A 140,363-nucleotide genomic window follows, 5' to 3' on the forward strand; every position below is an offset into this window, starting at 1 on the left:
TGTGGATAGATCTCTCCAAATGGGCAAAGGATGTGAAGATATTTGTGTCCCATGTAAATGCTCACCAAAAGGTGACTTCAGCCGAGGAGGAGTTCAATAATCAAGTGGATAAGATGACCCGTTCTGTGGACAGTCAGCCTCTCTCCCCAGCCATCCCTGTCATTGCTCAATGGGCACATGAACAAAGTGGCCATGGTGGTCGAGATGGAGGTTATGCTTGGGCTCAGCAACACGGGCTTCCACTCACCAAAGCTGACCTGGCTACAGCTGCTGCTGATTGCCAGATCTGCCAACAGCAGAAACCAACACTGAGCCCCAGATATGGCACCATTCCTCGAGGTGACCAGCCAGCAACCTGGTGGCAGGTTGACTACATTGGACCACTTCCTTCATGGAAAGGACAGCGTTTTGTTCTTACTGGAGTAGATACTTATTCTGGTTATGGATTTGCTTTTCCTGCACGTAATGCCTCTGCTAAAACCACCATTCATGGATTGACAGAATGCCTTATCTATCGTCATGGTATTCCACACAGTATTGCTTCTGACCAAGGAACTCATTTCACAGCCAGAGAAGTACGACAGTGGGCCCACGATCATGGAATTCACTGGTCTTACCACATTCCCCATCATCCTGAAGCAGCTGGTCTGATAGAAAGATGGAATGGCCTTTTGAAGACGCAGTTACAGCACCAATTAGGTGGTAACAGCTTGGAAGGCTGGGGCAGAGTTCTTCAGAAGGCAGTATATGCTTTGAATCAGCGCTCGATATATGGTACAGTTTCACCCATAGCCAGGATTCATGGGTCCAGGAATCAAGGGGTGGAAAACGGAATAGTTCCACTTACTATCACTCCTAGTGACCCTCTAGGAAAATTTTTGCTTCCTGTCCCCATAACTCTAGGTTCTGCTGGCCTAGAAGTTTTGGCTCCAGAGAAGGGAGTGCTCCTACCAGGAGCTACAACAAACATTCCATTGAACTGGAAGCTCAGACTTCCCCCTGGTCATTTTGGGCTTCTAATGCCCTTAAACCAACAGACTAAAAAAGGAATAACAGTGTTAGGAGGGGTGATAGATCCAGATTACCATGGGGAAATTGGATTACCTCTTCACAATGGTGGTAAGCAAGATTATGTCTGGAGTGTAGGAGATCCCTTAGGTGTCTCTTAGTACTACCATGTCCTGTGATTAAAGTCAATGGGAAACTACAACAGCCTAATCCAAGCAGGATGACAAAGGACGCAGACCCATCAGGAATGAAGGTATGGGTCAATCCTCCAGGAAAAGAGCCAAGACCTGCTGAGGTGCTGGCTGAAGGAGAAGGAAATACAGAATGGGTAGTAGAGGAAGGTAGTTATAAATACCAATTAAGGCCACGTAACCAGTTGCAGAAACGAGGATTATAAAGTAATATGAATGCCCATTGTAAATTTACTAATGCGTTTGCGATTGTACGAGGGATAGTTATATCATGTTAGGCGTATTTACAACCTTGTTATTGTTTCATGTGAACATGAGATATTATTTGTGTCAAGTTGACAAGGGGTGGATTGTAGTGGCTATTCCTGGTTGTCAACTTGACAATATTTGGAATGAACTACAATCCGGAATTGGAAGGCTCACCAGTGACCCTTATCTGGAGGCTTGGAGATCCTTATCTGGATCTTGGTTTGAAGATCTTGATCCATAGTGGCTATGGATTCCAGAAGATTGAATCTCCGAGTTTAAGGAACACACCTTTAATCTGGGCTCCACCTTCTGCTGGAGACAATATAAGGACATTGGAAGAAGGGAGTCTAGCTCGAGCTCTTGCTCCTTCGCCTGCTTGCTGCGTGAGACTGAGTAACTGCTAGATCCTTGGACTTCCATTCACAGCTGCGACTGAACAATTGTTGGGAATTGGGCTGCCGACTGTAAGTCATCAATAAATTCCTTTACTATTTAGAGACTATTCATAAGTTCTGTGACTCTAGAGAACCCTGACTAATACACTCCCCAATCTAGGATCACACCGTGTAAATAAAATACCAGGTTTTTGTATCTTTTATACAGGCCAGCTAGAATAAATAATTCTTTTTACAGAACTCATCTCGCTTTCTACCTGCCAAACCCTGCTTCCCTCATCTTCAGAGGCTCCACGTGAACCACAGTTAGGTGCCTTCCAGTTCTTGGTGATGATCCTCAGGATTTCCTTGAAGGAGCGAGCAGCTTGCAGCCTGCCTCTCCATGTGGGAGGGATAGAATCCACCTGGAGTCTTCTGCGGCACTTAATCTGTGACAGGTGGCAATGATAGTGCCTCTGTATGATGCAGATGGCATAATGTGAGCCAGCTGCCTGGCACTTGGTGGGGCTCCTTAAATGAAATATAAAGAATGGCTGCATCCGGGCGTGGTGGTGCACGCCTTTAAGCCCAGCACTCGGGAGGCAGAGGCAGGCAGATTTCTGAGTTCAAGGCCAGTCTGGTCTACAAAGTGAGTTGCAGGATAGCCAGGGCTATACAGAGAAACCCTGTCTCGGGGGAGGGGGAGGCCTGGGGGGGTGAAAGAATGGATGCAGTTAAGAGCTTTTAGCTATGGTCATCTTGACCTTTATCCTCTTGTCACAGAATCTTGCTGACACAGGAGCCAAGATTCCCACTGCTGGCAATTGTAGAATGGATTTCACCTTGGGAACTGTAAAAGATCTAGGTGGCACCGGTTAGCAAGGCCGGGAAGGAAAAGCAGAGAAAAGAAGTGTGACCTGAACTCTTGGTCTTGAAAGACCCACAACGTGAGGATTCCCCCATGGTCTGACTCAGGAGAGGCAACACCCTAAATCACTCACAAGAAAGGGTTTTGATGCAAACTGCAAGAGGACTTTTTATTCCAGATGCGCTCTGGGGCCCACAGTCATACACCACAGCAGGGGTGGAGGACCCCGGACCACAAGTGCGGAATTGGGACAGCTTTTATGGAGTTACAACAAAGCCTGTGCTTCTCAAATCAATCATGTCATATCAACAACCTGCGCAGTGCGGGCCAATCGATTTGTACCATTCCATAGTTTCTAGGCCAATCATTTTAAATCATCAAGCCCGCGCTGGGGTGGGGGTGGGGGGGAGACAATTGGTTTCCTATAGCCTCAGAGGTCCAAATTTGTGTGGGATCCTGGGTGGGGGGTGGCAAATCGCAGTTTCAGTGTCTCCTCTCTCTTTCTTTCCTTCTATGGTGCAAGTGGTTTACAGAAGCTAGATAAGGGGTTAGTCAACTCATTTCCTGTTATCTTACTAGGCCAGGATCATGTATTCACAGGAAGTGGGCCCTGGAGCAGCAAGAAGTGTGACCTTTTACCTATATACTGGCAGGGAGCTGGGTCTGGAATTTGTGTTATTTAGGGCTTCTTAGGAGGCTGGAGTTGGGGCTGTATTTTCTATCCTTTCAACCTTTGCTACATTAGTCCATTCTAAAAAAAAAAAAATCACACACACACACAAAAACCTCAAACCAGTGCATTGATGTGTGCAGTACTCAGTGTTCCACTAGAACAATGTCATGGTGCCTACAGTCAAAATGCTTGGGTCAGTAACTGTGCTGGCTAGATGTATGTCAGCTTGACACAAGCCTTAGTCATCTGAGAGGAGGAAACCTCCATTTAGAAAATGCCTCCCGAAGATTGGGCTATAGGCAAGCCTGTAGGGCACTTTTTAAATTTGTGTTTAATGAAGGAAAGCCCAGCCTATTGTGGATGGAGTGACCCCAGGGCTGGTGGTCCTGGGTGATTTGTTTTGCAATGTGGAGCCCTGATGCAGTAGGGAGTGGTGCCTTAGCAGACCCATGCTGAGGCACCTCCCTCCCCCAGGTACAGCCAGCCATTCAACAGGTCTAGTAGAAAATGAAGTTTATTTGGGGCATGAGATGGAGTGTGGAAAGAAAAGGGACAGAAAGAGAGAGGAGACAGAAGAGACTGGCTGGAACACGTGGAGAGAGTGAGAGAGGAAAAAGGAGAGAGGACAAGGGTCAGGAGACAGGCCATACAGAGGAGAGAGAGAGAGAGAGAGAGGAGAGAAGAGAGAAAAGAGAGAAGAGAGAGAGAGCGATAAACAGTCCAAACAGTCCATTTATAGCAGCCAGGCTCCTACCTAGTTGCTAGGTAACTGTTGGGTGGAACTTAGAAGAAATGCTAACACTGGGTTCTGTAAGAAAGCAGGATGTATAAGACATGGAGAGCAAGCCAGTAAGCAGCACCCCTCCATGGCATCTGCATCAGCTCCTGCCTCCAGGTTCCTGCTCTATTTGAGTTCCTATTATGACTTCCTTCAATGACAGACTTATAAGCCCTCCCCCCTTTTGGTCATGGCCTTTTATCACAGCAGAAGTAACCCTGACTATGTACTGATTTTCACTGTTTGGGAGAGACTAAATAAAGATGGCTTACTAAGATGTATAAGACTCCACAACAGAAAATTAAGCTTAGTTTAATATGAGTTAGGAAGAATAAAAACAAAGAAACAGTAGAGACTGTGAGCTGTAGTGGTTAGGACAAAAGTGTTTTGTGATGTCCTGCATGCCTCCAAGAGCTAGGCGACTGTCTTAATCAGGGTTTCTATTCCTGCACAAACATCATGACCAAGAAGCAAGTTGGTGAGGAAAGGGTTTATTCAGCTTACACTTCCATGTTGCTGTTCATCACCAAGGAAGTCAGGACTGGAACTCAAGCAGGGCAGGAAGCAGGAGCTGATGCAGAGGCCATGGAGGGATGTTCTTTACTGGCTTGCTTCCCCTGGCTTGCTCAGCCTGCTCTCTTATAGATCCCAAGACTACCAGCCCAGAGATGGTCCCACCCACAAGGGGCCTTTCCCCCTTGATCACTAATTGAGAAAATGCCTTACAGCTGGATCTCATGGAGGCATTTCCTCAACTGAAGCTCCTTTCTCTGTGATAACTCCAGCTGTGTCAAGTTGACACAAAACTAGCCAGTACAGCGACCAAATGGTAATTGACTTGGTACATACAGCAAAATACAGGTCCTGTGTAAGCAGACGCCGTGCTACACGCGTCACTGTCAGCTGCCTAATCCATAGGATCTGTTAAATAGGTGACAGCCTCTTACAAGATACCTAACTGCTGCAAAGATCAGAGACACTTCAAGAGCAGCACTCGCCAACAACGTGCTGGTTGCAACAGATCAAAAATTAGTTTTCACTACTGTCCTCGAGCCAAGCATCAATTTGGTATTTAACTTGACACAACCTTTCTCTAACAATTAGGAAGAACGTTCCTAACACTTGGTGACAATTATCTTAGCAAGGAAGCTTTTATAAAAGGCTGAGGTGGCCTTGCGAGCGTGCTTTTTCATTTGAAAGATTTTTTATACATCTTTTTAGATGTCTGTGTGTTCACAAAGATACAGACGCACAGCACATGGAGGTCAGAGGACAACTTTCTTCCCTTTCACCATGTGGGTACCAGGGATACAACGCAGGTCTTGGGCTTGTCAGTCAGTACCCTTATCTGATGAGCCATCTAGGCAGTCCCCTTGTGTGGTTTGATTTAAAGTGATGTTACACTTAAACGTTCAAGAGAGAAAACCCCACACTGAACTTGTGGGAGGAGATTTAAGAAACTCAAAGGGGGGCTTGCAGGTGGGTTTCAAAGACCATTGGGTAAAACTTCATTTTTGCACCAAAAATTTAAAAAGTTGTGGAATCTCCCTGATGCCTGGATTCTGTCAGGGCTCTCTTGTTAATCCAGATACATCATAGTACCTAGTAAAATAATAGAATTTCATTGAAAAAAAAAAACAAGGATTAAACAGCAAAGTACTTATTTTTCCAAAGTATCTCTTTTGTCCTCAACTCTGGATTAACAAGATTAAACCCAAAATGCATGTGCGTCTGTTTTTTTTCTGGGTCACACGGCCTGGCAAGAGTAGTTTGTTGGCCCAGAGAGACTCTTTCCCGCTATAGTTTCCTGGATACCAGACAGTGCATCAGCTCTTTTCCCCCTTACAACTCTGCAAGAAGTCGCTGGTGATCCGTCTACACAAGAAGGGAAGAAGCTGGGTTGGCAGCAGAGGACAGATTCCAGCACAGTTCTGGCAACTACGGCATTTCAGGGACTTTTAGGGGTCCTGCTTGGGTATAAGCCTGTTGTCAATTTGCGGGGGGGGGGGGCAGGCCCTCAGATAGACATCCAGACTTGACCAGTCCCCCTGCCACCTCCTCTGCTCTGTGTCTCAGCCTCCCTCCTCTGCCCTCCCCAGCTCCAGCTTCAAGTTGTTTCTATTGTTACAGAATTGCAAGTCAAACTCTGCATACCAAGACTTCTTGTCTTATTTAGCGGTTGTCTAGAAAAACCCATCACCTAAGCAAATCTCAGCCGTAAGATATTTCCTAGTTTGCTAGGCCTATCCTGGAACTGAGTTATGCAAAGACTCTGAGAGTCTAAAAAAAAAAAAAAAAACAAAAAAACAAAAACAAAAACAAAAAAACCACCACTCAAGATGGGCGTGGTGGCGCACGCCTTTAATCCCAGCACTCCGGAGGCAGAGGCAGGCAGATTTCTGAGTTCGAGGCCAGCCTGGTCTACAGAGTGAGTTCCAGAACAGCCAGGAGTACACAGAGAAACCCTGTCTCGAAAAACCAAAAACCAAAAACCAAAACCAAAAACAAAACACTCATAAAATCTCAGATAATAATCACTGACAAAAGATTTCTTCAAAGCTTAGGTACCATAACTTCCGATTCATGTCAGATACAATAGTTCTGCTAAAATTCTGCTATAATTACCAAAATACAAACTAGTTTTGAGAAAGAAAATGCCCCTCTCTGGGGTCTGTGTTAGCTTTTCCCCCTTATTCCCCAACAAGCCTTGTTTCCTCTGGGCAGGAAGGAGAGGAAACAGAGGCCACGACTTCAGAGCATGGCCAAGGCAGGAATGAAAGCTTAGGGGACAAAAATATCAGGTTTTTTTTCCCCAATTACAGGAAAGGCCCCAACTTACCTGGGCACAGGCTTGGCTGTGCAAGGCATACTGTTACCATCACTACTGTGTCCCACTCAGGCCAAATCAACGCTCATCTTTTTAGTAAACTCAAGCTGTGTGACCACTGGTGCCAAGGACTGCAATATGGTGATGAGCCATCACCAAGTTCCCATACCCAGAGACTACCTCAGAAGGCAGTTGGGTTAAGATGGTGCTCCTGAACTAGTCTGGACAACACTGGCTGCTTTAGTTAGGGTTTTACTGCTGTGAACAGATACCATGACCAAGGCAACTCTTATAAAGGACATTTAATTGGGGCTGGCTTACAGGTTCAGAGGTTCAGTTCATTATCATCAAGGTGGGAGCATGGCAGCCTCCAGGCTGAGGTGATAGTTCTACATCTTCATCTGAAGGCTTCTAGCAGAAGACTGGCTTCCAGGCAGCTAGGATGAAGGTCTTAAAGCCCACGCCCACAGTGACACACCTACTCCAACAGTGCCACTCCCTGGGCCTAGCATATACAAATATCATACTGGCCAAAGCAGATAATCTGTATTAACACTGGCAACCATCAAAGGCAGACAATTTAGTCTCTCTCTGGCCTTCAGTTCCCTTATGTAAAACAGGGACTATTGCAATAATAGCTGCCTTAAGGTTGCTTGAGGGTTCCATTAGATCACTTACGTGAAATCTTCTGCACAATGCCTGGCCCAAACGTAAATATTAGTTGCTATTATAACTGTTAAATATACACGGTATGTCACATGAATACAAGGACCATATCCTATTCTCCGGAGTTGCCAGCACTCAGAATAGTCGCTAATGCATAACGGATTCTGACTTGGTGATTAGATACAGAAGTGGAATTACTTACATCTGGAAATAGGAGCAGCTGGATTTTTCCACATCAAAACAGAATCTCTAGTGTATGTTAGGAGCCACATTGGGAAACTGACAGACGATCTTGTCTTTAGTGCGTGACACGGATGTTCCTGAGATGGCAAGGCTCAGATTTAGCTTGGTGGTAGAGGACTTGCTTAGTATAGACAAGGTTGTGGTTTTGATCCCTGGCATTGCAAAAAAGAAAAAGAAAGAGAAAGCAAGAAAGGAGAGGGGTTGTTTGATATAACCTGTTGAGCATAAATGTAGAAATAAATGACCATGAAGAGTGTCTGACGACAGTTCCGAGGGTGGACGCTAGAGGGCGCAGAACCTGTTCGTCCTCAGCCCCCGCTGAGGGTTACGCACTAGTTCAGTGACCGACGCGGCGCGGTGACGCCACGTCCTGTTATGCGTCTGTGGGGCGGTGCGAATGTAAATATCACCAGTTTTCCAGGTCCGAACTTGGGCTGCTGCGTGGGAACTCCGACCCATGCCGAATTCTAGCGGCGTGCAAGAGTCAGGAACGCGGTTATTCCAGTGATCCTCTCCGTCCTGGGCCGAGGCGGTTTAGCCTCGCGGGGCAGGTGCGCATGCGCGACGCGGGAGCACGAGGTGGAAGTGTGGCGGACCTCAGGTTCTTCGCTGCTGTAGTGTCAGTCTGAGAGCCACCGCCGGGCTCTGTACAGCGCGGCTTAGGTCCCGGATACAGGCGGTGACCGGGAGGGCTGATCCGGCCGTTTGCTGGGCTCACTGCCCTTGATGTGGGCGCAAAGTCAGTAGCGATTGTTAATGGAGCAAGGTTGGGAACAATCTTACTCTTCGGCAGTAGGGGATCGGCTTTTTAAACAATTGCTTTAGTTATGTCTTGTGTCCCCCAAATGTTCAAGACACCGGTTCGTGAGTTCGTGAGAAGCACTAGGGTATGAAGCAGATCTCTGTTTCGGAGTGCAGACACTGAAGCAGAAGGGGAGAACTTGCAAGAACTAGGCAAGGAGGGTATGGTACCATAATAGATAGGATGGGCAGTGGGACACATTGAGTAAGATCAGAGAGGCTGGAGAGTGTGAGACACGTGGCTACCCAGAGGCGATGCCGAGGCCAAGAGGAGGAGGAAGCCCAGAGTGTTAGGTCTTAAGAAATTGTTTCAACACGCCTTTAATTCCAGCGCCTAGGAGGCAGTGGCAGGTGATCTGTGAGTTTCAGGACTCCGTTACACAGAGGAATAAACGCTAAACAAACAAACAAATTAATTAATCCTTTCCTTAAAAATCCGGCATTTAGACAAAGGTCGGGATTCCTTCAGGGATTTAAGAAGGTGGTTCCTACTTCCTAAAAGGAGTCTTATTTCTGGCAAAAGCCGTATTGCTTCTCCATTAACCTGGATGGTTACCTATTAGTATATCGAAGTCTATGCTAGCCTCTAGGTTCTCTCAGCCCATACTCACAAGTTCCTGTTAGAGTGGTCTTGGCTGACACACCCCTTCCCCTGCCCTAAACCTCTCGTCTCCAGCTCCCGAGATTCGCTTCACTTCCCTCAGCTTCTCTTTCCTATGTAAGTCAGCCATTTCGATTATGCGTTATGTATGCAGTCTCCTGGTGGGTCTCTCTCTCTCTCTCTCTCTTTTTTTTTTTTTTTGGCTTTTCGAGACAGGGTTTCTCTGTGTAGCCCCGGCTGTCCTGGAACTCACTTTGTAGACCAGGCTGGCCTCGAACTCAGAAATCCACCTGCCTCTGCCTCCCAAGTGCTGGGACTAAAGGCGTGCGCCATCACACCCGGCTTCTGGTGCATCTCTTAATCCTGCACACTCTTGGTCCCTCTTCTTTCTCTTGCTCTTTTCATGGCCAGTCTATTCTATTGGCCAAATTCAGGCTGGACCCTTCCAGATACCTCTGGCTGTGCTCTCCTTCATAGCTACAGTAAACTTTCTCCTTAACCAGACCCAGGAGCAGCCATGTCCTTATTTTTGATTCACAGAGGACAGAAACTGAGGCCATGGAGGAATCGCTGAACAAGAGATCGGAGCCATGCCCTGAAGGCTTAGACCTTACTCTTACATTACAATGTTTAAACTTCAGAGCATTACAGTGCTTGTGATGTAGCTTAACCCCACAGTGGCAGCAGTGTAGCTTAGAGAGAGGGCAGGAGATTGAAAGCTCAGGTAAGAGGCAGTTGCTAGTAAGATGTTTGTGAACATTCCTGCTGTCAGTAGACGGCACCAACAGCGTTGAGTGTGATGCCTGATCTGAGGGCACCTCCATCTCTGTACAGCCTGCATGGGGCAGAACTGTCTTACTCTGAGAACTCAAGCCTATGCAGAAGTCATTAAGTCATTTTCTTGAGGTTACTTTATTTTTATTTAATGTATATGAGTGTTTTGCCTGTTTTGTGCCACTGTACCATGTTGCTACAGTGCCCAGGAAGGACAAAAGAGTGTAGGATCCTCTGGAACTAGGGTACAAACTGATGTCAGCCACCCTGTGGCTTCTGGAAAATCAACCCAGCTTCTCTACAAGTGCTCTTAACAGCTGAGCCATCTATCCAGCCCTAAGTAATCTTTAATTTATATAAATGCTTGTAATTATATGTGTGTTATATATTAATATGCATATATATGTGTATGTATGTGTGTGTGTATGTGTGTGTATATATATATATATATATATATATATATACATATATATATATATATATATATATATGCCAGACAGTGGTGGTGCACACCTTGAATCCCAGCACTCAGAAATCAGAGGCTGTGGATCTCTTGAGTTTGGGGTCGGCCTGATCTACAAAGTGAGTTTCAGTACAACCAAAATTACACCAAGAAACAAAACCAAAACAAAGAAAAATGTACAATGTGTCATTTATTTATTTATTTGTCATGCACGTTGTTGTGTGACCATTACCAACCTCCATCTACCTTTAAACTGCTCCTTAGTTTTGGTATCCTAAGCCTCAGCTAGGAAGTTGGCATGTGTCAGTCGGGTGGTAAATGACTGAAGTAAACGCGGTTCTGGTAGAGACTGGTTGCTGACCGAGGAGCATCAAGTAGCTGTGCTGCTGTCCTGAAACCACCTGGGCCCTCTGGGCATTCAGGCCTACCTCACTGTCCCTCAGTCACATATGTGGCAGGTGTTCTCCTTTTTCCAGCTGTCATCTGAGAGTGCTTGGCATTAGGTCTGACTTAGAGAGGTTCTTGAAATGTTCCATAACAGTGTGACTTGGGTAAGAAGTGGAGAGCCAATGGCAAGACATTGCATAACAAACATCTGCAGAACAAGTGTGAGAAAGCCTCCCTGAAGGAGGAGACATTGAAATGGGAATGAGAGCTATGGGGGATGGGGGTGGAGGTGGGGGGTGGGGAGCAAGGTCTGAGTGGCCTCAAGGAAAAGAGATTTTCTAAGGGGGATCAGTACTTGAGAGTCCAGATCTGTTTGAAATGGCATTGAGTGTGGAATGCCCTGTACACACCCATAATCCCAGCAGGAAAATCAAGAAAAAGGCCAGCCTGGGCTATGTAGCTGGGTCCCCCCAACCCCCATTATTACTTGAAAAGAGCAATAGTATTGCTGCCTGTGTTGTGTATCTTCTGTTGCCAGTAAGAACACCACAGACTAAGTCATTATAAACAGCTACGCTTTGGCTTATACTTCAGGTCCAAGGCTAAGGGGCGACATATAGTTATAGGCTTCTTGCTTATAGAGTCCCAACATAGAAAATGCAATACTACTGTGAGTAACACTGTATATCCTGATGGTTACGAGCTCTCTGACTCCTGTAGGTGTCCATGTTGGAAGATGCCAGCGACTGCATATGAAAGAGTAGTTTACAAGAGCCCCTCAGAGTATCACTACATGAAAGTCTGTCTGTAAGTCCCTCTTGTGAGTTCTGTTTTATATAACCTCTTTTTGTTTGATTGTTTCCTGTTTTGTGAATTTGAAAAGCATGGCATTTAATGTGATATTTTCTCTTCTTAATACTTTTTTACAGAGAGTTTCAAGAACATGGGGTTGGACTGAACGTGGCACAGTTCAAACAGCTGCTCGTCTCAGCCCTGAGAGACCTGTTTGGGGAGGTATGGAATAGCTCGGCAGATTAACATTCTTAAGGTTTTGGTACAGAATTTTAGAAAAGGGACTGAGCGTATAACTCACTGGGGGAATCATGGCCTACCTTGGGCCTAGTTGTACCTGTTACAAAAAACAAAAGAACTTGTTTGTTTATTTGTTTGAGGCAGGGCCTCTGTATGACTCAGGTTGTCTGGAATGTGCTCTGTAAACCAGACTAACATCAAATCCCAGAGCCACCTGCCTCTGCCTCCAAAGCCCTGGGATTAGAGGCTCGCAACATCATTCCCAGTTTAGAAAGAGCAGCTTGTAAGAAATATATATATATATGTGTGTGTGTGTGTGTGTGTGTGTGTGTGTGTGTATGTATGTATTTAATGTTGTACTAGAAATTGTCTAGAAGCTGGCTTTCAGAAATAATGAATTCTGTAGGTTATACTAGTGTATCCTGTATTTGACAAGAAATCTATCAGACACCAGCTTGGTCTCAAACAGTGCTATCAGTTATCGTCTGGACGGTAACCAGGAGACATCATTGCCGTCTTTGAAAAGGCAAAGGGCTTACATGAGCACTAGCATGCTTCAGTGCGAGGGACAGCGGGATGTTCTGAGTTCGGTCCCTGGAAGCCACATGGTAGAAGGAGAGAAGCAGCTCTCAGGACTTTCTTCTCCCCTCGACACACTTGCAGTGGCACAGGCACACATACATATGTATGTGGGCAAACAGACCTCCATAGGTGTGACGCGACACACATACATGTGGGGAAGACACGCACATAAATAAACCTTAAAGCAATAGAAAGGTCTAAGAGTGTGAGCAGAAGCAGCTGTGCTCTGTGATGCTGGCTGACATTTCCACGTGCTCTCAGCCTGTCACAGCCCAGCACCTGGAGCAGCTCGCTCTGAGCGTTCGCCTAACAGAAGAGGAACTTTGGAAACGGAGGGGAAGAACACAGATAGGGTTGACTGTCAGGAGCTGACTTACTCTGTTCAAGTTTTCCATGTACCTTATCAGAGAAATTCTGCAAAGACTGTAAGAAGATGGAAAGATGAGATTTAGGCTAGAGAAAATATTTGAAAACTGTATGTCTGACAAAGAAGTATTATCTAGGGTATTAGAAAGAATTCTCAGAACCCAGTAGTGTCGGGTATAATGATTTACACCTGTAATCAATCACAGCACTAGATAGGTTGAAGTTGGATGATCAAGGTTATGTGTAGCAAGACCCCATCACACACTAAGGAGTCCAATCATAAGAAAACAAACAGTCCAAATAAAATAGGCTGAAACTTTCACAGACATTTCACTAGAGAGTGTGTATAATTGGCAAAAAAAAAACCCCACACACATGAAAATATTAGATACTAGGGTAGTGTGTACCAGCTGCCACATTAAAGTAAGTATGTACCTACCATACGATTCAGCAATAGCACTCTTGGGTATTTACACCAGAAAACTGAAATTTACGTTAGCATGAGAGCCTATACCGTGGACAGGTGAGATGGTTTAGCAGGCAAAGGGGTTGCCGTCACGCCTGATGACCTAAATGTGATCCCTGTAACCCAGACGGTGGAAGAAAAGAACTGCCTTCTTCAAGCTGTCCTCTGACTTCCATCCGCACATCAGGGCACATACTCATGCTCACAATAAGTAAATATAATAAAAAAAATAATTTAAAGCAAAAATCTACACTTGGCCCCGAGAGGTCCCAGCAGTTGCAGAGCACCTGGGTTCGGTTCCTAATACCCACATAGGGATACATAACTATCTTGTAGCTCTACTTGTATAGGATCTGTTCTCTTCTTCTGGCTTCCTCAGGCACCAGGCATGCACACGGTACACAGATACACATGTAGGCAAAAGGCTGTGTACATAAAAATAAATCTTGAAAGGAAAAAAAAGGAATCCTGCACACCAGTGTTTGTGATAGTCTTATAATAACCAGAAGCTGAACACATCACATTTGTTCTTTAATGGATGGATTGTTCAGTGATTGTAGCTTCATATCATGGAATATAATCAGAGAAAAGAACAATGCTAGACAGAGCTCTAGAAAATTCGGCTAAATGGAAAAAGCCAACCGTAAATACGTTACTTACTGGGTAATTTCTATGTATATAATGTTCTTCCTACAACGTAACCTGTAGAAAGAAGTGGTTGCCAGGGTTACGGATGGGAAATGGAGTGGGTATAAGTAATAAAGGGCCGATAGAAGAGTCTTGTGATGGCCCAGGTTTTTATCTTAGTGGTGGTGGTAGTTATAAGAAGTTGCCTGTGTGGAAGCATACACATAAATACATCTGCGTACACATAATGTCTGAGCTGAATAAATCCAGTTGTATCAACACCAGTTCTACAGGTTACGTTATAGGCAGAGCATTATATACGTAGAATTACTCAGTAAGTAACGTATCTAGAGTTGGCTTTTTCCATTTAGCTTAATTTTCTAGAGCTTTGTTCTTTTCTAGCATTGTTCTTTTCTCTGATTATATTCCATGATATGAAGCTACAATCACTGAACAATCCATCCATTAAAGAACAAATGTGATGTGTTCAGCTTCTGGTTATTATGAGGCTTTGATCACGCACAGCAGTTACATAAGATGCTGGTTTATGGGGACGCTGAGGGAAGAGTGTGTGTACTTTCCTATAGAGTGCAACAAATTAAAAAATAAAACCTGAAATTAGTATGTCATAGGAAAATGTGGTTTCAGGAGCTAGAGTTTAGTAAGATATGGTTTCTCTCCGTTGGGCTGTCTTGTTAAATGGTGACAAGGAGGGGAGATGTATAGATGAGCAGAGTATAGAATCGGGCATAAGGAAGAACTCAGTAAGTAGATTGATCTTGTGATCTTATAAATCAGGACTCTAAGCTTGTAAATAAGGACTTTGTTTGTTTGTTTTGGTTTGTTTTTTCGAGACAGGGTTTCTCTGTGTAGTTCTTGCTGTCCTAGAACTCACTCTGTAGACCAGGCTGGCCACGAACTCAGAAATCTGCCTGCCTCTGCCTCCCGAGTGCTGGGATTAAAGGCGTGCACCACCAAGCCCGGCTAGGAACTGTTTTTTTAAACCTCTGCTGTCTGTCTCTCTGTCTCTGTGTGTATGCATGTGTGTGTGTGTTGGCACACAGAAATTAAATGGCTTGTGTGTACATGTGTCGAGGTCAGAGGACAACTTGGAGTTAGTTCTCTCCTTGCATCGTATGGGTCCTGGGGATCAAACTAGGGAACAAGCTTAGGTCATCATCAGGCTTTGTACCAGGCACCTTTACCCACTGAGCCTTCTCACCAGCTGGAGAAGGACCACCTTAAACACAGATGCGAAGATGAGGATGACAAAAACGGGTAGGAATATCCCAGACAATGGGAGCTCTAAGCAGTCACAGGAGACCAGCAGCACCGTTAAATGAAAGACTGGATTTCTGGGTTCGTGAGGACAGATGTCTGCTAATGTGTTGCTCCGTACCTAGGTCGGTGCCGCTCTGCCTGTGGATGTTCTCACCTACGATGAGAAGACACTGTCGGCCATCTTGAGAATATGCAGCAGGTATGACCCCAAGACAGTTGGAGAGTAACAGGCAGGGAGAGTGGTGGGGCAGCACAGTGAAGATGCTTCCAGGATGAGAGCGCATGGCTGGAAGAACCCGCAGCACCTTTGGGGAATTTACACTGGAGTTAATATGAACATTCCTCTGAGACACCAAATTTTGGGGGTTCAGACTCCATCTTAGAGATCCTGACCTAAGTTTAACCTCAACAGCCCGCTGCCTAACTTCAGTTTCCAGGTAATCCTTGCACCCCCAACAAGACCTGTGTCTCCAGGTTATTCCCTAACAAGCCCGCCCCTGCCTCACAACCACCAGTGAGGAGGAAAACAGAAGTTACGTTTATGGGCTGGCTCCCAGCACCAGCCAGTTACGCTAAAGGCCACAGTAGCACCCCAATTAGATGCTTTCCAGGCCAGAAACACTTATCCCTCGATTGCCATCTTCTATAAAACCTTGTCCCAATGAGTGTTCAGGGCTTGTTCTCTGAGGGAAGCCCAAGCTTAAGCTTGTAAATAAAGACCCTGAGTGATGGCATCAGATTGGTTCCTGATTGATCTTCGGGATTCATAAACACTTCCTTGGTACTATACCTCCACTGGAGTTATGCTAGTTAGAGAAAACCTTGTGATTAATCACAGCCAGTTTCCCAGTTGATGGTTATAGTTTTAAAGTCATGAATGTGTGTTGCAGCCGCCAGCAGCTCGCAACGTGAACGGTTCGACTGAGAAGGCCGCTCGAGCTGTAAGAGAGGAATCTAGACGGGGCGGAAGAAAGAATGTAGCCAAGACAGTTACTCTGATCAAGGCTCAAATTTTATTGTTGCGACACTAGTTATGAAGGAAGGGGGAGGGGACCCGATTCCCGCCGAATAATCTCTGGTCCAGTAGAAAGGTGCACGTGTGTGGCTCCTCAGGTTCCAGCAGTGGGCGTGGCAGAACGAATGAGCAGGAAGCTCCACCCCGAGCAAGCAGGTTTCAGGCTAGGGGAGGGGAGACTACAAATGTGTACATTTTATAAAGAGTCTTGGGGCTTACTTTGTTCTCTCTGATATGTTTTAAGGTTCTATTTCATAACCTCCCGGTTTATTAAAAAACAGTCTTTGTAGACTATCACAAGCAAAAGTACTGAGCTCTGTTCCAGCAGAAATCTTCATTATGTTTTCCTGATCTTTATACAGTGGTCTGGTCAAATTATGGAGTTCTTTGACCTTGTTTGGAGCCTATAAAAGCAAGAAGTGTGCCTTCAGAGTGATTCAGGTAACAGCTTTTCCTGTACAGTTCCAAGAGCCGCTCAGCACTGCAGTGATACAATCTGGGTGGGTCTCAGTATTTGTCTTGAGGAAAGCAGTTAACATCTAACAAGGGGAATCCCAGAATCTGTGTGCTTCTGGAACTGAGGGTTAGACAGATTTTAAGTCATCCTTGTTGCAGGATATTTGATCACACTGTGAATCGGAGATTGTGTTATTTACTGAAAAAAGCGTTTCTAGTTGTGATGTGGCTCAGCCCTCAGCACACACCTTTAATCTCTGTGGCTGAAATACAGACAAGCCCTTAGCACACATCTTTAATCCCAAGCAATAAAGGTAAAGTTAGTTTGAAGAAGGAAGCATCCATGTTTGAAAGTGATGTCTAATCGAGTGGCAGACAAAGTGGTGAGTCAGAGAGATTTGGCAGACTAGGATATGCCCAACTCTCAGGAGAAGAGAAAAAAGAGATTATGTAAGAGAGCAGCACAGAAGAAAGGGAAGAAGGAAGCAGTTTTCTAGGAAAGTTTTACAGTGACCCATTGAAGAGAGAATGAGTTAGACACAGGAGAAGACAGGAGGAGCTAGAAGGTTAGAACAGATTGGTAGAGTTAGTTAGAGGCCAAGCAAAGCAATTCAGGAGAAGCCAAGAGAAGCCAGATTGAATCGGTCAGTTCGGAGAGGAGTTTGAGTCAGACAGAGTTCAGAAAGAACTAGGAAGGGTGAGCATATTCATGAGTAAGCTTCAGAGGATGAAAACATTCTAGGCCTGGATAAGATTGTATGGAGGCTAGGAGCTTCCAGGACCAGGCCTTGAACTTAGCAGATGGCAGTAAGCCTCAAAGAGAACAATTACATCAGGCGAATAAAAGTTACAACAGTTATTCATACTGGAGATATTAGAGGTCAAAGTTGGGATTCGTGTGCTAAAGTCTTTTCTTACTGAGTGCTACGCCAGTGATCTATGTCTTGGCATGCTGTTTCCGGGCGTGGGATGATTTGTTCAGCTTGGGCTTCCATGATGCCCTTTAAAATGTGACTGCTGCAGTACTGTGCGTCCTGTGAAATGTGCATGTTTTAGTTTCCATGCAGCCTGAGTTAACCTGTTCTTCTCTTGTAGGTGTCTCCCTTTCTCCTTGCATTATCTGGCAATAGCAGGGAACAAGTATTGGACTGAATACTCTTACAGGTCCAGATACTTCCACTCTCCACAGTGTCCTTAGGTGTCTACATTATTTGAAAACAGACGAAGGCTAAAGCCCCTGTTGGTGACATTTGGAGATACTGAAGATGTGGCGTGGGCTTCAGAGGAGACTGTGGCAACATCATGTGGTACCAACAGGGCAGTGTTTTCAGTATGTGCACACGAAAGTTGGAGACCGAGCGGAGCTCAGCAGAGCCTTCACACAGCAGGATGTAGCTACCTTCTCAGAGTTAACGGGAGATGCCAATCCTTTGCATTTAAGTGAAGATTTTGCAAAACACTCCAAGTTTGGAAAGACAATTGTTCACGGAGTTTTGATAAATGGACTTATTTCAGCTCTCCTGGGCACCAAAATGCCAGGGCCAGGCTGTGTGTTTCTTTCCCAGGAAATTAAATTTCCTGCTCCTCTATATGTTGGAGAGGTGGTCTTAGCATCTGCAGAAGTGAAAAGGCTGAAGCAGTCTGTTGCTGTTGTTGCAGTGTCCTGTTGTGTAATAGAAAGTAAGAAGACAGTTATGGAAGGCTGGGTTAAAGTTATGGTCCCGGAAGCTCCTAGATCCTGAAATACAAATTTAAAGTTATACATTTAAAAACCTGTGCTCTTATTATCAAATGACACCCGGGGAGGTGGGCTGCTGCTCTTCCTGGAGGAATGCTGGTATATCCAGAAGCTGTGTGTGGAAGGGGAGACTTCCAGATTGGTGCATGGTTTGTCCAGACTTAAATATGTGCAAGATCTCATTGTCTATCAAGGTTTGGATTTTTTTTTTCCAATTAAAAAAACAATTGAGAGGGGCTGGAGAGATGGCTTATCAGTTAGGATCACTGGCTGCTCTTCCAGAGTATCTGGGTTCAATTCCTAATACCCACATAGCTGCTCACAACTGTATGTAACTTCAGTCTCAGGTGATCCAACACCATCTTCTGGCCTGTGCCGAAACTACCTGCACATGGTACACAGACATACATGCATACGTGCAAGCAAAATACAAATACAATAATAGTAAGATAAAAATCTTTTTAAATTGGGAAGACTATCTTCATGTTTTACTTTCAGAATTTGAAACAGTTATATTTGTATTTGATAACGTCTACGTCAGTGTTGAGGGATTTTCTTGCTGGATTTATACCACCATGTATACCAAGTGCAGCAATGCAAGTATAACTGCAGCAATGCAAGTAGAGCCATCTCTGAACACCTAATTCTGAGACCCTTTCTCAGCGGCTTCTGGGCTAGGCTTATAATTCCTTACACCAAGATGTAATCTTTTGTTGCATGTGGTGCCACTGGCCTTTAGTTCCCACTTAGGAGGCAGAGGCAGGCAGAATTTAAAGCTAACCTGTGTGCGTAGCAAGTTCTAGAACAGCCAGGGCTACATAAAGAGACCCTGTCAAACCAATAAAAACAAAAAATGACATTTAATTCAAATTTCTCTGTAACTTGCCTTTCAGGGTTTTGCTGTTACTGGTGAGGGGTTTCCATGCAGCCACGACTCAGTTATATAAAGTCCTAGCATGGCAGCATTGTTGGAAATAATAGAAACAGAATTCATCAGAGGGCCGGGCCTAGAAATATTAGCCAGTGTTCTCCTTCCATGTGGCTTCCCATGAGTGAATTGGGTGACTTTTCTGAATTGGAAGTTGGCTGTTCTACATTGATCAGGTTAACATGCTGATCTTTCAGAGAGCTGGCCAATCTGTTTGTTAGTATTTTAAAACCGAAGGAAAGCATCTGGAATGTAAAGGTGCTGTTTTAAGGGTTCTAATTCTCTCCCGCTCTTGAAAACGTGGATCTACTTAAAAAAAAAAACAAAAAAAGCAACAACAATAAAACTATTATATGTGTGTGTGTGTATATACCTTTATGTGTGTGTGTGTGTGTACACACATAAAGGAGGCAGGAGGATCTCTTGAGTTTGACACCAGCCTAGACCCTACCTACCCTAGTTTCAGGACTACCTAGACCCCGTCTCAAAAAGAAAAAAAAAAGTGTGAGTGGGTGATGGCAAAGGTGTGAGTGCGTGATGGCAGAGGAAGGCCAAGCTTTTGGGTCTTTTTTTCTTTTTTTTTTTTTAAGAACTTGGAGTTATGGGGAGAATGTGCTAAATGTGTTAGTATTAAACAGTTACCCTAACAGCCAGGACTTCTTAAATATGTGCCGTGGTCTACCTGTGCTCGGTAGGTTAAATGGTAACTGATCATAGCTAGATGCTTTGATTAGAAATACAAGATCAGCGAGGCATGGCATCTCTTACTATTATAAAACTTAGGAGCGTGTGTCACCTGCTCCATATTTCCTGGAAAAGACATTCCTTCTGTGTCATCTTAAGCAGATTTTTGTGGGTGTGTGCTTGTTTGTACATGTGGAGGCCAAATGTCAGGCTCGGGTGTCATTACTCTTGACAAGATTAAGATTCACTTTGTGTTTTTGTCTCTTGCTGGCATTAATGTCAGTAATTAAATGAAGCTGGCTGGCCAGTGAGCTCAAGGAATCCACCTGTCCCCACTTCCCCAAGCACTGGGACTTATCTATAAACACAAGCTACCATGCTGGTTTTTTTGGTTTTTTGTTTGTTTTGTTTTGTGTTTTTTTTTTGTTTTTTTTTTTTTTTTTGTAAACATGGATTCTGGGGGGCCTCTTGGTTGCTCAGCAAGGCACTTTGTCCTGAAGCAGTTGAATAGCTTACTAGAAAGAATTCTTGTCACTAGAGGGCAGTCATGTGTCTAAAATGAGTTATAAACTTATTGTACCTTCTTCCAGTATGTGAAGGGGTGAAGAAACCCCCCAAATCAATGCCAAGAGCAAAGGTACTATAGTAAGTCTCAGAATGGGCAGCATTGCAGGCTGAGGTCAGCTAACAATGACTTGGTTGTAGGCAAGTCACTAGACTCAGGCCTTCAGTGCACACTCCTGCAGAACGCACCTTTCAACTGGGAATTTGCAGCAAGACCCATAAATGGAGCATGATATGATTAATCGTAGTAGCCACCAGGTTTTTACATTTCTGATAGGCTAATTTTAATTCTTGAAACAGCTTTATAAAGTTACTAGCTCCGTGTTATTGACAGAAGCAGATGGAGTTACTAGCTTGTCTGAGGTCATTCAGGATCATCCAGGATACAGGCTTGAGCTCTCTTTTTCTCATCACTGGATCTTACAGTGTTCTCATTCCTGGAGTACTTTCCATTTCAATAGTATTTTGTTAAAATAAAATTCTTAAATCCATTCAGATTGATATTCCCTGCTATAGTTGTAGCATTTCCCTATTTTATACCTATGGTTTCCACCCAAAACCTGCCTCTCACCCTTTACCCCCAATGATGGTCATGCCTCATAGTCTAGGCTGGCTTTGAACTCAAGACCCTCTGGTTCGGGCTTACAAATGTGTACCACTGCTCCAAGCCACCTACCCTTTTCCTAAATGCCATTCAGAGATTGTCTTCAGAATGTGGAAGCTCTAAGGATCAGTTAGATGACTAGAAAACTAGAGCCAGGCACAGTGGCTGATGACTCACTAACCGGGGTAGGAAGATCTGTGTCTTTCCCAACCCATCAAAAGAAAAGTTATGCAGCCCAAATGGGAAGTGGAGAGAGATGTCACTCTGTGACTTTAAAAGTAGCTTCTCGTTTAGAGCATTTCCCCATTATCAATAGTCTGGGGTGGCCATGACCTTTGATCCCTAGAAACAGAGTAGAGTCTCTCCACGTGGTGACTCAGAGCCAAGGCCATGGAGCTGCTTGTGCTGTGTTAGAGCAGCCAGCCGTGAGGAGCCCACAGGAGGTGCCAGGAGTGACCATCTTACAAGGAAAGGGGCTGATCGCTGGGAGAGAGCCTTGGTTGTACGGGTCACATATGGAAGTGAGTGCAGAAGTAATGACTGAAATAGCCCAATTTGTCTACCGCTTTCCATATTAGGGGCATTATAAGCCTGCGCTTTATGTGATACTTGATTGCCACAGAAAGAATAGCCATCTTAAGCAATTTTAGCCTAATGTACTGGAAAATTGCTTAACAGACTGTTAGAAGCATTTCCATATTACTGAAATGCCACTCACCCCACCGCCACCCCCACCTCACCTCCCAGCAGCAAATCCTAGATTAATGGGTAGTGCCCCCCTATGGCCACCATTTATCTTGTGGACCTGACTTGTGTGTTCATCCAAGAAAAAAGAAATCTCTAAGTGCACACCAGCACCTCTGAGATAACCGTGGGTTTTCATTTTGTGCCAAACTATCAGTCATTTTTCTTTCATGTTCCTAGAGTATAATTCACAGGCCAATTTACTCCCTGAGAAAATTGCTGTTAAATCGCTTCTATTGAGGATTTATATTAAAACAGTCTACCAGGGGTTGACTGTCACTGCGCAGCTTGCTGCTGTGACTGCCTTGTGTGCTGGCTTAGCTGATTACCTAGTTCCAGGCACTGTGCCCTCACTCCTGGGTTACACTCCCGGCTGGCTGCGTGTGTGACCATCTCGGGGCTGGCTGCATGAGCATCTGCCACATGGCTCCAGGTACTTCACTCTTTACTCCCTTCGTGCATCTGGTTTGCCAAGAGCAAAAGTCTCAGCATCTTCAGAAAAATTTGGAGTTGGTGCTGGATAACCAGCTGGCAGAAGACCCAAATAATGTGTCCATCAGTTAAACAAGATGAATAGATTCCACAAACAATTTTTTTTTGTTTTGTTTTGTTTTTTAGTTTTTCAAGACAGGGTTTTTCTGTGTAGCTCTGGCTGTCCTGGAACTCACTCTGTAGACCAGGCTGGCCTCGATCTCAGAAATCCGCCTGCCTCTGCCTCCCAAGTGCTGGGATTAAAGGCGTGCGCCATCACACCTGGCTGCCACAGACATTATTTTTAAAGTGGCTCTTAGCTGTAAACCATCGTGACCTTATGCCCCTGGACATATTTTTCCCAGTGTTGACATAGAAAATGTTAGCATATGAATGACTATTATGAGTAAAATCTGTTGCTCAGTGTCCATCCCATGATTATTTGAAGAAATAAAGTCATTTGGAGTTGTAAGACCACCCTGCCTAGGAAATTCTGAGTTTTCACAAGCTTCTGTGATCTGATTCTGTACAGCCGTTGTCAGGGCTAGAAATTTCCTCACTAAAATCCATTATGTTCAATCAATCTGGCCAAGCCTCAGATTGTTAGATAAACAGCCCATGAGCTGTCTAAACATTTGGCAACATAGCAGAATATAAAAATCTTTTTTTTTTTCTTCTGCTGGCCTCCAAGTAGTTGTATGTATGCAAAGAGGCAAAGCCTCCCATTTTCTCATTCCTCATCAGTTTATGTGGCCCAGAACTGGAGACACAAGCCTGTTTGATTTAGAACAGCTCTGGTCTGAGAAGAGTTTCCCGAATTCAGCCTGTGTGACTTCAAATGCTAGACAGCCAGGCACAGAACATCTGTAGTCAGCCACTCCAGAAGCTCAGGCAGGAGGCTCGCTAGGTCTCTTAAGAGTTCAAGGCCAGAACTCCAATTAAAAAAAAAAAAAAAAAGGAAGGAAGAAAAGCCAAATGAATATTGAGGTTGTGTGAGGCTTGAAGCCCATCTGTCAGGAGGTTGGGCAAGGAACTCACTGAGTTAAGTAGGAAGAGATGAGCCCAGCAAAAGTGTTTGTCCTGAAGGGCTTCTGGAAAGAGCCAGAGGAAGGAAACCCTGACCCTGTCCCTGGCTTCCATCAGATGTTGCTCACTTTCAGTTTCCCTTTCCTGGTAAAGAAGACAGGCAAGTCACAAAGTCAAATCTCGTGCCGCGTGCAACTCCAGTCTTCGTTCCCACTCCTTTTCAGTCCCTTCCCTTCTCTTCCAGAGAGGAAAGCATTGCAATTCCCTTCTCTAGGAAAGGCTGTGCCGACGCCCTTGAAATAGCCTGCAGTTTGTTCTTAGCCAATGGCTCAGGCATCAGTGCAATTCAGGGCCCTCGATAGATAATCCTGCCTGAAGCTGTCCCAGTCTCCATGCCTCAGGTGAGGAAGCTGAAGCAAAGCGAAGCCAGGCTTCTGATTCCCCCTGGAGCTGCTGCAGACCTGAGGAGTAGCTCAGAACGAGCACCAGAGCCCTGACCCGCCTCAGCTTTGTGAAGGCAGCATATTGCCTAGTTCTTGGGTCAAACTTGATTTTTTTTCCTTTCTCATAGCAGTCCTCTTCCAAACCACTCCTTTCCACCTTCACCCACTCCATACGCATCTCCTGTTCCCCTTCCACAGTACTTTATCCATGTACTATTCACTAAGTACACTGTTGCTGTCTCCAAACACACCAGAAGAGGGCATCGGATCCCATTACTGATGGTTGTGAACTACCATGTGGTTGCTGAAAATTGAACTCAGGACCTCTGGAAGAGCAGTCAGTGCTCTTAACTGCTGAGCCATTTCTCCAGCCCATGATTGTATAATCTTATACTGGGGATTAAGTGCTTGTCTTTACATGGTATACGTCTGTGTGAAGCTCTCATTGCTTTCTTAAGTATAGCCCTCTTAGAGATAGAATCGCAGTCTCAAGGTGAGATGTGGTCAAGCCTTTCATATGCATTATTAAATCCCAGCACAACCACTCAGCTTATTACATGGTAGGTTCTCAGTAAATCAGTAAATACTCACTGAGTGACTTAATGCCTTCCATAAGGGTTAGGCCACTTTATATTCCCACCAACGAAATATGAACATGGCCTTGCCTTGATGGATCCCCACCATGACCAGAGTAATAATGCAGACTTTGTGTTTCTGTTCCTCTGACAATTAAATACTCCCTGTCCTTAAACAAAGCAATGGAGGAAAGGAGTGGAACCGTCCTAAAGTGACACATGGTTTGGCTTTAGTGGATTACTGCTCTAAAGCACATAGGAATAAAAATGAGATGCAAGAAGAGGTCTCATTGATTTAGGGCTAAATTAAGAAGATCCCCAGGTCTCCTCTGAGCATTGGCCCCTGAAGGCACTCTGGTGTCACTTGGCTCCTTGGGGTTGCCCAGCAATCTCTAAGCCTGAACTCTGAAGAGAATAACCGTCAAGAGCAATCTAGACCTTTGCTATGATGTCATCGCAGTGGTGATGGATGCACAAAGAAGCTTGGTTTCTATGAATAAAATAATAGAAATTCAGTGGAAACAAGCAGAAATAAATCTCTGTTCTGTGAATTGTCAGGATGGAATGCATATTGTTTGAGATTTTAAATATGTGCAAAGTTCCTTCCTGTCCAATTGCATTCCTATTACACATTCTACATGGCATTTACTTAGTTTTGCCAATGGAAGAGTGAGGTCTCAGGGTGTGTGTGGTGTGTGTGTGTGTGTGAGAAAGAGAGAGAGAGACTTATTCAAGATCACACAGACCCTCAACAGGGTCCTAGTCATCTGATCTAAGTTTAATTTCATTATTATCCTGGAAGGCTGTGGTCTTGGGTTAAGGTGAGCAGGGTAGATTTGGTACTGACAAGTTGATCATCAAGTTTGATAGTTCTGAGTTTGAGGTTCTTGGAGCCTGTTCTAGGACCGACCAAATATTCTCACCGTCTAAGAGATCTGAGTGTTCTTTGGTTTCAAAGACTTTAAAGCTCAACTGTGAGCTAGGACCAAGCATACAAGCAGGGAAATCTTTGCATCAGTTATTTTATTTTATTTTTCCACCTCTGTCTTAAAGCTTATTGTTTAAAGATTAGGAACTAAACCCCGTGGGATCCAGTTATGAGAGTGTGGCACCTAGGTTCTCCTGAAGATCCAGGTTTAAAACATGAATCCAGATTTGGTTTACAAAGTTTGGTCTATAAACTCAGACTGAGAAGCCACCCTGAAGTTGTTTTTTGTTATATCCTGAGTCCTAAGGTCCTTGGGCAGGAAAGTGTGATTAGGAGCAGTAGGGTCTCAAATCTACCAGCCTGAGTTTCTGAACGGTTCATCTGAAAAGCTCAGTTCTGTTAGAGTCCAGAGAAGCAGTGCGAGATGTGGTGGTAATGGTTTAGTTTTGTGCTCCTCGCCCGAGGCCAGGAGCTCACAGTACTGAGTATACGCTGCGGGGGCGAGGAGGCGCCAAGAGAGCAAGGGACATAATGCCTCTGACTGCAACCATGGGACGACGATAGCAGTCACCTACCCTGCCGTGAAGAACGGCGCTAGGACCCAGCGAGGTCGGGCAGACTGGTGTTGACAGCCGGCAGGCAGAGACGACCGGCGCTAGGACCCGCGGGCGGCGGCGGCGCGCGGGGCGCGGGGCGGTGCGCGTTGACAGCAGCGGCGGCGGGACGCGGCGGGTGGCGGGGCTCGGCGCCTCCGGTTCCTGCCCCGGCTTCAGAGGCAGCGGCGGCGGCGGCCCGGGATGGCCTTCATGGAGAAGCCGCCGGCTGGCAAGGTGCTGCTGGACGACACGGTGCCGCTGACAGCGGCCGTCGAGGCGAGCCAGAGTCTGCAGTCGCACACGGTGCGCGGCTGGGGCGGGAGGCCGGGGCCGAGGGCGGGGGCCGGGCGAAGGCCGGACGGCGGCGCGGCGCGGCAGGGCGCGGGCACCGGAGCCGGGCAGGTGTGTGAGCCCGCTGCCTCCCTCCTGCCGGGCCGCGGCCGGGGCGGCGTGCCCGCGCATCCCAGACCCCCTGGAGTGGCTTAGGGGAGCCCTCGGTGCTCGTAGTACGCACAGGCGAGTTCATTTCTGCCACATGCAGTCTTTTATGGGGCTTTAAAGCCACGCTTGCTTTCATTTGCCGGTACTTCCCCCCCTTTTTCCTTTTGGAAAGGTGCTCTATGTCTTGTAATTTACAAGCAGTAAACCCTAGGAACCAGTAAAAACCGGGGAGCTTGTAGCCTCTAGGACTTGATCGAGGAAATGATGAATGGGGTGGGGGTGGGATTGGGATTCCTGAGATTGTAATGTTTTGTCAGGCCAGCAAATCAGATTCCAGCCCAGAGTCTTGTTTATCAAGCAGTGTTTGGGGGTTCATCATCTGGAGGCTAAAGCCCCACAAAAGCCTTCTGTGTCTCTGTCTCTTTGTCTCGCCGTCTCTTTTTCCATCTCGCTGTCTCTGTCTCTTGTTTCTGACGTTCCCTGTGTGTTTATCTCTGTTTCTGTGTGTGTATGTTCAAATTCTTCGCTAGTCAAAGAGATCTTTCATTCTGATGTATTAAAGCAGGACTTTTTAGAGCCCTGTTACCTCTCCGACAGCCTTGCTTTGTAGGTCAGGATTGTTGAAAGCATTTATTCTCACTTAGAGAAATGACTGTCTTTTTTTAAAAAATGCACTTTTTCTCCCAATGGTAGGTAACATCCTAAGTCCTATTGTAGAAACTTATGAAAGGCACCAAAAATCTATGAGTTTGTTGCGCTTGTAATTTGTTGCAAAGTGAGTATTTAAGGCCATGTTTATGGAAGGTAATAATAATTCTTTCAAATTATGTTTTTTGACTGGATTACTGGCAAGTAAGTCTTATAACCTCATAGGGTGTTTTAGGTCTATTTAATACTAAAGAGATGGATGCTCAGAGACCACTTCCTCTAGAAAGCCTTCCTTCCTGCGTAGCTATTACCCTAGGCAGTATGGACACCAGGATGGTTCTGTAATTTCCTCTCTTCCAAGCTTTGACAGGAGGGTCTCTGTCTGATAGCATCTCATATGTGTCGATTGAACAGATCAGTGAATGGATTGCAACCTCACTGTGCCCCGTTTCCTGTTTGTGTAGAGATGGTTGTGAAAGTCGGAACAACCTGGCTTCTGCTAACAGGTCAGTGTGGAGGTGAGAGATGTAATGGGTTCCATAGTCACTCCAGAACTCGTCATTAAAACAAGTGTAAGGAATTTTAGGGCAAAAAATTGGCAGTTTTTATAATGATGAGTGAACAGAAAAGACAGTGACTCACAGGAGACCCAGAGAGGCAGACGTGGAATGAATACAGAGTGTCGTCTTGCGTAACATTTGACTGTTCTGTGCTCTTGCCGTTTTAGCTGTGACGTGGACGACTGAGGCATGTTGCCTCAGCCCTAAACTTTATTGAGAAAAAGCAGATACTGACACAAACTTCTTGGCCTGCTGATGAGTTACGAGTAGGTCCCTTGAAAACAGGAACAGTTGGAAATTATTTTGGAAAGAAGTAGTTATTGAAAGTGGTGTGTGGGCGAAGAGAAAGGCATTGCTCTCCTTTGGGTGGATGGAAGGTGGCTCTACAGTGTGTTGGCTGTGGAGATCTCAGAGGTCAAGATGCACCCTTCAAAATACTGCTTTCTAGAAAGTCACTCCTTGGCTATGGACAGAGACACATGGAGGGTATCTTGTGTTTTTTTTTTTTAAAAAGGAAGAAAGAGTCAGGATATGTTTGGTAGAAGTGTGGGCGGTTTGGTGTGGTGGAAGGGGGTGTCTCTGTGGGCCCCTGCTGAGGCACCCCTTTCCCCTGAGGTACCAGGCATATGACAGATATACTGTGGAATAGAGTTTATTTAGGGCATGAGGAGGGGAGTTGAGAAGGGAGTAGAGACAAAGAAAGGCAGAGAGAAAGGGAAGAGGAGGAGAAGGAGAGAGAAAATCGGAAAGGCTGTCCAGGAACACTTGTGTGTTGGGGAGGGGCGGGGGGGGGGGGAGGGAAATATGGGAGAGAGAGAGAAGAGGCAGGGAGAGAATGGGGAGAGAATAAGAGAGTAAGAGAGCCAGAGGGGCCAAACAGCCCTTTTATAGTAAGCAAGGCATTACCTGGCTGTTGCCAGGTAACTGGGGCAGAGCCTGGAAGGAATGCTAACATATATAGCAGTTGCCCTTTGGTTTGAAGAGTCAAGCTGACTATAGGTCTGGAAACATGTGTGTCAGTCACATGACTTTGGCCAAGTCACTGAAACTTTTTTCCTCTCTGTTTTGAGGTGTATGTATGTATCCAGTACTATGTATTTCTGTCTGGCCTGGAAATAATAGAGATTCCATCCAGGGTGTTTACCCAGCTCACTCAAAGTTTTATAAATTATATATGTATATATTATTATATGTATGTATGTATGTATGTATGTCATGTGTATGTAGAGGGTGCTTGCCTGCTACTGTGAATGTGTGGTAGTGAGAAGTCAGCTTTCTCCTTTTGCTAGGCCTGATCAGGTCCAATTCAGTTCATGCTTGTAGGCAAGTGCCTTAACTTCTTGCTGAGCCATCTTGCTGTCTCAAACTTTTTTCATTTTTGATGTAGCTGGGTCTGGCCTCGAACCCTGGTCTTCCTGTTTCACCTTCTGAATGCTGGGGTTACAGACATGTTATCAGCGCTGGATTAGTCAGGGTTCTCTAGAGTCACAAAACTTATGGGTAGTGTCTATATAGTAAGGGAACTTGTTGATGACTTACAGTCTGCAGTCCAACTCCCAACAGTGGTCAGCAGCAGCTGTGAATGGAAGTCCAAGGACCTAGCAGTTGCTCAGTCCCACAAAGCAAGCAGTTGAAGGAGAGAGTAAATCTTCCTTCTTCCAATGTCCTCATGTAGGTCTCCAGTAGAAGGTGTGGCACAGATTAAAGGTGTGTGTCACCATGCCTTTAATCCCAGATGACCTTGAACTCAGAGATCTCCCTGTCTTCTGGAATTCATAGCCAATATGCCTCAAGATCTCCATACCAAGATCCAGGTCAAACAGCCTCCAGATTAGGTGAGCCCTCCAATTCTGGATTGTAGTTCATTCCAGATATAGTCAAGTTGGCAACCAGGAATAGCCACTATAGGCATGAACCACTAGGCCCCTCCTTTTAATTTAGTTTGGTCATGTAAGTAGATCTAATCAGTGCATGCTCTCAGCTGTTTCCTTGGTACAAGGGTGAAAAAAAAATCTTTATGAAGTATTTGTAAGGTTGTTCTTTTCTTCCATCTTTATTTCCTAGCAACCGAGGTGTAGAGGGCTAATCACTTTTAAGTATATTATGGCAAGGAAGCTCATTTCCATCCACAGTTGCTTTAGTTTGTCAAATTGTTTTGTCTTAGAAAACAGAATTTACAGCTCAAAATTATAGGGTAAGTCTGACTTTGGATTTATGAAGGGAAAAATTGTGTGGAGAAGACGCGGACACCAGGAAGATGAGGGAACACAAAGTCATTTCCCAAAAAGACACACTTGGATGAGCAGCGCTGGCCGCCTGTGTGGCGGCTGGTGAGTCATTGCCTGGCTTGGGCTGGAATCGTTTTCTTTTGTACATTTTTCCCTCAATGGAGCACAGTGGTTTTAGCTTCAAGAAATTGATCAGGAGGGGCAGAATAGATGGCTCAGTAGTTCAGAGGAGAAGACCCAAGTTGGATTCCTAGCACTGACATGCGATTCACGACTGTCTATCTCCAGGTCCAGTCTATCAAATGCCCTTTTCTGACTTCCATTGGCTCCAGACAGGCAGGTGGTGCACGCACATACACGCAGGTGAAACATCTATGTACATAAAATAAGTAATGGGGCTTTTTGTTTTTGTTTTGTTTTGTTTTTGTTTTTAATGAAATTGCCTAGGAGGCTAGAGGGATAGCTAAGTGGTTAGGAGTGTTCATTTCAAAGTCTGAGGGCCTGAGTCTGAAATCCTAGCATCGTGATAATAAACCAGGCAGAGCTGTGCATTTTTGTAACCCCAACATTGGGGTGCATGCAACACACACACACACACACACGACCCATTAGTCAGGGGTAGGATGCTTTGAGAAGAAAGGTTTCCTACAGAAGAGATTATGGTAAGTGGCCAACAAGTGAGTTGTAAGCAAGTCTGGGAGAAATAAGAGAAGGAAGGGGAAATGTAAGTTCTCAGTTGCCTAACGGGAAAACTCAGAGTCAACCGACTCAGAAAGTGCTGGCCTCACAGACAAAACCCTAGGAAGCGGCCTCTGGAGCGGGGTGTTGTCAGGTCTGCGCGGTTCCGGGTTCCGTGCTGCTGTGTGGTAGCTTGGCAGTGCTTTCTCTGGTTAATGTTCTGCGGGTTCGTCTGGCTTAGGGCCCATTCTCTGCATCGGGTGTGTTTTGTTCTTGAAGTAAAAGATCATTGTGTGATATTTGTAGCGTAAACAGTCTCTCAAATGGAGTAGTGAGCTGGACAGTTGTGGGTTTCATAGTTTTGTTGTATGGCATCTGAGCTCTGGGTTTCCAGTGTTTGCACAAGTTCCCTGCTTGCCATAGCATAGATGGGAGTGGAGCTTCTTTTCCCCGTGTTGAGTTTGGCTTCTTAATTAGTGACCGTTTAAAGAAACAATTTTAACACTCTATTCATAGTCAGGCCTTTAATCATACTTGTCTCAAAACAAACCAACCAACCAACCAACCCAGAGCCTTTGTTCATGACTTACCAGGATACCTATTCAGGGTTCTTTCCAAATAAGATATCAGTGTCAGAGCCTGGACTGTCGGTAAGCAGGACTCAGGGTCAGGGTTACCCAGACTCCCTTTTCAGATGATAACTGGAGGTTTCTCTACAAGTCCACACGATACTGAATCCTTGTAAAACAATTCTTCTCAAGATGTTTGCATGTCAAGTGCTGACGTAGGACAGGTGATGGCAGCACTCCTACACACTGCTACAAGGCAGTGATCTTGTTCCCGGGCACTCTCCACTCATCTGCTGATTTGTGCATTTTCCCAGTTGTCCTATACAAAACTTGATAAATGCACTCAGAAAACCCTCCACTGGGAGCATTCAGAGACCGGTAATTTAATTCATTTAGAGAGTTTGAGTCATCTCTTTCTATTGAAAAGCATCTGTTTGCACCTGACATAGGGATCAATGACACTTGTCCTCATCTGTCACCCCTTTTGAGTATTGCCCCATTAGAAATGTCTTGTAGTGGGGATAAATAACGTGGTGGTGTTCCTAGGAGAAAATGTGGAGTTCCAGGGCAGCAGTTTGTTGTATGTGAAAAGTGTTTTGTTCTTGTGTAGAATTGCAGAAACAGCATCCCTTCCATTATGATCTTGAGATTGTTCAAAATACAGGTAGTCAATAGAAAGTTTGAGTGTGTTCATTTGTAACACATAGGACAAACGCTTGGCTCTCACTGCGAGGCGAGTGTTATTTCCTTCTAAGCCTCCAGAAGGTTTTAAGGGCTTCACAGGAAAGGGAGCGCCTTCCTTATGTTGCATCTGTTGGCACTCTGAGGAAAGGGAACCTGGACTTCACCTGGGCCTGTGTGTGTGTGTGTATGTGTGTGTGTGTGTATAAACCTGGACGTCACCTGGACCTGTGTGTGTGTCTGTGTGTGTGTCTGTGTGTGTGGATAAACCTGGACTTCACCTGGGCCTGTGTCTGTGTGTGTGTGTCTGTGTGTGTGTGTGTGTGTGTATAAACCTGGACTTCACCTGGACCTCTGTGTGTATGTGTGTGTGTGTGTGTCTGTGTCTGTGTGTGTGTATAAACCTGGACTTCACCTGGGCCTGTGTGTGTGTGTGTGTGTGTGTATAAACCTGGACTTCACCTGGAGCTGTGTGTGTGTGTGTGTGTGTGTGTGTGTGTATGACTGTGTGTGTCTGTATCTGTGTATGTGAATGTCTGTAAATATGTGTGTATGTGGGTCTGTATGTGTATGTGTGTGTAAGTGACTGTATATGTATGTGTGTGTATCTGTGTATGTGTGCCTGTGTTCGTGTGTGTATTGGTATGTGTCTGTGTTTGTGTGTGTGTGTGCTAAAGTTGTGTGTATTCTTAATTGTACTTTGCCTTTTTATTTTATTAAGTAATTATTTTTGAGACATGGTCTTACTGTGGAGCTCTGGCTGGCCTGAAACTCACGGAGATCTATCTGACTTTGCATCCTGGTGCTGGTTTAAAGTTGTTTGCCACCATTCTAAGCTCAACCAGCTTGCTTCCTTCCTCCCTCCCTTCCTTCCTCCCTTCCTTCCTTCCTTCCTTCCTTCCTTCCTTCCTTCCTTCCTTCCTTCCTTCTTTCTTTTTTTAAAGATTTATTTATTTTATATATGTGAGTACTCTGTCACTCTCTTCAGACACATCAGATCCCATTACAGGTAGTTGTGAACCACCATGTGGTTGCTGGGAATTAAACTCAGGGACTTCTGTAAAAACAGCCAGTGCTCTTAAGTACTGAGCCATCTCTTCATCCACTCAATCACTTTTTAAAATTAATTTTTAATTAATTAATTTTAGATTTATTTTATGTACTAATGTATGTATGTGTGTTATATATGTTCCTGGTTCCTATGGAGGCCAAAAGAGAGTGTTGAATCTCCTGGAACTGGAGTTATAAATGGTTGAGAGCTGCGATGTGGCTGCTGGGACTCTAACCCAGGTACTCTGCAAGAACAAGTACTCATAACTGCTGACCCAACTCCTCAGCCCCCAAGGTTTTGTTTGTTTGAAACAGTTTCTTGTTGAACTCTCAGATTCAGCTAGACTGATGGCTACTAAGCCTTAAAGATCCTCCATGTCTGCATCCTGAGTGGTGCCATTAGAAGTAGATGCTGTGCCTGACTTTTTTTGTGTGGCTGCTAGGGATTGAATTCAAATCCTTATGCTTGTGTGACAAATACTTTATGGACTATTTAATCCCTTGAGTCCCCTTGGAACTCTGTATTTTTTAGGTTAATTTTTTATTGCATTTGTTCATTTATTTAGATGTGAGGAGAGTGGAGGCTGGATGGGTCCCACGTGTGTGGAGGTCAGAAGACAGCTTGCAGGAGCTGGGTCTGTCCTTGTACTATGTGGGTTCTGAGGTCACATTTGGGTCATTAGGCATGGTGACAAGCACCCTTCCTTACTGTGCTGGGATTAAAGGCAAGAGTTACCATGCCTGAGACCCACACACACATTCACATGCACACTTGTCTTAAACAGAGTTTGACTATGTAACCCTGGTTAATCTGGAATTTACAATTTAGACCAAGCTGTCTTCTAACTTGTGGTAACTCTCCTCCTCTGTCTCCCAGGTGCTGCAACCACCAGTGTGAGCCACCACACTGGCTCTCCTTGGAACTTTTAAGCACTTAGGGAAGGGAGTGGTAGACTCCTCCCATGGGTTTGCTCTTGAACTGGTTGTCATTCTGGTTAGTTGTGAATACCAGGCACACAGTGGGGAGATGAAAGTGTGCTGTCTCTTCAGAGAGGAGGCCATTGTCCTTTGTTCATAGGCTGAGACTTTGACTAAGGACACAATTGCTTTATCTTTGGTAAACTCTGGGATTTTGGAGACGGAGGTTTCTGCATATTGATTACTTAATCTTTAATTGATAATGCTGTTGACCTAATTTAGGGGAAGCCTGGCCATCTGTAGTGAAGAGACTGGTATATCCTCATAGTGTCTAAAGAGTGCACGGCTGAAAGCATAAGGAACTTTAGTGATGCGATTGCTTTCCAATAATTGAGATGCTCTCTTTTGTTAATGAGATTATACGTCAGCTTGGGAATTGTATTGTGACAGGAGCCTGCCCACAAAGCTTCTTTTACACTTATTTCTTGGCAATATCTTTATATAATCCACAAATCATACTTTATCCAGTAGATGTGAACAGTTTACTATATTCACCACAGTGCTGTGAATATATCAGTACAATTTAAAATGTTTTCATTACCTTCCAAAGCAACCAGCCACCCCCCTCTGTGGTCCTGGAAAGCTTTGTGACATTTCAGGATATTAAACTTGGAACATACAGACTCCCTCACCCTCGAGTTCTTTGCTTATTGCCCTGGCTGTCCTGGAACTCACTTTGTAGACCAGGCTGGCCTCAAACTCAGAAACTCAGAAATCCGCCTGCCTCTGCCTCCCAAGTGCTGGGATTAAAGGTGTGCGCCACCACCGCCCGGCTGGGCAGCTTCTTTCTATAAACCCTGATATACCTGTCTGTAAGCCTCTCAGAGCCTCACTGGCATAAAGCCTTTCAAGCTACGGATCTTAGGATTAAAAAAATGACTGTTAGAAAATAACCTAAAAGCTGTGGCTGAGGAGGTAGATGAGTAGATAAGCTGCTCACAGCAAGCACGATGGATCTGTTTGGATCTTTGCATAAAAGCTGCATGTGACAAGTGTACTTGTAACCCCAGAGCTGAGCAATGGGGAGACAAGATCCCGGGGCTTGCTGGCCGCTCAGCCTAACTAAATAATAAACTCTAGGTTCGTTGAGAGTCTACTTCTGTCTTAGGGTTTTAACTGCTGTGAACAGACACCATGACCAATCCAACTCTTCTTCCGAAGTTCAGTCCATTATTATCACGGTGGGATCATGGCAGCATCCAGGAAGGAAGGTGCAGAAGGAGCTGAGAGTTCTACACCTTCATCTGAAGGCTGCTAGCAGAAGACTGGCTTCCAGGCAGCTAGGAAGAGGGTCTTAAAGCCCACACCCACAGTGACACACCTACTCCAACAAGGTTACACCTCCTAACAGTGACACTCTCTGGGTCAAGCATATACAAACCATCACACCATCTTAAAAAAAAATATGCACAGGAATGATTGAGAAAGACACCTGATGTCAGCCTCTAGTTTCTGTACATGCTTAGATTGGCAAGCATGTGTCCACATGCACCCATACAAACATGTGGGCATGTGTGTACACACACACACACACACACACACACACACACACACACACAGACACACACACTCATACTCAAAAGAAAATTAAAGCTGAAAGCTTAAACTTAGTGAGATGTATATGTTTAAAATAATGTACTATAGTGCCGTATATATGAATATATATATGTATATATATGTATTATATTCTATAATGAACTGTACTCAAGACACTAGATGGATTATTTTTATTTTTATTATTTTATTTTATTTTTTTTCGAGACAGAGACAGGGTTTCTCTGTATAGCCCTGGCTGTCCTGGAACTCACTTTGTAGACCAGGCTGGCCTCGAACTCAGAAATCCACCTGCCTCTGCCTCCCAAGTGCTGGGATTAAAGGTATGCGCCACCACGCCCAGCTTAGATGGATTATATGCTGTAAAAAAGAAACCAACTGCTTTAGATTGCAGCTTGCATAGTGTGCTTTGGTATGTGTACACAGATGACTTATTAGTGGCCCAGGGGAAGGGCAGGGGGTTCTGGAACAGAAAGCAGTATGAGCCTTTCCCATGGCTCCACTTGTTTGTCCCAGCATCTTTGCTTATAACATTTAAATGCATTCCCCCACAGTTTTTGATATGGTTTAGAGCAACAAGTCATTCCTCCTCATTAAGTCATTGAGCAGCTCCTCCCCTCCCCGACCATGGTGAGGGAGGACATGAATGGAGAATGCTGGGTCTAAGTGTCTAAGAGCCACTTTTAGAGGTGGAGAGGGAAGTTAACGCAGGGCCTTCCTGCTAGGCCTGATGTCCTCCCCAGGGACTCATTACACTTTAGCTCACACTTTAGCCCCTTCCTCTTTGCTGAATGGGAAATGAAGCTGGAAGTAGGTCTGTCCAGCAATCGCAGGCATCTGTGCAGTAGAGAGCAGCCCACTGGCCCACTAGAGCACAGAGAATGGACAGTCCCGTGCCATTCTCTCTCTAAGCATGTCTGTGTGTGGGCCTGCAGGTTACAAACTGTCTCACACTCCCATATGGGACAAAGTTAGGAGTGAGTTAATTCTCCAGCCTCTGACACCCACATTGCTGCGTAACTGAGGCTGACAGACTGCCTTCCTTAGTTTTTTTTTTTTTTTTTTTTTTTTTTTTTTTTTTTTTGGTTTTTTGAGACAGGGTTTCTCTGTGTAGCCCTGGCTGTCCTGGAACTCACTCTGTAGACCAGTCTGGCCTCGAACTCAGAAATCCGCCTGCCTCTGACTCCCGAGTGCTGGGATCAAAGGCGTGCGCCACCACGCCCGGCGCCCTTCCTTAGTTTTTGACCAAGCCCAGGGACATTCCACCTGACCACAGAGTACCTCTGAAGCCTTCTACATAAGCCATTCCTCTTCCTTGAGATGTGGTAATCCTCTTAGCATCTTGCTGCTCAAATTGCAAATTTGCAACTATGCAAATGTATATCTATCTGCCTTCTATCTTGGTTGTTTTCCTGGGTGCTAGAACTACAGGCAGGAGCCACCATGCTCAACTTGTCTGCTGCTTTCTGTGTGCATGTTAATGTGTATGGTGCATGCAGGTAAATGTGTATATCCATGTGTTGTATGACACTTTCCCAGGGGAGATATAACACAGATGTCTATTCACCCCAGATAAGGAACTAATTACAAGCCTCAGAACAATACCACCAAAGTCCAACTTGCTGAGCCACTGAGTTTATTGGGATCACTAACAAGAACAGGGATGACTCAGAGGCAAGTGCTTCACTGAAAGGCCCCGCAGCTCAGGAAAGCTGCAACCCTGGAGCTCTCTTCATGACTCCATGACTTGTAGGCAGCTTGACAGGTCAATGAGTATCCCTTCCTGGTAGTTCTGCTGGTTAGAGTCTCTTAGAAACAGCTAGGCTGGTTAGAGACTAAGATGAGTCTCTTCCACAGTCCTTACAGCTTATGCAAACTTGAGGGGTGAGGGGCTTGTGCATCTGATAAATTTCAGGGACTTCTTGAGACTGCTGAGTTGTTTCCTTTCTGAGTCATAAGGAACCTCCCTCTAGAATTTTCTGGGTCTTAATGAATATTGCTATGTAATACCATACCCACAACATTATGTTCTCTTTTCTCACTATCAACCTTATTAAGACAAGAGTCTCTCAATGAACTAAAAGTTCACTGATTTAGCTAGGCTGGCTGACCAAAGTTAGCTTCTGGGGTCTGACTGTCTCAGCCTCCTAGTGCTGGAGCCACAGGCATGCATGCCTAGCCAAGTTGGATTTTTCACATGTGTGCTGTAGATTTGAACCAGAGAGGTGATCAGTTGTCATACATCTAAATACTGTTTTTCCATAACTTGCTGTATACATGCTTCATGTTTTTGGGCACTTGGTGTGTAGGGTGCAGGAGTAAACAAGATAGAATTGGTTCCTGCTTCGTACATTCATTTCCATTCGTTCATTGTGGTGTCTGAGTAAATATGAAAGGGCAGCCTGGAACCATTTGTGGGATCTATTGGATGGGGGCTTGGGATCTGAGCAGTGCTGAGGAGACATGAGCAGGTGTGTGGCACATGAGAGTGATGTCTTAGGATTTTGTGTTTTTGCTACTGTTTGCTGTTGGGGTATAAGGTTCTGTGAGGTGGATAGAGAAGACATGAATCAGTGAAATTAGGTCCTTGACATGATAGGAGAAGGAAGGAAAAGTGGGAGGAACATTGGGATGGTTTGTATATTCTTGGACCAGGGAGTGGCACCATCTGGAGGTGTGGCCTTGTTGGAATAGGTGTGACTTGTTTGGAATAGGTGTATCACTGTGGGTGTGAGCTTAAGACTCTCACCCCAGTTGCCTGGAAGTCAGTCTTCCACTAGCCACCTTTGGATGAAGACATAGAACTCTCAGCTCTGCCTGCGCCATGACAGCCTGGATGCTGCCATGTTCACGCCTTGATGATAACAGACTGAACCTCTGAACCTGTAAGCCAGCCCCAATTAAATGTTGTTTTTTATAAGACTTGCCTTGGTCATGGTGTCTGTTCACAGCAGTAAAACCCTAACTGAGACAAACATATTGAAGGAAAAGTTGATCAGGTGACAGACGGGTAGGAACAGGTGCACCAGAGCGATGACTAGGGAAATTGAGTGACATTGGGGCCAGAGGGGGGTCTTTACTTCTACCCTTTGAGTGACACTGAAATGAGTGTGGTGACTGTAGTACAGTTGATCTTGTCATTAGCAAACCATGAAGTACTTCACGTTAATCATTGATGTCTTTCTTCTCTTTCCTTTCCCCCTCTTCCTTTTCTCCTTAATTCCTGTTAGGTTGAACTTGTTGAAACATAATTTACATGCAATAAAATATATGTCATATATTTTATAATATAATATTATCAGTCTGCTTCCCCCTCCCTCTCAGAGAGATGGTCTCATTACATTGAGCTTGACCTTGAATTTCTGGGCTCAAATGATCATTTGCCTCCTCTCAAGTTTCTGGAAAGACAGGCAGGCACATGCCACCAGGCTCGGCCCCAAGGTTCTTTAAATGGCTGACTGGTATTCCACCAAGTGTATATAAACAGTTCATTATCTTCACATCAGCAGTTGGTAGCTTCCAGTTGGGTATATTAAGAGTAGAGCTGCCGTGAGCACTTGGGTAAAGTCATTGTGAACATTCATTTTCGTTCCTTCTGAATAAATACCTAGGGATGACATTGATTTAGTCTTCTTAGGGATGCTAAGTATATATTTTACTTTATGACACGTCATGTTTTTCTAGTTGTTTTTCTTTTTTTCATTTGATCCTTAAAACTATCAGGGTTGAGTTTCACTGGTGTCCATTTTCACTTGGAGAAAATGGAGTACAGATAGAATAGTCGTTATAAACCTCAGGGCTCAGAGTGGCAGAATGGCTACTCCTTGAACCTTGAGTGATCTGTTATCAGACCTGCAGAATGAGCTGTCTGATGGCTGCTCTGACCCAGATGCCAGCAATTTTAAGGTACCCCTGTGAACCCAGACTGAGTCAGTGATTTGGGTGGCCAGTTTTTTCAGTTTTCTCCGTGGCCACTTGGGCATGGAGCTAATTTATCACGCATGCTAGCGGCTGAGAGCAGCACCAGCCCGTAAAGACATAGCATGAGGGCATATGTAATTTTGCAATTTCCAGTGGCTACATTAACAGCAGTGGCAAGAGGACTGCTGAGATGGCCGGCTGGGTAAAAACACTACTTGTGCAGACCTGATGACCTGAGTCAGCCTGTGTCATTCAGTCACCATGCAGCTACGTGCAGGCCATATCCTCCTGACCTGATAGGCTGGTTCTGCTTACCCAGCTGACCTGAATGTGCCGAAAGGAACCTGCACAATGCGGAAGTGTGTGCCTAACTAAGGTCATGGAATGTAGGAGCGGCCTTGTCCTTGGGTCTGTCTTAGAGGCCAACTTCCCGGTCACTCTCACTAAGAGCTCAGGGACTATGTCTAAGGTACTAACTCTCTGAACTCTGGCCTTTAGTTGGGACTTGGAATAAACTGAATGGTCTTAGAGAGAGCTTGTGCCCTTTGAGAAAGCTATGACAGCATAGTGTGTAACGTCATGGTGACACACACAGCTGTTATGAACTAGAGTCCATGTGTTAGGACACCGTCATGTTCTCACTGGGTTGAAGAGACTTTGGTGTCCTCATCTCTCCGTCTTGGTAAGAACCATTATTAAAACCAGGAAGTGATATTGTAGCCGCTTAACTTCACTCAGAATTTCCAGATCCTCACGCAACCCCTAGCTGGTCTTGAATCTCTGAAGTTGACCTTGATCCTCTGACTCTCCTCCCCGTCTGTCCCGAGTGCTGTCAGGAGGGTGTGTGTCACCGTGCTGCTGTTAACGAGGTGCTGGAGAGTCAAGCTTCTAAGATGCACCTCAGCAGCCTTCCCACACCTATTTCATCAGTTTTCATGCAGATAGAAATTTTAATTTACTTTTTTTTTCAGGTTATGTTTTTTATTCTCCCCAGAACAATTACAATGCCAATGTGTGGCTGGGTGGTGGTACAGGCCTTTGATTCCAGCACTTGGGAAGTAGAGGCAGGCCTGGTCTACAAAGTGAATTCCAAAACAGCCCAGGCTGTTACCCAGAAAAACCCTTTCTTGAAAGACTAACCCAGCCAACCAACCAAAAAAACCCACCAGTGGGTGATGACAGGATGGTCCCTTATCAAATGAAAAGAGGGATCAACTCTATTTGTTATTGATAATCAGATGTGGCATCTCAGTCCTTTCCTCTCAGAAGTCTTGCTTAAAGCTGTGCAGTTTAAATGATAAGTGTAGCCTCCAATGTGTTGTGTTTTCTCTCAGTGCTGGGATTGAACAAAGTGCCTCCAGCTCTCTAGCCTCCAGCTGGGCAAGTATTCTACTGCTGTGCAATGAATGCCCCAGCCTACAAACCAACTTACTTCTTTATTTTTTGTTTTGTTTTGTTTTTCGAGACAGGGTTTCTCTGTGTAGCCCTGGCTGTCCTCGAACTCAGAAATCCGCCAACTTACTTCTTAAAAACTGGTTTTGGGGCCAATGAGATCGCTCAACAGGTAAATGTGCTTACAACCTGACTTACAACCTGAACAAAATCCCTGAGGTCCACATGGTCAGGGAAAGCCAACTCCAACTCTACAGGGTCATATTCTCTCTCTCTCTCTCTCTCTCTCTCTCTCTCTCTCTCTCACACACACACACACACACACACACACAGAGTAAATCACAGAGTAAATAAATGTTTTAAAAGTTGGTTTTCAGCAGGGCAGTGTTGGCACATGCCTTTAATCCCAGCACTTGGGTGGCAGAGGCAGGTGGATTTCTGAGTTTGAGGCCAGCCTGGTCTACAGAGTGAGTTCCAGGACAGCCAGGGCTACACAGAGAAACCCTGTCTCGAAAAAACAAAAACAAAAACCTTGATTTTCCTTATTATAAAATTTACGTATGTTAATTGACCATGACATTGTAGTGTGGTAAAGTGGGGAGGAATAGGAGTCGTAGGGCTAGAGTGACAGAAGTTGGACTTGTTATCCCTGCTGAGGAGAATGGCTGCTGCTGTTCTCTTTTTGACCCAGGCACTGCTATGCCGTAAAGACTGCAGACACTTTGAGAACTCGGAACCTGACCATCCTAGTGGCACCTCTGACAGCGCTCTCATTTAGTATTCGACATAGCTGCACTGGAAAGATAGGATTGTGTAGAGGGGTAAACTGAGGCTCAGAAAAATTATCCTGGTAAACTAGAAGGTACCAGTTGGGCCTTGAGTCAGGGTGTCTGTTGTCGCTACCCTGTGTCCTGACGCCAGTGGCATAAAGGAGAGGGACACTTCAGCCCTCTGCAGTCCCTGGGTCAGACACACAGAGAAACTGGCCCTCCAGCAGGTCAGTTCATCTGCTTAATGCTCTGTCCTAGCTGTGTGACAGGTGGTACCCCATGGCCAGTGCATCTGTTTCTACAGTTTTGAGGCACACAAATAACTGGACAAATAAGTGAAAGTTATATTTCATTTAACAGCTTTTTTTTTTTGAGGAGCCATTATGTGTGATATAAGGATTAGTTACTGAGTTCTCATTTTAGCAAATTATATCATTTTCTTGGTAGAATCTAAGGGCCACTATACTATAAAATGCTCCAAGAGTTGCCTGTTTAACATGCATCCAAAGGCTAGGTGGCACACGTCTATGATCCCAGTACTTGGAGGGCTGAGGCAAGAGAATCATGAACTCGGGCTCGGCCTTGGCTACGCAGTGAGAGACCCTGTCTGAGACACAAACAAGCACATGCATTCTGTAGCCCTGTCTGAGGTCAGCAGAGTTCAGAGTGCTTCCTCTCGGACTGTCTCTAACTGGAGCACCATCTGTCTCTGAAGTTTGTGCAGACCAGCTCTTCTGTTGGGAGAGACCATTCCACGGAAGAGAGCATGGACTTCAAAAGGGCCTGAGATCATGAACGTGTTCACTGCAGAGATCAAAGTGGGCTGTGTGCTTTCCTTGACTATGCTGTGAGCAGAAAGAAACTACACTTTTTGGTTTTGCATAAACCAAATAGGGGGATTTTGTTTGGGGAAGAATAAAGCTGAAGGTTCTATGATGTAATTAGTTAGAAGTTTTAAACAGACTCTAGTGGTTGGAAGGAGATGCGCTTGGCTTCTCTCACCTGCCAGAGTTTATATTAAGAATTTGTGGTTCTTCAGATGCCTTTAAAATCCTTAAGAATTTCATTTGTTTGAGGGTGTTTTTTTTTTCTTTTTTTGCACACTGTTGATTTGCACAGAAATTGACAGAGAATAAAAACTAGGTTCTAGCACTGAAAGTCTACAGAAGAAACAGTGATAAATGATGCCCATTTATCAGAGCAAAGAGTAAATCATTCATTCTAAGTGATATATTAAGGATGGTAGAGCCAGGCAGGTGCCAGTGAGCTGAACAAGCCATTCTATTCTGAGAGTTCCTCAGAAGACATGATGACCCTCAGGATGTCTCTGCCTCAGTCACAGCTGCTGCACTGTTTGGCTTTCTAAGTTTGAACCTTAAACAAAGTATGGTTGTTTGTTTGTTTGCTTGCTTGTTTGACTCAAGGTCTTCACTGTGTTACCAGCAGGCCTGAAGATTGACGGCCTGTGAACTCTATTATCTTGTGTTAGCCTCCTGAGTATGTGTCACCACACCTAGCCTGAATGTTAGTTCCTTAGAGAGGTCTCAATCTGAGACCTAGAGATCCTGTGGCCCTTTTTTAGAGCACGTAGATTTTACCTGTTTATGGTAGGTACAGACTTTCTCATTCCCAAGGGCGAGGTCCGTGGCAAAAGCCTCTCAGGAGCCCTTGCTCTGTCTCGGTGCTGACCTCACAGTGTGCCGGGGGAGATCGGCAACGTAAGAAACGTGCAGAGCTCTTCCAGACTAATCCAGTCAGAGAGAGCTATTTTCCCAAGCATGGACACGGGACGGACGGAAATAGCGTTAACATTTAAAAAGCTGAGCACTCCAGGATTTAAATATTTTGAACAGCAGACTGAACGGCATAAAACAGGAGTTTTTAGGATATCAGCAGTCTGATAGAGAAGTATTAAATAGAAAGAAAAGGTTCGTTTGGTCAGGATGTACGAGAATGTAGAAGGTTGGTTGGGGACTTAACCTGTGGCCAGTGGGAGCCATGGGAAGTTCCAGCGCAGAGAAGTACTGTTTGTCTCTTGTTTGCAGCATTCTCCCTGGTCCTTCCAGTGAGGGACCAGTGCCAGTAGAGAAGTGAGCTTGGGAGTCACCTGAGAGAACTGGCTCATCTCTGGAGACAAGGCAGTGGGGCTGCCTCTCATCTCAGACCAGGTAGACAAGGCAGGGCTGCCTCCCATCCCAGACCAGATAGCTGCTCTCACAAAGCGCAGCTCCCTTGCTCTTTCATGAGGGTGATGCTTCTCCATGTTTACAACCCCAAGAGACTTAAGTTAAGTGTGGACGATATACTCAGAGAAACAAACGAGCTGAGCCCTTAGGGTGAGAGGAAGGGAAGAGGAAGGTCATGTAGGCTGGGCCGGGGCTTGGTTTGGTTCACTGGTGTCCTGCCCATGCAAAGGTTTTATTTCTGCAGGGTGGAGGTTCCTCTTAATTCTCTTCTCTCTTCTTTTATGCCACATATCATGTGACCTAGTACATGTCCAATTTGGAAAATGTCAGCACCAGACTATAATGACTTGCCACAGTGCCCAAGTGCTCCCAACTCCCTTGCATACCAAGAGTAAATGTGTGGTGGCAGGAAGGCGAGGAGGGAGGGAGCTCTCTAGGAAGTAACTACAGGTGCCTAGGCTGGTGTAGCCTGGGCTTCTTAGTGCTCCTGTCTGTCTTTTAGGACCTTGGTGATTGACGCTCTCTTATCCGCACACAGGGTCTGTTCCATGTCAGAGAGGGTGAGAAGGGTGGGCACGAGTCACTGGAGAATCTGGGGTGCCATCTCAGCCTTCAGCTCAGGAGGAAGCTGATTTCAGGTCTCCAGGGCTTTTGGGCAGTGGACAGCTCAAACAATGGAAATTTGAGTGAGGTATTTCATTTTGGCCAGTTTGTATGGCAATTCTGAGGAATCTTGAAAAAAAAATCAACGACTATTTAGTCAGGAAGTAGTTTTGATCCATTGAAGCAGAATAGAAATGTTCTGAGCAAAATTGCCTCTCTAGTTTTTCATCTTTCTTTCATCTGTCTGCAACTACACAGCACATGGGGCTCACAGACTACAACACAGCCGCTGCTCTTGGCGTCGTCATAGATGTAGTCCTTTCCCAAATAGAGCGATTTTATCACTCTTTATGATTTAAGTTTGTTTGTTTGTTTATTTATTTATTTATTTTAGTTTTTTGAGACAGGGTTTCTCTGTAGCCCTAGCTGTCCTGGAACTCACTTTGTAGACCAGGCTGGCCTTAAGTTTATTTTTAAAGTAAGCAATTTGTTTTATGTGTATGTGTGTGTATGTGCGTGCGTGTGTGCACGCATGTGTGTGAGAGAGAGAGAGTGTGTGTGTGTGTGTGTGTGTGTGAAAGCAGGCATACACCATCACAGCTCACGTAGAGTCAGAGGACAGCTCTCAGGAGTCAGTTTTCTCATATTCTTGTGAGATCCAGGGAAAATAATAGAACTTACATAAGTTTTTGTTTGTTTGCTTGCTTGCTTTGCTTTGCTTTGAAGATGGTGTCTCTCACACACTTCTGACTGTCCTGGCGGTCACTACATAGACAACACTAGCTTTGACCTCATGAGGTCTGCCTGCCTTTGCCTCGTGAACGCTGGGACTAACGGATGCACCAAAACCTCAGTCTCATTTAAGTCTCTATCAGAAAACCGAATGCAGGATGGAGGTGGCACATACCTTTAACTGCAGTGCTCAGGAAGCAGAAGCAGGCAGATCTCTGTGAGTTCGAGGCCAGCCTGGGCTACACAATGAAACACTGTCTCAAAAAACCAAAGGGGATGGGAGAGAAATCAAAAAAGAAGGAGGGAAGGAGAGGAGGAGGAGATGACTAAGACTGAACTGTTATTTTTCCCACTGCTATGCTAAAACACCAAACAAAAGCAACTTAAAGAATGGTTTATTTTGGTTGCAGTTCGAACATTCAATATGTTTAAGGGAAGGCCTGGTGGCAGGAGAATAAGCAGCTGTCATATGGCATCCAGTGAAGAAGCAAGGGAGGCAAATGCTGGTGCTCAGCTGTCCTTTTAAAATTCACCCACTTCAGGACAGCCCGTCTGTCCTAGTCAGGGTTTCTATTCCTGCACAAACATCATGACCAAGAAGCAGGTTGGGGAGGAAAGGATTTATTCAGCTTACACTTCCATACTGCTGTTCATCACCAAGGAAGTCAGGACTGGAACTCAAGCAGGTCAGGAAGCAGGAGCTGATGCAGAGGCCATGGAGGGATGTTACTTATTGGCTTGCTTTCCATGGCTTGGTCAGTTTGCTCTCTTGTAGAACCCAAGACTACCAGCCCAGGGATGATACCACCCATAAAGGGCCTCCCCCCCTTGATCACTAATTGAGAAAATGCCTTACAGTTGGATCTCATGGAGGCATTTCCTCAACTGAAGCTCTTTTCTCTGTGATAACTCCAGCCTGTGTCAACTAGCCAGTACACTGTCCATTCAGGATGAGCCTTCCCTCTTCAGTAAAACCTTTCTGGAAATTCCCTCATAGACACCTGCTGCTAGGTCATAATCCTTATCTATGTTGTCTGACAGTAGATCCTAAGTCTCCTTTCAGAAAGGGTCATTGCCTGTACCTAAGAGGAAACCTAAGAGGAAAGATCCATACACAGGCAGCGAGAAGACCCTGGACATGGGTACCCTGGGAACATGAGTGGTCCATGCCCATGCTCCCAACATCCAGGAGGCTGAAGCAGGAGGGTTGATGGCAAAGTCTAAGGCTAGCCAGGTCTACGGAGGTCCACAAGAGACCTGTTTCACAAACAAGTAAGCCATATTCTCTAGTCTAACCTGTTTCTAAATGGCTATTCACCATTCATTGACCCTAAGTGTAAAAATAGACAGTTTCCCTGAGTGTTTGGGTCTTTTTATTTCTTTGTCTCTGACTCCCACCACTTAAGAGACAGGGTTTCTCTGTATAGCTCTGGCTGTCCTGGAACCCACTCTGTAAACCAGGCTGGCCTTAGAGATCCACCTGCCTTGGCCTCCTGAGTGATGGGATTAAAGATGTGCACCACCATTGTCCAGAGGGTCTTAATTTTCTTTTCTCTGAAGTTAGTGTCTCTCTATGCATAGATGATGTAGCCTAGGCTGGTATCCAGCTGGTGATCTTCCTGCCTCTGGTTCCCAAGGCTGGCAGTGCAGGTGCTGATGTGTCAGGCATTTCAGCCCTGCTAAGTCTGGAGCTTTTTGGACAATGGTGTGAGGACCCAGAGTGTTTGAGATTTGGATCTCCTGATTAGAGGCATCCAAGCTGTAACTGTCTTTTTTAAAATCCTTTTGATAAACTTTTCTTTTAAAGCAGCCATAGTGCCCCACACCTTTAATCCTAGCTCTTGGGAGGCACAGGCAGGCAGATCTCCATGAGTTTGAGGCCAGAATGGTTTACATAGAGAGTTCCAGGACAGCCAGAGTTCCATAGTGAGATCCTTGTCTGGGAAAACAAAAACTGCAACAAAAGCATCTCACACACACACACACACACACACACACACACACACACAAACACACACACCACACACACACACACACACACGCACACTCATACTTTTTTCCCTTTAGATTCATTTATGTTCTGTGTGCATATTTTGTCTGCATGTATGTATGTATTCTGTGTGTCTGTCTGGTATGTTGGAGGTCAGAAGAGGGTGACATAGATCCTGGAACTAGGGTTATGGAGGGTTGGGAGCTACCATAGGGTGCTGGGACCAGAACCCACATCTTTCGAAAAAGCAACAAGCACTCTGGTTTTTGTTTTTTCAAGGCAGGGTTTCTCTGTGTAGCCCTGGCTGTCCTGGAACTCACTTTGTAGACCAGGCTGGCCTTGAACTCAGAAATCCACCTGCCTCTGCCTCACAAATGCTGGGATTAAAGGCGTGAGCCACCAAGTCGTCAGCAACAAATACTCTTAACTGAGCCATGACTCTGGCCCTTTTATTTCAAGTCATATGTTTATCTGGTATTCACATCAATTAAAACAGAATCTCACAGTATGACACAAGCCGGCCTCCAACTTGTCATTCTCCTGCTTTAGTCTCTTATCGCTGGGAGTACAGATGTGGGCCACCATGGCCTGAAGCTCCCTGCTGCCCTGCCTAAGACTGAACCCAGAGCTGCCTTCATGCTACTTACTTTCTGGCTACCTAGCCACATCCCTCACCCAGATAGCTTTTTATTTTATAGCTAAAGCTCTTTCTTTCATCCCTTTTAGGAATATATCATCCGGGTGCAAAGAGGAATTTCTGCAGAAAACAGCTGGCAGGTGAGCATTTTCGTTTATTAAAAAAGAAAAAAATTAAACTTGTGGCCAAAGCTGTCTCTGGATGTCAAAAAATCTGGAAAGGTCAGAATATTCATATACTGCAAATCATATTTCTTTTAGGTGTAAGCCTTTAGATTTCTTATTCTAATTTTTTAATCATGTATATGTGTGTGTCCGTGTGGGTGTGTGGTTATGAATACCATGCCCATAAAAGCCAGAAGAGGAAGTTGGATTCCCTAGGGCAGGAGTAACAGGCAGTTGTGAGCCATGTGATATAGGTATTGGGAAGCAAACTGCTGTTAACCCACCAACTGTTTACCCACGAACCATTTCTTTAGCTTTAAAATTGTTAAGTACCCCAGGTTTATAATGTAGGATCTAGAAAACTTGTATCAGGGCTTTCTTGTTCGTGGTAGTTTGGTTAATGTGTACATGGTCACCAGGAAGAATATTCTAAAAAACTGTTCTCCAGCTCAATCCCGAAACCCTGACAGTGGAGTCCACCAGGTAGAAGTGACGTACAGTGAAGTCACAGCATTTTATGGACATGTTTACTCGTGGACAACTGGTGCTAGCTGCTGTCCCTTAGATGCTCTTCCTGAGGTCCCCAGCTCTGCTTTTCTCAGTGCTGGCCTTAGAGAGAAAGACAATGTTGAGAACTAAAGATCTTTCCCATCCTGGTTGGCTTGAGGAGGGTGGCTGGATTCTGTGTTGGGCTCCTTTAGTGTTCATCGTTGCCTTCCTGCCCCCTTCTGATAGTCTGAGACCCAGCTCAAGCCTTAGCTCCACCTTAGGCGGTCTCTGACTGAGTGCACCAAATGTGGTCTTTTCTTTGCCTAAAATGTCACGCTGCTTTTGTCTGACTAGGAGTTGCATCTGTCATCTCTTGACCATTTACGAAGTGTCCAGCACTGATTTAAACGCATTAATTTTTTATTCCATCTTAAACCATTCCTCTGTGCCAGCATTCTTCCCTCTTGCACTTGGGAGGTAAGCAGCTGACCTGAGGCCATGTGCTTTAGACACTGGCAGATCAGCACTGTCCTGCCTTCCGCTTCCTTGCTATCAGGGATGGACACACATGTAACTTTATGTGTATCTGGCAAGAATTGTCTTACCAGAATGGTCAAACCCTGATACAAGTTTTCTAGATCGACTGCATTATAAACCTGAGGTACTTAACAAAAGGGGGCTCTTGGACCCCCACCCTTACTGCATGACACTCTCTGTAGGTAAGGTTCTAGGTGGTATCCAGGTAATTTATCTACATACATTTGAGAACCAGTGATAAAAACTGAATTCAAACTATTCAAAAGTACAATGATCTCATTACCTAAATGTCTTATTTATGGTTTCTAGCTCTGATAAAAACACCTAGAACAAAGGCAACTTGGGGGAAGAAAGGGTTGATTTCCCTTTACATCATTTATTTATTTATTTATTTATTTATTATATGTAAGTACATGTAGCTGTCTTCAGACACTCCAGAAGAAGGAGTCAGATCTCATTACAGATGGTTGTGAGCCACCATGTGGTTGTTGGGATTTGAACTCAGGACCTTTGGAAGAACAGTCGGTGCTCTTAACCACTGAGCCATCTCACCAGCCCCTCCCTTTACATCTTATGTAAGTCCATCACTGAGGGAAGCCAGGGCAGGAATAGGAAGGCAGGAACTGAAGCAGAGGCCATGGAGGAGTACTGCTTACTGCCTTGTTCCTAAGCCTTGCTCAGCCTGCTTTCTTATAGCATCCAGGAGCCAGCCCATAGTGGCAGGCCCACAGAGAACTAGAACTAGGTCCTCCCACATCAATTATCAATCAAGAAATTTACCACAGCCCAACATGTTGGGAGCATTTTCTCAGTCGAGATTTTCTCTTCCCATATGACTTAAGCTGCTGTCACACTGACATAAAAGTAGCCGGCACACCAGGGCTAGTAGGATTTGGCTGTGTTCTAAGTAGTAACATCGGTACAACCGAGAAAGGACACATGACGTGAAAACTGGACTGTCTGCCAAGAGGTGAGGCAGCCTTACTTTCAGGAGCAGACTTAGTCTCTAGGGGCGCTGCCATTTTGACTGGATGATGTTTTATCCCTGACGAGGGCAAGTGGCATCAGAGCTGTCTGCCTCCTCTTGTTGTCATTTATGCCCGGTAAAACTTTCCTTTTGCAAACCATTAATCCATCTTTCCATGGACTCAGTTAATATGAAAGATATTAGAAAGGCAATTTGTCCTGAAAACAAGATAAAAAAATATTTTTGTTGATGTTTAAATCTTTTGTTGATGCCTTGTGAATTTGACTGGCATTAACCAGTTTACTTTGGCTTATCAGTCAAACAGTGAAAACTGGGCAGCACTGCTCTGCTGGCACAAATGTACCAGCTCTGGAGCACCAGGGAATCCCAGGTCAGGAGGTGGAGAGGGATGGATGGCTTTGCTGAATCAAAACACCACTGCTCTGTCTCTTACAGATCGTCAGAAGATACAGTGACTTCGATCTGCTTAACAACAGCTTGCAAGTAAGTGCTTCAAATCACTGTGACTCATGCTGACTGCGAATGACGCCTTTCTGTTAGAATGTGTGGAGAATCTCCCTTTGTGGATCAGGACTGTCTACATATATGACTACATATAATTCATGTAGGTCTGTTGAGATTTGATCTTTTGCTATGTCTTGTAATGATAAGTACTGCCTCCCCACCCCACCCCCAGGCCTGGTTGCTCCCAGGGGCGAGAGAGTCTGCACATACCCAAGTGATGCTATGTGACCTTGCCTTCCAGTTAGTGAATAAAGATGCCTACAGCCAGTAGCTGGGCAAAAGAGAGATAGGCAGAGGTCTTGGGTCCCGGGGCTTGGGGTTCAGAGGAGACCACAGCTGGGAGGAGAATGTGGAGAGAGGAGAAAGACACCGTGGGTTAGGAGTCAAGAAAACATGGTCATGAGAGCTGGCCAATTGGAGTTAAGAGCAGCCCAGATGAATCATAGTAAGTAATAACTTGGGGTTATCAATAGGAAATAGATTTTAATAGCATAGGGTGTAGATATCTGCCCAGCCTTAGTGATAATAAAGGCTTATTATAAATATAAATGTTGTATGTATCTTTTATCTGGGAACTAAATGATCAAAGGTTGGGATAGATGCTCCAGATGGAGAATAAATATTTTTTACAACATAGGTGGATCTGGGGCTCTCTCTTATAGGCTTTTCTGCTGGACTTCTCTGCAGTTAGCGCTGCATATCATCATTAAACCATAACGGTAGACACTCGGTCTTTTTCTGTTTGACGATTTCTCTGAAGTACACATTTCTAAATCTCTTGGATTTTAATATTCTAACCTAATGTCTTTAATCAAAAGAAGGAAGCTCTGCCAAGGCTTTGTCTGGAGAGACAGCCAGTGCCAGGAATTCATGAAAGCTCGCGGATGGGAGTCAGCACCATCAGAATCTTGGCTGTGCCAATGAGTTCTCTCCCTGGCAGACTGGTCTTCACGGGCTGTGGAGTCCTAAGTACTGTTGGGCTTGTACCATTCCTCAGATGTGAGTGATAATAGAAACCTTTCCGCCAGGGCCTGATCAGCTGCGAGGCAGAGGGCTGGCTGCTCTCTGTGACTGAGCTAGTAGTTATCACACATGCTGAGTACCAAGCACTAATGCTGTGCACCAAGCTCAGGAGAACTTGGGTAGAAAGGAGCATAATGCTGCCTTTCCCTTCAGATGGCTGTGATTTAGGTCAGACCTCAGAAAATGGTATCAGCAGAGCTGTGCCAGGACAGGGTTTCTCTGTGTAGCCCTGGCTGTCCTGGAACTCACTCTGTAGACCAGGCTGGCCTCCAACTCAGAAATCCGCCTGCCTCTGCCTCCCAAGTGCTGGGATTAAAGGCGTGCGCCACCACGCCCATCTGAGCTGTTCTTTTACTGTAAAAGAATGTGTCCGTTTCCCTCTGCAGTTGGCCCAAGAATCTGTAGGACACGGTGGTGTTACTGTTGATCCTTGCTTCGTAGTTCTGGAGATTGCGTGCAGGGCCTTTGCATGCCCTCGGCTCTACCCCTGGCTACAGCTTCATCCTGTTACTTGCTTTTAGTTTTATCATAACCAGCGGAAATCTCTAGATAACAAACATGTTGACAGAGTTTGAGTGACTGTTATTATTCCTTGCCATATATAGCCCTGGCGGGCCTGGAATTTAGTTTTGCTTCAGTGTGGTTTTGCTTTTTAAGATTGGTGTTTCCTACCTGCGTCTTATTTCACATGCAGATATCCACACGGCCTATAGGGGGGTGTTTTGTTTTGTTTTGTTTTGTTTTGTTTTGAGATAGGGTTCCATAAAGCCCAGGCTGGTCTCCACCTCTACTGTGTAGCCCAGTATGACCTTGAACTCCTTCTGGTCCTCTGCCTCACATGCTGGGATTACAGGAATGGGCCACCGCATCTGGCAGGGGGAGGTTTTTAGTTGTCCAAGTAAACAAACAGAAGAAAGTACAGCCAGCGTTTGGGCAGGGAAATAATTTAAAAACAACCTCTATAACCACAGGGTCCAGAAACCTCAGAATGAATCTGACCATGGTGTTCAGGGTCTGATTACTCTCTACAGACAAATGAATCCCTGCTGAAGGAGAGAAATAGAATCCCAAGTATGGAGTCTGAATCCAACAGGAACATACTTTGGTGGAAATGACAATTCAGAATGTAAACTTCCATGTCACATGATATAATTACATTAAATGTTTGGGAAGATTGGAAGGAAAAATGCCAAAATGTTAACAGTGATGATGCCCAGACGGCAGGATTGTGGGTTATGGTTTTGTTTCCCCCAGCACTTTATGGTATGTGGTACTTTCCAAATCCTGCTAAAACACATAGAAGCTATATAAGTAGAAAAATAGAAGAAAAGTCTGTGTTTTCCAGAAGTTTTATGGTTATCCTATTTCACAGTAACAACAAGAAGAAAAAAAGCACCATGTTTCAAATATATGCAGTGTCAAGTTAACAGCCATCCAGGGACCGCAGCAGTGGGAAGTTAAGGAGACGGGGTGGGAACTGGGTGGAGAGGGAAGGAGCTGCAACTGTCCTTAGACTCCGGGGAAACCCAGGAGCAGCTGCTGGTACACCTTAGGTCAGCCTCATTTTCTCCTTCTCAAATGAAAAGGACTCTTCTGAAGTCTCTTACATTTCAAATGTTTTATGATTTGAATTTTACTGTCTATTGGTGACCTTGGAGAAACTTATTTCATGCTGGAATTAGGGGTTGTTGAGAGTTTAGGACACTCACTGGCATATGATTGAAGGTAATTACAACTTATTAAGCTTCAGTGCTGGAAGGGAGTAAGGAGAAATGGAGGGGTTTCCTCCAGATAAAAGCTAGGTTCATCCCTTTCCGCTCGGCCGTTCTGTATGGGAGGCAGCCTTGGCACCCAGCCGGAATGGCATGAACCCGAAGCCCCACTTCACAAGGATTGGCAGCAGCGAGTGGACACATGGTTCAACCAGCCGGCACGCAAGATTCTCAGGCGCAAGGCCCCGTAGGCGCATCGCCCCTCATCCCGTGTCGGGTCCCTTCAGGCCCATCGCGAGGTGCCCTACAGTTAGATACCACACCAAGGTCCGGGCTGGCAGGGGCTTCAGCCTGGAGAAACTCAGGGTGGCTGGCATCCACAAGAAAATGACTCGCACCATCGGCATCTCTGTGGGCCCAACAAATCCACTGAGTCACTGCAGGCCAACGTGCAGTGCCTGAAGGAGTACCGCTCGTCCTGTTCCCCAGGAAGCCTTCTGCTCCGAAGAAGGGAGACAGTTCTGCTGACAGGACCTTGATGCCCACCCGGAATGTGTACCAAAAGGAAAAGGCCTGCGTCATCACAGAAGAGAAGGACTTTAAGGCTTTTGCCAGTCTCCGAATGGCCCGTGCCAACGCCCGGCTCTTTGGCATCCGAGCAAAAAGGGCGAAGGAAGCTGCAGAGCAAGACGTTGAGAAGAAAAAGTAATGTGCTGCTGGAGAGGTGCAATAAATTTTCCATAAAGCAAAAAAAAAAGCTAGGTTCCTGGAAGCTGGTCTGGGCTCTGTGTCGTTTAGAAGGTTCTCTAGGCCAGAGGACCAACTTCACGCTCCACTCTGGAAACTTCCAGCTCCGCACTGCCACTCGGAAGTTGTTATGACTCGAACTTGTGGGTTTCTCTGCTGCCCTTGCTTCCCCACAGGGCTGCTCCTTTCAAGGGAAGTTGGGCTTTGTTGAAACAAGGCGAAGCTAGTGAAAGGAGCTGGCTTGACACGGCCTGTGTGAAGGCGTCCAGTCTTAGAGACTGTCCTCGGTGTGCTTGGGATTCTTTTCTCCCTCTAAGGTTTTATCTTCTGTGGCGAGGAGGTTGTCAACATCATAGGAGAAGGCAGAAGGGGATACAAAACATCTCTTAGATGCTAAACTTTTTAAGCAGCAAGGTTTAAAAATTAACTCCCATTGCAGCTTCAGCACCTTGGGGAGTAGCTGTTGCTTTCTGACCCAGAAGGACTGTAGATTCACAGCATGGGGAAGACGGCTCTGAAGATTTGGGAGACGTCAGGCAGAACAGTTCTTTCTTAGTATGAAGCGAAGTCTGAAAAATTAGCCCGAGGGTTGTGATGATAGCTCAGTGAGTGTCTTCCCAGGTAACAAAGCACTTCCTGTGATGAGCTGTGAGGAATGTCTAGAACCCAAGTGTGCTAGCCCAGGTCGGTAATCCCAGCCCTCACCATTCCAGACAGATGTGTTAGGCTGGAGTGTAGCTCAGCTGATAGAGTTCCACCTTAACAAGCATGACGCTCTGGGCTCAGTTCCCTGGCACTACACTGAGTAAGGTATTGTACACACCTATAGTCCCAGCACTTAGGAGATGGAGGCGTGAGAATCAGGCTCAGAGTCATTCTCCGTTACCTAGAGTGTTTGAAACTACTCAAAATAAACAAAGAGAAAAGACAGACATTTTATTAAATGCATGCTTCTGTTCCCCACCATGGATGGAAATAGCCAGCATACCGGAGTTTGAGGCCACTGCCACCCTGTAGGATGTTGTAGGATTCGGTGGATGCTGTTAAATCTGTTCACAGTAAAGAAAGAAAAGTTCTAAAACAACCTTGCTCAAATAATCATTGTGATTAAAAGAGGAATGGTTTTCTTTTTTAGTTGAAAAGGGTAAGTGACTATGATAACTATTCCATCACAGAGAACAAGAGTTAATTACCTGTTCCCAAAGATAACTGTGTTTGCCAGAAGTTGTGACAGTTTTCATGGGAGCTGGAGAGGTGGCTCAAGAGGTTAGGAGCACTGGTTGCTCTTCCAGAGGACCTGGGTTTGATTCCCAGCACCCACGCGGTCGTTCATAACCCTCTATAACTCCAGTTCTAGAGAGTCTGGTGGACTCTTGGCTTCCATGGGCACTATGCACTGGACTTCATAGTCATAAATACAAGGGAGACAGTTGTACACATACATTTTTTTTAAATAAAAGGTTTTGAAGGGGAAAAAAGGTAGTTTATTTCCATATATGAGCACATCCATGACTTAAAATATCCCCAGGTGTATATAAAAATTCAGCAATTTTTATAAAATATTTTTAAAGGATACACCAGTTATGTTTTAGGCTATATTTATATATCGCCTTATTAATGCTTTCTGTCCATGAGCAACATCAAGAAAAAGAGTGGCATGCTGAGTGATGTGCTTTCTTTGTACCTATGCATTTTATTCAGCTAAATAGGAAGCTAAGCCGGGTGTGGTGGCACATGCCTTTAATCCCAGCACTCGGGGAGGCAGAGGCAGGCGGAATTCTGAGTTCGAGGCCAGCCTGGTCTACAAAGTGAGTTCCAGGACAGCCAGGGCTACACAGAGAAACCCTGTCTCGAAGAAAAAAACAAAACAAAACAAAACAGAAGCTGCAATCACTTCTTGGCCTTTTTGCTAAGATCTCTTGGAGAAATCACAGTTAGATAAAGCTTAGCTTGACGAATGAGGAAAAGCACTTGACTTGTAAGTGTCTTATCTAGTGATGAGCTGTGCTGTGGTAGGTTTATCCTAATTGTGGCCGACATGTTTTCATAGTTATAGAGGAGACATGGGCGACTCATAGAAGGGAGTTTATTTCGGGGTCCTTTTCCAGGGGTTTAGAGCCCAATGGCAGCAGGTGGCAGACATGGCAACTTGAGCAGCCAGCTGAGAAAGATCTTGAGGTACAAGTGTGAGGCAGAGAGAGCAAACTGCTCGGAGACACGGCTGCAGGCTGTCAAACCTGCCTCTGGTGACACATCCCCAGCAAGCCACGCCTCCTCAAGCCACAAGCAACCAACTGGGGACCAAGTGTTCACCATATACAAGGGCCTGTTGGGGCCATGCTCACTCCAGCCACCACACATCTCTTGCATCTTTCATTTGACTGTATCAGTGTTGTGTGAAAACCCAGAGGAGAGCCTGAGTCAGGTTTGCCCAGACTAGCTTACCTTGCGTCATCCTTTTCTAACTTCAAGATGCCCTTCTTGTTAGACCGCACGCTCAGCTGCTCAGTATGTATGTCACTTGGATTGCTTTTTTGTTTTTATTTTATTTTATTTTTTATTTATAAGTGTCAAATAGCACTGTGGCTCTGGAAAGTAAATTTGCTTTGTTTTTCAAGTTTAAAAATAGTCATAATAGTTTTAAGTGATCTAGAAAATGACAGTGCATTGAGTACCTGCTTTTACCTTTTCTTTTTTCCCTAGCCATTGTAAGCAGTAATGAATCAATTTTACACACACACACACACACACACACTCACACACATGCACATACACTTACACTCACATACTCACACACACTCACACACACACTCACATACTCACACACATTCACACACACTCACACACACTCACACACTCACATTCACACACACACACACACACACACACACACACACACACACACACACACTCACTCCTTCAAGGACAAATAGAAATACAGAAGTGAAAACCACAATCAAACATTTTAGGTTGAAAACCCAAATGCCAGCTGGGAGGTGGTGGCTCATACATTTAATCCCAGACTTGGGGGGCAGAGGCAGGTCAATCTCTGAGTGTGAGCCAGCCTGGCCCGTGACAGCCAGGGCTATGCAGAGAAACCCTGTCTTTCTGTCTTGAAAAAACAAAAAAACAAACAAACAAGCAAACAACAACAACAAACAAAAGAAGAAAAGAAAGTCCAGCCAAATGAAGGCTGGGCTCTGATGGTACTCGCTTTTAATCCTAGCACTCAAGTGCCAGGCCAGAACTGTTACACAGAGAACTCTCTCAGAAAAACAAAACAAAAAACCAAAGGAAACCCAAATGAGACCTAAGGAATTATTCAGATAGCTTCTAAGAAGGAAGCATTTTGAGACACGAACAGGATAACCTCCTAGGCTCCTGTATATATCATAGGATCATAGGATCCTAGGCTCCTGTATATATCACAGGATCATAGGTTCCTGTATATATCACAGGATAACCTCCTAGGCTCCTGTATATATCATAGGATCATAGGCTCCTGTATATATCATAGGATCATAGGATCATAGGCTCCTGTATATATCACAGGATCATAGGATCATAGGCTTCTGTATATATCATAGGATCATAGGATCATAGGCTCCTGTATATATTATAGGATCATAGGATCCTAGGCTCCTGTATATATCATAGGATCATAGGATCATAGGCTTCTGTATATATCATAGGATCATAGGATCCTAGGCTCCTGTATATATCACAGGATCATAGGATCATAGGCTTCTGTATATATCATAGGATCATAGGATCATAGGCTCCTGTATATATCATAGGATCATAGGATCCTAGGCTCCTGTATATATCATAGGATCATAGGATCATAGGCTCCTGTATATATCATAGGATCATAGGATCCTAGGCTCCTGTATATATCACAGGATCATAGGATCATAGGCTTCTGTATATATCATAGGATCATAGGATCATAGGCTCCTGTATATATCATAGGATCATAGGATCATAGGCTTCTGTATATATCATAGGATCATAGGATCCTAGGCTCCTGTATATATCATAGGATCATAGGATCCTAGGCTCCTGTATATATCATAGGATCATAGGATCCTAGGCTCCTGTATATATCATAGGATCATAGGATCCTAGGCTCCTGTATATATCATAGGATCCTAGGCTCCTATATATATCATAGGCTCCTGTATATATCATAGGCTCCTGTATATATCACAGAACCTAAAAGAGGCTTAGCAGTTGCTGGTTCATGTTACCTAGTGTAAACACAGAGAACGTTTTCTTTCTTCTTGGTTTCTCTGTGTAACCTTGGCTGTCCTGGAAAGCACTCGGTAGACTAGGCTGGCCTTGAACTCAGAACTCAAAGACACCTGTCTCTGCTTTCCCAAGTGCTGGGATTAAATGCATGCACCGCCACTGCCTGGCTGCTCGTGTTAATTTTGTAAAAAACAATTTTTCTTTGTATTATGTCCATATATAACTTCGGCAAAAGTGAAAAAACAAAACCCAGTTACATTCACATATAGTTTTACTCAATTATGAGATGTATAGTTTTATGTATGAAATCATAATAAAATATTAGGGTGCATCTTCAAAGTCTATATTGTTTTATACTTAATGAACCATCATGCTTCAGGACTCAGATATCAAATTTCACTCATAGATAACATGACTATAACTCCTTTTCTTCCCTCCTTTCCTCCCGTTCTTTCAGATTACAGGCCTGAGCCTGCCTCTTCCTCCTAAGAAACTGATTGGAAACATGGACCGTGAGTTCATCGCTGAGAGGCAGCGAGGCCTGCAGAACTACCTTAACGTCATCATGGCAAATCATGTCTTGTCCAACTGTGAGCTGCTTAAGAAGTTCCTAGACCCAAACAACTATTCTGCAAACTATACTGGTAAGAAGTGGAGTGTGCGAGCTGTGGCGTCGCAGGGTGTGAGCTCAGCGAGGGGTGGTGTTTGTGGGGAGACGTGCACATTTGCAACAGGGCAGGGTTTCTTTGCAAAGTCTTGCTTGGTTGTAATTGTCTGAACATCTATAGAAAGGGCATAACTTACTTCCAAAATGTGTATGATGCCTGTACAGAAAAACATCCACGGAAACAGTCCCGCTGTGCACTGTGGTCTGCCCGCTTTCTTCCCTGTGGAGCAGGGTGGGCAGCCCACAACAGTGCATAGAACAACCTCAATTCGGTTTTTAGTGTGTCTTGGTTTTCTAGAACGTCTTTAAATGTAATGTTGATTCAGAAAGGCTGATCCTGTGTCCTCCCACCTGCTCCGGGACTCTTAGTGCCAAGCAGAGATGGCTTTTGCTCCCCTACTGGCTACACACAAGCTCAGTGTTAAATACCCAAGCCTGAAGTCAGTAGAAGGAAGAATTAAGTACCTCCTTCACCCTGGTGTGGCCTTGCAGGGGCACCAAACCTTCCTGCCTAGAAGGGTCACTTGGGGGTGGGTTAAGAAACCCCTGTGCTCCAGCTCTGAGCCTGTCAGCCAGTCTATAGGACCTGAAGCTCCTGCACTGGCTCTTCTATACAGCTGAGGGCGAAAGCCTTAGCCCTTGAACTCACTGCTCACAGGGCAGCTTTCTAAGCAGGTGTAGTTGGCCAAAAGTATGGAACTGAGGTCCTCCCCAGACCTGCTGGATCAGGAACTGATTTAACGGGTGTTGGGTGATTTGCATGCACCTTATGATTCGATTCAGAAGCCTTGTTTAGAGTGTGCTTGCCATCTTTAGTAGACGTCATGCAGAGCTAAGGAAAATGCTTTTCCAGAGTCTAACCAAGACAAGTAATGGGTGTTCCAAATTCGCTTACTCTAGGCTCATAGCATCAAGCGTTGCACGGTTACAGGGGTTCCGTTCTTTCCTGGCTCAGACGACCTTCTGTGCTAGGCTGGGGCTCAGGAGAGCCTTGGTTCTGTCAGAACCGCTTGAACCAAACCTTTCACTCTGCCTGTTCCACAGCTGTCAGCAGGGAGTCAGCCCAGCCTTCTGTGTGTTCTGCTCTCCTGAGGGATGGTGTCAGGCTGGAGTGGGCAGGTAACGGTGACAGCTGTCTAGCCAGCATCAGTGACCTGCCACACAGTGTGCCCAGGGTAGGCATGGAGCTCATGCATTCTTGTATTCTAGGAGTGATATTCACATGGGGCAGAATTCAGAGGGCATCTTAGAGCTCTTGTATCAAAACTAACCAGTGTAGTGCGTGTGTGTGTGTGTGTATGTGTGGGCGGGCGCATGCGTGCCAGAGCGGCACAAATGTGCCAGGCCTAAGTAATCCCCATCTCTCTGCAGACTCCAGTTTCCCCATCTGTCTGACAGCTGGGACAAAGAGCAGAGTCAGTAACATCTTAGCCTCAAAAGCATGAGAGCCTGAGTTTTAAGTCTAAGACTCTATCTGAAAACCCAGAGACACTGGTTCACACCTGAAATCCCAGTGCTGGTAGGAGGCAGAGACCTGCACGCATGTGCTTACACACACACACACACACACACACACACACACACACACACACACACACACACACACACACACAGAGCAGGCAATGAGGAGAAAGACTGCAAAGCAGAGTTGAAGCTCAGTCTCTGCTTGAGGGTGTGGGGTTTTAAAAGTCTTTAAGGGATCCCCTTCCCCTAGTTTAGGATTAGTCAGTTTGAGCAAAGATGGGGAGGCTGATAGGTGCTCAACATTAAGGTAAACATGTCCTGATCTCACCTAGAATTCCTTGATTTATCCACAGTCTAAAGAACCCTTTAAGCGTTTGTCTTCGGTAAGGAGTGTGAGGAAGAAGCTGGAACTTGGCCATTTTTATTAGCTACTTAAGGACCCCTCTTTCTGTGTGTCTGCCTGCCAGGGGTCTGTCTTATTCCTACCCCCCACTTCCATCATTCTCCCCGCAAGTAGTACTGCCTCGGCTCTTTCCCATCCCCTGCAGCAGAGGTGATGGTTAGGGTGCAAAGTAGATGTGAGCAGAGTACAAGGCCGCTAGAAATCCCCAGCTCCAGTCTAGCCACCTTGGAGGACTGAAAGGGAGCAGTAAAGAGGAAGCTACTTATTTCTCCTTTCGAATGAAATACCAGAATTTGCCTTGCTTATAGGTTGGTTTACCAGCCGCCTCGGAAGAGGGAAGCCCAGCTCACTTCCTCTTGGCCAACACACTCCTGCAGCAAGGCTTTGCTTGGCTCCCTGGAATTCATGGTTCACTCCCCACCCACACACATGGTGCCTCTCTAAGCGAGACCAAGTCTCCCTTCCAGCGTGGCTGATGGATGCCCTTGCCTCTTCTCAGCTTCGAACTGACTTGATTACTGCCCTACTTCAGCAAGTTTTGAGCTCTGTATTGCAGTGGGAGCCCATATCAGCATGCCTACTTTCCCTTGTCTTGAGCACATTTACTGGGAGCCTGTTAGTGAGGGACTGTCTGGTCAACCTGAGGCTTGGGGTAAGCAGCAGGGCCTCCTAAGCAGCTGCTTCCTGTCCTTCCAGAGAACCAACCTTCAGTCACTGGGCCTTTTCCTGGTTTTATTCAAAAGACTGTGTCCATAAAGGTAAAGCACTCACTCAGTCTCAAAAGGCGCTGGGGAAGGGAGGGACAGACCAAGCAGTGAGGACGCTCCCTTCTAGACCTAACTCTCAGAGCTCCTGGGACTGGTAGGCTAGGAAGGAGCGTCTCAGTTGAGGATTGTGTTCAGAACAAAGCTGGGTATTCTGGAGGGAATGCAGGCTCTAGCACCTAGCAGCAGATTAGGGCTCTGCACAGCCCACCACAGGATGGAGGAGTCAGCTCAGAGGGTTCAAAGGCTGTGCAGAGGGAGACCTGATACCTCTGAGTCTATGGAAGCTGGAAGCACAAGAAGCAGTAAGATGGGCTGGGGCTTGGTTCCCATTCCCTGTCTTGGGCTTTTGTTTTTTAGCACTTAACTGAGTAGCCATTTTCAACCAAATATCCATCAGCCTAAAGAAACAAAAACTTTGTAAGGTAGCAAAATTTAAAAATAAATATTAGCCAAGTGGTGGTGGTACATGCCTTTAATCTCAGAACTCAGGAGGCACAGTCAGATGGCCTACTTAGAAAGTTCCTAGACAGCCAGAGCTACACAGAGAAAAACCAAACAAACAAAAATAAGATTATAAGAGAAATAAGTAGAAAGTAAATGTATTCCTTTTCGGGGTCTGTATTCTGATGGGAGGTTTTGCAGTTGAATTGGCAACGCATTGAGTCTTTAGTTCTTTCTTCAACAGATATTAATTGAGCACTGTTATATATCCCCAGTGCCAAGTGTACTTGGCAAGGCCAATAGCACTTGTGCAGGGAGACTGTACACAGGGTTAGAAGGCGCATCAGGCCTGGGGGCAGAGGAGGGCTTCCCAGAAGAGGCAGTGCTGATTCGGAGAGCTGAGAGGCCAGTGGAGATTAGCAGACTTGGAGCCAGGGGCCAGTACACCAGGAAGAACAGCTCAGGTAGGGGGGAATTAATACTTTCAAAGGGCTCTGGACTTTACCTAAGTTAAAAGATGTCCTCCCAGCTAGAGTCCTCATTCAGGAAGTTCAAGGTCCACAAGAGGAACAGATGTCCTGGACGTGTGTGAGGAGGAGAGGTTGCAGGGAGAAGAATAGTAGATTTAGGCTCAGCCTAAAGGTTTAGCTGGTCCTTGTGGAAAAGCTGAGTGCAGAGGGAAGGCCAGAGGGGTTGTGGGAGGCAGAGCCCAGAGTGTGGAAGGTGAGCCAAACATTGTGGGCCACCAAGCCATAGCCAGTTAGACGCTTGCAGCTTGGTTTTAGTTTGGTTAAAGAAGTGGCAGGCAGTATGGGCTTGAATGGATTTGATGCTGAATCTGGGGTGAGACTGTGTCAGTATCAGTCATCATTCAGTTTCTTAGGATAAAAAGCAGTTCAGATAAATAAGAGGAAAGTTTTCTGCCTTGAGCTCTCTGACCCTCAGGGTTTAAAACAAAAGTCTAATTCTCAGTACTCTCCTTATCAGGAACACGATCTGTCAGGTTTTATTTGTTCCCTGTTGCTTCTCCACGTCTAAAGCAGTATAAGATACACAGTAACACTCCTCAGTTGTTGAGGAGTCCTTGATTGTCTCCTTTAGTTTTGAACTGCCGTCCTGTGCACTTTCTTGAGATGCATTGTAGTATGGTAGGAAATTATTTTCATGATTGTCTCAGAGTTGATATGGATACTTTCATTTAAAGTAGTTTCCTTTTAACTTGTTTTCAACTTAGTTTAGAAATGGTAAAAATATTATATCAACATTTATAAGAGGGCACAGCGTTCTCAGAGCTGTGCTCAGCCCTTCCCAGCCTCCCTGGCCTCTCAGAGCGCTTGAACAGAATGCAGATAGAGCCAGTCCTGCATTTCATGGTCATGTGCTTCCTCTGGAATATTTAGGGAACACTGCATAGTGAGTCAGTAAACAAACACCCAGCTCTTGTCTCCTGCAAACTTCTTCATTCACAATGTGCTGTAAAATATGCACAGTGATAATGTTTGCCAAGCTCTCAGCAGATTCCAGGAGAGGTTGCTGTGACATATGGAGAGAACTGTTGGTGCGTGCAAGCCTCACCAGTCTTTTTGGAACATAATTAACACCAGGCAGAGGTGAAATCCACCATTTTTTTTTTTTTTTTAAGATTGCTGTTTGCTCTCAGAGATCTGGAGTGGCTGCACTTATTCACTGCATTTGAGGGGGCGGGGTATAAAAGGCGGTTATTCTGATAGTTTTTGTTTTTTGTTTTTTTTCCGAGACAGGGTTTCTCTGGAGCCCTGGCTGTCCTGGAACTCACTCTGTAGACCAGGCTGGCCTCGAACTCAGAAATCCGCCTGCCTCTGCCTCCCGAGTGCTGGCTGATAGTTTCTTAATGCAGTGAACTTGAAGGAAATTCTTGTTCTCATTGTCTGTGTTAAGTGGAAATGTTTGAATGATAAATGAACAACAAAAAGAGGATATGTTTGTAAGTAGACAGGCACTCTCTAACCTACCACAAGTGAGCCATGTTGTCGAGGAAGATATTTTTCTGAAACTCTGGCTTTTATTCTAGCACATACTTAAGGCTAATCACTTCTTTGTTTGTGAAAGCTATAATTCCACAAGGAATGAAGATGGGAGAAATATCACTTGGAACATGTCGTTCCATGTGACCTTATAATACTTTGTGAATCTTGAGCTTCAGTTGTGACCTGTTAAATTCCTGGTTTAGGTCAGCTAGTTTATTTACTTTAGATTTCTTGGCTTAAAAAATGTGTTTCCACATAAAGAGTAATTTTATTTTTTGGTCCTTGGTAGTCCTCTACTTTTGGAGTAACTTTAGGTTTACAGAGAAGTTGCAATAATAGTTCCATAGACAGCCCTCCCCTGCCTTCTTCAGTGTAGCTTTTGCTATAACCATGGCACATAACAGACTAAGGACGCACTGTCGGCACTTTACCATTAAACGCAGGTGTTGTGTTTTATAGAGTGTGGTGGTGAGGTGGGTGGGGTGTCTCTGCGGGCCCATGCTGAGGCATCCTTTCTCCCTGAGGGACCAGCCATAGAATGGATATATATAAATAGTTTATTTAGGGGTATCGGAAGGGGAGTTGGGAAGGGAGTAGAGACAGAGAGTGACAGGGAAGAGGAGAGGAAGGCCAGGAACAGAGGAGAGAAACCAGGGTAGGGAGAAGAGAAAAGAAGGAGAAAAGGGTCACGGAGTGAAGAGAGTCAGAGAGCGAGAAGGGACTGAGAGAAGGGGCCTTTTTATCGAAAGCCAGGCCTACCTGCCTATTGCCAGGTAATTGTTGGGCAGAGCCTAGAGGAATGCTAACACCTAGGGTCCAGTTTAAAAGTCTACATTATTTTTAATTTTCCCCTTTTTGATCATGTCTTTTAAAGAAGTCTGTAGACTACAGGGATTTTATTTGCGTGAACAATATATGAGCCTTTGGCTTTTCCTAACATATCTGAATAATGGATGTCTACAATGTCATTGCAGAGATCGCCTTACAGCAGGTTTCCATGTTCTTCCGATCAGAACCAAAGTGGGAGGTGGTAGAACCACTGAAGGACATAGGTGAGAGGCTGGCTTGGCCATCCAGCTGGACGTTATCCCGGCAAAGCTCTTTACTTCTGCGGATCATGGTCCTTGTACCTCCCCACTGCTTCAAGCATTGTCCTTGACGCTGATACCTGTTAACCTTGCTTAAAGCTCTGTCAGAGGACTGGGGTGTGGGTAACATGCAGGACCTCCATTCAGTCCCCAGTAGGCTTTTTCAGTAAGTCTAGATTGACGTTCTGTCCTACTGGCTTTTCTGTAAATGTAGTAAATGTAGTCTCTGTTGTTTTTATAGAGTAGCTTTCTGTATACACATGGTTAAGTGATTGGACCCTATGTAGATAAGGCTAAGATTGACATTTATATCAATTGTTGCAAAAATACTGACACTATAAGCACCTTTCTGCTTTGTGGCAGGTTGGAGGATAAGGAAGAAATATTTCTTGATGAAAATAAAAAACCAACCAAAGGAGCGGCTGGTGCTAAGCTGGGTAAACAGTCTTTTGCTTTCATATATTCCAGGAGGTTTGGGTAGTATATGGAAGAGTTTTGATAGGAGACTCTTAGCACTTTTACTGTGCTTTTTTCAATCCTACGTCAAAAAAGAGTCGTTTCAAATCCTCTGGCTATACAATTGGTCAAGTAATAAATGTTCAGGAGGATATAGGGACAGCCTGGATTTAGGACTGACAGTTTTGAGGTGTGTCCCCCCCACCCCCCAAAGCTATTGGATATTATCTCATCTATTTCCCACTGGGAGTTGTCATGACATACTTGGTAATGGAATTAAATGAAACCCCAGTCATAGCCTGATGTTCATATGTGCACACACCAGTCATAGCCTGATGTTCATATGTGCACACATCAGTCATAGCCTGATGTTCATATGTGCACACACCACCTCTCCAGAAAAGGCCTAGAAGCAGCAAGCTTAATATGATTTCTGTCTTTGGTTTATAATTAAGAACTGGAACAAATAAAGTTAGGGGAAAAGACATGAGGAATTTTTCTTGCAGTGAGTAAAGTGCTAAAGTGCTCTGGTATTTCTTCTGCATTTCCAGGCTGATCTTGGCCCAGACAAGTACTTGTCAGATAAAGATTTTCAGTGTCTAATCAAACTTCTGCCTTCCTGTGTGGTAAGTACAAGTCCTCCCGCTGCCTCACTGCTGCTCAGGGTCAGTGTTCTCTTGAGGGTGAACCTAGATAGGAGACCTGGAAAATACTCTGTGGTCTCAAGAAAATGAAAAGGAACAGTGGCTTTTCACTCAGACCAGAAGTGTGCAGGCTAGTCCCACAGATGTGACGTCCTTTACGCCAGTGTTGGTGACATCTTGGCCCATTAATGATAGCTGTTTAAATGCAGTCTGTATTTTAATCACATATCAGAGTAAGATAGAGACACTTTTCTGAACCTCTTGCTCTTATTGAGCATTTTATCAGTGGGACTCCAAGATCTCTTTCTAGAAGGACACTAACTTCTCAGGGGCTAGGTAAGCTGGGCGAGAGGATGACAAAAGGAGCCACTTTGCTGTCTGAGCTACTTTCCACAGGCTAATGAGCTGGCTTAGAGAGACATGCATTGCTTGGACTAATGGACAGTCCTAATTTAAGGCCTTGGTTGGAAGAACCCACACTGATAGACTTACTTCGTACAGAGTGTCTCAGTAAAGACTGGAGTTTGGCCTATGGCTGGGTTAGTGTTAATTACCTGTTTTCCATACACCAGAATTAATTGCTTTATGGAGTGGCTTGTCCATCGCATTCACCTTTGAATTCATCTTGTTAAAGCAATAAGGCCATGATTTAATGAGGTGTGATCTACATCCAAGAAAAATGCTATGGTCTCGAGTTTGAGTGGTTGTATGATAGGCATTCAAGAACCCAGATTTTTGTTGCTGTTATTTGCAGTAATTGAGTTTGAATCAAGAGCTTTGTATATGCTAGGCAGATGCTCCACCACTGAACTATGCCCCCACCTGTCATTTATCTTTTATTTTAAGATAGGGTTGCACCAAGTTCCCCAGGTTGTCATTGAGCTAACTCTGTGACCCAGGCTGGCCTTGGACTTTTGATCTTCCTGCCCCTGTCTCATAACTCTGGTATTATAGGTTTGAACCACCAGGCACAGTTAGCACCCAGATTTAAAATTACTCATAATGAATGTTTAAAAAAAAAAGACAAGAACAAGAAAGAAGGAGCTGGAGAGACGGCTCAGAGGCTAGGACGCTTGTTCTTGCAGGATACCTGGGTTTGATTTTGAGCATCTACATGGTAGTTCACAGCAATCCGTAATTCCAGTTGTCACGCTTTGCCACTGTCCCCCGTGGGCAGCGGATACATATATAATGTGCATATATACCTGTAGGAAAAATACTCATACTTTATAAAATAAATAAATCCAAAAAAATTAAAACAAAAACAAAACCAACAGCAGTGCTACTGTACCAGTATTGGAGGCAGAGGTAGGGGGGTTACAAAATCAAGACCAACCTGGACAACATAGTGAGACTTTGCCTCAAATAACAAAAACAGCCCCACCCCCATATCCCAACATAGTGCATATAAGAAATACACATTAAGCCAGATGGTAGTGGTGCACTCTTTTAATTCCAGCACCAGGGAAGCCAAGGTAGGGTCTCAGAGTTTCAGGCCAGCCTCATCTACAGAGCAAGTACCAGGACAGCGAAGGCCTACACAGAGAAACCCTGTCTTGGAAAAAAAATATCAGTAAAACAACAACAAAGATATGCACCTTAGCTGGGCTTGGTGGCTCAGTCCTCAAGCAACTCCTTCTAGGTAATGGATTCACATTGGCCCGTTTGCACGTCAGATCTCAGACATATTTTGAATATGTCCTGGTGATAATCCAAGTAAGCTCTTGGATTAGGACTGTGCATTAGAATAAGTAATGAACGTTTCCCCAGGCCAGCGAGTTAGCCTGACAAAGGCAGCTCAGACAGCAAAGGGCTCTTTGTCATTCGCCCGCTCAGGTTACCTAGAGCCTGAGCAGTCAGTCAGGCTTCTTGTCCATGTAACCAAAGTTCCAGGTTTTAGGAGCACATTAAGTCTTTAAAGAATTTGTCTACCTACCTTGCTGGCTGGCATTTGGGTCCCAGCTGCGGAAGACACTGAATCCGCCGCATACTGCAGACTTGTGTAGGAAGTCAGGGAAGTCCACGCTTTGCCTTCCATACCAAAGCACGCTGCTCATGCAGCTCCCAAGTGGATATGCTCCCTGCCTTGGCATCCAAGCAGCAGTGTGGAGTAAGCGGCAAAGCTGTGAGCAGAGACACACTTGGCCTGCTCTCCCACGTAGCTGCTCTGACTGCTGAGCGACTGTTGATTGAGTTCTTTATTGGCTCTTAATTAAAACTCAGCCCTTTTCTTCTCTGCCACCGCGGTTTTGCCTGAAATCTGGATGCACAGAGCAGAGTGAGGGGGCTTTCAGAGACCTCTCATGAGGGGCTTAGCCAAGCAAGGCCTCAGGTGTGGAGCTTGCCCCTCCTTCTTGTCACTTCTCCCCTCCTCCCATCCGAGGGAGAGGAGCTAGTGGATCCTCTAGTCACTTAAAAGTAGCCTGAGTTCAGGAAGTGGCACATCTGCATAAAACTAAACCAGCCACGGGTGCTTGCCTCTCCGGAAAGAGAACATGAATCTAAAAGGCCCTAGATTCTGGTGTAAAGTAACCTGAATTTCTTCTTTTGTTTTGGCAGCACCCTTACATCTATCGGGTCACCTTTGCCACGGCTAGCGAGTCCTCCGCATTGCTGATTAGAGCCTTTAATGAGAAGGGAACTTTGAAGGATCTGATCTACAAGGTACCACTTATAAATCAAGCTGGTCAAGCTTATAGATTTCTTCAGTCCCTTTAGAATCCGTTTTGATGCTTGATATATAAATTTCCAAAAGTTAGGCCCCATGAAATTTTAAAAAATAATTTTCCTCAAGATTATAATTAAGTCGTTTCCCCCCTTAAGCCCCATGAACTTTAATTTTTACATTTTAAGCATAGCATGGTGAGATCCCATGTTCTTGGGAGACTGGCCAGGAGGCTTATGAATTTCAGTCTAACCTGGGTCACATAGTCCCTATCGCAAAAACAAACGGACACAATTAGATCTGATTCGGAAAGACTAGTTTGCTTGAATAGCATGTCTTTCCCATGAGCAGAAGTGGGTGTCTGTCTATTACATGGTAGGCTGCTCTGATGGTGAGTTTGCAAGTTTATACTTTGCATGGAGCAGAGCAGTCCTGGGAAATTCCTACAGTAGGCAAGACTCGGGGATGGCCTAGGGTGAGATGCAGTGTGTCGTCCCTTGGGTACAGGAGAACTAGAGCTCAGACCAGGCTCTTTACCTCAGCTGCAGACTATTGGGTTAACAGCACCAGACCCCATATCCTGTGTGCTGGGGCCCCTGGCTGACTCCTCCTAGAGTCTTTCCTAGCTTTTCAGGAAGCCTGTGGTAAACATTGCCTCCTCTAGCTCTTTATGCATGGTTGATTCTTTTCTAAAGGCAAAACCAAAGGACCCCTTCCTAAAGAAATACTGCAACCCTAAGAAAACCCAGGGCCTTGAACTCCAGCAAATAAAAACATATGGGCGGCAGATATTAGAGGTAAGAGATTTTTGATTTTACTTAAGTTGTTGTTTTAGTTCAGGTGTTATTTCTGTGAAGAGACACTATGACCATAGCAATTCATATAAAGGAAAACATTTAATTTGGGGCTGGCTTACAGTTTGAACAGCTTAGTTCTTTATCAGCACGGCAGGAAACATGATGGCATACAGGTAGACATGGTGCTAGAGAGGGACTGTCCTTACTTGGTGTAGCTTGAGCATATGAGACCTCAGAGCCCATCCCCACATTTCTGCAACAAGGCCACACCTCCTATTCAGACAACCACAGCTGCACTCATATTTCACCAAGAATTACAATTTTAAAAAAGATTTATTTTATTGTGTGTATGTGTCTGCTATATGTGTTGGGGCTGCTGCAGAAGCCAGAAGAAGGTGACAGATTCCCTCACGCTAGAGTGACAGGTGGTTGTGAGCTATCCAGTACGGTTATCAGGAGCCAGACTTAGGCCTTTTAGAAGAACAAGTGACCTTTTTCTGTAGCCTCCTAGAATGACAAATTTCTTAATGGGAAAGTTCTTTTGTACTTTCCAAAATCAGAGACATTGTCGTATTATCTATAGCTTGATATATACTGATATAACTTGATATATTATACTGGATATCATTGCTATATTTTCCCCCAACAAACAAATATTTGATATAAAGGTGACAGTAATTTAGATCTATAAAATTCCAAAAGTTTGGCTGTTAGGTCATCTTTTGGGTTATTTGGCTGATCTTTATCTCTGTGCCAAGATTTGTTTGTAAGCTTCAGTTTCATTGTCTGAATGTGGAGATATAAGCCATGCGGTGTGAGGTCCCTTTACTTAGGGTCCAGGGACTGAACTCGGGCCATCAGGCTTCGATGACAAACATTGCCAGCTACTGATCTGCTGGGACATCTATATATATATATATGTTTGGATTTTTTTGTTTTTTGTTTTGCTTGTTTGTTTTTGAGACAAGGTCTTACTGTGTAGCTCTGACTGGCCTGGAAGGCACTGCATAGACCCAGGTTGATCTCAGATTCAGAGACCTGCCCTGCCTCTGCATGCTAGGGATCAAAGGCATGTGCTGAGATCCCTGACTCCATATGTCTTCTTTACGGAACTATGAAGGCCTGCTCCCATTTGGGTTGGAGATAGAGCTCAAAGGAGAGTGTGTTCTTATTATTCCAAGGCACAAAGTGATCTTCAACACTAAGAGAGAAACAGAGGTGAAAGAGAGGCAGGAAAGAGTGCCAGCTTTGTCCATGTCGTCCTCTCTACATAATTTCTCTAGGCTTCTTGGATTTCACAACCCCATCAGTAGAGAGTTAAGCATACCCTAATCCCATGTTCTTTATATCCATCCATCCATCCATCCATCCATCCATCTAGATATCTATATATAAAGATATAGCTTCATACATACATACATACATACATATATACATACATAACGTGTTTTTGTGTAGGGATACACTTGTGTTCTTATTATTCCAAGGATACACTTGTGTATACACACACACACACACACACACACACACACATGTGGAGGCCAGAAGTCAACAGCAGGTGTCTTTCTGTTGTCCTGGAACTCATTTTGTAGACCAGGTTGGCCTTGAACTCAGAAATCATCCTGTCTCTGCCTCCTGAGTGCTGGGATCAAAGATGTGCACCACAATGCCCGGTAAGATTTCTTAAAGGATGGCATTTTAAAGCTCTAGTCCCCAGGTCCTTGTGGGGACGTATCAGGTATCTTTTGCTGAGTCGCTGTTTATCTTAATGGAAGTTGAGAAGTTTGCTTTTGTAGAGGGCAGAATTCTACTTTGTATAGTGTTGAACAGGAGAAGTTCTCTCCTTAGCCCCTTTCCCTCCGTGGTTGACACAGACACTGGTGCCATAGCTTTATGAAATCCACGCAGGTGGAACAGGACAGCCTCAGAAAAGAGCTGGCTGCTGGGACCAGAAAGTTCCCAAATCAGAGCCTTTGGGCATCAGAGCTCTTCCCTCCAACCTAATTCCCTTCACTTGGGAAAAGAGGAAACTCGATGGTGTGCCCGACAGTCTCACAGCTGTGAGACAGTCTGTATCATCATTCTTTTTTCCAACGAACTCATCAGAGTTGGCATTTTTGGGGGGTGGGGATCTCTTCAGTGGCCTGCTGGATTTCATTTTACAGTAATTAGGTTTTGCTTGGGAGTTAACTCTTAGCCTCCTGCATGTTGAGACAACTGCGGCCGAGCTCCACGCCCAGCTTCAGATGCCTTTCTTCTTACATTTATTTGTTTGTTTACCTGTGGGTGTGTGCTTGTATGTGAGTGGGTGTATGCGTGCCATAGCACATGTGTGCAGGTCAGAGGACAACATGTGGGAATTGGTTCTCTCTTTTCTCCATGTCTGCCCCAAGGATTGCTGTCAGGTTCAGTTGTCAGCACATTTTAACCTGAGCCATCTTGTTTTTTCCAAAAATATTTGAACCATGAGTTTACCTTGTGTTATATGTGAGTGAATTGGGAACAGTTAACCCGCACGTCTTCTTTAATAGGCACTAAAGTTTCTTCATGACAAGGGATTCCCTTACGGCCACCTCCATGCAGCCAATGTGATGCTGGATGGCAACACTTGCCGGCTGCTAGACCTCGAAAACTCACTGCTGGGTCTGCCTTCCTTCTACCGATCCTACTTCACACAATTCAGGAAAATCAATGTGAGTTCTGGCAGTCATGACAGGTCTGTGTTTAGGTCAAATTACCCTGTGCATTAAGCATTGGAAAATTCAATTGGAAAAGTTGGAGTGTACCTTGCTCCTATTTCTCCCATGGAGCATTGCTGGATCTCTAAGAGGCAAAGATGACATGGTGGGACAAGGAAGTAAATAAAATCATTGGTTGAAAATGACATATAGCCTAAGTCAGAAGGATGCCTTGTGAGCCTTATAAAAAGGCTTTGGAGTTACATTGGGAATGAGGCTACCCTGAGCCTTGTTTCTCCGTGGAAGCCTGGGCAGGGGCAGTGAGGGACAATGACTGAAGGTTGAACGTGGCACTGCTCTTTCTTTCCCAGACATTGGAGAGTGTAGATGTGCACTGTTTTGGCCACTTACTCTATGAAATGACTTATGGACGACCTCCCGACTCCGTGCCTGTGGACTCCTTTCCTCCTGCATCATCCTTGGCTGTGGGTCAGTACAGGGCTTGGCAGTGGGGTGTGCTGGGATCTGGTAGTCTACAAAGCTGCTTAAGCGCTTACCAAACTCCAAGAAGGATGGAGGGCCAGTTGTCATGCTCGCCAGCCAGAGCACTGAACATGTGGATGGTTTGTCTGTCTGTTCATCTGTCTGAAGCTTCTGGAGAAACTTCTGTAAACTGCACTGTAATTCTGAAAGCAGGACAATGGAAAGAGAACTGTGGCCAGCTTGGGTTTTAATCAGAAGCTAAAGTGAGGGTCAGGCAACTTTAAGCCAAACTTGAGGAGCCAGGCAAGTGTCAGAGTCCCATCCAAGGAGGAGTGGGAATTAAAAGGAACTCGAGAGCCATGGCTGGAGGCCTGGAAGATAAGGGCCTCGCCTGCCCAGCCAGGCCTCCAGATTCCAGGCAGGTGTTCAGGAGCTGTTACAGTCTTACCCAAGGAGACTAAGGAGGACGGAAGAACAGGTGAGGCACAAGGACCCGTGTAAACTCATCTTAGACCATCCCATTCTTGAGTGGCCAGCTCAGAGCTCAAGGCTGGAAGAAAAAGAGCCCAAGGTAGCTTTGGGGACACTGTTTGGAATCTGCAATCACTCTGTCAGTTTTCACTATGCCAAATGAGGCAATTCAAGAGAACAGACATGGGCCTGGTGTGGTGCTGCACGCCTTTATTCCCAGCACTCGGGAGGCAGAGGCAGGCAGATCTCTGCGAGTTTGAGGCCAGCCTTGTCTACAGAGTGAGTTCCAGGACAGCCAGGGCTGTTACACAAAGAAATTCAGTCTCAAAAAACCAAAGTGAAGCTGGACGTGGTGGCTCATGCCTTTAATCCCAGCACTCGGGAGGCAGAGGCAGGCGGATTTCTGAGTTTGAGGCCAGTCTGGTTTACAAAGTGAGTTCCAGGACAGCCAGGGCTATACAGAGAGACCCTGTCTCGAACCCCCCCCCCCCCAAAAAAAAAAGAAAGAAAGAAAGTGAAAAAACACCCTGGTAGTGTTTCCTGCCAAGTTTGAACAGCTGAAACTAACCAGTGACCTGTGGGTATGAGAGTCTGGCCACTCTTTTATAACATCAAGGTGTTTGATGACAAGCTGTCAGCAAGTGGCATTTTGTGTCTTGGTTTCCATTAAAAGCAAGCAAGCGTGAAAACCAGGTTCTGAATTTTGCTTTTGTGTACTGTTTACTTCTCTCTAAAGAGAACAGTTGTATGAACACTATCTTGATGCCTTCCTCCATTTCTCCCTGGAGTAGACTTAGCTGTCTGTCAGCATGAGGTTTCTGAGGCATTTCTTTTGAGTCATTGATAATGGCAGTGTTTCCCATCCCCCCACGTATGCCATCTGTCTGTATGTGAAGAGTTTTGACACTGTCCTGATCAGCCTGCAGACAGTTGTTGCAAAGAGATGTCAAACTTTTCCTCACCCAGTGGATCTGCGAGAGTTCTGTGGGACTAAAATGTGTATCTGTTCATTTCAAGTGGCCGTATTGGAGTCTACGCTGTCTTGTGAAGCCTGTAAAAATGGCATGCCTACCGTCTCCCGGCTCTTACAGATGCCGTAAGTCAATCATATGCATTGGTTGTAATCTTGGTAACTGTGCTGAACCTTGGACCACTCTGCCCAGAGCCCGGTGCCACGGTAATGACTCAGTTTGGTCCCTGCAGAGTTGAAGTGACTAGCTTGCTGTCAGGCACTTACAGCATGATACCATGACCCTTTCCTTGTGACCACTCTGCTTAGTCCAGTTGCTGTCCTGGAAATCCTGTGTCCTTCCCACGTGTCCCATCACCATTAACACGTGTGTGTGTTTGTTGAACTCCTGATTTAGGAAATACAATAGGAGGGTCCTCCCTAGCACCTCTCTCTGCTGGTCCTGCCCCAGCCACCAGCTGGGTACCCACCAGGCCTTGGCGGGCCTGCCCTCCACAAGAAAGCGGTGTGTTCTTGGGTTCCTGTGCTGTTGTTTGTTTATTTCATCTCTGAGCACTAGCTGTTAAATAGCTAGTGTGTACCAAACTTTGTACCAAGGCTTTGGTACTCAAAAGACCTCTTCCTGTCAGCACAGTTGTGAGGAGCTGAGCGTGTAAGGCCTCCTTAGGGCCTCTCCTTAGGTGTGGTACCTTCATGCAGAGGTTAAGGTGATATAGCCGAAGTCAGACAAACCTGTGACTGTATGTCAGCTTCATTCTTCCTCCCAGAAGGACATAGGCAAGCTTTCTGAGCGTGTTGCGAGGTTTCCCTAGCCCTGCTTCGTCTGCACCAGCTTGTTGTATAGCAAAGGTATTCAGGAAGTAACAGCAGCAAACATGGCAGGGGACAAAGTTCAGCCAGAGGCTACACTACCGGGCCCTCATTCCTTCCTTCTACCTGGATAGAGACGGCCTACTATAGGCCAGGCAATTCCCCCCCCCCCCCCCCCGCCCCAGGGAAGCTGATGATCAGAAGAAACAAGCCCTTGTCCACGGGATGTGACACTGCAGCATCTGTTTCCAAACCAACAGCCACTAATAACAACATACATATGAGAAAATACATCTACTTTGAAACCTACAACATTTGCCACAGACTCCTGGGTCAGAGAGCACTCAGTCAGGGAGCAGTGGGTGAGGTTGCCTGCTCCGATGTGCACCTGCATCGTCTCCCCAGGGCTCTGTGCTTGTTCCAGCCTCAGCATCAGGACAGGTATTCTGTCTTCCCCAGAACGTTCCACCCCATGGGCTTCCGCTTTAAAGAGGTGTGTCTTGTGTTTAGTGAAAATCTGGAAGTCAGAGGATGAATGGCAGGAGAGGACCAGGATTCCAGAAGGATGCTGAAAAAGGCGTTCATCATTTCTGTGTGGGGTGAACTTCTGTCTGTCTCAACAGAATCTCACATTAAGAGCACTAAGTCACTTGGACACTGTCCATACAGTCCTTCCAACCACAGAAGTCCACAGTGCTTCCTGCTGTTGTTCTAGTAACATACCTTGGAAGAAAGAATTGATGCACGCCAGAAACTACTGTTTTAGAATGAAGTGTGTCTTAGATTCCAATCAAGACAGAATAAACCGCCTTTTCAGATGCAAGAAAACAAATAGTTCTGTTTAGAAACATCTGTTCAATATATCTGCAACATTTTGCAAACTGGTATTTATCAACTCTTTTAAAAAATATTATATGGCCCACAGTGTCACATATAACTGACCTGGTCCCTCCCTAAAAACAGCTCTGAGGGCACCGAGTGACTTGGAAGCACCTTTGCCTTTGCTGACAGACTTGGAGTGGTGGCTCTGGTGGGCTCAGAGGTGGTAAGCTGCCCTGCCCTGCTCTGAGAGTACCCCCAGTACTGAGATTAAACCCTTATGCATTTGTTTCTTTTCTTATAGATTATTCAGTGATGTTTTACTAACAACTTCTGAAAAGCCACAGTTTAAGGTAAAGCAAATTATATAATTTTTGGGTTTATGACATAAGTAACTTGACTTTGAAAATTAATTTTTTAAAAAACTAAAAGGTTCATAAATGAAAAATTAGGAAGGACCCAAACACCCTACTATAGCTAGTTACTCTTTTGACTGTTTATAATGCATGAGGTTGTTTTATTAGGTGTTTGTGTGTGTGTGTGTGTTTGTTTTCCTTTCAAGACAGGATTTCTCCGTGTAGCCTAGCCTGACCTAAAAGTTGTTCTGTAGACCATGCTGACCTTGTACTCAGAGATCCACTTGCCCCTGCCTCCAAGCCTCCAAGTGAAGTGCTGGGATTAAGGTGTGTACCACCACTTCCTGGCTTTTTTAAAAACCAGATTTGGGCTGGGCGTGGTGGCGCACGCCTTTAATCCCAGCACTCGGGAGGCAGAGACTGAGTTCCAGGACAGCCAGGGCTATACAGAGAAACCCTGTCTCAAAAAAAAAAAAGAAAAGAAAAGAAAAGAAAAGAAAAAGAAAGAAACAGACTTGGATAGCCTGCCTTCCCAATGCTGGGTTATAAGCATGCACCACTATGCCTAGCTATATATAGTACATGTATTTAAAACATTTTATCCACTAAAAGTGAAATGTATAAATGCATTATAATCCTGTGGAAAGTAATTATTATTTAGGCCAATATCAACAAAATAGTGGGATCTGGAAGACAGAATATAAACCCAAATATCTGTATGTAAAGAAAACTGGGAAGGACCTATTAGGAGAAGCAGCAGTATGGAGCGGTGGTCCTGGGCTTTACGCTGCTCTGTGGCTGCTAGCAGCCATTTGCTATTTGGGGCCACATTGCCCTCTGCAGTGGTTGGCCTACGCGCCAAGCCCGGGAAGCCCAGCCCTGCTTCTCCTTGGATGCAGTAAACCTCCCACCTCCTCAGCTGCTTTTCAGTGCTGGTTGTTTTGTTTAAGTCATCTCTCTATGGTTTCCACGGCGACTGAATCATCTTTCATTCCTACTCAGTACACAAGGGTTCCAATTGCTCTACATTCCTGCCAAGACTTGTGTTTTACCTGCATCTATGTCTGTGTACTACACAAAAGCCCCGTGCCTGCAGAGGCTAGAAGGAGGCATTAGATCCCCTGGGACTGTAGGTACAGATCATGAGCTGCCACGAGGCTGCCGGGGACCAAACTCAGATTCTGTAAGAACTCACCATTGAGCCGTCTCTAGAGCCCAAATGTTTGTAATTCTTTATTGTTATTCTTGTCTGTCTGTCTGTCTGTCTATCTGTCTGTTTGCACTGGGGTCTCACTATAACTCAAGTTGGCCCAAAACTTGCCTTATAGCCCAGGCTATCGTGGAACTCAAATTCTCCTACCTTGAATTCCTGAGTGCTGGGATTAACAGCTTGTACTACCATGTCAAACTTATTTTATGTTTTTTTTTTTTGATGGTGACCATCATAATGGCTATGAAGAGATATGATATCTAATGTGTGGTTTTGATTTGTATTTGTTCAGTGTTGAACTTTTTAACTGATGAAAGTACCATTTGATAAGGCAGGGGTTTTTGTTACTATTGTTATTTTTAATCATTTGTTTCTTTTCTTTTTTTTTTTGGTTTTGGTTTTGGTTTTTTGAGACAGGGTTTCTCTGTATAGCCTTGGCTGTTCTGGAACTCACTTTGTAGACCAGGCTGGCCTCGAACTCAGAAATGAACCTGCCTCTGCCTCCCAAGTGCTGGGATTAAAGGCGTGCGCCACCACGCCCGGCTCGTTTGTTTTTTTCTTTGAAGAAATTTCTGTTAAAGCCCTTTTCCCATTTTTAAGTTGGGTTATATATTTTTGTTGTTCATTTGTATAAGTTTCTCCATATCTATTATATCAAGTCCTTATAAGTATTGGCCTGTTTTAAATTTCATTGTGAGCAGTGTCTTTTGTTGAACAAAGTTTTAGTTTTAACTAGTCCGAGTTATTTGTTGTTTCCTTTCATTACCTATGTTTTTGGTGTTGTATCCAAGAAGTCATTTCCAGCCAGGTAGAATGGTATATGCCTGTAATCCCCGTGGCAAGAGGAGCATTAGTTCAAGGCCAATTCCCTGCCTTAGCAGAGAGCCAGAACTGGTGGTGGGTGGTGGCAAACACACACAGCAGCCGAGGAAGCTGCAGGGGGAGTGTCACAGGTGTACACAAGGCCTGTGTGGACAGTTCGCAGATGCTGTCCTCCAAGCAAGATAAATAAATAGACAGACAATAAGAAGGAAGGGCCTCCCTGAGCTTTAGGGGGTTGACAGTTTTAGGTCTTGCACCCATGCTGAATTAATTTTCAAATATGACTTAAGGCAATGATTTAATCTTACTACTTTTTATGTAGTATTTGACTTTTACCAATGCCCTTTTGAAGCTATTGTTTTTTCCTGGTTGTGTGTGTGTGAGACCATTTGTCTGTGTACAAGAGGGCATGTTTCTGGGATCTCTCATTCTGGTCTATTAACTGTGTAATAATTGGTTTTGAAATGATATTTTGTGAGATCATGTGATAATAGGTTTTGATGCTGTGTTTGTTCTTTGAGACTGCTTTGGCAATTCTGGAACCCTTGAATTACTTGAAACATAGTGTGTTTATGCTTTAAGTTTATGATCTGTTGTCTGAAAGTGCTGGCAAGGAGAGTGTAGCTGGTGTACATGGAGCATGGTTTTAACTGGCTTTGCTCTAGAGGACCTCCATGTGATGACGGCTGCTGCGGCATGTGTTGAGAACTCAGGAGACTCCAACCACTTCACTCAGTAGCTCATGTACTGATTCTCCCTTCAGATTCCCACAAAACTAAAAGAGGCATTGCGAATTGCCAAGGAATGCATAGAGAAGAGACTCACCGAGGAACAGAAGCAGGTAAGCTGGCGGTTGCTCCGCATCCCCTGTGATCATTCAGTGACCCATTCACAGTGATTGACTTTGGACGTTCACCCACATCCCCATTCCGTGCCTACTTGCTCTTAACCAGATTTTGGGCTAAGTTCTGTGACACAGAACAGCATCTCACAGGTCCGCCTTCAGCCTGCTCAGTGTGTGTAGAGCAAGCACACGCACTGGCGTGACCATCCTTCCTGATGAGGACTCACTGGTGGGGTGGGCGGTTAGCAGCACTCATGGGTCACAATCTGCCGTAAAGATCAATGGCAGGAAGGAATTGGGAAAGTGAGAAGGGTCACTGTCACTCAGCATGCCCTTCTTCCAGAGAGCCAGAGCTGAGCCACAAGCGGGCCAAGAAAGACCTTGCTTATCCCAAGAGCTTAATGTGGTCAAACACATAGAAGTCTCCTTGGGAACCTGCTTTGGGTAGACTTGGTTTACACTTGTTGGGGATTGTGGTCTCTTAAAGATTCACCAGCATCGAAGACTAACGAGAGCCCAGTCACACCATGGGTCTGAGGAAGAAAGGAAAAGGAGAAAGATCTTAGCTCGAAAGGTAAGCCTTTGTCCCTGTGTTCTCTTTGAAATCCTTGACTGCACGAGGAGAAAATTCTAAGGCTGATGGTGCACACTTAGTGACACAGTTTTATCTTGGACGCTAAAAGCCTTTCTGGATGACGGGTTTGGAACGTACCATGCATATACACCGCCTCCCACCAGTCGGGTCCTGCAGCCTCTGCCCCAGTCTGCCCTGCTCCTGTTCAGTAGAAGATTATGTTTTTAGTGGAGTGTTGCACACACACATGCACACGCACACGCGTGTCAGTAGCATAGAGTTTGCTGGCAGAAGGCAATGGGAGGAGACGGTCAGGGTGGGTGTTAAGCCAGCATCTTGGTTTTATTTTCTCCTGTGGCTGTGGCTTCTCTGCCTTAGGTTATGAAGCTGAATATACCACTTTTCACAGCTAGTGAAACTGTATGTCTGGAGGTTTTTAAACTCTCAGCTCAGAGTGCTTTTTCTTTGCTTACCACCCACCCTTCTTTTATTTTTAAAGAAGTCAAAACGATCTGCTGTTGAAAACAGTGAGGAGCAGCCAGTGAAGCACAGTAACTCCAATAACTCAGGTAACTGGTTGGATGTTGTCTTGGGCCCAGCACCCAGAGGTGCAGTTCAGGACTCTGTAGGTGGATCAGTGCAGTGATGAGAGCAGAGATTAGAAAACTCTGTCCCCCGTGAAGAATTGTGACAACACTCATATGCCCACCTCTGCACTGATGGCTAGACTCCATCTGTCAAAGACGGGAGCATTTGACATGGAACAAAATCAGGCCCTTCTGTGTATATGGAAATTAGCCTAGATCTTGCCCACTGCTCTAGAACCCATGTGGTTGAAGGATGTGCTCCCTCGGAGGACTGAGGAGTAGACTCTTTGGTGGGGTGGGGCGGAGGGTTGCGTTGGGTGTGTGAGTGTCAGAGTACCTCTTTTGAGTCATTCTCTCAGTCATCATCTGGACTCTGAGAGTCTTGACAGTCAGTCTCAGCTGCCCCTCTCTCTGCTGGCCGTGCTGACTTTGAGCCTAATGTATATTCCTTTGGACCAGATTGAAGGTCAAATGGAGTGACCTGCTTATGAATCTGTGAAGTACAGCTCATTGCAGAGTAGGGGGGTTTCAGTAACCCAGGCAAGCTCAGCATGACAGGGAATGGGAAGAGGAGACTGGAGTGAGGCTGATTATACTTTAAAGAGATGAAGGAGCCATCAGAAAGGGAGAAGCTAAATAGATGCAAAGAAGTGGGTGATGGAGAAGGGCCCCAGGGAGCATTGACAGCCCATTGTCCACGTCAGGAGCGGAGGAAGCCCATTCATCTCTAAAACACCGGAGAAGGACGGACGGACATGTGAAGAAGTAGAAGTCTAAACGTGGGAGGGCTGGACACAGCAGTGTATGCTTGTAGTCCTAGCTACTCACGCCTGAGGCAGAGTCTTTTTTTTTTTTTTTTTTTTTTTTTTTTTTTTTTTGAGACAGGGTTTCTCTGTGTAGCCCTGGCTGTCCTGGAACTCACTCTGTAGACCAGGCTGGCCTCGAACTCAGAAATCCGCCTGCCTCTGCCTCCCAAGTGCCGGGATTATAGGCTTGCGCCACCACACCCTGCTCCTGAGGCAGATTCTAAGCACAGGAACTGAAGACAAGCCTGGACACTGTAGTGAGACTGGGTGGGATGGATGGATGGATGGATGGATGGATGGATGATTGGATGAATCAATCATAGGTCATACCTCACTTTCCTTGGTCAATTCAGATGTTTGCCCACACTAGAGGACATACTGAGAGGTACACTAGCAAATTGAGCTGTACCTTGAAGGCTAGACTCTCTGAAGCCGAGAATGCAAGAGGTGTAGGTAATACTGAAGATTGGAATGCGAGTGCTAAAGCTCTAGGAATAGGATGAGGATGGTGACACGATCACAGAATCCTAGGTTTTGAGTCAGGCACAGTGTTGGGGGGGAAAGGAGGTCCCAGTGAGGACCAACACATGCTTGGGGAATGGAAGCTGCTGTGACTGGCATATAATTTCACATTTGGAAATGCATTTGCTTCCTAGTTTATAGGGTGAACAGGGGCTAGTCGGTGTCAATGGTGGGGAGATGCAGTCTCCAGCCAGCACATCCATACACTAGTGACTCTGGTTAAGCGGCTGGTTCTTGGTGAAGCAGAGAAGGCCTACTCTACTCTTTCTCTTCCCAAGATTATGCCTGCTGTCCTCCACATGCAGCAGAACAGGTCACCAAAGGAATCCAGGAGTGAGGTAGGGATGTAGCTTAGTTGATAGAATGCTCACCCAACATGCACAAGGCCTTGCTTCCATTCCTCTAATACAGTGAAGTGGGTATGGTGGCATGTGCTTGCAGAGAGCACTTATGCAAACAGGAGGATCAGGATGTCAGGGTTGTCTTTATCCACATAGCAAGTGTAAGCTAATCTAAGACACATGAAACCTGTCTGGAAAAAAACCAAAAAAACCCAAAAATCCTACCCAAGATATCTCAGGAGTTTAGGAAAGACAAGTACTGGTTATTGGTAGAAATGCAGTTACCAACCGGTCTAGAATCACAAGTTCAGTTTTCTGTCTAGAAGATCTGTCAGTACTGGATCAGCCCTCCTGTTGCACAGAGCTGAGGAAGTATTTTGACAGCTGTGGTTTAGTTAGGACTCATCACCAGTGTGTCCACAGGGACAGACGAATCCTCTGAGTCATTAGTGGAGTGATGGTAGAGCCCTACCCTCAGAGCTGGTGGTGGCTGCTCAGTGCTGCATGACAACAGCACGACAACAGCAACTCCCCTGGTGCAGTTCAGGGCCAGGCTGTCCTCTCCTTAGGCTGCCCTTCCTGGTCCCACATAAGAGGCTTCTGCTGCAGGGCTAATTCCTTGGGCTGGGGCATATTTTCTAGGGATTTTTTCAAGCTGTGGGGATTTTAGGTTTTGCTTATGGTTTTTAACCCTAAATGAGGGTGTTTGCTGAGTCTCATTAAGAAAAGGTCGAGGGAATCCCCAGACTTGGGCCTGAGCCTCTTTAACTGAGCTCTGAGTGTCTGCTTGTCCTAAGGAGGTGCTGACTCAGTGGTTCAATGAGTAAAACCTCAGTGGGCGTAGTAGCGCACAGCCAGAGGCAGGCGGATTTCTGAGTTCCAGGACAGCCAGAGCTACATAGAAAGACTGTGTCAAAGAGTCAGATGTGGCAATGTGTGCCAGTGGTCCCAGTACTTGAGAGGCTGAGACAGAATAATCGTTGAGGAGGCTACAGGGAACGAACGAATGGATAAACAGAAAAATCATTGAGAAGGATACAGGGAACCAACGAATGGATAGAGGGAGGGAGGAAAGGAGAAAGGGTGTGTGCATAAATGCTTCAAGGTGCTCTTGGGAGACGCTTGCACAGGCTGCTGTGACCGTGGTCATTGGTCATTACCCAAGGATGGGATTGGTTCAGGAGAGAGGCTGCAACCAGTGTGGATGCTACCCTGTTCTCATTGGTCAATAAATCTTAGTGGCCTCACGAAGGAAGTACACCCTGCACTAGAGTGAAAAACCTGTCACCACTAGTCTAATTTTTAATTTCTGTCCTTCATCACATGATTCCGCAAGCTCCACACGATGGGCTGATTACAGATTTTTCTACAGTGCTGACTTTATACTCATGCCAAGTTTAAATGTCTGCCTTGGGGCTCCATGAGGATTTCTCTGTTTCTCTTAGCAGGATCTGGGGCCAGCTCACCTCTCACATCCCCATCATCTCCAACTCCACCCTCCACAGCAGGTTAGTAATTTGTAACCTCTCTCTCCATCAACGGGGGAGGTGGACTTGCCTTGGCTCAAGCATTTTAGGGGTTAGACCCCACCTGTCTTCTCCAGAGGGACATCTGCAAATTAAGACGTGTCATCTAGAGGCTTGATTCCCAAGCTCAGCACTTGGGGGAAGGCTGCTTTGAGGACCACTGGTCCTCTCTAGCATAAGCTTTCTGTTTGCTGAAAAGCCTCTTGCAAGGCTCATTGGGTCAGAGCTTGTCTTAGGGCAGAAAAATAAAATGTTTGTCCTGGCCTTTGTCCTACCACAGTTTAGTCTTCCAGTCTTCCTGCTGTAGGTTTGTCATGTTAGAGCTGATGAGATATCTAGCTCAGAGTAAAATATCCCTACCAATAAATGTCCTGATAGCCATTTGTTCTCTGTCCCATCCTCTAAAGCACATAATTATCTGGATAGGCATTAACTTTTGTTCCACCTTGTGAACTGAATCAGATACTGTGAGGATTTTTTGGGGGAAGAAAAAAAAAAGCTGACAAAGAGTTGTCTTTGCAGCTGGGCGTGGTGGCGCATGCCTTTAATCCCAGCACTTGGGAGGCAGAGACAGGCGGATTTCTGAGTTCGAGGCCAGCCTGGTCTACAAAGTGAGTTCCAGGACAGCCAAGACTATACAGAGAAACCCTGTCTCGAAAAACCAAAAAAAAAAAAAAAAAAGAGTTGTCTTTGGGAGTACCTACAAAAACACCAGTTCTGGAATACTGTCTCATGTCTCTCCTTTTTGAACTAAGATCCTTTTTCGACCATTTGCAAACTAATAAAAACGAGGGGGCAGCGTTTCTGCTCCTCCTCCTCGGTGTCTAAGATGCTGATTCTCCCATTCAGTTTGTTGCTGTCCTCGGAAGAGTTCTTCCAGCTGTATGAAAGGGAGATCTTTGGCAGGGCTGCGCTGAGCTGACAGTACCATACACTTTAATGCTTATGGTATTACCCAAGAACCTCTGAGAATTTTAAAGTGGCTGCCTTTAAATGACTCTAACTAAGCTTCCTGGGGGAAGGGGTGAATTCAAGAGGGCTAGCTCTGATTGACTCTGTCCTTGCTTGCTAAGAAGACTTACTGTACAATGTTCTAGGGAAGGGGCCAGTTTTATGTCGCAAAATGCCAGGTCATGGGGATGATTCTCTTGTTCTGACTTTCTCACCAGATTTTACAAGGAGCTTCCAAATAGACAGAACTCTCATCTGGAGATAACTGTCTGAGCTAACTAGACATTTCTGGAAATCTACTGTTTTCCAATTTTGAGCCATTTTCCATATAACATGGTGTAATTCCCTATCATTTGTATGTGCTGAGGAAGTGGAGAAGATTCTGAGACGTATATCCTTGGTTACCAGGGAGATGCCTGCTTAGCGTTCAAAGCACCTCACTGTATGAGTGGTAGTTCTCTCCCATTCTCACCTTTAGATGCCTTGCTTCATTCATAGTCTAGGGACCCTTGTAGGGGAACTTCCAGGTTGCTTTCTCTGAATGGGAGTGATAGCAGATAATAGCAACGTTACAGAGACTGAGGTAACTCTGAGAATGTGAGAAGAAACTGCAAGTTTTTGTAGCACCCAGTCAGTATGGGAAAGGTTCCATCTGAGGACAGTGGGGTGGCAGGGAGCAGTACTGTGAACTGAGGGGAACACATTTTGAAGCTCAGGCGCAGTGGCTGTCAGGAGAGGCTTCTGAGCCAAAGTAGCAACTCCTTTGTTCCTTTAATGACTTTGCTGACAAAATTACAGAATTATTCACCCCAAAGACCACACTCTGACCTCTACTGGCTGTTACTTGTAATGAATCTCAGAGCATTCGCCTGGTGACTTAGCGTTGTGGGTGCTAAGCCAGGTAAACACAGGAGGTCTGCTGACCTAACATGGATTCAAGGTATGCTTACAGGTGGTCTGGAGTTTACCAGTAACTCTGTAGCCTGGGTTACAGACAGAGGCAGACAGGCTCCAACTGATGTCCCATGCCTCAGAAGTTCTAAATTGTCAGGCACAGTTCAAGCAGACAAAATTTCTCTAAGGCCTGCTAATATTTTCTTCTTTAATCCCATCACTCAGGTAGCAGAGTCACTAGCAGACCTAACTGTGGGAGGAAGAAGCACGCTCCTTGTTCAGGGCTTCTCCTGGGAGAGGTGAGGGGCATGATTTTCAAGCCTTGTAAGGCAGCTAGGTCAGGCCCTGTAGGAGGGACAGCAGCAGCCCGGTGTTGGCCAGTTGAGTTGAGCCATGGGGCTTCTGATGGCTTCAGTTTTAGGTGACCATGGTAACCAGATCGGGTCTTGTTTAGCTGCATTTAGGATTTGGCAGAGGTGGCAGACATATCTAACTGAAGAGATCTTACTAGTGTGAGCCTGGTCTAGCAGCTGAGACCCTCTCTGCGACTGCCTCCTTTGGGACGGTTTGAGATCAATGCTGAATTGTTGGGGCTAACGCTGGTTCCCCGAGTCTGGTGGCAAATGCATTGGTAGAGTGGCATTCTCTCATACTCTGCAGTAAGGCCCTGTTTTTTTGTTCTTTTCATTTTTTTGATGCTTCTTTAGTTTTTAGTGAGAAAATTTCCAATACTTTTCTATTGTTCCATGACTTATAAAGTCAGCCAGCTTTAAAATTCCTTTATCTCAGTACACCTTATGCCATGTGTTACAAGGAACATTCATTCTCTATATTCATAGAGCTGAGTGTTTTCAAATGTCCCAGTTTGCACACATATAAATATTCACTGTCTCGGAATTTGGAGGAGCAGGCAACAGGGCTACTCTGCCTTTATTCCCTTTTGTGTGTGTGTGCATTTGTGTCTTGTGAGAATTCTGGGGAGGTCAGTAGAAGTTGTTGAACCCATGGAGTTACAGGCAGGTAGTAGCCTCCTCATTAAAGTGCCAGAGGTGGAACTCAGATACTCTGGAAGAGTAGTAAGCATTCATAACCTCTGAACCAGCTCGACAAGACTTGTGGGGATTAAGATGGAATCTCATGTAGCCTAGGTTGGCCTCAAACTCTATTGCATTGGCTCTTTTTAGAAAAAGTAGATTTGCAAAAGAGAGTTAAAGCTGCTAAATAAACCTGAAACTTGATTTTGATAATCACATCTAAGTGATATGTATTCTCATTTTTTAAAAGAAATAGCCATCTACTTTTTAAAAGATTTATTTTATGTATATGAGTACACAGTAGCTGTCTTTAGACACACCGAAAGAGGGCATTGGATGATTGGGAGCCACCATGTAGTTGCTGGGAATTGAACTCAGGACCTCTTAACCACTGAGCCATCTCTTCAGCTCCTCCTGTCTCATTTAATCCTCAACTTTCTTCCTGTCCAACGAGAGTGGATTCCATTTTAGAGAAAAACTGAGCCTCTAGTAGATTGAGAACTTGGCCAAAGTCACAGGTGATGCAGCTGCAACAGCCAGGGTTTGAACTTGCTTCTGCCTCTGTTCGTTTTCCCCACTCATTGAGTGCTTGCTTTCTGGGGAATCTCTGTGGCCTGTTTCAGTTAAATGCTGCTCTGCTGAAGCTGACTCTTCAGGCAGGGCAGGACACTCAGGTCCATTCTCAGCTCTGCCAGCTGCCAACTGTGACCTTGAACAAGTCAGCTCTGGTCTCGGAAGCTGGCTTTTATTTTATTTTTTACTTTAATTAATGTTTTCTGATAAAATTCTAATTAACAGAGGAAATAAGTTCAAAATGGTGAAGGCATGATAAAGGGATGAAGCTTGTTGAATGGCAGTCAGCATGTGTAACGAGTACTTCTCAGAGAGAAACGTTCCAGACAAATGAAAAGCATGAGAGCCAGGAGTCAAAGCACAGCTCAGACCCTCTGCAGGTTTCCCTTTTCTCTTCCAAGAAAAATCTCTTCAAACCATCGTTATTTGTCATCTTCTCTAGACTCTCACACCTAGGTGTATGGAGTGAAAGGCTTGCAGATGTTGTCTTCTCTAGAGAGCTTTCTAAGCAGCTGGCCTTCGAAAGGATCCTTGGGCCACTGGGGTTGCTCAGTGTCGGTAAAAGTGCTTGCTGCCAAGCCTGACACCAGACAACCAGAGTTGTATCCCTGGAACCCACATGGTAGGAGAGAACAACTGTCTTCTGCAAGTTGTTCACTGACCTCTACAGTGTGCTCTGGCACTTGTACCACCCCCCCCAACACACACACACACACACACACACACACAAAACCCTTTGCCCTTTTCGTTCTTATTCATGGCAAGGCTTTTTGGTAAAGTAGTGAGCTCCTTTTCTTAGCCTCTTGATAAACCATCCTTGGTGACAAGATACAGAACAGGTCACTGGCTTCTGTTCTGCTGCACTCAGAGAAAACCTCTTTGCTCTTCAGAAGTGCATGTCATGCTTGTAAGTTAAAAAAAAAAAAAAGCATTTAACTGGCCTAGAAAGGCGTGAAGAAAGTGACTTGTTCATTCGCTGTTCGTGCTTGTAAGCCAAGGTATTTTGTGGTCAAATGTACCCCAGTTTTGAAGTGAAAATATTTAACAAGCATTTCAGACTAACATTTTACTGTTACTATTTGGTTAAATGACATTAAACTGTAAATAATAATAGTAATAATAGTAATGATAATCTCTCTGTCTCTCTCTGTCTTTCTCTCCTTTTACTCTCTGCTGTCTACAGTAGAGCATGCACCACTTTGAACGTGAATTTTCGGTAAAGTAAACTATGCTGCCGTATCCAGCTTTAAAGATACTGTGTTTGTGTGTGTGAGATTGGACAATGCATTTGTGTCCCTGGTGAACAGAGGCCACACTCCCTCGTTGGGGCATTTCAGTGAAACACAGCATCTTTAAAAGTCCCCCGAGTCACTTCATCTGTATTCATTTCATTTCCTTCATGATCTTCTAAAATCTTCATCTTTCACTCCTGTTTTAGTTTGGAAGTATGAGCTCTAATTGCATCAATGGCATCAGAGAGCAATTTTGGAAACTGTTACTCTCAAAGTCACTGGTGAAGAGCATGTGGTATCAGGCAGCTGAGTGTTGGCATAACTTCCAAGCTTCTGTAAATGATGGTAAAAAATAATTCTGACTCATGCTTGGGAATTATTGAGTAAGATGTAGGTCTTCTGTCTCATCTGCTAAGGTCGAGGCAAAGGTGGCCCAAAAACTGAAGACTTGCTGTGTTCTTATGTGACTGCTGTTTCTTCTGGGTCTGGTATGGTCTACTAGTCAGCTGACCTACTAGGTCTAGCTGCGTAGTTTCTGGAGAAACTACTAGACTTGGATTAGGACTAGGTAACTCAATGTCCTTTGCACAAACGTGTTACAAATGTGTCGGGCACAGCAACCCTTCAAAGATCTAAACTGCATAATTTCTCTTTGTGTACTAGAGTGCATCCTCTTTCTGGCCCTTGGCTGATTGTCACATTCTTAATGTTTCTGGTGGAGGGGCTTCTGGGAAAATCAGATCAGCTAGTTTGGGATTTTTGTCTAAGAGAACATGAACTAGGGACCTCAGGACCAACCTGGTTGTCATTGTAGGTGTATTTCTAGGAACGTGCCTCATCCTAGTTGTGATGTCATATACCAGTAATCCAGCACGGAGTTGGTTTGCTCTTCTCTCTTGTCTGTGCCCTGGGATGAGTAGAGTGTAGGTACAGAGAGTACATGCATCAGGCACTTGTTTCAGGTCTTTCACAGGGCATATTGTCAGCTTGTTCTGTCCCTTCCCCTTTTCTTTTCCTGACATTGCTGCTAATGGCTCTACCCTATACTCACTAACCTTTAAAAGAAGCTAACAGACTTAAAATGGCCAAAGACAATGACTAGATGGGGCTTATGCTCAGAGATGGGTGGGTTCCCATCTCTTCCAATTCTGCCCTTCTATTTCTTAGGGCCTCCCCTCAGCTTCCAGTATCTGGTTCTACCCTTGTCTTAGTGTATGCACCAAGGCCTGCTGTAATTCTGACAGGTCTAACAAGGAAAAATGGGCTTCATGGGATATCAGGCCCTTTGGGTTGGTCCAGCTTCCTATGAGCAGGAATCAGGGTATTTACTCTCCTCCCACTGGATTAAACAGCTCCACTTCTCACACAGTCCCCTCTTCAGTTTGTTATTCAGGCACAGGCTAGCCCAGCTCTTTGTGAGCAAATATCAGGATGTTCATTCTTTCATTCATTATACAGGCATAGTACTTCAGATGGTATATTGATATCAATATCGATATTAATACACGAGGGGTTTGTTAAGTGACAGTTTCAGCCTTCACCTAGAACAAATGAAGATCCATTTACTGAAGGCACCCCTAACTCCCAAACTCTTGTAGTGCCTGTAAGGTTGTGAGGCCAGAGTCCAGCTGTGGTATGCTGAGACTACCACTCTCACCCATGAATTCAAGACCCTGAGCCTGTCTCTAGCCTTCCGGAAACCTGGACTGGAGAGTAACCAGTCTCAGGATGGTCAGTTTCAGGCATGCAATAGGCCCCAGTACCGCTGCAGTCCACTCCTGTCTTCTTGAGCCTTAAGCCTGCAGTGGTTCTTCAGCCAGGGGTCTGACCCCAAAGCTAGGAGGGGAAGCCTATAGCTCCTGGTCTGCACTGACCCTGGACATTCTGCTACCCCTTTTCTGGCCACTAGGATAGTGCCTGGTGTGTTAGCCACCCATCTCCACATGGGTAAGAGTGCCCTCCTCTGGCAGGGGTGTCTGTCAGTCAAGAAACTCAGTTCCAAGAGCTTCAAGAGAAACCTGCTCCACCCCAGCATTGTACTGGCTTTACCCAAATGCCTTAAGTAGAATGTCTCTGCCCTCGTTCTACCTGGGTTTCTTAGGTTAACTTCCTCCATAACTCTGAGCTAGGAATGTCTTCCACTAAAAGCTGAGCATCATTCACTGTTGAGTAAATTACATTTTGTTCATTTGTCTGTACTTAATCTTTATTTGTGTTGCTTTATTATCATTATTTGAGAATTCCATGACTACAGAGCATGAGACTGTGTATTTGTAATTCTTTAATTTCAGCTGCCTTAGGTAAAGGAAGGTAAGTGGTTTTTGTGAATCAAAAGATTTTAGCCATTGCTTGTCACACTTACTGAAAAGGAGGCACTTACTTGAGTGGCCTTGAACCATTCATTCTTCATCCACATTTAGTGGACAGAGTGTCTTGCCTGTTATTCCTGCAGCTCATAGCAGTGTGGGAACCACCCAGCAGACTATCTCCTGGGATGGCCAGGGAGGGAGAGAGGAGAGAACAATAGTGTTCATAACTGCCGTACATTAGACTCAGTACAGCAGTGATGGTGGTTCTGGACACTACTTTGGAGTGGACCGTTTACTAAGTTTAAAACAAAAACAACAAAGAAAGGCAAATTGCTAAATAAAGGGGATTGCTAGAGGTCTCAGCAAATAAAGGTGCAGGCTCCTAACCCTTGACAACATTTAAAATTTTACTATGTTGCAAGGAGACATGTTCCTGGAAGCTGAGGATGTCTGAGATACCCAGTTTCCCTTTGTCCAGGATCCCTGATGTTCCACAAGATGGGCACACACTTGATGTGACTCATTCTGTTAAGTTAGGCTATGGTAAAAAGGAATAGTGCCTGAAAGACTACTTCCCCCCGAAAATGGGATTGCCAGGAAGAGCCCTTTTCTCTACATTCTTCCTGGTGGGTATTAGCACTTTATATTTTTTAATGCAGCCCCACAGGGAATTATTCACAACAGACTCTGAGGGAATTGAGTTAACACTCTGGCTCCCTGTTAAGAATGCTGAGTGGCGCCGGGTGGTGGTGGCGTACGCTTTTAATCCCAGCATTTGGAAGGCAGAGGCAGGTGGATTTCTGAGTTCGAGGCCAGCCTGGTCTACAGAGTGAGTTCCAGGACAGCCAGGGCTACACAGAGAAACCCTGTCTTGTTGGCGGTGGGGGAGGATTCTGAGTGGCTTACTATTCTGTGACAGGTCAACAGATGCTACTCAGTCTCTGCTACTTCCCATATCATGGCTTACCTCCTTATAGTCAACCTCAAATCTCTTTCTCACTTATGCAAGTACCTGCTTTTCAAGTGAAGATGCAGTTGTGTGGCGCTGAGAAACTGCTTCTCTATGAAATGCTCGCCGTGCGAGCGTGAGGACCTGAGCAGTAGCACGTGCCTGTAAGACCAAAGCTGGGTAGGCAGGGTATGAGGATGCCTGGGGCTTTGAGCCCATCACTTCCTTCAAATAGTATGTGAGGAAACAGGGATTGTTTGTCCCCTTGGCCTAATTCTGCATGCATATGTTCCACCTGTGAGCTCAGTAGGCAGAGCCAACCGCAACCTAAGCCATACAGCTGGAAATGGAGTCAGAGCTACTCTAGGGAGAGATGTCCCTGTGTGGTTTCACATACTTGATTCAATTCTCACATGACTCATTTAAAGGAAATAACCATTAAATCCCCCACCCTTTGCCACCACCTTTGTTGCTTCCAGTTATTATTTTTATTTATGTATTTATTTTTTAATCAGTGTTTGAAGAACCCTGAGAACATTTCGTCCCCAGAGAATTCATTCTGCCCTGGCCTGAGTAGCAGCACCCAGGCAGCTGGGACGCTGTAACCCTGACTCCTCTTTCCTCTACAGGACTGTCTTCAGCATTACCTCCACCTCCTCCGCCACCTCCTCCTCCACCTCCACCAGCAGGTCCCTCGCCAACCTCAGCCACGGAGATGCCTGCTCCGTTCCTGCCCCAGCCTGTGAATGGTGTGAACCGTGGGGCCTTGCTCAGTTCCATCCAGAATTTCCAAAAGGGAACTTTGCGGAAAGCCCAAACCTGTGATCACAGCGCTCCCAAGATCGGCTGATGCTTCTTGGTAACGCTGAGCAGGCTCAGCCCTCTGCCCCGTCCCACCCCTCTTCCTAGGTGAGCTCTTCCACAGCTTCCCTCAAGGCCTTCCCCGGGTGACTCCCTGCAGAGCCAGCCACACTCCAGTTAGGAGGCTTGAAGAGGGAAGTGCGCTCCAAATAGAATACAGTGGGGCCAGCACTGCTGCCTTAATATTTTGCTCCTTGTGATGCTATTGGGCTTCCTTTAGGGGCAGCACTGTTTGGGTATTATTTTCACCAGCGAAAGAAAAATGTCAGAAAATCAAAAGCAATGGCAGTATTCTGTCACAGCAGCAATTGGCCTTTGTCACTCCGTCCTTCCCACTCTATTATAGAAGTGTTCTCATAGCTCATTCCTCTGCAGCATCTTTTGGTTAGTTCTTAGGCAGCTCACCTCAGATGCTAACGTTGTAACCTGTCAGTTACACTGCTGAGGGAGAAACAGCGGCTCATCACTCTCCCTACACAGAGGATGCGGGGGAGGAGACGGGGGAGCTCCTCAGAGCTCAGTGTGGACTGAACTCTGTTCACTGTGCTCAGAACAGCACCTCGGGATCTGTACAGCCACAATGCGCCAGACAGGACATTAACCACAGATAAAGGGTTGTCTTAGTCCTCAGCCATTAAATCCAGCTTGGAGTAGAGGGAGGGCCAACATTACAAGTGAATCTGGCATCTATAGTAATCACTTCTGATTTGATTTATCCAACTTAAGCATCTTTTGATATTACTGTTATCAGAAATCTTTTATCCTATGATTTGCTTAAACCTTTTAAATAAATTGCACTTTAAAGGATTATAAAAAATCCATTTTAAAATTCAAATACACACATCAGTGTTGGTTACTATGCAGAAAGAATGTTATTGTGTATAGATTCATGTAATCTGTGATATATGTTCAGCTGTATTTTTTATTAAAATAAATCATGTCACGAAAGTATGTTGTAGCTTTGCTAGGTATTTCAGAAGAGAACAAAGTGTAGTGTTAACAAAGTATACTCCTGTAGAGACCCTGACATAAATCTTTAATTTTAAAAGGAACTTCACTAGGTGTGAGGAGCCCATAGACTGAGGTAAAGGTATAACTCAGCTTGCCTAGCACTCAGAAAGCCCTGGACCTGTCACCAGCGCAGTATCAACTCAGCATGGTAGTTTGAGTCTGGAGCACTTAGGAGATGCAGGTAGGAGGGCCATCAGCCTCTACTACATAATTAGTCTGGGGCTAATTTGGGCTACATGAGACCCCTTCCTTAAGGAAAGAAAGGGTGTGAGGCTGTGTGCAGTGTGAACTACTGACCAGTCTCTGATGTGCTTCTGGTTTTAGTTCTGCAGTTTGGGGCAAAGTTTCAGACATAGGAATAAAAGCAATAGAGTTCTGTAGTAGAGCGCTTGGCTATTACGAGCATTGCTCTGGAAATAAAAAGCTTCAATTTGGGCCAGGTGTGGTGTCACACACCTTTAATGCCAGTTCTCTGGAGGCAGAGGCAGGTAGATCTGTGAGATCCTGAGTTCTGGGCCAGCCAAAGACACACTGAAATCCTCTAAAAAACTACTCTAAGAATCTACAGTTTTTATATACAGCATATCAGTTATTTGACACTAATATACGTCTATACGTATGTATGTAGTTTTTCAAGGCAGGATTTCTCTGGGTAGCCCTTGCTATCCTGGAACTCACAATGTACTCCATGCTGGCTTTGAACTCAGAGATCTACCTGCCTCTGCCTCCTGAGGCTCACTCCAGAGTGCTGGCACTAAAGGCATGGGCCTCCACCACCCAGCTTGACACTAATTTCTTAATAGTACTCCAAGACTTCATTGGTGGGAATCCCCTTTATTCCTTATCAAAACAATTAAACAGCAAATGTAGATAATATACTTCTTAGACATATAAGTTACCTTCTGTGGGGGCATTCTTATCTTGCCCCTTCCAGTGAAAGAGGGCAAATTTAACTTAAACAGTAACAGACAAAGCAGAGTATCTAGGGTAGGGAGTGGACAACATTCCACTCATAAGCACATTGAAACTTCTTACAGTTCAGACACCTGCTGTCACTTCAGCATTAACTTTATGACTAGCAGTCTCGCAGTACACATCAGGTGAAGTCCCAACAAGGATTTTAAATAGATTTCAATGACTTTACATTCAAAGTCCGAATCAGATGTTCAGAGTCTTCTTTACTGCAAATATGATGTCTTTGACCTGAGGTACGGAGTTGTCTTCTAGGACCTTTGCGTAAGGCATAGGGACATCAGCACCAGTGACACGCACGGCAGGGGCATCAAGGAAGTTGAATGCAGGGCCTAAGGAAGAGAGATGGCTCACCTGAGAGGCAGACTCGGGACTCAAGAAGAGAATGAATCGTAGTTACAGGACTCTACTTTTGGCTTGACTTTTAAAAACATTTACCCAAAAGACAAAACCCTAGACTGACAAGTTGAAAATTCACTTGGTCACCCCTAGCTTTTGATCTCTTACAAGTCGGCATTCAAGTACAGCTTGATTGTGTTCTAAAACCAGGTTCTTTGAAATACCTTCCATAATTCTGGCACAAATCTCAGCTCCTACTCCAAATTGTGGCCAGCCTCCTTCCACAGTCACGAGATGATTTGTCTTCATCACACTGGCTTCTATGGCTTCGATGTCCATTGGTCTGATGGTGCGCAGATTTATTACCTAAATGAAGACAAGGCAAGGAAACAGGCTTTGTGGAATCGGAGAAACAGGTACACGACTGTATCGACTAAGGAAAAGCAGTACAGTGCCACACACCTGTAAGCTCACCACTTAGGAGGCTAAGGCAGGATGACACTGTGTTGGCAACACAGTGAGATCTTATCTCAAACAAAAGTAAAGGGGGAATTTACAATTAAAGCCTGTCACCCCATCACAGGAAGCTTTGCTCACCTATAGAATTCATTATCCTCCTTGGTTTCAATATCCCTCTTATCAAAAATATAGTTGAGAGTTTAATATGCACTGGGCCTACAGCATGATCCCCTATGGTTGAGAGGTCCTATTATCCACATTTTATAGCCGACGAAGCACAGCGACACTTCCCAAGAAGCACTACTTGATACACAGGATAGTAAAGTCCAGCTGCCAGTCTGGATCTTCTGACTGGACACACACACACACAGGTGACCTCCAGTTTCTTCCTCAATTGCTCTCTTCCTTGTTTGTTTAGAAATGGTCTCACTGAATCTGGACCTGGCTGGCTAGACTGGCTGGCCAAGCTAGCAAGCCCAAGGGATCCTCCTGGCAGGGTCTCCGCAGTGCTGGGTAGCAAGCCCATGCTGCCACCCACCCCTGCCATTGTTCTTATGTGAGTGCTGGGATCCGGACTCGGCTCCCCATGCTTGAGAGCAACTTCACTAAGCCACTTCCCCAGCCTAACAAGACTGGGTCTTAACTTGAGACCCAGAGTCTGTGTGCGGAACAGCAGCCACTTTTGGCTGTAAGCAGAGACAGACTGATGACAGAACTCAAGGTGGCCTGGAAACCATGATTCTACTTCTCATCTTCTGAGTCTTGGGATTACAGGCATCAATTCATAGCTTCTGGATATAGGGTGTGTTGAGTGTGCACACAATAGCATATAGAAGCATGTGGTGGGGCTGGAGAGATGGCTCAGCGGTTAAGAGCACTGACTGCTCTTCCAGAGGTCCTGAGTTCAATTCCCAGCAACCACATGGTGGCTCACAACCATCTGTAATGGGATCCTTTGCCCTCTTCTGGTGTGTCTGAAGACAGCTACAGTGTAGTCATAGAAATAAATCTTTAAAAAAAAAAAGAAAAGAAAAAGAAAGAAGCATGTGGTGTAGCTGGGTGTGGTGGCACACGCCTTTAATCCCAGCACTTGGGAGGCAGTTTGGACTTCTGAGTTCAAGGCCAGCCCTAGTTCTAAGACAGCCAGGACTATACAGAGAAATCCTATCTTGAAAAAACAAAAACCACCACCAACAACAAAGAATTTAAGGGCTGGAGAGATGGCTCAGAGATCCTGAGTTCAATTCCCAGCAACCACAACCACCTATAATGAGATCTGATGCCTCTTCAGGCCTGCAAACAAACATGCCGGCAGACCACTGTATAGATAATAAATAAATCTTTTGAAAAAGTAGCAGTATGTGGGGCAGTGAACTGTGCACAGAGTGCACAGATAGCCTGGTCTCCAGTCAAGCACAGGCCTAGAACCCCAGACCTGGTGGGTGGTGACTTGGTGGAGAGTTCGGCTATGCCTCCTGGGCCCCTGGCTCCCGTCACAGCTACAGCCACCCCCACAGCCCCTTGCAGAGAGGTGTGTGCCCATCAGTCAAGTAGGCAATGCCTCAAGCTCCTGGTCTGGACTCCACCCCCACAGTTACCTGGCACTAGCACGGTAGCCCATCCCACTAAAAAAGGAGCTGCTTGCGTCCTCCTCGCTCTCTTACTCTCTTACCTCTTACTCTTGCTCCCTTGCCCTTTCCTTCCTCCCTTTCTCTCCACATGGCCATGGCTGGCCTCTGCTTCTCTACTCTCTCCCTCTCTCTGCCTTTTCTATAATAAACACCTTAAAACCATGGACTGCCTCTTTTCATCAGGATCTGTAGTGCTGGAGCAATGGAGCAGGGTTCCCTCCAACAAGCCATATCCGTCTAACCTCCCGCTGGGGCTTCCCTGCACTCCAGCCACGGCCACCACCAACCCACGGTAACTTGCCAGAGCTCTCCTTCCTGCCCTTTTTCCTTCGGCCCCCAGGCCAGAGTAAATTCGAGGGTCCCCATTTGGTTCTCAGCTCTTCTGCGACACACAGGAGAGCGACATATATCCCAGAGTGGGAACCTGTCCTCCCTGGGCTCTGTGTAGGCCAGGGACCCCAGAACAGGCTCTTCTGTGGTACCTGAGAGTCAGAGCAGGATTCTGCGGCTTCCCACAGTCCAACGCCCTGCAGTTCCATGGGGTTGCACTGTAGTCAGACTCACTATGTCCCGCCTCACCCAGTGGCCCTAGCCCCGTCCCAGAGCAGCATGCAGTGGCTGGCATATGTGGAGAAGGCAGAGAACAACTTTCAGGAGCTGTCAGAGCTTGGCAGCAACTTTACCTGCTAAGCCAACTCATCAGTCTTGGATCTTAAAAGGAGCCTTTCTGATTTGTGAGGGATAGGGGGAGTGAAAGTCCACTTACCTCACATTCAATTCCCTCCTTAGACAATACAGCTGCAGCTTCTAGGCAGTGGCCCACTGGTCTTGAATGGGCAACTACAGTGATGTGGGTCCCTGAAATAAAGTGGTCACAGATTACAGGTCAATGGAACTGCTGTACCAGTGACTCTGTAGGCAGCTATGGCCTGTCTTATCAAACCTGCAGCTTATTTCAGTGAGCTGTACAATGAGGCTGTATTCAGGGTCATGAAATACAAACTACCAGAAAAGCCTAACAAGCTCACTCATTCTTACTTTTTAAGTTAAACAAGTTAGCAGTAACTTCTGACCTATGCAAACACAGGGGCTACAGTAAAAATGATTACTGCATACCAAGGTGTTCTTACCTTGCCTTTCAATTTTGGCTTTTCCAATAGGAATCAGGAAATCTTTTGACTGAGCTTCTGCAGGAAGTTCAAATGCAACTCCATACATCAGTTCATTTTCTAGCATTACCACTGCAAAACATTATAAGTTCTCAAACAACAAACTACGAGTGCATATACTACAAAACCATTCATCTTATGAATTAGAAGCCTGGTCTCTGTCTCATATAGGAACTTTAAAATGGTTTACACACAGTCTGGTCAATAGAGGTTAAGCCAAATGTGCAGGTATGCAGTAAATAACCAGCCCCTCAGAGTGAGAAGAAAAAGTACATTTTTGACTATCTTTCCTGTCTCTAAATCATTAGTACGTTATACATATGCTGTATCTAAGCCTCACTAGATGCCCCTGATGCCTTATATGCAGAGAGTTCATGTCAGCTTTCTAGTGTTCAAAAGAGATGTAGGGTTACCTGGGTTATTATCACGAATGGCCGATTTAATAAGTCCTTTTGCATCCTCGGAATTCCAGGGGCTGACCACTTTTAAACCTGGGCAGTGCCCATACCATGCAGCAAAGCATTGCGAGTGCTGAGCAGCTACACCTGCTGAGGCGCCATTGGGCCCCCTGAATACTATGGGCACAGGCTGAAGGCCAGCGGACATATAGTAAGTCTTGGCAGCTGAGTTTATAACCTGGTCAATAGCTTGCATAGAGAAATTGAAGGTCATAAATTCACAGATGGGCCGCAACCCAGCCTGTCAAATGGAAAACATCAATGTTAAAAAGACTAAGTAGAACAAGGAAGAGTGGTGAATAACCAAGCAGTCTACTCTCCCGACATACAAGCAGCATGGTTTGGGGGTATTTTTTTTTTTCTTTTTTCCTTTTTCTTTTGGTTTTTTGGAAACCGGTTTCCTTGTATAACTCTGGTCATCCTGGAACTCACTTTGTGGACCAAGCTGGACTTGAACTCAGAGATCTGCCTGACTTTTTTTTTCCGAGACAGGGTTTCTCTGTGCAGCTCTGGCTGTCCTGGAACTCACTCTGTAGACCAGGCTGGCCTCGAACTTAGGAATCTGCCTGCCTCTGCCTCCCAAGAGCTGGGATTAAAGGTGTGTGCCACCACGCCTGGCAAATGTACTTGCTGTCTTTTTTCTTTCTTTCCTTTTTTAAAAGATTTATTTATACGTAAGTACACTGTAGCTGTCCCAGAAGAGAGCGTCAGACCCCATTATGGGTGGTTGTGAGCCACCATGTGGGTGCTGGGATTTGAACTCAGGACCTTTGGAAGAGCAGTCAGTGCTTTTATCTGCTGAGCCATCTCACCAGCCCTGCCTGACTTTTGAGTGCTGGGAGTAAAGGCAAACACCACAACACACAGAGCAAACAATATTTTCAAAAGTTATTAAAGGAAACCTCCTTGGATTAGCTCCATAAATATTACATACCATAGCTGCACCAACAGCAATTCCAGCAAAGCCCATCTGTAAAGCAAACACCAGCCTAAGAAAAAGTCCATAGAAATTAAAATTGAATACTTGACCAGCCCCCCCAAAGCTTGTCCAGAGAGTGCACCTCTGAGATGGGGGTGTCGATGATCCTCTTGTCACCGTATTTCTTCCACAGGCCTCTGCTAACCTACAATTAAGATTTAACCACATCACTTCCAAGTGGTTGTCAGGGCAAATGGCTACTTTTAAATTTTACATAAAGTTTATCTATTTCAGTTACCTTGTATGCACCGTCATACTGGGCAACTTCTTCCCCAAGCAGAAAAACTTTTTCATCTCTTTCTAGTTCTTCATCCATACCTTGATTAATAGCTTCACGAACTGTCAACTGTCACAAGTATATAAACAGAAAACATGCTACAGGATTATTCAGGAGACTATGGAAACCCCCTTCCTTATACTTACCTACACTGCCCACAACATAACACATAAATTTAACACTCATGCAGGCAGCCCACATTCCAAGAATCTGAGGAGGCAAGGTGGCCAAGCCTGCTGAGTTTCATCTCCAGTTTCCTACATGGCGGAAGGAGGAAACGGATCCCCTGCACATTGACCACAATGTGCATGCTCACACACATAGAACGTAACAAGTACCACTTATGCCAACTAATCTTCACTAGGCGTCAGTGACAAGCTTACAGAACACTTCTGCTCTACTGCTTCATATGCACGGGCAAGAAAACTGAGCGATTGCTAAACCAGCTCCCAGGCAGTTTCCTACGGAGGAAGCATGCCAGGCTGTTTTACCAATACACTTGAAGTACTAAGACTTAGAGAACTAGCAAGGAAGGTCTAACTATGGATACTAACTACGACTAAGTATTAAGCGTTCACTAGTGCACAACACTTGACATCCACAATGCAGGTGCTGCTATGCTACTACAGTAATGTAGACTGATAAAATCCTTCTAGATATATATATGCCAAAAAAAGCATGTATCTGCAAGCCAATGTTCTCAGCACCGTAACAAATTCAAAAGATAGAAACAAACCACCCTTAAATGAATGTATAAATAAAACGTACAAAGGATATGATTCAACGTTCCAAAGGAACAAATTCTGATGAATGTATTCTACAATGTGGATGAACCTTTTTAAATAAGCCAGACACAAAAGAACAAAAGATTCAACTTATATGACGCTCTAAAACAAGAACTCAAAAAGAGCCAGAAAAGTACAATACAACAGCGGCCGAAAGAGTGTGAATTATTATCGTGTAAAGTTCTGGAAGTTGACAGTGTAGACCGTGAATTCATTCGATGCCACATTTGAACACATAAGATTTCAAAGCTACATTTTACCACAACTCCAGGGTGGGGATTAAAAGTCAGGAAAGCAGGTGGTTGTCTGTTCGACTGCCACCGGCCTCGAAGGGATGGTTACCAATATGAATGGCACCGGGCGAGGACAGAGGCAGCGCGAATCATCCGCAGGACGCGGCCGCTGTCAGGGTCCAAGATGCCACCTGGCCCTGGGGCAGACACGACCCCGATCTCTCAGGCCTGCTCCCGGGCCCCAGGGCTCCCTCCCGGCCTTGCCCGACGTCGGGACCGGTTACCTGCACCGCTGCGGGCGCCGAGCGGTGAAAACGCCTCTTCAGCAGCCCGGAAGCCTGGAAGGGAGAGAAAAAAGGGTTCAGAAAGGGCACAGGGCCTACAGTGGACGCGCTAGGGGCCGCTACCTACCTGCCGCAAGGGTCCCCGCACCAGACCAGCCACCACCGCCATCTTGCCCGTGTCCTCTACTAGCTGCCGAATGACAACACAGAAGCGCCGCAGAGCCCGTCTGACGCAGCCAATAGTAGGGCGTGACACCTTTACGTCCCACCTCTGTTCGGCAAAGCCAATAGAATGGTAACTGAGAGTCCCGTCTTCCTGAGGAAGCCAATAGCAAGGCGCTATTTCATAGGCCCCGCCCCCAGGCTTTGGCAGAGCGCGCCCTCTGGGCCCCGCCTCTGCATGCGTAGCCAACGGCTAGTTTCGACGCCTGCGAGCCCCGCCCACCTAGCGAGTCGCGGTCCAGCAGAGGTGACGTGAGGCTGCTGTTCCTCTCTGACCCGGTGCACTGGAGATAACTTTGCAGACCGCTTGCAGAGGCTGTCATGCACCTAACACGCCCTACACTCAGACTTGACTGCTGACTGCTCACGTGCTGGGACTGAGTCAGTGCAGCCTGATCCGACCGAGGCTGCTAGGACCGTAAAGCCACCCCTTTGCGGGCACTGAAGGACTTTGAGCAACGTGTGAATCTTGCACACACAACAGTGGAGGGTGAACCTACCATTATATGAAGGGCGCTGTAAATTGAATGTGAACAATAGCTTTCATGTAGGCACTAAGCGTCCACTGTGTGCCAAGTACTGTGATGTGTGCTTGATAAGTGCTTTTAGGTGGTTTCTGTTTGTATTATCTCCATCCAGGCGAGAAGAGGTGAGGAGGTTGTTCTGATCTTGCTGAATTTAGATGGCATACCGGGACTGGAGAAGCCTGAAACATAGCTTTAGCAGGACAAGAGACAGTTGAGAATAGATACTTAGATGTGGCCTTTATATTCTGCATTCAGTCTCATCGACTGTAAAAGGACACTGAGGTATGGGATCACCTCCTTCCAAACCTCCCTCATTGCTGCCATCAGGTGGTCACCATGTGAGATATATCAAATATGAGTCTTTCTTTTTTTTTTTTTTTTTTTTTAAGATTTATTTATTATTATATGTAAGTACACTGTAGCTGTCTTCAGATATACCAGAAGAGGGCATCAGATCTCGTTACGGATGGTTATGAGCCACCATGTGGTTGCTGGGATTTGAACTCTGGACCTTTGGAAGAGCAGTCGGGTGCTCTTACCCACTGAGCCATCTCACCAGCCCCAATATGAGTCTTTCTATCAAAAATTATATAAACTTGTGTTTGGGACAAGGACTTCAAATCCCCTCTCCTGCCTTGAAAAACTTTAATGTAAGTGGTTTTGGTTTTTGTTTTTCCTCACAAGGAAGTGTTTTTATGTGTAGTCCTGGGTGTCTTGGAACTCTCTCTGTAGACTAGGCTGGCCTTGAATTTACAGAGATCCACCTGCTACTGCCTTCTGAGTGCTGGGATTAAAGGTTTATGCTACCACCAACCAGTCCATAGTTTTTCTTCTTACCACTATTTTTCTATGGCTTAAATGTTCCAAATTCTATTTACTAGCAACTTAAATATTGCATTCACTACATTGGCTTTAGTGTTCTCATCTATTCAAACTATGAAGTTTGCTTACATCAGAGTCCCCTAACTTCAGAGTATATGTGAACAAAGACACTCTTTCATGTAACCAAAGGACATTCTGGAAATTGATGTAGACCAGGCTGGCTTTGAACTCAGAGATCTGTCTGCCTCTGCCTCCTACTAGTGCTGGGATTAAAGGAATGGACCACCACACCTAGCTTTGAGCAAAAGTTTGAATCTTTTGATTGTAAATGGAAGAAAATATCTAATAAAAAAGTTGAAAAAAAAGTTTGAATCTTCCTTAAGCATAATTTATGCAAAGGCCCACTGCTTTGTTCTTGGAATTCAACACCTGGGGCAATGGGCCTTCCTTTCACTCCTTTCCTCTTCCTCTTGCATTTCCTGATTGCTGAGTCATCTAAGGATAGCCATTGCATCAGACTGTGATTTCAGACTCGTGCCAACTCGGAAAAGAAACAATCACCGCCTGAGTTAGAATGAAGATGAAACGCACTCCCAGTCTCCCTGTGTATTCCCTCTTTCTGAGAACTCCCTCTTGATCAGGAGTAAAGTTCACCTTGTCCAGACACTTCAAATGAAGTGCTGGTCTCTTTCGTTGTGTCCCCAAACTTATTTCTGACAACTTCAAGCTTCCAGTTACCTCCAGCAATGGAGGAAACAGCCAGTGCTTGGAATCCTTCTAGTTCCAGCTGGGTCTAGTCCTTTTTGATAGGGAACAGAAAGGGACATTTTGTGTTCTATATCATAAAGACACACTTGATTGCTCTAATATAAAAGAGAATCCGCCTGTCCATATTAATAGCTTAGTACATATACACTGTATTAAGTCTCAAGCCCAGGACAAGTCTCATTTAATACCTATGACTCCTCTGAACACTTCTCACCCCACCTCCTATCCTAAACCTCTCCCTACCATTTGCTGGGCTTCCTGTCCCCAGCCTGATCCCTATATAATACAGCCATTTGGGCTACATGAGTCTCTTATTCCCAGGTCCTTTCTTGTTCTTCCTCCCCTCTCTCCTCTCACAGCCCAGTTTACTCTGCTGGCCATGTTCAGCCTGGACTCTTCCTTCTGCCTGCTTTCTCCCTATGTCTACAATAGACATCTTCTCCACACTTGAGGCATAGCCATGTTCTCCTTTTATCTCATTTTTCATTCACACACTTAGTGATTTTCTTGGTCTGCGTTAACCCCTCTCCCAAAGCAGACGTCCCTGAAGGATTACAAGGTGGAAACCAGAGGAAACGAACTTGAGCTTCATTGTTTTGTGTGTCTGAGTCCAAATATCCCCAGAGTGAAGAACATCAGCAACGAGGGAGAAGCAGACATCACAAGACTCAGAAATATGGCTGACCCCTGAGCAGGGCAGGCAAGCCTGAGCTCCAGAGTCTCTCTCTCTCTCTCTCTCTCTCTCTCTCTCTCTCTCTCTCTCTCTCTCTCTCTCTCACACACACACACACACACTATCCTGCAGACATCACAAGACTCAGAAATATGGCTGACCCCTGAGCAGGGCAGGCAAGCCTGAGCTCCAGAGTCTCTCTCTCTCTCTCTCTCTCACACACACACACACACACACACACACACACACACACACACACACACACACACACACACTATCCTGCTAGAATCTGCTGGTAGAGGTGAAATATAATCCAGATTTCTAGATTCTTTAACTTAAGTTTCTCTTATTCCCAGCTCTGAATAAGGCACAGTTTTAAGATCAATTCCTGTTTCTGCCTATTCTGTAAGTGACAGAGAACACGAACAGAATTCCAGTTACACTTTTGGTTCATTTCAGGGACACCCAGTGCTTACCAGCATCCCCCATGAAGCCCCTTGATTTCAGATGTTAGTCCCCATGGACTCTTTTTTTTCCTTTGTAGTAGTGAGTTTTTGTCAATTTGAGACAAACTAAAGTCACCTAGAGGAAGAGGGAATCGCAGTTGAGGATGAGAATTTGCCCATCAGACTGGCCTGTGGGCGTGCCTGTGGGCGTGCCTGTGGGCGTGTCTGTGGTGTGATTTTTCTGGACTGGTGTGGGAGGGCCCAGCCCATTGTAGACTGTGCCATCCCTGGACTAGAATAGGAAAGCAATTGGAGCAAACCATGAAGGCAAGCCCGTAAGCAGTGTTCTAGTGTAGCTCCTGCCTCTGCTCCAACTTTCCTCAGTGATGCACTGGGACATGGAAGTATAAGTCAAATGAACCTTTTCCTCGTCCAAGTTGGTTTTGGTCATCATTTTTATCACAGGAACAGAAAACAAATTAGGACAGTTCTGTTCATAGTAAAATATGATTTAATTGTCTTCCGCCCAGCATTTGGGATCTGAATTACAAAGCCAAAGGAGACATCAAGATGAATAAAACCTAGAGCCTAGATGTGTTCTTGGGCCTTATATTTACAAAAAAAATTGTCAGTGACTCCCCCAAGTCAGTTGAGTTAGTTGGGGAAGGCATTGGGTTTCATGGGCCTCAGAGAGTTTTCTTTTAAATAACAATCTGGTCATTTAGATACAAATTAATTGGTAGAGTTGCTTTCCTTTCAAACCGGCCGATTTAGAAAGACTGAGCAAAATTTCCTATTTTAAAAACACAAACAAAAATACTGAACTTTAAAGTCATAAGTTCTGAAAAGGAACTTTATACGCTCACCAGATTATATAGAAAGGCTCTGAGAAGCAGAAATTGGCCAAAATCACGTCTTTGCAGAGTAAGAAGAAACATTTGGCCTCAAATGCTTGGGGTCTTTTCTCTGTTTTGAAAAATTTCTTTATCCAAGGTTCTTTCTCTATGGGTTTGGCCATACTTGTGTGCAGTTTTGGATTAAAGAGGAGCCTCATTTTGTACACAGCCCAGACTTGCCTGGACCTCACTACATAGACCAGGGTGCCCTCAAATGTCCATCTGTCCTCTTGCCTCAGTCTCCTGAGTGTTGGATTGCTGGGATCACAGATTTGGACCATCACACAAGAGCTGCTGCTATTTTTCTGTTTTCTTTCCTCCTCCTCCTCCTCCTCCTCCTCCTCCTCCTGCTCTCCCCCTCCTCCTCCTCTCCTCTTCCTTCCTTCCTTCCTTCCTTCCTCTCTCTCTCTCTCCCTCTCTCTCTCTCTCTCTCTCTCTCTCTCTCTCTTCTTTTTGGCAGGGTCTCAATATGTAGTTCTACCCATAGACCAGGCTAGCCTCCAATGCACAAAAATCCTCCTGCTTCTGGACCTCAAATTCTGAAATTAAAGTTGTGTGCCACCATGCCCAGCTATGTGCATTATTTTATGTATTTATATATTCTAACAATATGAGTGTGCTTGTATATGTGTGTGTGTGTGTTGTCTCTAACACAGATTCACGTAACCACCAATCCAGTACAGAATTATTTCATAACCACAAAGAAATGTTCCCTTGTTACCTCATGGTTTTCAGCTCCCAACACCTGCTGATATGTTTCAAATGACTGTAGTTCTTCATTCTTTTATATTCTGGGCATAGGGTTCATCAGTAGAACATTTATTTAGCATTTATGAGGACCTGGATTAGCCAGCAAAACACACACACACACACACACACACACACACACACACACACACACACACACACGCTATATGAATGAAATCATACAATACGTAACCCTTTGAGACTGGTTCTCATCTTCATAGCAATGCAAACTAGTGTGTGCCACATTTCTGTCTGTTACATAATTGTCATGGTTAAATCAGCTGGCTTGCTCATTCTTCAAAGGACATCTGGGTTATATCCAGTTTTCCATTCTTAGCAATAAAGCTATTAAGGACATCAAGTCTACATGGGAATGTAAGTTTTCATTTTCCCAAGGAAATACCCAGGACTGTGACTGTGTGGTCAGTGCATCATTAATGTTTCAGAACCTGCCAGGCTGCTTTTGAAGCCTGACCATGTCATTTTACTTCACCTCCACAATAAATGAGATACAGGTCTAGTTGTCTTAGGTCTTTGGCAGTATGTAGTGACATCATCAGTCCTTTGGGTTTTGCTGTACCTACAGCTCACAGTGGTCCCAAACTTTAATCGTCTTTCCTGAACTCTTGTGTGCTAGGATTAAGTGTGTGTACAACATACCTGGTTGGGCGTGCTAGGATTACATGTGTGTGTGTTCTAATAGATATGTAGTGGTATTACTCATATTTTAATTGTGTTTCTCTAATGGTTCATGATGATAATAGTCTTTCATAAACCTACTTAACATACATCTTTGATGAAGTATCATCCTCTTTGGTGACATGCTTTCATCTTTGGTGAAGTTTTCTGACCATATTCTAATTAGATTGTGTATTTAAAATCTGTGTACAAAATATTCAGACTTAAAATTCACCATTTTTGAGTTCAGTGGTATTAATACTATTCACATCCTTATTCTTATATATTCATTCATTTTAACTGGGTATATACATATGAACCACATGTGTGTCAGAAGTGGACACTGGATCTCCTGGAACTGGTGACAGATTGGACACAGCTGTGAGCTGCCATGTGGGTGCTGGGACCTGAACCTGGGTCCTCTGCAAGACTAGGATGTGCTCTTAACCACTGAGCCATCTCTCCAGCCCACACCCACACTCTTTAAGCATCCCCACCAAGCAGCTCTTCAACCATGAACAGTAAGTATCTCTTGCTCTCTCCCCCATCCCCTGCAAGCCTTAGTTCTACTTTCTGTCTCTGAATTTGAGTCTTTTAGGCACCAGATAAAAATATGTCCAAGCGTTGTTCTGTTGTATCTATCTTGTTTCAGTGTCTGTCCTTCCTGTGGCTGAGTAATATCCACTATATGGTTTTTAAAAAAAATAATTTTTCTTTAAAGATTTATTATTTATTTCATATAGTCAGACACATCAGAAGAGGGCATCAGATCCCCTTAAAGATGGTTGTGAGCCACTAATGTGGTTGCTGGGAATTGAACTCAGGACCTCTGGAAGAGCAGTCAGTACTTTCTACTGCTGAGCTATTTCTCTAGCCCATCCACAGTATGTTTGTTTCATTAATCTACCGTAAGCATCTGGGCTTTGTGGATGCTCACACTATGAGCACTGGTATACAAATGCCTATGTGAGTCCTGGCTTTCAGTATATGTTGCTAGGGAATTGAACTTGGGGCTTTGTGCATGCTAAGCAAACACTCTCCCACTGAGCTACATCCTAGCCCTCTGCTGTCCATTCTTTCAACCATATAGACTCAGAGATGAAATTACTATATTATATGGTGACTCTATGTTCAGGTTTTTTGTTTTTAATACTTCCCCACACAAAATTCCACAGCACTTACATACTCCACCAGAAGTGAACATTTTTCTCTACAGTCTCCCTATTGTTGCTATTGTGTGAGTTAAATATTATCTTAATGTATATGAAGACTCTTGTGGTTTGGAGTTGCCATTTCTCTAACAATTCTGTTGCATATATTTTATATATGTATAAACTCTAATATCTATCTATCTCTTTAATATCTGTCTGTCTGTCTATTTCATATGTAGAAAATATCGAGGAATAGTTAAGCAAAAATGAGGATGACATAATAAATCCTACTTAGAACAAAACATAGTCATACTTTTGATGCATTCCTTTCCAATATTTCCATAGGTACTTACAGTTTTTACCCTTTAGTTTTGGTTTTTAAAGTGATTTTGAATGCTGGGTATGATGATATCTGTAACCCCAGCTCATCTCAGCAGACCTCATCTCAAAACACACACGTACCGTCTCCCCGACCATCCACTCGTTATGATAAGCTTTCTAGGTAAAATGTTGTTGAGTGGGAAACCTACCCCATCAGAAAACAGTTCCAATGTTGCAGAAAGCTATCGGGTACGTGTCTGTCTTACTGAAAGGCTCCAGAGAAGCAGAGCACTAACGCGTATAGATAAAGAAATGTGGAGGTAGGTATAGATGCAGATGTGTGAAGGAGATTGTGAAGGCTGAGAAAAGCCACCTATAAGCTACAGGCAAATGAGAGGAGTCAGAGACCTTGATACTATGGCTCAGTGCAGGTCTGAGAACTTGGGTGGAGCAGGTCAGAGTGCACAGGCCTGCATTTCTGATGATGGCTGAGTGAGGATGTGTGGTATCTCTTTCTCAGGAGAAGGGGAAAGAACATGCCTGGCCTCTCCCCTTTTAGACCGTCTGTGGCCTCAGCTGTGGCTGTGGATGCAAACCAGCTCTCCATGCAAAGGGAAAGATTTTTATTCTGACCTAGGCGTGAGGGAGCATAGCCTTGGAACATAGATTCAGGTTGCCCCACATAACATGCTCCATGTAGAAGCATTACATGAACTTTTATCATCATAGAACACTTAAACATTTTGAAATATACAGGCTGTGGGGTTCTCAGATTCTTGGACATCCAGGCACCACTGGGAGTCTCAAAAGAGCAGAGGTCGGAGTTGGGCCCAAGGGCTGGGGACAGTGTCTAGCCAGGGCATCCAGAGGCTGTGGGGATTGGAGGGAGGAGCTCCGATTGTCCCATCAGGGTGATTGGCCTAGGCTTGAAGGAGGCAGGCTTGGCTAGGAGTGCAGACAGGCTTTCTATGGGAGATTAGGTTGCAGCTCTGTAGGCAAAGGCCTTCTTGGCTCCTCACAGTGGATCTTGTGAAAAGAGACAGTCTATGGTTCTAAACAGTTTACTGTCACAGCAGAAAATGGATGTGTAAAACCATACCCCACTTTTTTTTTAAGTGTTTTTTTTTTAGGATTCATTTATTTATTATATGTAAGTAAACTGTAGCTGACTTCAGACACACCAGAAGAGGGCAGCAGATCTCATTATGGGTGATTGTGAGCCACCATGTGGTTGCTGGGATTTGAACTCAGGACCTTCGGAAGAGCAGTCGGCGCTCTTAACCACTGAGCCATCTCGCCAGCCCCCATACTCCACTTCTAAGAGTGGGCTTGAGATTAAATACCCTTTGCAGGGAGGAATGTCTGGGAGGGGAAGCTTATCGGCTAAGCCCTCTGAGCCTCTACGTACCTTATTAGCATGGAGAACTCTGTCTTGAGCCTACGTGACCTGTGGTCACATCTCTTTTATGTGAGACGCATGGCATGTGTTCTAAGTCAGGAGTCTGGCAGGGAGCTGGGAGTAGCCTAAGCCTCAGGTGTGTGACCACCAAGTCTCTGGGTCTTGACTTGCTCTGCCTTACCAAACTTCCTGGCATGGTTTTACATCCCACAATTTCTCCATTTTCTTTTTATTACTGGAGTGACTGTGTCATTTGTAATGAAAAATTTAGGTGGGGTGGAAGTATCAAAATAAAACACAACACAACACAACACAACACAGAGGCACAGCTAAGCCAGAGGGGTAAGGAGGGGTGTGGGTTAGGAAGACAAGGGATTATTGAACCAATTAATTATCCAGTGGATTTTATAGTTTGTAAGGGAATTAACATTGGTATTAAACAACATTTGATTAATCTATATAGACATCATGTTTTCCTTACTATCTTGTAACTTTCCCCAAGTTTGGCAGCCATTTGACTTTGGCAAGAGAGTTCATCTGTAGCTGGAAGGTCCTAAGTCTGCTCTCTGTGGGTCTCAGCTGTCATCTGTGCATCTCAGGGTGTGTGTCGGGAGTCTTCAGTCAGATGAGGTGTCTGGACAAGGGCAGCTTCATTGTCCCAGGGACGTCCAAGGAGATGGTGGTCGGTCTTGTCTGGATCTGTGGGAGTAGCTCTCTCCTTTTCTTTTGTAGAGTTAAACCTGTAGGGTAATTGCAATAGAGAATCAGAACCCAGGCAGCAGGATGTCGCACAGGGTGGGTAGTGAGTATTAAGCCTGTAATAGTTTGCTTGGGAGCACGTCATGGTCTGTTGTTATGATCCTAGAAAAGCAAGGGTGTTTCAGGAATTTAGTTCTGGAAGGATCCTTTAAGTCTGCTTTGGATGGCCAAGGAAGAAAATATCTTATTTTCTTATTATGTTAATTATGTATCTTGAGTAAACAGTAACAGTTTGTCTGTAAAAGGAAACTGGTTGTTACAAAAGGATTAAATAATGGTTATCAGCATAGTTGGTTTGACCTGTGGGAGTAGATTAAATGACTTTTGAACCTTAAAAGAAATTTTAAACAAATTGAAAATTTTTAGGACAATTTTTGGTCAGAAGGCACAAATGCTAGGGAGAAAAATAAACATTTAAATAAAGAAGCATGAAAATTTGGGGTTGAAAGGCGCGAACATTGTTTTAGGTGTTCCTGTTGGGAAAACACGCATTTAAATTAAGAAGCCTGAAAACTTTTGGGTTAAGGGTTTCAGGTGTGTTTTTCTTTTGAATTCTCAGAAGCAAGATCTTTTTTTTTGGGGGGGGGGGTGTCGAGACAGGGTTTCTCTGTATAGCCCTGGCTGTCCTGGAACTCACTTTGTAGACCAGGCTGGCCTCGAACTTAGAAACCCATCTGCCTCTGCCTCCTGAGTGCTGGGATCAAAGGCGTGCGCCACCACCATGCCCAGCAGAAGCAAGATCTTATCCATTGTCTTTGTCTGGCTGGCCTAGGTGCAGGAGTGGGGGTGTAGTGGGGGGGGGAGTGGGGAGTGGTTGGGGGGGTGGTTGGGGAGGAGGGGCCTCCTCTTGTATCTGAGGATGTGATCTCTCAGCTGCAGCTCCAGCACCATGCCTTCCTGCCCGCTTCTATGCATGCTTCCCACCATGATGGCCATGGACTCTGACCCTCTGACCCTGTAAGCCTCAATTAAGCACTTCCCTCCATAAGTCAGTCATGGTATTGTCACAACACTAGGAAAGTAACTAAGACAACATGTTTCAGATTTTGAATGTTTTCCAGAGTTTGAAATATTTACGTACACATAAAAAAATCTTAGAGATGGGACCTAAGTCCTAACCAGGAGTTAATCCGTGTTTCATAAGCACTATATTATGGTATTTTTTGGAATAATTTAGGGCATTTGTGTTTTGACAAATCATATGTGTCAAACATTGAGTTCTCCACTTATGTCTTTAAGTGGAACACTCTATTCACTTACCAGTGGTTAACATTTTGGGGTTTGGGGCATTTGGGATTTGAGGAGCACAACCTCCATGTTGCTGCTCAGAGTTGCCTATAGAGGGCGCTCTCGTCTCCCGACTGTGGCTAATGTCACTAAAAGTGTGAAGACCTGCTGACAGCCACTGCTGTATGACTGACTAACACCATGTGTGGCCTTCCTAAAATATTAAAACTTATGTTCTCTGGCCACATTTTTTTGTGGGCTGGAAAGCTCAGTTGCAGAGTCCATATTTGGACTTTGTAGCAGCAGGCTAAAAGAGGAAAAAGTCCAGAAAGCTTCACCCACGTACTGTACAAAGAACTTTGAGAAGATGATGAAATGACCCATTTCCAGGCACAAAGGGGACATTTCTTAGCATCCCAAACATTTTAATACTAATTACTTGACTATATATTTACCTAGTACCAAAGTGGGGTGGGATTTGCTTAATATGTTAGAACTGATTTTGTGTTTCTGGTGTTCAGAGAAATCTATGAATTAACTAACAGTAAGTCTTTCCTGTGTGTAGTTCAGAGTCTAAGAGAGGCAACATTTCACCTCATTATCTCTGAATCTATGTAAAATTAAAATAATCAGAGATTTATTTATTTATTTAATGTATGTGAATCCACTGTTGCTGTCTTTAGATGCACCAGAAGAGGGCATCTGATCCCATTACAGATGGTTGTGAGCCATCATGTGGTTGCTGGGAATCGAACTCAAGACCTCCGGAAGAGCAGTCATGCTCTTAACTGCTGAGCCAGCTCTCCAGTCCAGAAAGTTCTTTTAAAATACTTTTACAGGACCCACAGAAGGAAAAAAAAAGAAAGAAAGAAAGAAAAAGAAAAAGAAATATTTATATCAACACTGATAGGTAAATGATTAACTTACAGTAACCAACTAGAGATAGTGTTTTATTACTGTTAACTATCTATAGTAACTTGAAGTAGACTAACCTCTTTACCAAAGAGAATTTGTATATAAACATCTATTTTTAAGATTTTGATCTTAAAAGGTTTATACATTGGTTTAAAACACAGCATAAATTAGTCATATACCATAGCTTTTAGGAAAACCAATGTTGCCCCCTTAATGAATTTGTACTCAAAAGATGTCTAAAAACAAAGGGAAAAGTGAATTATGCATAAGGTGATTCATGACTGTTTCTAATGACATTCACAACATGGGGAGAATGTAAATACCCACAGGTAATATTTGCATTAAAATATGTATGCTGTGCTTATAAAGTGAAATAATCTGAGAACAGAGGGTAAGAAGCTTTCTGAGCACGGAACCATCGCTGTCTTTCTACTTCACCGGGATCTCTGCACAATGGGTACAAATCTGAGCATCTGGTGATGCTTTCAACTATAGTTTTGTTGTTTAAAAAGTTCTTTATTGAAATAATTATTCAAAAACAAAACAAACAAACAAAAAACAAACAGGTGATGGTGGCACACACCTTTAATCCCAGCACTTGGGAGTCAGAGGAAGGTGGATTTCTGAGTTCAAGGCCAGCCTGGTTTACAGAGTGAGTTCCAGGACAGCTAGGGCTACACAGAGAAACCCTGTTTCAAAAAAAAAAAAGCAAAACAAAAAACAAAAAAAAAAAAGAAGAAAGAAAGAAAGAAAGAAAGAAAGAAAGAAAGAAAGAAAGAAAGGAAGGAAGGAAGGAAGGAAGGAAGAAAGAAAGAAAGAAAGAAAGAAAGAAAGAAAGAAAGAAAGAAAGAAAGAAAGGAAGGAAGAAAGGAAGGAAGAAAGAAAGAATTATTCACAGTGGTTGATGAGATTAGAGAAGCCCCCTGGCCCCCTATACCTAAATTCCTCAATGGTGACAGCTCATATAAATATGTCACAGAGCCCAAACACTGACATTGATGCCAGGGTGGTTTGAATAAGTATGGCCCATTTAGACTTATGTACTTGAGTGCTCAGTCATCATGGAGTGGCACTACTCAAGAAGGATTGGGAGGTGTGGCCTTGTTGGAAGAAGCATTTCACTGGGGTTGGGCTTTGAGATTTCAAAAGCCCAAGCCAGTCCCAGCATGTCTCTCTTCCTGCTGCCTGTGGATCTGGATGTCAAACTCTCAGCTACTTATCCAGCTACTTACCACGTCTACCTGCATGCTGCCATGCTCCCACCCCTGATGAGAATGGATTAACTTGCTGAAACTGTAAGCCAGCCCCCAATTTAAATGCTTTTCTTTATAAGAGATGCTGTGGTCGTGGTGTGTCTTCACAGCAATAGAATAGTGACCAAGACAGGCACCAGTTGTATTTTGTGCTATTGTGTTGCATCTGTGGACCTGGAATTGGGTAACTACTACCACACAGCACAAGTAGAGCCTGTGCAACAGCAAAGTGGGTAAAGGCACATGCTACACAAGCCTGATGATGTGAGTTCAGTCTCTGGACAGAGAGAACTGAGCCCTACAGACTGTCCTCTCCGTTACATGAGCACGTGCATGTATGTACACACACACACACACACACACATACACACACACACACACCACAAGTAAATTGTAGAAAGAAGAAGAAGAGGAAGAAGAAGAGGAGGAGGACAAGGAAGGAGAAGGAGAAAAAGAAGAAATAGAAGTATTCAGTTAGCACAGACATCTCCTTCATGCTGTCCCACATAGTATACTGGTCTTTCCTTGGCTTTTCTTGACCTTGGAAAATGTCAATCAGTTATCTAACTCCATCATTTTGTTATTTTGAGAATATTATGTAAGTGCACATTGTATGTGGTTCCCATGGAGAACAATGTGGTTGGCTTTTATGACATCAGTTTGTTTCTTCTCTTTGTTGGATGCTACATTCTCCCTGCTGTGGATATACTTCTGTTTAATCATTTACCTGCTGTAGAATTCTTGGGTTGTTTGCAGTTTAGAGCTAGTACTTAAAAAGCTGCTACAAACAGTCCTGTACAGGTTTTGTGTGAACATAAGTCTCTGTTTCTCTGGGATAAATGCCCAAGGACACTCGCCAGGCTGTAGGATGAATGTGTGCTTGGTTGTTTGAGAAACTGCCAAGTTTTGTTCCAGAGTCTGTACCATTTTCATTCCCAGCCACAGTTTTCTTTTTATACAAAATGTTATTGACTACTGTGAGCAGTGGCACTAGGCCAGAGGCACATGAGGAACTGAGCCACTTCTATTTTGTTAAGAAACTCAGTTTGCTGTATCTTAGCAAAGGAGAGGAAGAGGGAAAGGTGAAGTTGACCTCTGCGCTTGCCTGTGAGGTCTCATGCTTGACTCTTGGCCTAGGAAAATGGCATCTCCTCACCATCATGCTACGCTTCTGTTGCATAGTCTAGACAAGCAGCCTAGGTCACCTGGCTGTTTCCTTGACCTCTGACCCAGGTTTGGGTTCTGTCCCAAGGTGCCCTTTGAATTTGGGGCTGATCTGGGAATGTTATGCCCCAAATTCCCAGTAATAAAACCATATACAGAGCACACCATTCCTGTGCATTCCAATCCTCACCCCCCCACACCCCCAATTCTGGGCCTTTGAATTCTGGTCAGCCATTGTCCTAGAGCACAAGCCCGAGGCCACACTTACCCGCGTTAGGAGTCTGGACTCCAGACCATGTTGCCCTTCATGGTGTGCATGAGAAGATGGCTGCTAAGACTCTTTCCTCACCCGAACATCTGAGGTATCAGAGAGCAACGACACTACCTAACAGGACTGTTCAGGCATTCTTCAAAAGGCACCTACTATTGGCTGCTAAGGATAAGGTAGCAAATAAATAGTAGACTTTGTCTTGAAGAATATTTTTTCTGCGGTGCTGGGATTGGTTCAAATACCCTAACGCTAATCTTCACCCTGAGCCCTGGTATAGTCAGTTCTTATCTATTGTAATCATATGTCAGTTACAATTCATTGTTAGCAACTGGGTTTTCTTGTCCCATTCCTAAAGTCAAAGCAGTTGCTCACCAAAGGCAACTATTTAAAATGTATTTGAAATCTGGAATTACTTTCTAAATTTTATATATTAAACATAAGACCCAGGGAGAGTTACCTCCTGTAAACATGCATCTTTGAGGAAATAAAACCTTTTCATATACTTGCAAAACAGCCTTTTGTGGTGTGTTTGGAGGTAGGCAGATCATCAAAAACCTCCCACAGCAATAAATAACGATTTCATTTTTAATAGAAGCAACGCATTACATAAATACTTAATCAGAAATATAACATTTAGGAGGGGAAAAAAACCTTAGAACATATTAATTTTTAAACCCGTAAAAATGCCAAAATGTTGGCTGGTGAATCCAAAACAAAATAACAAGGAAAATAATAGGGCAGGCCAAGTATGGTGACATGAGTGTGTGATCTAAGGGCTTGGGGGTCAGAGGTAGGAAGGTCACAACCTGGAGGCCAGCCTGCGATTCTGTCTTAAAGCTACAACAAGATCCAATCAAGCAAATAAACAAACAGAAGCCAAGGGGTAGAAAACACAAACTGAAAAGCCCGAATTTGAATAAGCTTCACCATGCAAGCTGATCATGAGCAGACGGGTCAGCAGGGAACCTGCTCATTAGGACACAGTCCTCTTCAGAATCACGCACTCTCGAAGCAAAACCAGGAACAGACTGGGTACATAAGGAAGGAAAAATGATCCCCTTCCCCAAATCTCCGGAAATTTTTATTGGAGTAAACCCCTGAAACAAAAACAAATTACCAAGATAAACCCGAATACAAGTTTATTAACTGAGATGGTACATACAGGCATACATTGGAAGCTAGGGCAGGCGGACCTCTCAGAAGGGCCTTTGCATTCTGCCTTATGTGTTATTATCCTGAAGGGGATGGAAATGGTAATTAGAGGACGATACTGGCGTAAACATCTGTACAAGGCTACTTCAGTATAGAAAAGATTTATTAGAGACATATACTGCAGGAACTGAGAGACTGGTCCTTCTGGCACAAGCATGATGTTAGGAGTTCAGGTCCCCACCAGCTAAGTTAAAACTGGACCTGTGTGTCTGCATCACTAGCACTGGCAGGGAGAGGCAGGAACTCACTGGCCACCAATGAACAAATTCAATGAGCTTCCAGTTCAGGGAGATATAGATGGATGGGGCTGGAGAGATGCTTATGCGGTTCAGAGTGCTTGCTACTCTCCCAAAGGACTTAAGTTCCAAGCATCCAAACTGAGTGACTCACAACCACCTGTAACTCCAGGGTATCCAGCACTCTCTTCTGATCTCCATGGGCATCTGCATGCACACACACACACACACACACACACACACACACACACACACACAAGTGAAAATAAATAACCTGATACTGACCACTCTCCTCCACACACATGTACATGAACCCGTACCCACATGTGCAACACCCACATGTACAGAGAGAGAGAGAGAGAGAGAGAGAGAGAGAGAGAGAGAGAGAGAGAGAGAGAGAAACGCAGCAGGCAAATTCTCAGAGAATGTGGCTTCTTTCATAACAATTAAAGGAAGTGACTTGGTCTTATGAACCATTTGTGTGGGGTCCACATCTGAACAGTTAGCATCTCCCTATCTTGTTTGGTAGATTTTACAGCATCAGTTGTCAATGGGAATTAGGGTTTAAATATTTATAAAAAATAAACCAGTGTAGCTGGCAGTGGTGGCTCACGCCTTTAGTCCCAGCACTCGGGAGGCAGAGGCAGGCAGATTTCTGAGTTCGAGGCAGCCTGGTCTACAAAGTGAGTTCCAGGACAGCCAGGGCTATACAGAGAAACCCTGTCTCAAAAAAAAAAAAAAAAAAAAAAAAAAAAAAAAAAAAAACAAAACAAAACAAAACAAAAAAACAAAAACCTAAATAAATAAACCAACCAGTGGAGTGAGGCTCTAAATAGTCAGGGTCTGATTGATAAAGGGTAGAAATTTCTGCTCTCATTTTTGGCAAACCAAAACCAAAACCAAAACACATCTCCAAATACCATTTTCTACAACTGTAAACTTTTGTTTTGTTTTGTTTTGTTTTTGTTTTTCGAGACAGGATTTCTATGTGTAGCCCTGCCTGAACTGGAACCCACTCTGTAGACCGGCAACTGTAAACTTTTGAAGAAGTGATAAGACTGAGGAAGGAGGCTTTGTCTCTGGGCGTGGTGACTCATGGGAAGGTAAATCCGTGGCAAATAAAGACTAGCTTGTCCATGACTTTCACCCAAGTGGCTCTGGCTTTAGAGTCAAGAACGGGAGGGATTACAGGGACAAATGCTGGTTAGCTGAAGCTAAGAGATTAGCAGTGATTAAGAAGAGGGCAGCATCACTGAGATGAAATCTAGGAAGTGTGTTCTGAAAGCACAAAGCAGCCATGTTCCAGAGACAGCCAAGGTTGTACCTCATGCTAGTACCTGGTCTAGGGAATGTGTAAGAGTCAGCCAGAAGGTCCTGGTCTTAAAGGCACGAAGGGGTTTTGAGAACAGCTGAGGCTTGGCACTGTGGGAGGCCAGGGAAGACCGTTGGTAAAGGTGCAGCCTCAGTTGCAGTTGATGGCACAGAATTGAAGGAGTAATGTAAAGAAGTTGAAGCCTGGCACCATGAAGAGGCCCTATGAGAGGCTATTGGTGAAGCCCAGATGCAACAGAAGACCCCAGTGTACTAGAGATGCCAGCACTGTGGATGCCCAACAAGAGCAGCAGCAGCAGTAGAGTGGAGTCAACCAGAGCCCAGAGTGCTAGCTACAGAGGGCAGAGCTGGAGAAGTGACCCAAGTCCTTTGGAGGATCACACATGATGTGTGGATCCCAGACACTGGAACAAGAAGCTGTGGAGTTAAAGTTGCCTTGGATACCCCAAGATGTTAGAGATGTCAGAGTGAGAGGATACCTGACTAGGAAGCTGCTAACAGGGAGTGGGACCAGCCCAAGATAATGAAGTTTGTGGCTGCTGAGTGCCGGATCTGTCAATAGCAGTCAACACGGATGAAAGGAGCTGGAGATTTGAAGAGTGCTTTGACGACAGACGTGGAGTTTGTCCACCTGGTTGTTGGTCTTGCTTTGGTCCAGTATTTCCTCACTATGATGTTTTGGAATGGTAATGAATATCCCGATACTGAAGATATGTGATCTGCCTTTTGATTTTGATTTTATATGGGATTAAGCTAAGTGATGAATCTCAGAATTTTTAACATTATTGAGACTATAGAGGGGGGCTTTTGAAGTTGGGCTAAATGTATTTTGTACCATGCTATGACTAGGTATGGCCCTAATAGACTCATGTGTTTGAACAAGCCTATGGGGGGCCAGGGAGTGAAATGGGGTTGTTTTGATGTTTGACCCAGGGAGTGAGTGGCACTATTAGGAGGTGTGGCCTTGTGGGAGTAGGTGTCACCTTGTTGGAGGAAGTGTGTCATGAGGGGGTAGGTTTTGAGACCCTTCTCCTAGCTACCTGGAAGTCAGTCTTCTGTCTGGAACAAGATGTAGAACTCTCAGCTTCTCCTGCACCATGTCTCCCTGGATGCTGCCACGTTCCCTCGATGAGAATGGACCGAATCTCTGAACCTGTAAGTCAGCCCCAGTTAAACATTGTCCTTATAAGAGTTGCCTGGGTCCTGGTGTCTGTTCACCGCAGTGAACCCTAACTAAGATGTAGGTTCCTTGGTGCCATAGCTAGGCCAGGAACAATCTAAACCTGTCTTGAATGCTGCCTTTGATCTCCCTGGTAGAGCATGGGGTGAGCCACCATTTGCCTTTGTAAATCTGCTTTCAGGCAAGCAGAGCAAGCGCAAACACTCCCCCACATCTGCCTCTTGTCCATTGCTTCCAGCACCGTTGTCTTTATGCTAAACATTCGTGTTTGGGGTGACATACTCTGATGTCGTAGGGCCTTATGGGCTTGTCCCACTGACTCAGAGAGCATCACACCCCTACTTCTGGATGGGGGTAAGAAGTAGTTTGGAGCATGTTTGCTGCATCCCATCAGGACCCACAGGACCACAGAGGCTTTCAAGTAACAGTCAAAAGATGGTTTTTTAGTGAATGAGCAGACCCAAGTCAGGACTGCCATGACAGCTGACCGGCCACTCTGCAATGTGGCTTATTTGGCTGGGGTTTCCTTAGCTCCCTTTGACCTGAGTTTACTAATGCATGAGATGCCCAGTGGCCCCAGCAAGCCCTGAAAATGTCCTGGCAGCAAGAGCGTTTCCCCTGCTGACCTTTGGCCTTTCAGGTAGACTTGCAACTAGGCTGCAGAGAAGGGAATCATTTTGTTTCCGGGTCTTGAACATATCCCAGGTGTTGCTGTACAAACAGGTCTATCGTCTCACAGCCCCATTCCCCCGGGCTCTCAGAATGTAAATGTCACGGTGCTGAGCACACTGATTTCTAGCTTCTGGCTGGTCCCCCCTCACAGCGCACCAATGGAGCACAGGTCTCCTCTGGGGCTTGGACCTTCATAAACTGGGGCTTAAGGGCTTTTGGTCCTGCTTTAAAGAGATTTGCTTTATCCGTTTTGCTTCTGGGAAGGAACACACATTCACAGCAGGTTTGGGGGTTGACGGTGAAACCTGAGCGAGTCACCCCGCGTGCTCAGATGGAGTCAGATGTTTTTACAGGAGGCTGTGGTGTCAAATCCACAGCTTCACAAACTGCATTTGTCCTCACTTTAAACAGAGAAGGTGTAGCTGCCTAACAGTTTTAATTGCTGAACTCCAGCTGCTAACCCCAGTCTCAGCATTTACTAAGACTTGAGTGTGAACTGCAGCAAACAGCACTAGGGTTTTTTGTTCCTTCGTGCTCTCTCATTTCTTTGTGCTCAAGCCCACACCAGCAACCTCTTGGACCAGGCCTCTAGGACACTCTCCTAGTGACCAGTCAGTGACTTCATCGGCTCTGCTGCTCCTTTCTGGGCTGTGTTACCCATTCTGTCTCTGGGAACAAGCAACTTGGGATTCTTCATACTAGTGGAAACGGGTCCGCAACTCCAGTGGGTAAGAAACAAAGCTTGACTTTCTAGTGCTTATCTCTGAGCAGGCCTCCACCTTGCTAGTCTGAGGTAAAAACTGTGACTGAGGACTTTCCTGTGTGGGTGCACACATGTGGGTTTTGCATAGTCCTGGGAGTGAGCTGAGGCTAAGGAAGGGGAGAAGAAAGTGTTCTCTTTGGGTCACCAGATCATGTAGCTGGTTGAACTGTCTCCTCATCGCTCAGTGGGCCTCTGGGCTCCCTGCTATATCCCTGGCCTCTAAGGATGCCCAGATGCTGCTTGCAACACCTTTCACAAACTTCCAGCTCTAGACAGTGTCCTAGAGCCCCCCCTCCCCGCCCTGCCCAGGTCCTGCTATATAGCCAAGGCTAGTCTCTAACGCAGTACGCAGCCTAGGTGCTGACCTTGAATTGCCCTTGATTCTTCTGTCTCAGCTTTCCATGTGCTGGAAAATTCAGGCGTGTAAAATTGTACCATGGCTGGCACAGCTTTCTTCTTCATTGGAAGTGAGGAAGGCAGACTCAGAAAGAACCAGCAGTGTGGATCAACACCTTCCACCATGATCCACGTCTGCTGCCAGCTCTTCCTTTGATGCCAGCTCTGTCTTTCTAGATGGGGCATTGGAGACATCTACTTAAAATAACAGTAAATTATCTTCCAAGGGGCTGAGAGCGCAGGTGGTAAAGCACTTACTGTGCAACCACAGGACCCAAGTCCTGATCCTATATCACTCACACACATGATCACACGCACTCACATGCACTCACACTAACACACTCACACATTCAACACACTCACACCCCCACACCCTCTCTCACACACACACACTCACACACACTAACATACACTAACACAAACTTTCACAATTCACTCACACATACACACACACTAACACACTCACACCCTCTCTCATGCACACACACACACACACACAAACTCAACACACTCACACCCTCTCACACCCTCTCTCTCTCACACACACACAAACACACACTCACACACACTCACATGAACTCATACTAACACACTCACATACCCAACATACTTACACACTCACACACCTACACACCCTCTCTCACACACACACTCACACACACTAACACAAACTTATACAAACTTTCACACATTCACTCACACACACACTAACACACACTCACACACTCATATAGTAACACACTTTCTCTTACACACAAACTCACACACTCACACACACTAACATACACACACCAACACACACTCTCACACTAACACATACTCTCATACATTCACACGCACTAACACACTAATACACTCTCATATACACACCAACATACCCACACTAACATACTCAGACATACACACATTAACACACACTCACACACTAACACACACACATTCACACACTAACACATGATTCACACATTCACACATACACACATAATTCACACACACACACACACACACACACACACACACACACACACAGAGCGCCAGGGGTGGAGTGTGCACTTGTAATCCTAGTGCTGAGTAGGCAGAGACAGGTGGACCCTTGGAGGTTGCTAGCCAGCCAGTTAGCCTAGTTAGTGAGCTCCAGATACCCCCTCTTAAAAATTAAGGAACAGCATCCAAGGGTGTCTTGAACATGTGCACACGTGCTTAACTGTGCATGTGCATCTATCCTCGTGGATGAGGATAAAAACATAATGTTTGGTACTGTCTGCTGAGTCTAAACTGGACCTGAAGCTGTAGCCTTTTGAATGAAATATTATTTCCTTTTTGTAGAACAGAAAATTGATGCTCAGTAGGGTAACAACTCATTCAAGGTCATATGCAAGTGGGGAGAACTGGGGTTTGAATTCCAGGCTTCCTGAGTCCAGAGCTCAAGTCCTATTTAGAAGCAGTGTTGTTACATCTTAAAGTCATTAAATTACTGGAGCTGTCAACCTGCTAGGGGGCTTTAAAATTCCATTTTAATGGCTAGTCTCATCTTGTGCTGCAGTTTGTACTATAGTCCTGCTGTTTGCTCTGTAGACAATAAAATACACTTCCCAAGAGTCCCGACAGATGCCATGCCAGTGCTACAAGCTCAATAAATGCTATTAATTGATTAATCGCACATCTCAAGCAACTTTACATTAATTTTCATTTTATTTTAAAAACGTGTGTGTGTGTGTGTGTGTGTGTGAGAGAGAGAGAGAGAGAGAGAGAGAGAGAGAGAGAGAGAGAGGAGTCTGTTTTCTCTTTTTCCATGGGCCTAGGGCTTGAATTCAGGTTGTCAGGTTTGCACACCCATCTCATTGTTCCCTTGTAAAAGTACATATTTAGGTATTTGTGTATGTGTGCACTGTATATACGTATGTTACATGTGTGTGTGTGTATGCACACATGTGGGTGTGGTTGTTTGCACTTGTGAATGCCCATGCAGACACCAAAAGAGGTCATTAAGTGTCCCCTCCATCACTCTCTGCCTATTCCTTTGAGACAAGTCTCTCCCAGAAACCAGGCCTTCTATCTTCTCAGCTAGGCAAGAGGTCAGTCAGCTCCTGCTACCCTCTCATGCTTGTCTTCCTGAGAGCCCAGGTTAGAAGTGTTTACAGAATGTCTGGCTTGTTCTGTAAGTGCCGGGATTTGAAGTCGGATCCTCAGGATGTCACAGCAAACACCATAATCGCTGAATCATCTGTAGAGCCCTAGTTTTGCATTGCAGATAGTTTTGTGGGCTGTTGGCTTGTTTGTTTGTTGTTGTTTTTGCTGGAGACAAGTTTCTGCTCTAGCTGTCCTGAAATTTTCTATGCAGACCAGGCTGGCCTCAGACTCACTGAGATCTACCTGCTTCTGCCTCTTGAGTACTGGGATTAAATTTTGTATGCATATCAAATGTTTCAGAAAAAAAAAGTAAGAGGCTGGTATTATCTTCTCTAAAGAGGATGAGAAAGGAGAAGAGAAAGCTGCTGCAAGTGGGGGCATACTCCTTTAATCCCAGCACTTGGACAATGGGTTGGTTTGTGACCCATGCAGGTCAGAGAAGGTTGACACAAAATTTTATGGTCAGAATGGCAGCAATTTAAGACTTGTGAGATGTTCATTTCTGGAATTTTCGATTTAGTATTTTTAGACACGGTTGCTTGAAGACAATAAGACCTCAAATAAGTGGGTTACTTTACACAGGGGAAGACTCTTTCATGTATGTGTTCCCCTTCTTTTTGTGGCGGGGGCTTTGGTTTCTTTCGAGACAGGGTTTCTCTGTGTAGCCCTGGCTGTCCTGGAACTCACTCTGTAGGCCAGGCTGGCCTTGAACTCAGAAATCCACCTGCCTCTGCCTTCCAAGTGCTGAGATTAAAGGCGTGCGCCACTACTGCCCGGCATGTGTTCCCCTCTTAAGAACCTTTTGAAAGACCATTCCCAGAAGCCATCCTTTGGGTCTCACTAAGATTTTAATGAGAGAACCGAGTCCTCTGCTGCAGCCCAACAGGGTCAGTGACATGGAATTAGAACAGTTAGGACATATCTCCGGGAGGAAAGGGCCACTTCCTGGGTCATGCTGGCAAAGGCAGCTTCTTGAACAACACCCAGTCTCTGTTGGCACTGGATGGTTTGCTTCTGGACTCAGATTGTTTGGTTTTGTCTAACCTGGGAGTGAGAGGATCCCTGGTGAGGGCACAAGACTGACCAAACACACACTGGCTGCCCCTGACAGGTGACACTGATAAGCATTTATCAGTCACATAGGCTTGGGGACTAGGTACTGCATGCCACATGGAAATTATACTTGGGAACAGAGTGGGCACAGAGTCTGCAAGGAGCAAGCAGGCCATATGGTATCAAGAGGATGAGCTGTCTCTTAGCTCTTGTAGAAGGAAGTGATTGGTTGTTTGGAATAATTCTGTAGATTTTCTTTCTCATAAGTGAAGGCCACGTCTCAGGGATTGGTAGAAAGCATGCCTGTTACCTGTAAAAAGAAAGCTGATTGACAATCGACTTTTAAAAAAATATATATTATGTGTTTGTTTGTTTGTTTGTTTGTTTACTTATTAACTTTGCATCCCACTTACTGCCCCCCAGGCCATCCCTCCCATGGCCTCCCAGTCCCCCATTCCTTCCCCATGTCACCCCTCCCCTTCTCCTCTGAGCAGGTGGGGTTCCCCTGGGTATTCCCCCGCCCTGGCACATCAAATCTCTGTGAGGTTAGGCGCATCCTCTCCTACTGAGGCCAGACAAAGCAGGCCAGCTAGAACATATCCCATGTACAAGCAACAGCTTTTGGGACCCACACGAAGACCAAGCTGCATCTCTGATACATATGTGGGAGGAGGAGACAAGGGACCTTAGTAAGTCGTTAGAGATGCTTCTCCTAATTTTTATCAGAAGTTGGGGAATACCTAAACTTAACTTTAATGTTAGACCTTCTTATGTCATAGGAATGGATCTTCACGTTTCCCAAAATCTATCCATCTATCCATCCTTTTATCAAAGGAGGCTAAGTATCAATGCCTCTCTTCACTTCTGCTCACTCATTGCTCCATTTTTCTCTTTCCCTCTTGCTTTTCTTCTCTCTCTCTCTCTCTCTCTCTCTCTCTCTCTCTCTCTCTCTCTCTCTCTTTCTCCTCCTCCTCCTCCTCCCCCTCCTCCCACCCTCCTTCCCTCCCTTCCTTTCTTTTTTGTGACTGTCTGTCTTTGAACTTGAGATCTTCCTACTAGAGCCTCCAAATGCTGGAATTAGAAATTCACGCTACCATACCCAACAGACTTGTGTTTTTGTTTTTGTTTTTATAATGTCCAATAATCCATAGTTGTTTGTGGGTGATCAAGATTGATACCAGCCTTCCAATCGTGTCACCAACTCTTCGCTCTTTATCACTCTGCACGAGCTAGAGGGTGGCCTAGAGATGCTGGAATATGCAGCTCTCCAATTTGCTTCTGATTCTGCTGAACTGTCACGACCTTCTACTCACCACCAAAATGCTCTCTTCCTGGAGCCAAATCCATCACCAGCCAAACCTACTTTCCTTCATATCCCTGCACTATGGTTCCTCTTACTAACCCGGAGTCTTTGTGTATGAGTTTATGTGTATGTGTATGTGACCATGTCCTGCTGCCTGTGGCTGCATGCACTGGTGACCCTTCCTCATGCTTTACTACTACTGATCTTACTCACACCACTTCTCAGCATCTGCCTTACTCTCTGAGGGCCAGGGTTCTCTTCTGCATGCTTCTTTAGCCCTTTCAGTGCCTGGCTTGTGGAAGGGACAGCCCAGCACTTTATCATGTTTCTAAGGTTTCATTGGCATTTTCTTTTCAATTATTATTTTCCATTTTGTGTGTGTGTGTGGTGTGTCTATGTTGTATTTGTGTTTTTGTATGAGTATAGGCACACACGTGTGTGCATGTAGAAGTTTAAGTTGGTATCAGGAATCATTCTCCATAGCTCTTCCAGTTTATTCAATTGTGGCAGGACTTCTCAATAAACCCAAAGCTTGATATAGCTAATCTTACTAAGCAGCTTGCTTTCCAGGATCCTCTGTCTTTGGCTTTTGAGATTGGAATTACAGGTGGGCATTCATGTGGCATATGTGGCAAGTGCTATAACCATTGAGCAATCCCCCTAAGCTCCCCAACACACACACACACACACACACACACACACACACACACACACACACACCACATAAACACACACACAGAGAACAGATACACACCATACACAACACACACAGCACACACATACACACACAAACACATATCACACACACACCACACATAACACACACACACACACACACACACACACACACGCATGCACACACATGCACATACATATGTACATACACTTTTTTTTTTGAGACAAGATCTTTTTTTTTTCTTATTTTTGGTTTTTCAAGACAGAGTTTCTCTGTGTAGCCCTGGCTATCCTGGAACTCACTTTGTAGACCAGGCTGGCCTCGAACTCAGAAATCCACCTGCCTCTGCCTCCCGAGTGCTGGGATTAAAGGCGTGTGCCACCACGCCCGGCTTGAGACAAGATCTTACTGTAAAGTCTAGACTGGCTTCAAACTCATTGCAATCCTCCTGCCTCAATCTCCTGAGTACTCATACTGTAGACATGAGCTAATATGCCAAGCTTCATAGTTGATTTGCATCTTTAATTTACTTTAAGAACTATTTATAATATAAATATAAAATGACATTTAAGTAGAATTTTAAAATAAATGTTTATCTAACATCTAGCACATAGAGGGCACTTAGAGAAAAATGTCAAAATATCTCAGTGGACATAAAGTTTGGATTATGTTCTAAAGGCTATGTATTGATGAATGCACAATTTCAGGGCTCATAGGAACCATTTTTCTTGCTGAATGGAAGCTTGCTGTTTTACTGACAGCAGTCACGTGTAGAAAAATTCATATCTCATTTTCTATCTGTGTTGTTATTCATCATGTTTCTTTTTTGTTGGTTTATTTGTTTTGAGACAGGTAGGGTTGTTTGTTTGTTTGTTTTGTAGTCCTGGCTTTCCTAGAACTAGCTCTGTAGACCAGGTTGGTCTGGAACTCACAGATCTGCCTGCCTCTACCTCCCAAGTGCTGGGATTAAAGGTGTGCACCACCATGCCCGGACATCATGGTTTTTGTTTGTTTGTTTTGTTTTTCTTTTTCTTTTTTGTTTTTTTTCGAGACAGGGTTTCTCTGTGTAGCCCTGTCTGTCCTGGAGCTCACTCTGTAGACCAGGCTGGCCTCAAATTCAGAAATCCGCCTGCCTCTGCCTCCCAAGTGCTTGGGATTAAAGGCGCGCGCCACCATGCCCAGCTACATCATGTTTGTTTGTTTTTTTTTTTTTTTTATGTTAACCTTAAACACACTCCAAATTTAACAGTACTATCTGTGACATCATAGTCTCCATCTGCTAGTTAGTTCATGTATCTTATCGGAAACACTTAACCAACTAGTTTCCCTTTAGAGTTTATAAAAATTTCCCCCTTTACTTACTGAAAACATACATCAGGCTACCTCACTGTGTCATATGCCATGCTTGGGAAATCCTGGTCCACAGACTTTGTGTTTAAAAAGCCACATGCCACACAGAAGGCAATGCTCGTGTTCTCCCATTGAGATGAGAATTCTGGTTAGCAATGGCAAAGCACTCCAGAGAGAAAGCACTCCAGAGTGCTTGCCCAGGTCCTTCAGCACCGAGTTCTGTGAACCAGGGAATTGTTTGGAACGGTAGAAAGGCTGTAAAACTGGGATGTAGTGATGGTTGTGCAATTGCATACATTTCAAATGAAACCAAACTATACAGTGTTAATTAGCTTTCTGTCATTACGAGAAATGTCTGAGAGTGCCTATTGGGAGTGCTGACTTCTAGAGGAAGAAGTCATTTCTGCTCATGGCTTTGGAGGTTTCAGCCCTATGGATTGCCTGTGATGAGGTAGTATTGTGGTGACAATGACTGGTGGGACAAAACTGCTCCTCTAGTGTCCAGGAAGCAAAAGAAGAAAAAGAAAAAAAGAAAAAAAGCCTGGGGGGGCAGGTAGGGGGTCCTGGGGGAGGGAGGGCACACCTCCTGACTGAAAGATGGACTGCTAAGTCACACTTCTTAAGGGTTCCAGCACCATCCAGTGACGACAAGACTGGGACCACCATGCCTTTAATATAGCTCTGGGAAAAGTTTGCCAGGAAGGGGCATGAGGGGGCTTCTGAATACAGTGATGTCTCATTTCTTGACTGTATGGTTACAAAGGGACACTCACTTGGTGAAGTTTTATTGAAGCATTTCTTTGTGCATATTTCTTTCTCAGGTCTATCACCATAACAAAATTAACTAAAACATATCCAGCCAAACTTATCGCTTCCATTCAGCAAGAAAAATGGTTCCTATGAGCCCTGAAATTGTGCATTCATCAATACATAGCCTTTAGAACATAATCCAAACTTTATGTCCACTGAGATATTTTGACATTTTTCTCTAAGTGCCCTCTATGTGCTAGATGTTAGATAAACGTTTATTTAGAAATTCTACTTAAATGTCGTTTTATATTATATTATAAACACTCAATTCCCTCAGCTGTTACTTAAGTAGTTAATGAAACTGAGTCATTACTTTCTGTCTTATTACTTGTGTAATTACATCTTGCTGCCAACCTAGTTTTATGATGTTAAGGGCTCAGGTTTTGTGTGGCTTACTACAGAAAGTTATAAAAAGATACACTTCTCTAATCACAGAATAATGTCACGGGAAGCCATTGTTCCTTAATTATTCATAGCAATTACCAACATGGACAACATTCAATGACCAACCAAAACAAATGGATGTTTCAAGAGGTCTGGTTGGAACAGTCAAGCCATCAGCCCCTCTCTCAGCCCGGTTCCCCTGCTGCCTGCCAACGCTTCAATTCTATATTTATCCTTTCAAATCAGCAGTACAGCAATTAGTTATTATAATAAGAGCCACCAATTTTCTGTGCACCGACTTCATGCCAGGCGCTGCATTATCAAACTTTTCCATTTCTCAACTGTCCTAGTTGACTGTCATAGCAATCCTGAATAGGAGTTGTTTATTCTGGTCCACAGTTGAAGAAACTGAGGCTGACAGGCTTCTAAGTGGGTCTAGGGCTGTGGTGCTGATGGCAGAGGCAGAGCTGGGATCTCATCCAGCTGGCTCAGACTTGATGTCAAGACCAGGAGAGAAGTGATGCTCGCGAGTGTGTGTGTGTGTGTGAGAGAGAGAGAGAGAGAGACAGAGACAGAGACAGACAGACACAGAGAGAGACAGACAGACACAGAGAGACAGAGACAGAGACAGAGAGAGATGTCAGAAACCCAAAACGTGGCTCTTCAACAGTTACTATAGTTACAGTACCCCACGATGCGCTCATTGCTTGTGCAGATGACAAGGGGTCCACTGTTAGCCATTGAGGAGATCAACCCCATCACTACCAAGAATCCCCAAGGCCATTCTAATAGGCGTAAAATAGCCACTGTACCTCTTATTACTGGAGCTCCAGGAACACTTCACAAACATTATCGATTGCGTAGGTCCCTGCAGGAAAGGAAAAGTCTTTCCTTTTGTCCTATGCAGCAAAAGACAGGCGGACAAGAGTAAAGCACACACATTTATTTCATGTAAACTTTCTGTGATGAGGGAGCATGTAAGAAATGAAGACCTGAGGGAATGGTTAAACCTGAATTTCTGTGCTGTACTTTGAGTGTGTGTGCATGTGCGTGTGCGTGTGCGTGTGTGTGTGTGTGGGGACAAGAGGCTAATGCTGGATATCTTTCCGAAAGACCTTTTGCTTTCTCACCTTTTTTTAAAAAATAATTTTTAAAGTTTATTCTTTGATACATTCATACATGTGTACACTATATTTTGATCAGAATCGCCTCATCTGATCATTTGTTCCCTTCCCACTTTCTCTGGAATTCTTCTCACTACATCCCCCTCTTATTTTCATATCTTTTAAAAAGCAAAACAGAAAGCAACCCCCTGAGTTTGTTTACTGTCGCTCAGATACACAGAGGTGTACTGTTATTTACTGACCTACTGGCAACTTGCCAGTTGGCTACACCCTTGAAGAGAAATGGCTCTCCCTTCCCCAGCCACCATTGGCTACAGATAGCTCCTCAGGTAGTGGGTGGAGGCTCATGTGTCCTTTCCCTATCCATTTTGGAAATGTCACTGGTTTGAGTCCAGGTGACTAAGCATAGCTGCTGTGAGTTCATGAGCGAACTCATGTCCTGTGTAGTGTCCTGAGCACAGCATTTCACAGCGGATCCCCATCCTGAACATCTTAAAACCATTATCCCCATTTCCCTGGTGTTCCCAGAGCCTCGAGGGCGAGGGTGGGGCTTACGGTCCATGTCCTGTTTAGAGCTGAGTGCTCAACAACCTTGTGAGGGTTTTTTGTTTGTTGGTTTTTCAAGCCCTGGATGTTCTAGAACTCAATCTGTAGACCAAGTTGGCCTCAAACTCAGAGATTTCCCCCTGTCTGTGCCACCTGGTGTGTCTCACACTATCATAATTCTCAGCACTTTTGATAGTTTTGAATCTCTGCCCACTGCAAACAGAAGCTTCTGGGATTTATGGTCCATGGGAATTAACATGAATATCAGAAGGCAGTTTCACAACATTTAGCAAATAGATTCCCTTCTGTTGCCTATGACCTGTGACCTCCCTAGCCCTGGGGTTTTGACCTGGTGTATAGCACAAGGCATGACTTCCCTCTTGCCCTTAAATCCAATACAAAAAAAATGGTTGGTTCACCCTGTAACTTTCAAGGTATTATTTTCAGCAGTTGCACACCTTGCTGGGAGAACTGGTGTAAATTCAGGGTTCATGTCAGCTATGGACCACTGATGTCTTTTCCCCCTAGCATCCTATATTGGACTTTCCAGAACTATGAAATCAAGTCAACAGGGCAGTTTCCAGATTAGTTCTGCACTGATTTCTTTTCCCATTGATTTCTAGTGGTTAACCAAAATGACAACAACCTGTATTGTTTAGGGGGTGTGTCTCATACCTGGCATCATCTCTCATTTTGCTTTTGTAATAATAATGATCTATAGCTTGTGGGAGAGCATTATCTACCCGCGATGATTATCTCCATTGAAACTTCTTTAAAATTTTAAAGTATTAGCTTACAAAGTAGTGGATGTCCTTAGGACTTTTCATACACCCTCAGTTTGCTTAATCCTTCCTCTACCCATCGTCCCCCTACTCCATCTCATCCCTGTCTAAACCTTTCTAAGCGCAGTATTTTCCCCAGCTTCATCCTCTCCTCGTCCCCTGACTCCAACCCCATCCTCAGATTCCCCATCTACTTACACATCACTTGTGTTCTATTCCCTTTAACGACCCTTTCCCTTCCCACCCTCATGGGCCTCTCCTAGCGTCTTGACCTCTACAGATACCCAAGACTAAGCAACACATTTAAAAATCTGAAACTAAGATCTGCATATGAGGAAGAAAACTGATATTTGTCTTTCTTAGTCCAGCATTTTCCAGCTCCTGTGAATTTCATAATTTCACTTTTTGCAGCTGAGTTAATATCCCATTGTGTATCTGTTCATCAGCTGATGGGCATCTGGGCATATTTCATTTTCTAGCTATTGTGAACAGAGCAGCAGTGACTGTAGATGGGCAAGTGTTTATCTCTGTAGTAGACATGGAGGCATCGGGCCTCTGGGAGAGCAGTAGTGCTCTTAACCACTGAGCCATCTCCTTGGATTTCTCAGTTGAGAAAGCTTGGTTCAGTTTCATGGCCCATTTTTCCACCGGGTTGTTAGTTTTCTTGATATTTAGTGTGATGGTTTGAAAATACTTGGACCAGGGAGTGTCATTATTAGGAGGTGTGACCTTGTTGGAGTAGGTGTGTTACTGTGGGTGTGGGTTTTAATAACCTCCTCTTAGTTGTCCTGGATGTCAGTCTTCTCCTAGCAGCCTTCAGATGAAGATGTAGAACTCTCAGCTCCTCCGCACCATGCCTGCCTGGATGCTGCCATGTTCCCACCTTGATGATAATGGACTGAACCTCTGAACCTGTAAGCCAGCCCCAATTAAATGTTGTTCTTATAAGAGTGGTCTTGGTCCTGGTGTCTGTTCACAGCAGTAAAACCCTAACTAAGACATTAAGTTTCTTGAGGGTTTTTTTTTTTTTTTGGTTGTTGTTGTTGTTTTGTTGTTTTGTTATTTTGTTGTTTTTTACTTTCGAGATATAATTCTCTGCCAGTTGTAGAGATGACAAAGCTTTCCTTCCATTTGCTGTCGACTGCTTTACGTGACAGTTTCACTTGCTGTATAGAAACGTTTTAAAGTCATGTGGTCCCATTTGTTGATAATTGGCTGTATTTCCTAAATGGATTCCCATTCAGAAAGTCCTTTCCTATGCCTGTATGTCAAAGTGTCCTCCTGGCTTTCTCCTCCAGTATTTTCAGAGTTTTAGGTCATATGTTAAGGACCATGTTCCATTTAGAGTTGTACAGATCTATCTAGTCTCATTCTCATATGTACAGATATCCAGTTTTCCATTTGTTGAAGATGCTGTATTTTCTCCAATAAGTATTTTAGGCATCTTTGTAAAGCACCAGGCAGCTGTATTGTGTGGACTTGGTTAGCTCCTCTATTCTAACCCAGTGATACCATGATGTCTTTATTGCTGAGTGATATAACTAAATCAGGTATGGTGGTCTGCCTTCAGCCCTGCTCTCTTTACTCAGGATTGCTTTGACTTTTGGGGGTCTTTCATAGAATTATAAGGTCTTATTTTGTTTTATTTTATTTCTGAAAAACATGGTCTGGAATTTTGGGTGGGATTACATTAATCTATAGGTTACTTTTGGTAGGATAGCCATTTTCACAAATGGCCATAATCATGGGTCTGCTTCCATTTGTTCTGTCAGTATTTTAAACTTTCCCCTCTAGATGACTTTCACTCCTGGGTTAGGTTTATTCTGAGATGTTTTGTTTGAGGCTGCCATGGGTGGAACCATGCCCCTGATTTCCTTCTCTGTATGTTGGTATGTAGGAAAGTCACTGCTTTTTATGTGCTAACTTTGTAGCCTACACATTCCTGACAATGGTTGCCACTTCTAATTAAGTGCTTAGGTTTCTTATGTACAAAATCATATCACTTGCAAATAAAGGCGCTTCAGAGTCTTCCTTCCTAATTGCATTGTTTTTATTTGCTTCTCTTGCTGTAGTTGATATTTCCAGTAGCATATTGAACAGTAGTTGGAAATTAGACTTTATTTTGATGAAAAATTATATGAGGTTTTCTCCCTTTGATATGATGTTGGGTGTAGGTTTGTTGTTTATAGCCTTTATTATGTTGAAATATGCTCCTTTTAGTCTGAATTTCTCCAGAACTTTAACATGAAAGTTGAATTTTTGCCAAGAGTCTTTTCTATGTTTTATCTAAATGACTGTTTGATGTCTGCCCATGAGTGCATTCATGTAATTTGTAACACTTATTGATTTGTATATATTGATCCATCCCTGCATCTCTGGCCTAGAGCTATCTTGATCATGGTGAATGATCTTTTTGATGTATTTGCATTTATTATTGTGAGACGGGTTGTCTCACAGAACCTGAAGCCTATCGGTTTGACTGGACCGGCTGGTCAGTGAGGAAGCTCCAGGGGCTTTCCTCCTCTGTCTCCCTCCTCTCCAGCACGGTGCCCACAAACACACACCACCACACACGCTCTTCACCCGGGCTGTGAGGATCCAAACTCAGGCCCTCACACTCCACAGCCACGAGGGTTTCACACTAAGTTTGATGAGGAATAAGCACTTTGGAAAGAGTGCCGGAGCAGAAGGGTATGAGCTTCAGGTAGCAAAGCGGCAGAACCCGCTAAAGTCAGCTCTTCAGATTCCTCATGCTTGGGACACAGAGGCGCTGTTCCCTGGGCAAAGAGAAAACAGTTCTCACATGTCAGACCTAGAAACTGCTTTAGGCAATCAAGAGAGCCCCTTCCTGAACCTGACTCTCTTAAGTGCTTTCATCTTGAAAGCTGGGTATAGTAGTGGACATTTGTAACTCTAGCACTCAGGAGGTACAGACTGATGAAGCCGTAATTAAAGGCCACTCTCGATCACTCGGTGACTCTGAAGCCAGCTGAACTACATGAGTCTTTATCTCAAAAACAAGACAAAATGAATTCCTTCAGCCAAGGTGCCATGTCCTGAACTCCACAATCACTGCCATGTTTTGACATTGTCATATAGAACTCGTGCATTTGAGGTGTCGCGTGTGTATGGGTCGCCCTTGCTGCTTGAGGGAGGTCATAAGCACACAGGCAGGAAGGGGAAATGTCAGGACAGATAAGGCCTGAGAGGGGCTGGAAGGAACAGGCAAGCACAGGACTGTGCAAATGGACTTATTCTTGTGACACCAACAGTCGTGCAGTGGGTTAGGATGGGCAAGAAGGCAAAGCAAGGCTGAAAACGTGGGACTGCCATGTGTGTGGGTTTTGGAGCAGCCTGGGAGGAGACTCAGAATCTGGAGCTCTCACAAGTCTTCTGCAGGCGTTGGTGATGCTGTGACCAGGCAGCGTCAGCCCCTGGGTGGCATGGAAGGCTGTCAAGACCAGGAGACAAGAGGAGGCACTCATGGGGGCTAAAGATCTTCAGAGTGCCTTCCGGGCACTCTCTATAATTATGGAAAGTCATAATGGTGAAGAGGATGATGACATCCAAGGACACCCACAGGCTTTGCTCACATACTGGTGAGAACCGGATTCCTTTCTCTGGTTCTGTAGCTCCCCGCAGAGTTTTGGAAGCTGATTAAAGAGAAGGCAGGGAACAGCAGGTAATTAGAAATCTTATAAAAAGGAAAAACACTCTTGTCAAACTCACCTAAGTGACTCCATGGCTGGAAGTGGGGGAGGGGCTGGAAACTGCTGCCTATCGGGTTCCTTCTGGCCAGAAGGGTGTCCTGCTGTCCGGATAAATGTAGAAAGGGCCTGAGACCAGCAACCCACCACAGAGGAGAGGGGCCTGCTTAGGAATTTATTTCTGAGTTGGAAGAGCCATAACACCAGAAACAAAGAGAGAGGAGAGTTAGGGAGGAAGGTGAGGAAGGTGGAGGCAGGGAGGGGGAGAGGAGAGGAGGGGAGAGGAGGGGAAGGCATGAGAGACAGGGGGAAGAGTTAGGGCGGGAGGGAGGATAGAGAGACAGACAGGGAGACAAAGAGAGATAGAGAGACAGAGACAGGAAGACAGAGAGAGAGAGAGAGAGAGAGAGAGAGAGAGAGAGAGAGAGAGAGAGAGAGAGAGAGAGCTGCAGAGTAGACCTGATCTTCCTGCTTGGCTGATGAGTAAACAGAAGCTACTCAGCCAAGTCTTGAGTCCAGAGAATCCATGCACAGCTGCTATAGTGGGGCTTCTGCCTCCTGGGGTCCCCAGGGAGCCCTCAGCTCTGAGGGGCTGTGGGAGGTACTGTGAATTGCCTTGAGAGTGTGGCTTGATCCATCTGGTTCCTCTCGGGTTTCCGCAACAGCTTGGCCCCTCGTGCTTACCGTGCTTACCACATAGCCATCTTCAAGGCCTTGCTCCCCATGGAGCCTGCCATGCTAATGCTAATGTGGCTGACTTGGAAAACTGAAGGGAGCCAGACATTCTTTTTGTGTCGTTTCTGCTTCACAGGGACCTTGATGCTCTGAGGCAGAGGGTGGTAGGACTGAGAGACAGACACAAAGCTAACAGGGGAGTGCTCCAATGCAAGAACAGGTTAGAACACTGTTTGCCTCATTTGTGGGCTCTTTAGCAGCCTTCTTTGCTTCTTTCTCTTTGTTGCTCTTTATGTTTCTCTCCTGTGGACCAGGCCACCTCCTGGGTGCCTGGGTTGTTCTGGATGAAAAAGGCTCCTAATGAAGACTAAGGCCGAATCCAGGTTACCGGATGTCACTGGCAACAGATGATGTCAACACGCGGGCACAGTGTGTGCTTGGAGGGCCATGCTGAGGCTTAGTTTGGGAGCCTGCGGTGGGGGTAGAGGGTGAGCAGGGGAGCCATCTTTTCTTATTCCCCTTCATCTCTATCACCATTGTTAGCCAAGCTGCCAGGTTTTGCAGTGGTGCTGATTCCTGATGTGGCTGCCAGGCAAAAGACAAGATGTATTTAGCACAGTGCTTGGGCATACCTATATTAAAAAGGTTGTTTAGCTCAGCTCCAAATTGAACTGAGTGTCCTGTCTTCATTTGCTAAATCTGGCAGCAACATTGCTGATGAATGAATAGGAGTTAGCCAAACAAACAAAGGGAAGGGAAGGGTAGGCCTGGAAGTGCTGGTGGAGGTGCTGGTGGAGGTGGTAGAGGAGATGGTAGAGGTGTTGGTAGTGGTGGTGGTGGTAGAGGAGGTGGTGGTGGTGGTGGTGGTGGTGGTGGAGGAGGAGGAGGAGGAGAAGGTGGTGGAGGTGGTGGAGGAGATGGTAGAGGTGTTGGTAGTGGTGGTGGTGGTAGTGGAGGTGGAGGTGGTAGAGGTGATGGTGGAGGTGATGGTGGAGGTGGTGGAGGTGGTGGTGGTGGTGGTGGTGGTGGTGGAGGTGGTGGTGGTAGTAGTAGGGGGGTTGTCCCAGGACTCATCTAATGAAGTCAACAATGCTAGAGTGTGAGGCACTTGTGTGGTACTGTTCTAAGTCACACAGATGCAGTCTTTGCCTTTTGAGAGTTCACAGGCCAACTGGAAAGGACAGAGGCAAAGAGAGAGCAGGCAGGTCCCATGCAATAACTTACGGCTGCAGGACCTGAGACTCTTGCGGGAGGTCAGAAAGTGACCATGTGATGAAGGGAGAAGATGTAGGCAGAAGTTCAAAGGCTAGGACACCATGTTCTGGATAGAGGAGGCAGCAGATTTGCTGTCCTTGTTGCTCCATGTTGTCCTTGACATGGATAAATGGGCAGGTCTCAGAAACTGAACTGTGAGAGAAGCAAGGGCCCAGCCAGAAGGAAAGATGGGGAGGACAAGGCTGGAAGAGTGAATGGGACCAGATTCCACCGCAGGGGTCTGGGTCTGGGGAACTACTTCAGGAGCATAAAGCAGGCAGGGTGACACAGGCTTTCTGTGGGTGACTCACACAAAGAGAGGAAAACAAAGGAGACCAGAGATGTCCGCAAGGGAACTCTTGGTGGTGTGGTCTGGCACAATCGGTGGTGCACGGGAAGAGGGAAGAGGAGAGATGGATCCTGGCTATGCTCAGGGGGAGACTTGGCAGGCCTGTGCTTCCTGGCACTGGGAAGAGAGGGGGAGGGAGGAGCAGGCATGACTCAAAGCTGCTGGCTTGGGCAGATGGTAGGACAGTGGTGCCATTTGCTGAGCTGAGTGGGGGCTGAGGAGATGGGAGGGGGTGGGAGAGTCTGGTTTGGTTTGCAGTTATCAGGGATGAAGCTGGGGGTGGTCTGGCAAATGGTGGGCTGTGGGAGAGGAGAAACCAGCTGAGCAGAGATGGATATAAAGCTCCCACTGCATTCTGAGCCGCAGTGGCTTTCCTCACACTCTTACCCTTCATGTTCATGGTGGGAAGTGAGGCCAATCTTCAGAGCCGCTGTGGCAGCCTGCAGAGCAGGCCCTAATGACCTTCACTTCCGGATGTCCACACCCCTTACACTGTACAGCGGCTGGTCTGTGAGACCATGCTGCATAGGCATGCCACTTTTGAGGTTAAGTGACATTTGTCAGGAGAGGTTCATATGACAAGGATCTGGTGCTTTGTTATAAAAGTCACATGAGTAATGGGGTGGATTTTGTAGTCTTTCAGGTGACCGTAGCCACTGGTGACAGTTAGACTGCCAGCTCTTGACCCAGGAACTGTGACAAACAGGTGCTGTAACCCCCTATATTTTGAGAGAATTTGTCACTAGGCAAGAGATAACTGTATAGCCGCTAGATATATAGCAAAAGAATAAAAGCATGTGGTCAAAGGAGACCAGGGTCAGGCAGGGTCCTGAGGCTGTTTGTCTGGAGAGTGGAGGCAGAGTGCAGGAGCTCAATCCAGAGAGGCCCAAGGGCTACATATAGGAATGGACCCTGGGAGTCCATTAGCCACCTTAGTTAGAAAGGACAGCGTAAGGCACACAAATCCAGAGCAGTAGGGGAGGGATCCTGGGAGCTCAACAGAAGACAGAACATCCTCTGACATCAGTGGAGCAAGACTCAGAATGGCAGGCTGAATTCCACATTCAAGTTCATTAGCTATGGCTTTCTTTCTCGCTTTATCCTCTCAGCAGACTGTTGGTCTGGAGTGCCTCCTGTAGCATTTGTAGCTGCCATAGTAACAGCATCTTCCAGACTACCCAGCTGTGGGCCAAACATGACCATCCAGATTCTCTCCACAACAGGAGCCTTGATACCTAGAGGCTGCCATGAAAACAGAGACCTAGGAATCACTGAGTGCAGTGTAGGTGTGTGGGTTGGGATCTGCCAGCCTAAAGCCGGTGTTCCCCCACAGGCTGACAACCCTGAGCTGTCCAGAGTAAAACAGTTTCCAGTGTAATTTTTCAATCCTCAATCCCCCAAACCAGGAGCTCTGGATGGCTTATGGAAGAACAGAATCACAGAGAACCCCAAGCATAGAGAAGCAGCCCTGCTGCACATAACCATCTCTTAACTCAAGACTCTCAAACCGGGCTGGAGAGATGGCTTAGTGGTTAAGAGCACTGACTGCTCTTCCAGGGGTCCTGAGTTCAGTTCCATATGGTGGCTCACAACCATCTGTAATGGGATCTGATGCCCTCTTCTGGTGTGTCTGAAGAGAGCAATGGCGTACTCATATACATAAAATAAATAAATAAGTCTTTAAAAAAAACAACAACCAAAAGTCCAATTTATTTAAAAAGAAAAGAGTTTCAAACCACATAGAATAATACAGAGAATAGGCCTATCTCTTTCATAACTATGGAAGCCAAAAATCTAAATAAAATATTAGCCAAGAGAATTTAGCAATATAGTGAAAAACTAAGATGCCATCAAGAATGTATGGATGGAGCTGGGTGGTGGTGGCACACGCCTTTAATCCCAGAACTCTGGAGGCAGAGGCAGGCGGATTTCTGAGTTCGAGGCCAGCCTGGTCTACAAAGTGAGTTCCAGGCCAGCCAGGGCTATACAGAGAAACCCTGTCTGGAAAAAAACAAAAACAAAAAAAGTATGGATGGATTAACAATTCAAGACTGGAACTCATTATATTAGCATCCATCCATAGCAAAGCAAATGCTTCCTAACTCTACAAATATTTCTCTGTGAGAGCTGAGAGCTCCCATCATACTTACCGATGTCATGTTAGGAGCGAAAGACCCAGTTAGTGATGCCTGTCATTACGGAAGTGGTATACAGTTCAATGTGGGTAAGCTTAGTCAGCAGAGAAATGGAAAAAATTAGATAAAGACTAGGTGAGAATATGAATGGTCATTGCTTTTGGACTCTGTGGTTATTCATACAAGAAATCTAAACACACCTCCAGCCTTATTAAAACTAGGAGTAAAACATTATTATACAAAAATTAAAGTGACTGTATTAAGTTATAAATTTGAAAACGTAATTTATTTTATCTATATAACCTTGATCAGACCTATCCAAGTGTGGTGGTACATGCTTTAGATCCCAGCACTCAGGAGGCTGGAAGATCTCTGTGACTTTGAACCCAGCCTGATCTACTTGGTGATAACCTTGTCTTTAAATATATATATGGTCTTTATTTGGAGAAATATGGGAGGTGACTTTTCCAGAGATACCAGTAAATTAAAAGCAGTTCAATTGTAGTGATGCCAAATCCGAGAGATGTTGATCATCAGTGATTTCTATGTTTTCTTTTTGTAGAATACATTATGGGACAAGTGGTATAGTTTAGCAGTACAGAGAGTGTTTAGTTTGTACTGTCCTGGATTCAGTCTTTAGTACCACAAAGACAAACATCCATACTCATTGTATTTTTCTGACTGTAAGTCCAATATCCACATATTGTAGAAAATAAATAAAATTCAGAAGAACATTAAGAAGCAATAAGTGGAGGCTGGAGAGATGGCTGTTCTTCCAGAGGACCAGGGTTCTATTCCCAGCTCCACATGGTAGCTAAGAATGCCGTCTATAAGGTCAATTCCAAGGGATGCACCACCATCTTCTGGCCTGCACAGGCATTGAAAGTAGCACAGGCAGCATCTTACATACATTGCAAGCAAAATATATAAATTTTTAAATACACATAATTTTTGAGAAAATCTTTTGCAAAAGTTACTAACATTTGTATCCTGTTGCCTTGGAATACCATGTTCAATGGTTTAGTCATCAAAGTTTTTGTCTATGTGTACTCCTTTAAAAAAAAAATCAATGTTAGTAGGGGCTGCCGGGGGGTGGGGGGGGAATGGGAGGGTGGGTGAGGAAGTGGTGGCGCACGCCTTTAATTCCAGCACTTGGGAGGCAGAGGCAGTCGGATCTCTGAGTTTGAGGCCAGCCTGGTCTACAGAGTGAGTTCCAGCACAGCGAGGCTACACAGAGAAGACTTGTCTCAAAACAAACAAAAAAATAGGGAAAAAAAAATCAACATTGGGGTACTGTATGTATTAAAATCAACATTGGGGTGCTGTATGTATTAAAATCAACATTAGGGTACTGTATGTATTAAAATCAACATTGG

At 45.0% G+C, this 140,363-nt stretch overlaps 4 protein-coding genes and 1 pseudogene across 26 annotated transcripts; 4 read left to right on the plus strand and 1 right to left on the minus strand.

Moving 5' to 3' along the window:
• The first annotated feature begins 8,228 nt into the window (after nt 1-8,228).
• Htd2 (hydroxyacyl-thioester dehydratase type 2) lies at nt 8,229-19,762 on the plus strand. Its single transcript, NM_001348727.1, has 6 exons — nt 8,229-8,428; nt 11,624-11,723; nt 11,833-11,917; nt 15,380-15,456; nt 16,635-16,713; nt 17,824-19,762. The coding sequence occupies exon 6, from the start codon at nt 17,994-17,996 to the stop codon at nt 18,468-18,470; it is 477 nt and encodes a 158-aa protein (NP_001335656.1). The 5' UTR covers nt 8,229-8,428; nt 11,624-11,723; nt 11,833-11,917; nt 15,380-15,456; nt 16,635-16,713; nt 17,824-17,993; the 3' UTR covers nt 18,471-19,762.
• Nucleotides 8,229-19,762, plus strand: Rpp14 (ribonuclease P 14 subunit). Its single transcript, NM_025938.4, has 6 exons — nt 8,229-8,428; nt 11,624-11,710; nt 11,833-11,917; nt 15,380-15,456; nt 16,635-16,713; nt 17,824-19,762. Exons 2-6 carry the CDS (start codon nt 11,640-11,642, stop codon nt 17,878-17,880), a joined length of 369 nt encoding a protein of 122 aa, NP_080214.1. The 5' UTR covers nt 8,229-8,428; nt 11,624-11,639; the 3' UTR covers nt 17,881-19,762.
• A 6,333-nt stretch (nt 19,763-26,095) lies between these two features.
• On the plus strand, nt 26,096-93,033 carry Pxk (PX domain containing serine/threonine kinase). Of its 22 annotated transcripts, XM_017315949.2 has the most exons (21): nt 26,096-26,332; nt 47,737-47,787; nt 50,261-50,308; nt 58,520-58,706; nt 64,785-64,862; nt 65,262-65,335; nt 65,906-65,980; nt 68,558-68,662; nt 69,359-69,460; nt 71,992-72,153; nt 72,510-72,627; nt 74,110-74,188; nt 75,996-76,044; nt 78,843-78,920; nt 79,411-79,497; nt 79,997-80,066; nt 83,199-83,261; nt 85,350-85,423; nt 87,918-87,947; nt 90,255-90,273; nt 91,851-91,938. In XM_017315949.2, the coding sequence occupies exons 1-20, from the start codon at nt 26,231-26,233 to the stop codon at nt 90,261-90,263; spliced, it is 1,641 nt and encodes a 546-aa protein (XP_017171438.1). In that variant the 5' UTR covers nt 26,096-26,230; the 3' UTR covers nt 90,264-90,273; nt 91,851-91,938. The 22 variants fall into 22 exon arrangements, 20 of the variants coding, with proteins under 20 accessions (XP_017171438.1, XP_006518041.1, XP_006518038.1 ...); XM_006517978.4 differs by lacking the exon at nt 90,255-90,273 and having other exon boundaries at nt 87,915-87,947; nt 91,851-93,033; XM_006517975.4 differs by lacking the exon at nt 90,255-90,273 and having other exon boundaries at nt 91,851-93,033.
• On the plus strand, nt 53,162-53,821 carry Gm18144 (predicted gene, 18144; annotated as a pseudogene).
• Nucleotides 93,034-93,906: 873 nt separating the features above from the next.
• Nucleotides 93,907-101,219, minus strand: Pdhb (pyruvate dehydrogenase (lipoamide) beta). 2 transcript variants are annotated; one of them, XM_030247984.1, is made up of 11 exons: nt 101,125-101,219; nt 100,807-100,950; nt 100,680-100,733; nt 99,339-99,446; nt 99,183-99,245; nt 99,056-99,091; nt 98,077-98,362; nt 97,625-97,735; nt 97,261-97,352; nt 94,629-94,770; nt 93,908-94,397 (listed from the first exon to the last, which is right to left on the minus strand). In XM_030247984.1, exons 2-11 carry the CDS (start codon nt 100,846-100,848, stop codon nt 94,252-94,254), a joined length of 1,080 nt encoding a protein of 359 aa, XP_030103844.1. In that variant the 5' UTR covers nt 100,849-100,950; nt 101,125-101,219; the 3' UTR covers nt 93,908-94,251. The 2 variants fall into 2 exon arrangements, with proteins under 2 accessions (NP_077183.1, XP_030103844.1); NM_024221.3 differs by lacking the exon at nt 101,125-101,219 and having other exon boundaries at nt 93,907-94,397; nt 100,807-100,908.
• Between the last annotated feature and the right edge of the window lie 39,144 nt (nt 101,220-140,363).

The sequence above is a fragment of the Mus musculus genome, chromosome 14 (genome assembly GCF_000001635.26).
Source record: "Mus musculus strain C57BL/6J chromosome 14, GRCm38.p6 C57BL/6J".
Lineage (NCBI taxonomy): Eukaryota > Metazoa > Chordata > Mammalia > Rodentia > Muridae > Mus > Mus musculus.

Bases quoted from the DNA above. Each gene is read 5' to 3' on its own strand.
- Rpp14 (NM_025938.4), top strand. From the start codon at position 11,640: ATGCCAGCGACTGCATATGAAAGAGTAGTTTACAAGAGCCCCTCAGAG. The intron at 11,711-11,832 runs GTAAGTCCCTCT...ACTTTTTTACAG, and splicing joins CACTACATGAAAGTCTGTCT to AGAGTTTCAAGAACATGGGG. The intron at 16,714-17,823 runs GTAACAGCTTTT...CTTCTCTTGTAG, and splicing joins GTGCCTTCAGAGTGATTCAG to GTGTCTCCCTTTCTCCTTGC.
- Htd2 (NM_001348727.1), top strand. From the start codon at position 17,994: ATGTGGCGTGGGCTTCAGAGGAGACTGTGGCAACATCATGTGGTACCA.
- Pxk (XM_006517975.4), top strand. From the start codon at position 26,231: ATGGCCTTCATGGAGAAGCCGCCGGCTGGCAAGGTGCTGCTGGACGAC. The intron at 69,461-71,991 runs GTAAGAGATTTT...CTTCTTTAATAG, and splicing joins ATGGGCGGCAGATATTAGAG to GCACTAAAGTTTCTTCATGA. The intron at 72,628-74,109 runs GTCAGTACAGGG...GTTCATTTCAAG, and splicing joins TGCATCATCCTTGGCTGTGG to TGGCCGTATTGGAGTCTACG.
- Pdhb (NM_024221.3), bottom strand. From the start codon at position 100,848: ATGGCGGTGGTGGCTGGTCTGGTGCGGGGACCCTTGCGGCAG. The intron at 100,734-100,806 runs GTAGGTAGCGGC...TCTCCCTTCCAG, and splicing joins TGCGGGGACCCTTGCGGCAG to GCTTCCGGGCTGCTGAAGAG. The intron at 99,447-100,679 runs GTAACCGGTCCC...TACTTGTGACAG, and splicing joins CGGCGCCCGCAGCGGTGCAG to TTGACAGTTCGTGAAGCTAT.